Consider the following 144,179-nt stretch of genomic DNA (forward strand, 5'->3'; position numbering starts at 1 on the left):
GTTCCAGTTGTCGGGATTTTCCTGGCTCCAAAAGCACAATCCTGTGATTGACTGGACCACAAGCTCCATCCTGGGTTGGAGCCCATTTTGCCATTCCCACTGCCTTCAAGCAGCAGTCTTCCCCTAGTTGACTTCCTCAGGAGGTTACCAAGAGTGGATCTCTCTGCTATTCCTACTGAATACAATGACCTCCTGGAAGTGTTCAGTAAGGCAAGTGCTACTTCCCTTCCCCCACACCGTCCTTATGATTGCGCCGTTGCCCTTCTCCCAGGCACTACACCACCTCGGTCAGTTGTTTTCTCTGTCTGGACCAGAGACCAAAGCTATGGAGGAGTATCTGGCCACTGGGGCCATCCGTCCATCTGTATCTCCTGCCAGCGCAGGGTTTTCTTTGTGTAGAAGGACAAGACCCTGCGTCCGTGCATTGACTACCAGGGACTTAATGACTTTTCTGTTAAAAATCGTTACCCCCCCCTACCCCTCGGCGTTTGAACATCTCCAGGGGGCCACCATGTTTTCCAGGTTGGACCTTCGGAATGCCTACCACCTGGTTCGAATACCCGAGGGGGGTGAGTGGAAGACAGCCTTCAACACAGCCAGGTGACATGAGTACCAGGTCATGCCATTTGGACTCACCAATGCCCCCGCTGTTTTCCAGCCTTTGGTTAACGATGTGCTCCGGGACATGCTAAACCGTTTTGTGTTTGTTTACCTTGTCGACATCCTTTTTTTCTCTTTTCTCCCCGATCTGACCAAGAACATGTACTTCGTCAGACCGGTCCTTCAGCGCCTTCTGGAGATTCAATTGTTCGTAAAAGCTGACGTGTGGGTTCCACTGCTCTACCATCACCTTTCTGGGATATGCCATTGCTGAGGGCAATGTTCAGATGGATCCTGGAAAGGTGAAAGCAGTGGTGGTTTGGCCTCAACCTACATCCAGGGTACAGGTGCAATGTTTTAACTTTTACCGTCGTTTCATCCGGGATTACAGCACCCTGGCGGCCACCCTCTAGGCACTCACCTCTCCCAAGGTACCGTTCAAATGGTTGCCAGCTGTCGACAAAGCCTTTGTGGACCTGATGCATCGGTTCACAACAGCATCCATCCGGACCCCTCACGTCAATTTGTGGTGGAAGTGATGCTTCGGCTGTTGGAGTGGGGCCCTCCTGTCCCAGCGGTCTGCCCAGGACCAAAAGCTATGATGTAAGCAACAGAACTCCTGGTGGTTAAGATGGCGTTGGAAGAGTGGAGGCACTGGCTGGAAGGAGCAGAATAGCAATTCTTGGTCTGGACCAACCATAACTTGGAATATCTCCGTACACCCAAGCGCCTCAACTCCAGGCAGGCCCGACGGGCCCTCTTGTTTACCAGATTCAACTTCACCATTTCCTACCACCCAGGGTCAAAGAATGTGAAGCCTGATGCTCTCTCCCACCTATACAGTTCATCTGCCAAAACCGTTCTCCAGACCTCATGCCCTGCTGCCACTGTGGATTGGGGTATTGAGAACATGGTTCGACGTGCAACACTCCCAGCCTGAACCTGAAGAGGCCCCGGCTAACCGGCTGTTTGTCCCAAATCCAGTCTGATCCTGGAATGGGCTCATTCCTCCAGGCTGACCTGTCATCCAAGGTCCCGTCGTACACTAGCCTTCCTCTGACAATGTTTCTGGTGGCCCACAATGGCTTCTGATGTTTCTGCCTTCGTCACCACATGCACAGTATGTGCTCAGAACAAAACTCCACAGCAAGCTCCTTCAGCCACTACCGGTCCCTCATCGTCCCTAGTCTCATCTCTGGACTTTGTCACTGGGCTTCCTCTGTCAGATAGCAACACTGACATTCTGACAGTGGTTGATCAGTTCTCCAATGCCGCCCATTTCATCCCTCTCCCCAAACTACCTTCTGCCAAGGAGACAGCCCAGATTATGGTGCAGCATGTCTTCCGGATCCATGGGCTCCCGGTAGACATGGTCTCCGATCGGGGTTCTCATGTCAGTTATGGAAGGCATTCTGCACCCTTATTGGGTAGTCGGCCAGCCTGTCATCCGGATTCCATCCCCAAACTAACGGTCAGTTGGCACGATGCCTGGTCTCAACCAACCCCCACTACCTGGATCCATCAACTGGTCTGGGTGGAGTATGCCCGGGACACCTTTCCCTTTTCTGCCACGGGACTCCCCATATGGAGCACTTGAAAGGGGAATCAGCCTCTATGCTTCCTGGAACAAGCGCAGAGGGTCAGCGTACCCTCGGCCCAGATGTTTGTCTGTCGCCGTACCTGGAGAAGTGCCAGGGTGGCTCTTAAGACCAACTCCAGTTATCGTCGACAAGCAGACCGTCGCTGGACCCCAGCTCCCCGCTACCACATTGGGCATACGGTATGGCTTTCCACTCAGGACCTACCCCTGCAGGTAGTGTTGCAAACTGTCTCCCGGTTCTTTTCCCCATCTCCAGAGTCCTGAGTTCCACTGCTGTCCGTCTTGTGCTACCCTGTACCCTCCATATCCACCCTACTTTCCATGTGTCCAGAATTAAGCCCATGTCTCACTGTCTTTTTGTCTTCTGTTTCCAGGCCCATCCCTCCCCCCGAGATAATCGATGGCCAGCCAGCGTATACGATGAGATGCCTCCTGAAGGTTTGACCACGGGGCAGGTGATTCCAGTACCTGGTTGACTGGGAGTGTTGTGGCCCGGAGGTGCTCGGTTCCTGCTAAAGACATCTTGGACCCGGCCCTCACTGACGATTTCCACCGCCAACACCCCGGTCAGCCAGGTATGCGCCCAGGTAGCAACCCTAGTGGGGGTACTGTCACGCCCTGATCTGTTTCACCTGTCCTTGTGATTCTCTCTCCCCCCCCCCCTCTGTGCCAGTTTGTCTTGTATGTTTCCAAGTCAACCAGTGGGTTTTCCCGTTCTGTTTTTTTTTTTTTTTGCTCTTCTTTTCTAGTCCTCCCAGTTTTGACCCTTGCCTGTTTCGGGACTCTGTACCCGCCTGACCATTCTGCCTGCCTTGACCACGAGCCTGTCTGCCACTCTACCTCCTGGACTCAACTGGTTTTCACCTTTTGCCTGTCCACAACATTCTCTTGCCTACTCTTTTGGATTATTAAACAGTTTATACTCCAACCATCTGCCTCCTGTGTCTGCATCTGGGTTTCGTCTTGTGTCATCTCAATTAAGTTACGTTGACCCAACGTGGAGTAGATGTTGAATTGACATCTGTGCCTAGTGGGAAGGTTACCTAAGGTATAAATGACAGTAGGGTGTATGGGTAGGTGTATAACGCTAAGCAACCTAAATGTTGCGTGTTCTAATCACAGACAATTTTAGCTAATTAAAAACATTGTAACACTTCAAATTTTAGTCAACCTTAAGCCTAACCCCTAGCCTAGCTAACATTAGCTAGCTAGCTAATGTAAGCATTAGCCACAGCAAATTGGACTTTGTAACATTGTATAGATTGCAATATGTTAAATTGCAATTCGTAACAGACCAAACACAATGAATGATGGACATCCACAACTTAATATATACCAGAGGTGGGACCAAGTCATTGTTTTTACAAGTCACAAGTAAGTCTTGTCTTGGCACTCAAGTCCCAAGTCAAGACGGGCAAGTGTCAAGTCTCACATCCTAAACTTTGAGTTTCGAGTCCTAAACAAGTCATAATGTGCTCTTCACCAAATGTAATACCATTTCGTATTTTTAACGAGTAATAGTATATTACATTTAAGCAAATCAAGAATGCTTTAAAAAAATGTATTACTTTACCAATAAACTATTTCCATGTAAATACATGGGTAGCCATAAGACCCCCCCCCCCCTCCAATAGCGATCGAGGATCACTATAGGGCGATGTAGGCTTGTACACAATCACCCAACCTTAACACACACTGTGTGGTTACAGTAGGCTAACATATGTCAATGGCTTTAGGAACAGCAATAACATCAGACAGGATTTAGGCTACCAACTGCCTAGCCAGTAGTAGCTCAATTTTGGGTGCAATGATCACATTCCTGCACTGACTGTGTGGAGGCTCATTGATTTAACGTTACGTTAGCCTACATGCAAACACTGGCAAAGTTATGAATGATATAGCCGTCAGCTATATTGGCCACAACATTGTGTAGCTTCAAATGTCGAACAAAGTTGGAAGTTGTTGCGCCTCCGTCTGTCATTTTCTTCCCGCATGTTTTGCAAGTTGCAATCTTTTTTGTTTATACAGCGTAGTCTTTATATCTGAAAATAACTTTGGGTATCATCTTTCCAAGGGCTCCATCTGAATTCACTCACCGACATTCCTCTGCACTGCCATGGGCAACTTTTTCTCAGTTGGCACAATTTGATTGGCTGCTGTCCGATTAATCCGTTAAATTAAGAGTTGATGCGCTGCACTTTTTTTAATAGCATCATTTTAAATATTTGGGCTTGGGCAGCGTATCAAGTCAGTTCGAGTCAAAAGGCTCAAGTCCAAGTTAAGTCACGAGTCATTGTCAAAGTAGAGTTGCAAGTCATATTTGTGACTCGAGTCCAAGTCATGTGACTCAAGTCCACACCTTTTTTAAATGTATTTTTATTTCACCTTTATTTAACCAGGTAGGCTAGTTGAGAACAAGTTTTCATTTGCAACTGCGACCTGGCCAAGATGAAGCAAAGCAGTTTGACATATACAACAAAGAGTTACACATGGAATAAACAAACACACAATAATACAGACCTCTGATATATATATATAACATATGAAACTTAACATATCAAACTACTTGGAGTGTCCCGGAATTACATTGTCATTTACTTTTGAGTCCAGGTTGCTAGAACAGCATTTATGACTGGATGAAAACACACCCCTCTAATTTCCTTATGTGCAGTAGGTATTCTCATCTGTTTGTTTTGTCCGACAGTTTAGCAACTTTAGTTAGCTGTGTTTGTCCTATTTAGCTGGCTGGTAGAACTCCTCATGCTGAACAGATTACAGCTGTGTAGAACAGACTACAGACAGCGTAACAACACAATGGCTCTAGTCTCAAATGGCACCCTATTCCCTATATTGTGCACTTCCTTTTGACCAAAGACCTGGACGCAGAAAACCCCCACTGGGCACACAAATCAAATCGTATTGGTCACATACACATTTAGCAGATGTTATTGCGGGTGTAGCGAAATGCTTGTGTTACTAGATCCAACAGTGCAGTAGTATCTTACAATACACACATCTAAAAGAATGGAATTAAGAAATATATAAATATTAGGACAAGCAATATCGTAGTGGCATTGACTAGAATACAGTATATACATATGAAATGAGTAAAGCAGTATGTAAACATTAAAGTGATCAGTGATTCAATGTCTATGGGGCAGCAGCCTCTAAGGTGCAGGGTTGAGTAACTGGGTGGTAGCCTGCTAGGGATGGCTTATTAAACAGTCTGTTTCCACGTAATTTCAATAAAATTACCTTGAACCAACATGAAATATACGTTGAATTGAATACTGTACATGCCCAGTGGGTACCTAGCAGTACTCAAAGTGGTCCCGTAGGTGTACTATAGCTGATCACTCATTGGTTTATTTTTACTGATTAACCTTTTACTGTAGTGGGCTAAATCAGGGTGATTATTGGTAGTCTAAATCAGGGTGATTATTGGTAGTCTAAATCAGGGTGATTATTGGTAGTCTAAATCAGGGTGATTATTGGGAGTCTAAATCAGGGTGATTATTGGGAGTCTAAATCAGGCTGATTATTGGTAGTCTTAAACAAATCTACTTTGAAACTAAAATATACACCTCACACACATGGTTATGCTCTTTTAAAAAATAAGACATCGGTACCATGTCAGATATAGAGTTGAAACGTATTTCATTAAGAGTTTGCATCCAAATATTGACCTAAATGACTAGATCCAAATTGGCTTCTTCCCACAAATGTGAAATTCATGGGCACTATAGTAGATTGCTTCTGGTACTGATATGTGCTCAGCGGTGACAGAACGGTCATTATTGTGCTGAGAATGACTGTTTATACACTCAATTTATTTCAACACAGTAAAAACATCAGCTATCATAACAAAAGTCAGCGATATACATACAGTTGAAGTCTGAAGTTTACATACACCTTAGCCAAAAACATTTAAACTCAGTTTTTCACAATTCCTGACATTTAATCCTAGTAAAAGTACCCTGTCTTAGGTCAGTTAGGATCACCACTTTATTTTAAGAATGTGAAATGTCAGAATAATAGTAGAGAGAATGATTTATTTCAGTTTTTATTTCTTTCATCACATTCCCAGTGGGTCAGAAGTTTACATACACTCAATTAGTATTTGGTAGCATTGCCTTTCAATTGTTTAACTTGGGTCAAACGTTTTGAGTAGCGTTCCACAAGCTTCCCACAATAAGTTGGGTGAATTTTGGCCCATTCCTCCTGACAGAGCTGGTGTAACTGAATCAGGTTTGTAGGCCTCCATGCTCGCACACACTTTTTCAGTTCTGCCCACAAATGTTCTATAGGATTGAGGTCATGGCTATGTGATGGCCACTCCAATACCTTGACTTTGTTGTCCTTAAAGCCATTTTGCAACAACTTTGGAAGTATGCTTGGGGTCATTGTACATGGATGGTGTTCTTCGGCTTGCAAGCCTCCCCCTTTATCCTCCAAACATAACAATGGTCATTATGGCCAAACAGTTCTATTTTTGTTTCATCAGACCAGAGGACAATTCTCCAAAAAGTACAATCTTTGTCCCCATGTGCAGTTGCAAACCGTAGTCTAGCTTTTTTATGGCAGTTTTGGAGCAGTGGCTTCTTCCTTGCTGAGCGGCCTTTCAGGTTATGACGATATAGGACTCATTTTACTGTGGATATAGATACTTTTGTACCTGTTTCCTCCAGCATCATCTCCAGCATCAAGGTCCTTTGCTGTTGTTCTGGGATTGATTTGCACTTTTCGCACAAAAGTACGTTCATCTCTAGGAGACAGAACACGTCTCCGTCCTGAGTGCTATGATGGCTGCATGGTCCAATGGTGTTTATACTTGTGCACTATTGTTTGTACAGATGAACGTGGTACCTTCAGGCGTTTGGAAATTGCTCCCAAGGATGAACCAGACTTGTGGAGGTCTACAATTTTTTTCTGAGGTCTTGGCTGATTTCTTTTGATTTTCCCATGATGTCAAGCAAAGAGGAACTGAGTTTGAAGGGATGCCTTGAAATACATCCACAAGTACACCTCCAATTGACTCAAATTATGTCAATTAGCCTATCAGAAGTTTCTAAAGCCATGGCATCATTTTCTGGAATTTTCCAAGCTGTTTAAAGGCACAGTCAACTTAGTGTATGTAAACTTCTGGCCCACTGGAATTGTGATACAGTGAATTATAAGTGAAATAATCTGTCTGTAAACAATTGTTGGAAAAATTACTTGTGTCATGCACAAAGTAGATGTCCTAACAGACTTGCCAAAACTATAGTTTGTTAACAAGATATTTGTGGAGTGGTTGAAAAACGAGTTTTAATGACTCCAACGTACATGTATGTAAACTTCTGATTTCAACTGTACATGTTTACAACACACTCCCTTTTCAGGAACAAAGGAGGACAAAAGAAAGAAAGCAAGGGAGGATACTGTGCATTCTGTTTCCCTCTGCACTGCTGGAGTGGAGGGAGGGATGAAATTATGGAGAAGAGGACTGCAGGTTGATCTTTCGCCTCTCGCTATGCAGTGCGGAAAGATAAACGGTATCTGACTAATTGAGAGTGTGAGGTGCTTGATGAGCAGAGAGAGAGAGTGTGACAGAGAGAGAAAACTCCACTCCTCCTTACTGCTTAGTGCAGCACACATTCCAACGCAGTACTGCACCAAGGGACTACACATGGAGATGGAGGGAGTAAGGGAAAGAGAAAGTGAGAGGACTGCAGGTTGATCTTTCATGTGGAAAGATAAACTGTATCTGACTAATTGAGAGGGTGAGGTGCTTGATGGGCAGAGAGAGAGAGAGTGAGAGAAAGAGAGAGAGCGAGAGAGAGAGGGAACTCCACTCCTCATAACTGCTTAGCACAGCACACATACCAACACAGCACTGCACCAAAGGACTACACATGTAGATGGAGGGAGTAAGGGAAATAGTGAGAGTAGAGGGAGATAGGGAGGAGAGGGATATAGGGAGAGAAAGGTTTGTGTGTGAGAGAGAGCTCTTTAGGACATAGACCAGAGCTCTCCAACCCTGTTCCTGGAGAATTACCCTCCCTAGTTGTAGCTAACCTGATTCATCTTATCAACCAGCTAGTTATTAGAATCAGGTGAAACACTTGATTAGGTTTGGAGAGCCCCAGTGGAGGCTGCTGAGGGGAGACCAGCTCATAATAATGGCTGGAATGGAGTGAATGGAATGGCATCAAACCATGTGTTTGATGTATTTGATAACATTCCACTAATTCTGCTCCAGTCGTTACCACGAGTAAAGCAGGCAGACAGGCATTGAGGTATTCAGTTACTGTTTGATTAAATGTTAGAATGGGTGAAACGAGTGACCTAAGTGACTTTGAGAATGGTATGATCATCGGTGCCAGGCGTGCCGGTTCCAGTATCTCAGAAACGGATGTCCTCCTGGGCTTTTCACGCACGACAGTGTCTAGGGTTTACCGAGAATGGTGCGAAGTCCTGTGGGCGAAAACAGCTTGTTGATGAGAGGTCGAAAGGAGAATGCAAGCTAACAGCGGGCCTTGTCACGGATGGGCTATTGCAGTAGACGACCACATTGGACTTCTCTCCTATCATCTAAAAACAAGTGGCTCCAGTGGGCACGTAATCACCAACACTGGACAATTAATAACCTCTTAAGGATCGGACCCTTTTTTTTAAAATTTTCTCCTAAAATGACATACCCAAATCTAACTGACTGTAGTTTAGGACCTGAAGCAAGGATATGCATATTCTTGATACCATTTGAAAGGAAACACTTTGAAGTTTGTGGAAATGTGAAATTAATGTAGGAAAATATACACATTAGATCTGGTAAAAGATCTATTATTCCAGCCCAGGCGCAATTTAGATTTTGGCCACTAGATGGCAGCAGACAGTGTGGTGAAGAAGGCGCAACAGTGCCTCTTCAACCTCAGGAGGCTGAAGAAATTTGAATTGGCCCCTAAGATCCTCACAAACTTTTACAGATGCACCATTGAGAGCAGCCTGTCGGGCTGTATCACCGCCTGGTACGGCAACTACACTGTCCGCAACCGCAGGGCTCTCAAGAGGGTGGTGCGGTCTGCCCAATGCGTCACAGGGGCACACTGCCTGCCCTATACGGCACCCAATGTCACAGGAAAGCCAAGAAGATTATCAAGTACCTCAAGTACCTCAGCCACCCGAGCCACGGCCTGTTCACCCCGATATCATCCAGAAGGCGAGGCCAGTACAGGTGCATCAAAACTGGGACCGAGAGACTGAAAAACAACTCCATCTCAAGGCCATGTTAAATAGCCATCACTGGCCGACCTCCACCCAGTACCCTGCTGTGAACTTAGTCACTGTCACTAGCCGGTTACCACCCAGTGACTCAACCCTGCACTTTAGAGGCTGCTGCCCTATGTACATAGACATGGAACACTGGTCACATTAATAATGTTTTCATACTGTTTTACCCATTTCATATGTATACTGTATACTGTATTCTAGTCAAGGGCATCCTATTTAACTATTGCTGGACATATACTATTCTATCCTACGTATTCTTCAGATATACTACATATTATATCCACATACTGTCCATAATGTCTATATATCCCATCACATATATACAGTACCAGTCAAAAGTTTGGACACACCTACTCATTCAAGGGTTTTTCTTTATTTTTACTATTTTCTACTTTGTAGAATAATAGTGAAGACATCAAAACAATGAAATAACACATATGGAATCATGTAGTAAACAAAAAAGAGTTAAACAAATCAAAATATATTTTATATTTGTGATTCTTCAAAGTAGCCAGCCTTTGCCTTGATGACAGCTTTGCACACTCTTGGCATTCTCTCAACCAGCTTCATGAGGTAGTCACCTGGAATGCATTTCAATTACCAGGTGTGCCTTATTAAAAGTTAATTTGTGGAATTTCCTTCCTTCTAATATTTCTATATTTCTTAATTCCATTCTTTTACTTTTAGATGTGTGTGTATTGTTATGTTTTGTTGATATTACTGGACTGTTGGAGCTAGGAACACAAGCATTTAGCTACACCCGCGATAACATCTAATAAATGTGTATGCTACCAATAACATTTGATTTGATTTGATGGTGTGAGGAATGTTGTCCTGGCACATGTTAGGTCCCTTGATACCAATTGAGCATCGTTTTCATTCCCCAATGAATTCAGGCTGTTCTGTAGGCAAAAAGGAGGGGGGGGGATCCGACCTGGTACTAGAATGGTGTACCTAATAAACTGGCCACTGAATGTACTGTAAATACACACTTACTGGAAAGCACCATTGATCAGATTCCTTAGGACAAACAGATGCATATGTCATGAGTCTTGCAGATTGGTATGCCTTGCATGCATCAAGCTACCCCTGTGGACCCTGGCCAAATTGCATCCAGGGCTTTGTTTTAACTTTCCTGAAGAGCCCAACTCAATAAAGGCTTTTAACATGTTTAGACTCCATATAAGTTAATACTCCAATTGTTCCATCATGGTCTCATTTCTATTGAACTGGAACTTGTGTTGTGATACCCTGTCCCGTGTGGCTCAGTTGGTAGAGCATGGTGTTTGCAATGCCAGGGTTGTGGGTTTGTTTCCCACGGGGGACCACTACAGAGAAGAAAATGTATGAAATGTATGCATTCACTACTGTAAGTTGCTCTCGATAAGAGGGTCTGCTAAATGACTAAAATGTAAAATGATACCAAACCCTTAATGTAACACTCTGATGAAGGTGAGCTATGCCCAAATATAAGCCTGTTTGTTTCTATTTATGATGGATCCCCATTAGCTGTTGCCAAGGCAGCAGCTACTCTTCCTGGGGGTCCAGGAAAATGAAGGCAGTTATACCATTTTAAAAACATTACAATACCTTCACAGATTTCACAACACACTGTGTGCCCTCAGGCCCCTACAACCACATATCTACAAAACAAAATCCATGTGTACGTGTGTGTATAGTGAGTATGTTATCGTGTGTGTATGTATGCATGTGCCTGTGCCTATGTTTATGTTGCTTGACTGTCCCCGCTGTTCCAGAAGGTGTATTTTTATCTGTTTTTGAAATTAAATTTTACAGCTTGCATCAGTTACTTGATGTGGAATAGAGTTCCATGTAGTCACGGTTCTATGTAGTACTGTGTCTTTTATGGACTTGGGGACTGTGAAGAGACCACTTGTGGTATGTCTTGTGGGGTATGCATGGGTGTCCGACATGTATTCAACATGTTGTGAAGTCAATCTCTCCTCCACTTTGAGCCAGGAGAGATTGACATGCATATTATTAATGTTTGCTCTCTGTGTACCTCCAAGGGCCAGGCATGCTGCCCTGTTCTGAGCCAATTACAATAAGTCCCTTTTTGTGGCACCTGACCACATGACTGAACAGTAGGCCAGGTGTGACAAACCTAGGGCCTGTAGGACCTGCTTTGTTGATAGTGCTGAAGGTAGAGCAGCACTTTATTATGGACAGACTTCTCCCTATCTTAGCTACTGTTGTATCAATATGTTTTGACCATGACAGTTTACAATCCAGGGTTACTCCAAGCAGGTTTGTCACTTCAACTTGCTTAATTTCCACATTATTTATTACAATATTTAGTTGAGGTTTAGGGTTTAGTGAATGATTTGTCCCAAATACAATGCTTTTAGTTTTAGAAATATTTAGGACTAACGTATTCCTTGCCACCCACTCTGAAACTAACTGCAGCTCTTTGTTAAGTGTTGCAGTCGTTCCAGTTGCTGTAGTAGCTGATGTGTGTAATGAGTCATCCACATACATAGACACACTGGCTTTACTCAAAGCCAGTGGCATGACGTTAGTAAATATTTTTAAAAGTAAGAGGCCTAGACAGCTGCCCCGGGGAATTCCTGATTCTACCTGTATTATGTTGGAGAGGATTCCATTAAAGAACACCCTCTGTGTTCTGTTAGACAGGTTACTCTTTATCTACAATATAGCAGGGGGTGTAAAGCCATAACTGAAGTCTAATAAAACAGCACCCACAATCTTTTTTATCATCAATTTCTCTCAGTCAATCATCAGTCATTTATGTAAGTGCTGTGCTTGTTGAATGTCCTTCCCTAAAAGCGTGCTGAAAGTCTGTTGTCAATTTGTTTACTGTAAAATAGCATTTTACCTGCGGGCACACACTTTCTAGTAGGCTTAAATTGAAAATATGGCAAATAGGAGTGGCAATATCGTCTGCTATTATCCTCAGTAATTTTTGTGGTGGAAATTCTAACCAATAAGGAGAGATTTCTTCAAACAATCATACTTTAATTTAGATTAATTATTGCAATAATGGAGCTGGTCAACGACCACCCGTAAGTGATTGCTGAGAGCCCAAATAATAAAGAAACGCAAGGGGTTTATATTGAAGCCCAAAAACTGCTTAGTCATGGTTGGTTCCACCCCTCCCCGGCAGATCGGGGCATCATAAGCTACCTTGTTTTCTTCTTGTGGCTATGTGTATCGGGTGTGTGAGGTCATAGCGCAAACACAAGTGATAATGGCAGTTCTGTTACTCCTTTAAGTTCAAGCTTGGCTCTGTTCTCTTCATATCTCCACACAACTGTGCCCTTGGAAGATAGTAAAAGAACAGGATGTACTGAAGAACTGTGGTCACTCTTAGAGGCTCTTTGTCTTATGCCGTGTGACCAAGTTACTCAGAAGCAAAGATGATTGGAAACAATAACAGGTTGTTCTGTCCCTGAAGTTATCTCTATCCCATAGTCGCCAAGAATATCCTTGACTACACGCCTAGACCAGCTGCGGGGAGTGAACATGGAAGAGAGGAACCAACTCTTTACAGAAGCACAGCATTAGTAATTATAAATATATCTCACTATTTGTTAAGCAAATAGTTGTTAACTATTCATATTAAACAAATCAGGTAAATAAGTAATTTTTCTCTCACATTCCCCTCTTAAGAAACTCAGTTTCTTATATAAAAATGTACGAGTACAAGCATTACCTAATTATTGTCAAGCATACGTTTAAACAAACAAAATACATCCTACTGGTACCTGACATTTCATCCATGGTAAACACCCTTCCTTTGGGTTGCTGAGTTTTGTACCTTCCTTATCAAAACACAATCAATCTGGAACAGAAAATGGAACAGAAAAATTTAAATCACACACAAACTTCCTTACAGAAAATAGAATAATCATCCAGCTAACAACTGTCCATCTCATTTAGAACCCACCAGTGACAGAGACCCCTCTTTGGGCACTTTGTACACACAGTGTAGAACATGAGCTCCACATCTGGGTCCTTATGCTCAGGATTGGGAACCTCATCATCAGCAATGTTGTCAGGAATAGGTCATAGGTCAGGGAAATCATTCAGTTTCCAAATTAGAATTAAAACCCAATTAATTATCCAAAACAAATTTAGAATGACATGCTCAGTGATTCACGTTTGTTCTATCACTCAAAGTTGACCCTCAACTTAGCACACATCAACACTAGCAGAATGTACATTTAAATTAACATACAGTACAGTTATCCATAATTCTAGCATTAACTTTTCTCATCACGGTTATAATTACAGATCAGTATGTCAATGCATTCTTAGTCAAAATTACTTTACATTTTGCAGTGTGTAGACCTCCACAATCAACTTGATACCCCGAATAAACAATTTTGGACAAGTCTAAATCAATTACGGACACAGTTGACCAACCCCCTCTCCTTCACGGCACTCATTCTTCCGGCGTGTTTGAGGAATAATCAGATTTTCCCAAACAGACTAATGTCTCCACCACCACCTTTACCACCCATTATGTATTTTTTACCACCCATTATGTCCATTTACCAACCAGTTATACCAGAAACATGAGAGAAGTTTGGAACAGATCTCCCTCCATGCTCCCTCCATGTGGACACATGTCGCACTTCTGAAAGAAAATGCATGAGAGAAAAGGCAGTTGATAGCTTCGACTGGATGCTGGGTACAGGTTGTTGGCTCGGACTCAGGTCTCACAGTAGAAGTGGTGAAGTACCTTACTGAACGCCATTTTTGCCTGACTGTGCCTTTAAACAGCTTGGAAAATTCCAGAAAATGATGTCATGGCTTTAGAAGCTTCTAATAGGCTAATTGACATCATTTGAATCAATTGGAGGTGTACTTGTGGATGTACTTCAAGGCCTACCTTCAAACTCAGTGCCTCATTGCTTGTCATCATGGGAAAATTAAAAGAAATCAGCCAAGACCTCAGAAAAATAATTGTAGACCTCCACAAGTCTGGTTCGTTCTTGGGAGCAATTTCCAAATGACTGAACGTACCACGTTCATCTGTACAAACAACAGTACGCAAGTATAAACACCATGGGACCACGCAGCCATCATAGCACTCAGGACAGAGACGCGTTCTGTCTCCTAGAGATGAATGTACTTTGGTGCGAAAAGTGCAAATCAATCCCAGAACAACAGCAAAGAACCTTAGGAAGATGTTAGAGGAAACAGGTACAAAAGTATCTATATCCACAGTAAAACGAGTCCTATATTGACATAACCTGAAAGGCCGCTCAGCAAGGAAGAAGCAACTGCTCCAAAACTGCCATAAAAAGCCAGACTACGATTTGCAACTGCACATGGGGACAAAGATCATACTTTTTGGAGAAATGTCCTCTGGTCTGATGAAACAAAAATAGAACTGTTTGGCCATAATGACCATCGTTATGTTTGGAGGAAAAAGGGGGAAGCTTGCAAGCCGAAGAACACCATCCCAACCGTGAAGCACGGGGGTGCTTGTTGTGGGGGTGCTTTGCTGCAGGAGGGACTGGTGCACTTCACAAAATAGATGGCATCATGAGGATGGAAAATTATGTGGATATATTGAAGCAACATCTCAAGACATCAGTCAGGAAGTTAAAGCTTGGTCGCAAATGGGTCTTCCAAATGGACAATGACCCCAAGCATACTTCCAAAATTGTGGCAAAATGGCTTAAGGACAACAAAGTCAAGGTATTGGAGTGGCCATCACAAAGCCCTGACCTCAATCCTATAGAAGATTTGTGGACAGAACTGAAAAAGTGTGTGCGAGAAGGAGAACTACAAACCTGACTCAGTTACACCAGCTCTGTCAGGAAGAATGGGTCAAATTTCACCCAACTTATTGTGGGAAGCTTGTGGAAGGCTATCCGAAACGTTTGACCCAAGTTAAACAATGTAAAGGCAATGCTACCAAATACTAATTGAGTATATGTAAACTTCTGACCCACTTGGAATGTGATGAGAGAAATAAAAGTTGAAATAAATCATTCTCTCTACTATTATTCTGACATTTCACATTCTTAAAATAAAGTGGTGATCCTAACTGACCTATGACAAGGAATTTTTACGAGGATTAAATGTCAGGAATTGTGAAAAACTGAGTTTAAATGTATTTGGCTAAGGTGTATGTAAACTTCCGACTTCAACTGTACATGTAATTGCGATGTTGTGTATCTGATCTACACACAATACCCCATAATGTCAACATGGAATTTTGTTTGTATAACATTTTTGAAATTAATAAAACATTTAAAGCTTAAATGGTGTTAGTCAATAAGTATTCAACCCCTTTCTTAAGCCTAAATAAGTTCAGGAGTGCTTAACAAAGCGCATTATAGTTGCATGGACTCATTCTGTGTTCAATAATAGTGGTTAACATAATTTTTTTATAACTATCCCATCTCTGTACCCCACATAGACAATTTTCTGTAAGGTCCTCAATCGAGTAGCGATTTTCATGCACAGATTCAATCACAAAAACCAGAGAGGTTTTCCAATGCCTCATTAAGAAGGGCACCAATTGGTGTACTGTACACCCAATCACTATAAAGATACAGGCGTCCTGCCCAACTCAGTTGCTGGAGAGGAAGGAAACTGCTCAGGGATTTCACCATGAGGCCAATGGTGATTATACAACAGGTACAGAGTTTAATAGTTGTGATATGAGAAAACTGAAGATGGCTCAACAACGTTATAGTTACTTCACAATAATAACCTAAATGACAGAGTGAGAAGAAGGAAGCCTGCACGGAATATAAGTATTCCAAAACATGCATCCTGTTTGCAACAAGGCACTGCAAAAAATGTGGCAAAGAAATTAACCTTTATTTTAATTTTATTTGAGTCATTTAGAAGACACTCTTATCCAGAGTCACTTACAACAGTGAGTGCATACATTTTCATGCTTTTTTCATACCTTTTGTCCTGAATACAAAGCGTTATGTTTGGGGCAAATCCAACACAACACATCAATGAGTACCACTCTTCATATTTTCAATCATGGTGTTGGCTGCATCATGTTATGGGTATGCTTGTCTCATCGGCAAGAACTAGAGAGTTTATTAGGATAAATGAAAAGGAATACAGCTATAAGCACAGGCAAAATCCTAGAGGAAAACCTGGTTCAGTCTGTTTTCCAACAGAGACTGGGAGACAAATTCATGTTTCACCAGGAAAATAACTTAAAACACAAAGCTAAATCTATGTGTTGCTTCCCAAGATGTTACTGAATGTTCCTGAGTGGCCTAGTTATAGTTTTGATTTAAATCAGCTTGGAAATCTACGGCAAGACTTGAAAATGGCTGTCTAGCAATGATCAACAATCAACTTGACAGATCTTGAAGAATTTTTTTAAGATAATGGGCAAATATTTTACAATCCAGGTGTGAAAAGCTTAGAGACTTAAAACCTCTTGGGGCTATGTGGGACGCTAGCGTGCCACCCGTGGTGCACCCTATCAACAGCAGGTGCATTTCAAGAGCGGCAAATTTGAAACCAAATAAATGTCAAAATTCACATTTTTCAAACATACACTCTTTGAAAGATAAACATCTCCTTAATCTAACCACGTTGTCCGATTTCAAAAAGGCTTTACAGCGAAAGCAAAACATTAGATAATGTCAGCAGAGTACCATGCCAGAAATAATCAGACACCGATTTTTCAAGCTAGCATATAATGTCATATAAACCCATTAGACAGCTAAATGCAGCACTAACCTTTTACAAACTTCATCAGATGACACACCTAGGACATCATGTTACACACAGCATGCATTCTTTTGTTCAATAAAGGTCATATTTATATATAAAAACAGCATTTTACATCGGCGTCTGACGTTGACTAACTATTTTCCACTCAAATGCGTCCCGGGAAACAGTGCATAATTCCCTTTATTACTATTCGAAAACAATTTTTTAAATTTATATTGACAATCTAACATTTATAGATGAATATCTCTTGAGAACACCTGTCATACCAGATTTTAAATTAACTTTACTGGGTAATCACACTTTGCGATAAAAGGAGATGCGATACTCAGAAAATGAGCCTGGAAAACTAGCGCCGCGCCATCTTGGAACAATCGCAAGTCACATCTGATCTTGTATAATATTGTCAATAATCGCCTACCTTTAGTTGTCTTCATCAGAAAGCACTTCCAGGAATCCCAGGTCCACAACAGATGTATTTTCGGTCGAAAAAGTCCATCATTCATGTTCCATTAGCCTGCTGTTGGTAGCGTGTCCTAGGGCTGTCTCCAAATCTTCCGACGTGCGCGGGACAGTAGTTTAGGAAAATGTACTTTTTCCCTCCTCTAGGTTCGTTCAAACATGTCAAACGTTGTAAAACATTCATCTTCAGGGCCTGTAACACCAAGAGAGCCAATAAGATTCGACGGGGACGATTGCAGAGTGTTTTGAAACGTTTCCAAAGGTGGGGGTAGACAGGGCCGCCGGCGTCATAATGGTGATGGCCCATCCCCTGTGACCAATTTCCAATGCGTCTCATTCACTGAGTTTCGACTGTATAAGGCTCAAACCACTGTGAAAAGACTGGGGACATCTAGTGGAAGCAATAGGAAGTGCTCAGTGAACCATTGCTCACGATGTGATTAATAGGCAAAGTGATGAAGTCGAGTCCACAATTCAGAATTACACTTCCTGTTTCAATCGGTCTCGGGGTTTTGACTGCCATATGAGTTCTGTTATAGTCACAGACACCATTCAAACAGTTTTAGAAACTTTAGGGTGTTTTCTATCCATATATAATAAGTATACGCATGTCCTAGCTTCTGAGTTTGATTAGTAGGCCGTTGAAAATGGGAACAAATTTTTTTCAAAATGCACTGTGGCGCCCCCTATCCTAGGGTAAAAAGACTCACAGCTGTAATCGCCGCCAAAGGTGCTTCTAAAAAGTATTGACTCTATGGTGTGAATACCTATGTACATTTGATATTTCTGTATTTCATTTTCAATAAATTAGCAAAAATGTATACGAAGATGTTTTCACTTTGCCATTAGGGGCTATTGTGTATAGATGGATGAGAAAGAAAAAAAATCATACATTTTGAATTCAGGCTATAACACAACAAATTGTGGAATAAATGAAGGTGTATGAATACGTTTTATAGGCACTGTATTTAGGGACTAGGGTGCCATTTGGGATGCAGCAATACCCAGTCCTTGCATCAGCCTCATTTGCATACATGCTGTTCCATTTTGGAACATTTTGTCAGTCTGATGCTCTAAGCGACAGCCATCAAACTCATTTAGGGAGCAGATAGCTGTACTTGCAATGAGTATGAACATGCAATCTGCATGTACGGTAAAGCAATGAGAGGCTAGATATTCTCAATTATCTTTGTATACTGAATATGAAATAGAAATGTACATGGAGATAGGTCTGGGATTAGTAAAGAACACTTAAATCCATGCAAATAGTCAGTGTTTGAATGTTCCAAGCTCTCGGTCACCAAGACCTTCATCAGAGCAAGGTTATAACAGGATGTAAACGTCATCACTGTTACAGCAGCTAATTGACAGAAAGACCGTGCACACACGCACACACACACGCACACGCACACGCACACGCACACGCACACACACACACACACACACACACACACACACACACACACACACACACACACACACACACACACACACACACACACACACACACTCACACTCACACACTCACACTCACACTCACACACATTCAGTAGCTAATTTTCAGTTAGTGGAATCCTGTCACATGACAACAGCATATCCCAGCCAGCCTAATGTCAGACCATGTTTGTTCATCAATCAATCAGTCAATCAATCAAACGTATTTATTACATGCACTTTTATATCAACAGCAACCCAGCCTAGACGCCAGCAGAAGAGCAAGCTGAAGCAGTGGCAAGAAAAAAACTCCCCAAAAGGAAAAATCAATCATGTTTGTGAATTATTATAACAGTGTATATGCAAAGTAGTTCCCTACCACTGAGTAAAACCATATCTCTACCCTATCATGCATGAGATTTAATATGATGTTAATGATATTTCTATCACCCACATACCATATGGTTAGCGAGTGGGAGGATGGTAACTTGGCATAACAAGAAATTCAAGGTTAGGTGCTGGCGTGCATCTGGACTGCATAATACAAAACTTATATGTCCTACAGTAGGTAGCATCCCAAATGGCACCCTATTCCCCACATGGTGCAGTACCATATGGGCCCTGATCAAAAGTAGTGCACTACAAACAGTGCTTGAAATAGGTTCCGGTACTCATTTTGGGTGCAGGTACTGTTTATAAGTAGGTACAGGTGCTCCACAATGCTTTTGAGCTAATATTCTACAAGAGGAACAGCAGCTCAAGCAGTAGAACATTTGAGGTGCCGGTACTCAGCTCTGGTGAGCTCCTGCCCAAGTCAAGCACTGACTATAAAGGGAATAGGGTGCCATTTGGGACGCATACCTTTACTTCAAGAAATGTCCAAGGAAGGTGTTTCATTTCATTGTTTTGTTCAGTGAGAGAGGGAGAGAGAGAGAGAGTACGAGTGCGCGAGAGAGAGAGAGAGAGAGAGAGAGAACGAGAGAGAGAGTGTGTGCGTGTGTGTGCATCTTTCCTCTCTCTCGGTCTCTCTTTCTCTCAGATTTAATTTCTTACAAATGGATGTGTGAGACATTCATTTGGAATGCAAGGCGATCAATCTCAGCACAACATGACTGCAAATATATACATATATACAGCCAGTGGACCATTTAATATTTATCCTCCTATATTGGATTCCTGCAAGTTCTAACATGTTGCATGAAGATTATATGCTGCATGATAGCATGTAGGTTGGAATAAACCACAGAGTTAATTCTATATTTCGTTTAACTCTATGGAGTACACCGTCTATATGTCCCAGTTGTTGAAGAGCCAGGGTATTGAAAATGGTAACCATCAATGATGTGTAACAGAGTTAGATCAGACCAGCAAGCACACTCAACAACTTGAAATGTTGCCAATGGAGCTGCCTTTTTGGTGGTGCAACTGATTAGAACGTTGTCAAGCAGGGTGGTCACGTGTGCTTCCTAAGCAAAGGACCACTAGTTCCAGTCCTTGTACAGACAGGGGCAGTGGAGTAGGCAAAACTGTTAGCAGCACAGTAACATTCGTCACATGTGCAATAAGGAGAATGAGATACAGTAGTGATACCTCTTCAAAATTGATAAGGCAACTGTATCAATACAAGCCTCTGCCTTTCTACTGTATCAATACAAGCCTCTGCCTTTCTACTGTATCAATACAAGCCTCTGCCTTTCTACTGTATCAATACAAGCCTCTGCCTTTCAACTGTATCAATACAAACCTTTCAACAATATCCTGATCCTGGGCACTTTTATCCAATGAGTGGAAAGGAGGGATGTCCCTTTAAGCTTTAAGTTTGTTGAAATTATTTAAATCTGTCTAAGAGGTGAATCCCAACTTCTACTCAAGTCTAATTTTCACTTAGTGTAACATTGACATCAGTGCATTACTGAGTAAAAATAAGACTATTGTGGAAGGTAGGATTCACCCTCAAGTGAATAACCTGTCCACATCAACACAAAGGCAATGTGTCTCAGAGACAATTGTCACACACACACACACACACACACACACACACACACACACACACACACACACACACACACACACACACACCCTCTCTCTTTTTCTCTATCTCTCACTCTCTCTCTCAAACAAACACACGCACACACTTTCTCTCTGCAATGTGTCACAGAGACAGTAGTTTATATATCATTAGGAGGATTCCTGACTGGAAACACCACGGTCTGCGATCAGACAGGAAAAAGAGAAGGAGAGAAGGTGCATGTGTGTACTAATTGTAAGTCACTCTGGATAAGAGTGTCTGCTAAATGACAAAATATAAAATGTGTGTGTGTGTGTGTGTGTGTGTGTGTGTGTGTGTGTGTGTGTGTGTGTGTGTGTGTGTGTGTGTGTGTGTGTGTGTGTGTGTGTGTGTGTGTGTGTGTGTGTGTGTGTGTGTGTGTGTGTGTGTGTGTGTGTGTGTGTGTGTAGGAACATCCACCCCTGGCTGTCTAGTGATCAGGTTTATCTCCTTGATTCCTGTTCTTATTGCCTCCCACGCCTGCACCAGTTCCCCATCAATCACAGCTGTCACGGGTTGCGCCCCAAATAGCACCCAATTCCCTATACAGTGCACTACATTTGGCACTCCGGTCAAGAGAGGGAGAGTGCACTACTTTTAACCACGGTCCATAGGGTCTATATAGAGAATAGGATGCCGTTAGGGTTATGGTCATAGAGCAGAGTCAGCAGCCTGAATGAAATCTATCATTTATCTGTCGAGCTACATAACTAGCCAAAGTTAAGGTCAGAGGCTTGGAAAGCAGTGTTGGGAAATGGGAGATCAAGGCAATTTCTTTCTATTGCAGTTTTTTTATGGGGGACTTTGACACAAGTGAAAGTAACGAGAGCAAAGGAGAGGTGTAAGGAGGGAGGAGAGGAGGTAATTGAGAAAGGCAAGTGTTACCTTGTAAATGATCAATTTGTTTTATCTCACATTCACATTATCATAAGCCCCTCGTTATAGACTAAAACATCCTCAATGATCACATTCTACTCATGATAGACCCTCATAGACCTCTAGAGGGTAGAGGTAATATAGTATTAATGATTGAAGACAGAGCGAGAGCGAGAGAGAGAGAGAGGGAGAGAGAGAGAAAGAGAGAGAGAGAGAGAGAGAGAGAGGGAGGGAGAGAGAAAGAGAGAGAGAGAGAGAGACAGAGCAAGAGAGAGAGAGAAAGAGAGAGAAAGAGAGGGAGAGAGAGAAAGAGAGAAAGGGAGAGGGAGAAAGAGAGAGAGAGAAACAGAGCAAGAGAGAGAGACAGAGACAGAGCGAGAGAGAGAGAGAAAGAAAGAGAGAGAGAGAGAGAGAGACAGAGACAGAGCGAGAGAGAGAGAGAAAGAGAGAGAGAGAGAGAGAAAGAGAGTGACAAACACACAGCAATCCAGTTACAGAAGACATAGAGAGGGCACACAGGTCTAAATCCTGGGGCTGATATGTCACATTAACTGCAATTACACTTGTTGAACTTCAATGAGAGTGGAGCTGAAGCAGGGGGCCCTTATGGGCCCTGATCAAAAGTAGTGCGCTAAATAGGGAATATGGTGCCATATGGAACATATCCAAGCACTTATGGAAAAAAACTAGTTTTCGTGTGATCACATGTGACATCAAATCAAAATCAAATCAAACGTTATTTGTCACGAGCCGAATACAACAAGTGTAGACTTTACCGTGAAATGCTTACTTAGAAGCCCTTAATCAACAGTGCAGTTCAAGAAGAGTTAAGAAAATATTTACCAAGTAGACTAAAATAAAAAGTGACACAATAAGAATAACAATAACGAGGCTACATACAGGGGGCACCAGTACCGAGTCAGTGTGCAGGGGTACAGGTTAGTTGAGGTCATTTGTACATGTAGGTGGGGGTGTAAAGCAACATGTGATAACATGAAACTACACATGATTTAACATGTGAAATAATGTTTTTTTCTGTGAGGTAGGTCTCTCACTGCTAGCAGAGTGTCATTTTCCCTTCACAACGACAGCACAACAGCATCTAGCAGGAACATCTAGCACCAACAGCATCTAGCAGCAACATCTAGCACCAACATCTAGCACCAACAGCATCTAGCACCAACAGCATCTAGCACCAACAGCATCTAGCACCAACATCATCTAGCAGGAACATCTAGCACCAACAGCATCTAGCACCAACATCATCTAGCACCAACAGCATCTAGCACCAACAGCATCTAGCAGGAACATCTAGCACCAACAGCATCTAGCAGCAAAATCTAGCACCAACATCATCTAGCACCAACAGCATCTAGCACCAACAGCATCTAGCACCAACATCATCTAGCAGGAACATCTAGCACCAACAGCATCTAGCACCAACAGCATCTAGCACCAACATCTTCTAGCACCAACAGCATCTAGCACCAACAGCATCTAGCACCAACAGCATCTAGCACCAACATCTAGCACCAACAGCATCTAGCACCAACAGCATCTAGCAGCAACAGCATCTAGCACCAACATCTAGCAGCAACATCTAGCAGCAACATCTAGCAGCAACAGCATCTAGCAGCAACATCTAGCACCAACATTATCTAGCACCAACAGCATCTAGCACCAACAGCATCTAGCAGCAACAGCATCTAGCACCAACATCTAGCAGCAACATCTAGCAGCAACATCTAGCAGCAACAGCATCTAGCAGGAACATCTAGCAGCAGCAACAGCATCAAGCACCAACAGCATCTAGCACCAACAGCATCTAGCACCAACATCTAGCACCAACAGCATCTAGCACCAACATCTAGCACCAACAGCATCTAGCAGGAACATCTAGCACCAACAGCATCTAGCACCAACATCTAGCACCAACAGCATCTAGCACCAACATCTAGCACCAACAGCATCTAGCACCAACATCTAGCACCAACAGCATCTAGCACCAACATCTAGCACCAACAGCATCTAGCACCAACATCTAGCACCAGCATCTAGCACCAACAGCATCTAGCACCAACAGCATCTAGCACCAACATCTAGCACCAACAGCATCTTGCACCAACATCTAGCACCAACAGCATCTAGCACCAATAGCATCTAGCAGCAACATCTAGCAGCAACAACTAGCACCAACAGCATCTAGCAGCAACAGCATCTAGCAGCAACATCTAGCACCTATAGCATCAAGCAGCAACATTGAGCACCTATAGCATCTAGTAGCAACAGCATCTAGCAGCAACATCTAGCACCTATAGCATCTAGCAGCAACATTTAGCAGCAACAAGATCTAGCACCAACAGCATCTAGCAGCAACAAGATCTGGCACCAACAGCATCTAGCAGCAACAAGATCTGGCACCAACAGCATTTAGCAGCAACATCTGGCACCAACAGCATCTAGCAGCAACATCTGGCACCAACAGCATCTAGCACCAATAGTATCTAACAGAAACATCTAGCAGCAACATCTAGCAGCAACAGCAACTAGCAGTAGTAGCTCTTTCAGCCCAGCCAATCTACCAAAGATGGAGTTGGTCTCCTCTCCTCTCCTGTGCATACACACACAAAACGGAGGACAGGTTATATGTGGAGGGGGAGGGGGGTATATGTGGAGGGGTAGGGGGTATATGTGGAGATGGAGGGGGTATATGTGGAGATGGAGGGGGTATATGTGGAGGTGGAGAAGGGGAGTATGTGGAGGGGGAGGGTGAAATATGTGGAGGGGGAGGGGGGTATATGTGGAGGGGGTATATGTGGAGGGGGAGGGTTGTATATGGGAAGGGGGGTATATGTGGAGGGGGAGGGGAGTATGTCGAGGGGGGAGTATGTCGAGGGGGAGGAGGGGTATATGTGGAGCGGGGGGGTATGTGGAGGAGGAAGTCAAGGTGTATGTGGAGTAGGAGGACAGGGTATATGGGGAGTGGGAGGGGAAGTATGTGGAGGGGAGGGGGGAGTATGTGCAGGGGGGGTATATGTGGAGCGAGGGGGTATGTGGAGGGGAAGGGGGTATATGTGGAGGGGGGTATATGTGGAGGGGGGGTTGTTTATGGGGAGGGGGTATATGTGGAGGGGGTATATGTGGAGGGGGAGGGGAGTATGTGGAGGTGGAGGGAGGAGTATGTGGAGGGGGAGGAGGGGTATATGTGGAGCGGGGGGGTATGTGGAGGGGAAGGGGGTATAGGTGGAGGGGGGTATATGTGGAGGAGGAAGTGAGGGTATATATGGAGTAGAAGGACAGGGTATATGTGGAGGGGGAGGACAGGGTATATGTGGAGGGGGTGGACAGGGTATATGTGGAGCGGACTGACAGGGTATATGTGGAGGGGGATGATGGGGTGTATGTGAACGGGGAGGACAGGGTATATGTGGAGGGGGAGGACAGGGTATATGTGGAGGGGGATGACGGGGTGTATGTGAACGGGGAGGACAGGGTATATGTGGAGGTGAAAGACAGGGTATATGTGGAGGGGGAGGGGGGTATATGGGGAGGGGGTATATGTAGAGGTGGAGGGGTGAGGGGGTATATGTGGAGGTGGAGGGGGTATATGTGGAGGTGGAGGGTGGAGTATGTGGAGGGAGCGGGTGGTATATGTGGAGGGGGGGTATATGTGGAGGGGGAGGACAGGGTATATGTGGAGGGGGAGGACAGGGTATATGTGGAGGACAGGGTATATGTGGAGAGGGAGGGGCTATATGTGGAGGGGGAGGGGGGTATTTCTGGAAGGGGGTATATGTGGTGGGAGGAGGGGTATATGTGGAGTAGGAGGACAGGGTATATGTGGAGTGGGAGGACAGGGTATATGTGGAGGGGGAAGACAGGTTATATGTGGAGTGGGAGGACAGGGTATATGTGGAGGGGGAGGACAGGTTATATGTGGAGGGGGAGGGGGGTATATGTGGAGGGGTAGGGGGTATATGTGGAGATGGAGGGGGTATATGTGGAGGTGGAGGGTGGAGTATGTGGAGGGAGCGGGTGGTATATGTGGAGGGGGGGTATATGTGGAGGGGGAGGACAGGGTATATGTGGAGGGGGAGGACAGGGTATATGTGGAGGACAGGGTATATGTGGAGAGGGAGGGGCTATATGTGGAGGGGGAGGGGGGTATTTCTGGAAGGGGGTATATGTGGTGGGAGGAGGGGTATATGTGGAGTAGGAGGACAGGGTATATGTGGAGTGGGAGGACAGGGTATATGTGGAGTGGGAGGACAGGGTATATGTGGAGGGGGAAGACAGGTTATATGTGGAGTGGGAGGACAGGGTATATGTGGAGGGGGAGGACAGGTTATATGTGGAGGGGGAGGGGGGTATATGTGGAGGGGTAGGGGGTATATGTGGAGATGGAGGGGGTATATGTGGAGATGGAGTGGGTATATGTGGAGGTGGAGAAGGGGAGTATGTGGAGGGGGAGAAGGGGAGTATGTGGAGGGGGAGGGTGAAATATGTGGAGGGGGAGGGGGGTATATGTGGAGGGGGTATATGTGGAGGGGGAGGGTTGTATATGGGGAGGGGGAGGGGAGTATGTGGAGGGGGGAGTATGTCGAGGGGGAGGAGGGGTATATGTGGAGCGGGGGGGTATGTGGAGGGGAGGGGGGAGTATGTGCAGGGGGGGTATATGTGGAGCGAGGGGGGTATGTGGAGGGGAAGGGGGTATATGTGGAGGGGGTATGTGAAGTGAGAGGGGGGTATATGTGGAGGGGGTATGTGGAGGGGAAGGGTGGTATATGTGGAGAGGGAGGGGGTATATGTGGAGGGGGGGTTGTATATGGGGAGGGGGTATATGTGGAGGGGGGTATATGTGGAGGGGGAGGGGAGTATGTGGAGGTGGAGGGAGGAGTATGTGGAGGGGGAGGAGGGGTATATGTGGAGCGGGGGGGTATGTGGAGGGGAAGGGGGTATAGGTGGAGGGGGGTATATGTGGAGGAGGAAGTCAGGGTATATATGGAGTAGAAGGACAGGGTATATGTGGAGGGGGAGGACGGGTATATGTGGAGGGGGAGGGGGGTATGTGGAGGGGGAGGAGGGTATATGTGGGTGGGGACGGGAGTATGTGGAGGGGAGGGGGGAGTATGTGGAGGGGGTGTATATGTGGAGCGAGGGGGGTATGTGGAGGGGGGGTATGTGGAGGGGGAGGGGGGTATTTGTGGAGGGGGAGGGGACATGTTTACTTCATGGGAGGAGAGGAAGAGAGGTATTTACTTCATAGGAGGAGAGAAGGAGACAGGCATTTACTTCATATTAGGAGAGAAGGAGACAGGCATTTACTTTGTAGGAGGAGAGAAGGAGACAGGCATTTACTTCATATTAGGAGAGAAGGAGACAGGCATTTACTTCATATTAGGAGACAGGCATTTACTTCGTAGGAGGAGAGAAGGAGACAGGCATTTACTTCATATTAGGAGACAGGCATTTACTTCGTAGGAGGAGAGAAGGAGACAGGCATTTACTTCGTAGGAGGAGAGAAGGAGACAGGCATTTACTTCATATGAGGAGAGAAGGAGACAGGCATTTACTTCATATTAGGAGACAGGCATTTACTTCGTAGGAGGAGAGAAGGAGACAGGCATTTACTTCATATTAGGAGACAGGCATTTATTTCGTAGGAGGAGAGAAGGAGACAGGCATTTACATCATAGCTCCGGGTGTTTCAGTGCAGCTGCTCAAGCTTTTCTCTCTCTCTCTCTCTCCTCTCTCTCTCTCTCTCTCTCTTTCCTCTACATTTAAGGGATTGAGAGTTTGAGTGACAAGGGATTTTCAGTGTGGACAGGAGTTTGTAGTGCTGTCCCAACATGGCGAAGAGGCTAAGAAATAACAGTAAACAGGAGAGAGAGAGAGAGAGGGGGGGGAGAGAGAGGGGGGAAGAGTGTGAGAGAGAGAGAGAGAGAGAGAGAGAGAGAGAGAGAGAGAGAGAGAGAGAGAGAGAGAGAGAGAGGGGAGAGTGTGTGTGAGAGAGAGAGAGAGAGAGAGAGAGAGAGAGAGAGAGAGAGGGGAGAGTGTGTGTGAGAGAGAGAGAGAGAGAGAGAGAGAGAGAGAGAGAGAGAGAGAGAGAGAGAGAGAGAGTGAGAAAGAAACCGAGAGGGAGAAAGAGAGCAGTGCAAATGTATTGCATTGAGGAATGTATTGCATTGTCAGTATCAACAACAGCTCTGGAGGACTAGCTTATAGTGAGTTCGAGTTCCCTTATTGATCCCTTATTAAATCCACTTCAATCAGTGTAGATGAAGGGAGATTGGTAAATTAAGGATTTTTAAGCCTTGAGACAATTGAGACATGGATTGTGTATGTGTGCCATTCATAAGGTAAATGGGCAAAACAAAATATTTATGTGCCTTTACATGGGGTGTGGTAGTAGGTGACAGGCGCACTGGTTTGTGTCAAGAACTGCAATGCTGCTGGGTTTTTCACGCTCAACAGTGTCCTGTGTGTATCAAGAATGGTCCACCACCCAAAGGACATCCAGCCAGCTTGACACAACTGTGGGAAGCATTGGAGTCAACATGGGCCAGCATCCCTGTGGAACACTTTCTACACCTTGTAGAGTCCATGCCCTGACAAATTGAGGCTATTCTGAGGGCATACCGAACCTTTTCTTCTCTAAACATACAGTACCCTTTCTTTTCGTAATGCCCTGCCTGCAGTTTCCGGGATGCCTTCATCCATGGTTGCTTGATTAAATGATGTCCCTGACTTGTTCCCAGAGAAAATTGTCTGTCTAATACTTAGAAATATAAACGCTTTTCATTTCAAGCATGTAGGCTGCATTTACACAGGTAGCACAATTCTGATCTTTTGCCCAGTTATTGGCAAAAGAGCTGATCTGACTGGTCAAAATAGCAATTAGTGGGGGAAAAATCTGAATTGGGCTGCCTGTGACAATTAGGCTACCACAATGCATAATTATGTATACTTTTACGGCAGAGAGAGATATTTTATTTAATGAATCATTGTTCAATGGAGGTGATGAGGCTGACTCATCACTAGGGCCAGTTGTTTTGGTCGTTTTTTCTTTGAATGGTAGTTCCAGCATTATCCAGTAGGTTTGCTGCAGGTTGAAAATCCTATTGAAAATGTTATTTCATTGACACAAGCTGTCTCCAATCAATCAATTAACCAGTGTCTGCTTGTGCGTGAGTGTTTGGTGGGGCGATTGCCTAAGTCAGGGTAGGCGTAGCTTTACCAATATTAATTGCACAAAGTCTACTATTTCGGCAGGGAAAACTTTATTCAGGCTGATCCTCTCCATCGGATGAAACCAACCATGGAAGTTTGTTGTAGCTAACTCGGGGTAGCCCTGACCGGGAATCAAACTCTGGTCCAGTGACTTTCAAGCCAACACCTTAACCGTTACACCAAGAGGTCCGAACCTTTTGTCCAATGCCTTTTGTCCAATGTCCAATGCCTTTTAACCGTTATGCGAAGAAGCCAAACTGTCGGGATAACAGTCACTGGACCTGGGTTTGAGTACAACGTACTTCCATGGTTGGTTTTATTGACTCTCTGCTTAAACTGCCCATAATTTACCTATTTTTAGCAACAACTTCGATTAGCTTGAGCAAAGTGAGGTATAGAATCACTTATCTACAAAAAGTATTCCATGCCAAACAATAGGCTTGGTGCAATTAAGATTTGTAGAGCTTCGCATCCCCTGGCTCAGGCAATCCATCCACCAAACACTCACACACAACCAGACATTGATTGATTGATTTCAGACAGTTTGTGTCCATTAAATAACATTTTCCAGGATTTTCTACCTGCAGCAAACCTAGTGGATAATGCTAGAAGTCAAAGAAAAAACAACCAAAAAAACAGACTCTACTCATCACATACTGTAGGCTGTGTTTACACAAGCAGCCCAATTCTGATCTTTTTACCTCTCATTGGTATTTTGACCAATCACATCAGATCTTTTCACATCAGATATTTTTCAAAATACCAATTAGTAAAAAAAAAAGATTTGGGCCATCGTTACTGTAGTTAGTTTCATGCATACCTGGGTCAAAATATTATTTGAAATCTTTGAAATACTTTGACAGTTTGGTTTAGCCTTCCTGAAGTGCCAGGTGTGTGGGGTTGGAACTTTTGGGGCTTTTCTATTGGTTTCATTGCAACAGGCAAGCTCAATCAAGCTCAATTATTTCAAATAGTATTTGAACTCAGATCTGGTTTTATGCACTGTGTTTTACAATGTTAATTTGAGATGACACAGATGTGTGAACACTGAACAGCTAACACGGAACCCAAACTGGCTGCGCGAGTGCGCCATCGTTCACTATCGTGCATAAATTTATTTTGTCCCCCTACACCAAACGCAATCACGACACGCAGGTTAAAATTTCAAAACAAACACTGAACCAATGACATTAATTTGGGGACAGGTCGAAAAGCATTAAACATGTATGGCAATTTAGCTAGTTAGCTTGCACTTGCTAGCTAATTTGTCCTATTTAGCTAGCTTGCTGTTGCTAGCTAATTTGTCCTGGGATATAAACATTGAGTTGTTATTTTACCTGAAATGCACAAGGTCCTCTACACCGACAATTAATCCACACATAAAACGGCCAACCGAATAGTTTCTAGTCATCTCTCCTCCTTCCAGGCTTTTTCATCTTTGAATTTATATGGTGATTGGCATCTACACTTTCATAGTATTACCACGACAATCGGCAAAACATTTCGTCTTTCAATCACCAAAGTGGGTATAACCAATGAGGAGATGGCACGTGGGTACCTGTTTCTATAAACCAATGAGGAGATGGGAGAGGCAGGACTTGCAGCGTGATCTGCGTCAGAAATAGGAATGACTTCTATTTTAGCCCTTGGCAACGCAGACGCTCGTTGGTGCTCGTGAGCAGTGTGGGTGCAATAATTAAATAACATGGATTTCTAAAATGATTTTGCGACGCTCGTGCACGCAACGTGTCTGGTCTGATTAGCAGGTTGGCTCCAGGGACAAGGGAGCTGCTATCCATGTGTTCAGGCTTTGGTTGGATCTAAAACAATGAATTACATAATTGGACGAGTTAATAGGTGTAATTTGGTGTAATTATCCAAATAACTATTAGTTCACAGTGTTATGAGCAAGGATACCCTCAAACAGAGATGTTCATTGTGAGAAATAGTGAGCATTATTTTAGTCTGAGGCTGCATCCTAATTGGCACTCAATTCTCTATACAATGCACTAATTTTGACCAGAGTCCTGGTCAAAAGTAGTGCACTGTATAGGGAATAGGGTGCCATTTGGGATGCAGATTTTGGTCTGAGTGTAGAGATGAATCATGTTCAGGGGGACATCATAATAGTCGTAATAATATAGGAATGGTCTAGTCTATGACTTTGACTAGGAGTGTAGAGGGCATTACATAGTAATAGGCTACTACTACTACTACAACCCACACGCGCACACGCGCACACACACCACACACACACACACACACACACACACACACACACACACACACACACACACACACACACACACACACACACACACACACACACACAAACACCACTCTGCAATGGTGTTCTTCTAACCTCGACCTTGATACTGGACACTCTCAAATCATCAATATTCACCCCAAAGAGGCAACACTTTCTGTGAGGAAAACCAAAGTACAAGACTATTGCACCATAGTGAAACAGAAATGTCAGCAGAGGAGAGTTGAGTAGAGAAGGGCTAGAACGTCTAAAATGTAGATGTTACGGGAAAAGCTCTCTCTCTCTCTCTGACACCAGATTCTTACAGTTTCCAAAGACACCACAGACAGCAAGCATGGGGTTTTGCAAATGAAACCATTTTTATTATAATTAAATGAATTAACACAGTACAGTTCATAGAGCGGATTACATGAGACTCTGGCAGAGGGGAGATGACAAAAAATGGGACTTACAGGCTGATAGAAGCAATCTGGCAACCTAAGTCCTTTTTTCCCCCACAGAATATCGCTACAAACGTGCTCAAATTTTAATCGTTTCAAATTCCACAGCAAACGGTAGCCTATACATCCCTCCCAGGTATAGGGGTTTAAAGCACAACTCAAATACTTTCCACTCAATTATTATGCATGCATAGCAGAGCTTCAATGATCATGCATTCAGTAGGCGCTTCAAAAAGCATGTAATACACAGTCAGGCTAAACACACATGCTCTATGGAGCAGCCAAAGAAATTAAATCAGTGAGAAACCAGACTTAGTAGGAAGGTTTGGAAGTGAACATTGCTCAACAGTAGAGGTATAAGGAGCGTTGTGTGAAAAATACCTAGAACCTACAAATAGGGAGCGGGGGAGAGGCTTAGAACCCCACAAAATATGGAGAGGTGCAATGAGAAACACATAATCTCAAAATGGGAAAAAGGGAAGAAAGTCCTACAATATGGAGGAAGTGAGAAACAGGTAGAACCAAAAAAATAGGGCGCACAGTGCTTTAATTAATTTGCAGGAGGGACTCGAGGGAGAGAAGAAGAACAGGAAGTGAGTGGGAGAGACAAAGGTGAGAACAAAGCAAGTGAGAACTTACCATGAGAAGACAAATTACTGCAGCTGGGCTGCAACATACCGTAGTAGACTACTGGTGTGGTGCTCACAACACAACGCTCACAAAACAAGGCCCAGGTGGACAACTTGCACAACTTGTCCTCTCTCCGCTACACGGGAATTGAATATGTGAAATTTACATGTAGAGGGGGCGGTATTGACAATTTCCTCCTTAGACGAGAATCCTTTTCGATACATTTCCTCAACACTCTATCTCCAAGTGGTCTAAATGAGAAAGTAAATATAAAACCTTTTCTATAAAATGTGTTCTGCTCACAGGGGAACTTTTCCATTTTCCCTATATAATATTGTTTACAAAATGATTGACTCATTTGTCTCACGTTTTTAATCTATTGTGCTCCTATATCAATAGAAATGGATAAACAAACCAAAATGTATTCATGTCTACTATGTAATATTTATTATGACGTTAATGTATTATATGTATTCAGTTGACCAGATGTACATGCCTCTAGAGGTTATTTAAGTAAAGTAGGTGTGTTTCACCGAGGTGGGACCAAGTCACTATTATTCGAGTCACAAGCAAGTCACAAGGTCCAAGTCTCAAGTCGAGTCCCAAGTAGAACATGTTAAGTCTCGAGTCAAGTCCAAGTCGTGGATTCTAAGAGCTGGTCAAGTCAAGTCTCAAGTCAACTTCAGGCAATGACTTGTTCAACTACAAATCTTTGTCTACTTATTGGGGCTATCAGTCAGTCCTTTTCATTATTTTGTCTACAACACATTTTTATTATGTAGTAATACATTTTAACAACAAATTCCAAATACAAGCTTCAAAAGTAAATGATCAATTTCAAGCAATTTTGACGTACCAAAAGACCACTAGGCCTATGCTAGTAATTGGTGCCCCATTGCTGTTGAGCTTGCAAAGTAAATGTTTCATATTCTTGATCACCATACTAAACTCAGCAAAAAAATAAGCGTCCTCTCACTGTCAACTGCGTTTATTTTCAGAAAACTTAACGTGTAAATATTTGTATGAACACAACAAGATTCAACAACTGAGACATAAACTGAACAAGTTCCACAGACATGTGACTAACAGAAATTGAATAATGTGTCCCTGAACAAAGGGGGGGTCAAAATCAAAAGTAAGAGTCAGTATCTGGTGTAGCCACCAGCTGCATTAAGTACTGCTGTGCATCTCCTTCTCATGGACTGCACCAGATTTGACAGTTCTTGCTGTGAGATGTTACCCCACTCTTCCACCAAGGCACCTGCAAGTTCCTGGACATTTCTGGGTGGAATGACCCTAGCCCTCACCCTCCGATCCAACAGGTCCCAGACGTGCTCAATGGGATTGAGATCCGGGCTCTTTACTGGCCATGGTAGAACACTGACATTCCTGTCTTGCAGGAAATCATGCACAGAACGAGCAGTATGGCTGGTGGCAATGTCATGCTGGAGGGTCATGTCAGGATGAGCCTGCAGGAAGGGTACCCTATGAGGGAGGAGGATGTCTTCCCTGTAACGCACAGTGTTGAGATTGCCTGCAATGACAGCAAGCTCAGTCCGATGATGCTGTGACACACCGCCCCAGACCATGACGGACCCTCCACCTCTAAATTGATCCCGCTCCAGAGTACAAGCCTCGGTGTAACGCTCATTCCTTCGACGATAAATGTGAATCCGACCATCACCCCTGGTGAGACAAAACCGCGACTCGTCAGTGAAGAGCACTTTTTGCCAGTCCTGTCTGGTCCAGCGACGGTGGGTTTGTGCCCATAGGCGACGTTGTTGCTGGTGATGTCTGATGAGGACCTGCCTTACAACAGGCCTACAAGCCCTCAGTCCAGCCTCTCTCAGCCTATTGCGGACAGTCTGAGCACTGATGGAGGGATTGTGCGTTCCTGGTGTAACTCTGGAAGTTGTTGTTGCCATCCTGTACCTGTCCCGCAGGTGTGATGTTCGGATGTACCGATCCTGTGCAGGTGTTACACATGGTCTGCCACTGCGAGGACAATCAGCTGTCCGCCCTGTCTCCTTGTAGCGCTGTCTTAGGCGTCTCACAGTACGGACATTGCAATTTAAGGCCTCTTTAGTGTCCTAAGCTTTCATAACTGTGACCTTAATTGGCTACTGTCTGTAAGCTGTTAGTGTCTTAACGACCGTTCCACAAATGCATGTTCATGAATTGTTTATGGTTCATTGAACAAGCATGGGAAACAGTGTTTAAACCCTTTACAATGAAGATCTGTGAGGTTATTTGGATTTATACGAATTATCTTTGAAAGACAGGGTCCGGAAAAAGGGACGTTTCTTTTTTTGCTGAGTTTATTTACAGAAATAAAATGCATTTTACGCCTACATTTTCAGCTGGAAGTCATTCATGTTAGCAGTCAATGTTAACTAGGAATATCATGTCACATTGTCACTTCTCTGGACTCCAGAGCAAGCAGGATCATATGGCTGGGGTGTTGCTGTATCAGATGGAAGCATGATTTGTCTGTAGCCTTTTTTTCTTCCTCACAAATATCCTAGTTAATTCGCCAGAATGTTACATCTTCATCCCATGAGTATTGCAGGTAGTACGATGTTACAGCTATCTTTAGACATATGCAGTACCACCACTGAGTTATATAATTATAACACACCCAAACTAGGCCTATCTGAAATATGAAAATGGTCAATGAAATCACCAGTTAGCCTATTGTGGAAAAGATGCATCCATAGCGGGTTGCTAAACGGTACTTTATATGGATAATATTAATGTAGGTAAACTACTGTGTTTTTGCCATGCAAAGCGCTTTCTGGTCATTAATCTGGAAACGTGCGACTGCCTTCGCGCGCCAATGGTGATTACGCGTCACTGGTCAACAATCAACTTTTTGGTTCTGAAGCACCGATTGATAGATGTCTTTGAAACAATAATTTGGTGCATTTCCGTAGGCCTATGTTATTGACCTGATCAAATAAGCAAAGGTATACATATAAAATAGAAATGGTAGGCTATATGTAACCTTTTCAAATATATATTCAGTTTCATGCTTGCAAGTCCAAGTCAAATTTGTGACTCGAGTCAGACTCAAGTCCAAGTCATGTGACTCCAGTGGTTTGACCTGATGATTAAATCACCATGGGAACATACCAGAGTTGTGGCCATTCCTTTTTTTTTTTATCTGCTGTTCTGCACCTGTTAAGTTGGATGTGCAAATTTTTATATGTTTTATATTCTGACTTAAAAATTCATATTCTCATATATACACTGCTCAAAAAAATAAAGGGAACACTTAAACAACACAATGTAACTCCAAGTCAATCACACTTCTGTGAAATCAAACTGTCCACTTAGGAAGCAACACTGATTGACAATAAATTTCACATGCTGTTGTGCAAATGGAATAGACAACAGGTGGAAATTATAGGCAATTAGCAAGACACCCCCAATAAAGGAGTGGTTCTGCAGGTGGGAACCACAGACCACTTCTCAGTTCCTATGCTTCCTGGCTGATGTTTTGGTCACTTTTGAATGCTGGCGGTGCTTTCACTCTAGTGGTAGCATGAGACGGAGTCTACAACCCACACAAGTGGCTCAGGTAGTGCAGCTCATCCAGGATGGCACATCAATGCGAGCTGTGGCAAGAAGGTTTGCTGTGTCTGTCAGCGTAGTGTCCAGAGCATGGAGGCGCTACCAGGAGACAGGCCAGTACATCAGGAGACGTGGAGGAGGCCGTAGGAGGGCAACAACCCAGCAGCAGGACCGCTACCTCCGCCTTTGTGCAAGGAGGAGCAGGAGAAGCACTGCCAGAGCCCTGCAAAATGACCTCCAGCAGGCCACAAATGTGCATGTGTCTGCTCAAACGGTCAGAAACAGACTCCATGAGGGTGGTATGAGGGCCCGACGTCCACAGGTGGGGGTTGTGCTTACAGCCCAACACCGTGCAGAACGTTTGGCATTTGCCAGAGAACACCAAGATTGGCAAATTCGCCACTGGCGCCCTGTGCTCTTCACAGATGAAAGCAGGTTCACACTGAGCACGTGACAGACGTGACAGAGTCTGGAGACGCCGTGGAGAACGTTCTGCTGCCTGCAACATCCTCCAGCATGACCGGTTTGGCAGTGGGTCAGTCATGGTGTGGGGTGGCATTTCTTTGGGGGGCCGCACAGCCCTCCATGTGCTCGCCAGAGGTAGCCTGACTGCCATTAGGTACCCAGATGAGATCCTCCGACCCCTTGTGAGACCATATGCTGGTGCGGTTGGCCCTGGGTTCCTCCTAATGCAAGACAATGCTAGACCTCATGTGGCTGGAGTGTGTCAGCAGTTCCTGCAAGAGGAAGGCATTGATGCTATGGACTGGCCCGCCCATTCCCCAGACCTGAATCCAATTGAGCACATCTGGGACATCATGTCTCGCTCCATCCACCAACGCCACGTTGCACCACAGACTGTCCAGGAGTTGGCGGATGCTTTAGTCCAGGTCTGGGAGGAGATCCCTCAGGAGACCATCCGCCACCTCATCAGGAGCATGCCCAGGCGTTGTAGGGAGGTCATACAGGCACGTGGAGGCCACACACACTACTGAGCCTCATTTTGACTTGTTTTAAGGACATTACATCAAAGTTGGATCAGCCTGTAGTGTGGTTTTCCACTTTAATTTTGAGTGTGACTCCAAATCCAGACCTCCATGGGTTGATAAATTGGATTTCCATTGATTATTTTTGTGTGATTTTATTGTCAGCACATTCAACTATGTAAAGAAAAAAGTATTTAATAAGATTATTTCTTTCATTCAGATCTAGGATGTGTTGTTTAAGTGTTCCCTTTATTTTTTTGAGCAGTATATATATATATACATATATAGGGATAGAGAAGAGGAGAGAGAAATTTTAACAAGAGAAAGAGGAGAGGAGTGATGTTAGATGTCTCTCCTCCCCACTTCTAAAACCAAAGTTGTGCCCTGGTAAGATATGAGATGTTTTACAAATCTGTGTTGTTTAGCTTGATGGGAGGGCACTCTCAATAAAACATATCACCGGATATTTTTGGGGGTGTGGTTAGTTTACACCAGTTTGTCTCCAACAACCAGGTAGAAAAATGAGGGTCCTGGTCCTCATATTGGGGAAGAGAAGAGTGAAAGTCTAGTGATTAAATTTTTGGGGGGACTGTTAGAATGGTAAATCAAAATATAAGGGAAACTCACAGTTTGTGAAATGGGACGAACAATTCACAGGGTGAATTCCAAAGTTATCTATGATGAATGATTACACGTTAGGTTTAAACTCGTCTCCCATAATCTACAATCAATTATACAAATACCACTACTGCACTCTGCTGGTGATGTGTGGCTATCGCATAACATAGTCGGTCTGTATCATGATGAAATGTAACTCCTAAATAAATACAAATATCTATGAACTTATTCTTACTCGGGCAGAGAAAATACATGTTTTAATTGTTTGACATGAACCAGCATGAACCCAAAAATATTTGATTAATAAATACCAAGAATAAAGATGGTTTGCCATTGGCTGAATTCCCTTGTAGCCACTCCCACATGACCTTTTACCTTCTGAGAATTTCCCGCGAACAGTGCACGAGCACTGATGCCTGCAGACCAGACAGAGAGTTAGCAGATTCTAAACATTTGACGAACTAAATCACTTTATTATACATTTTTCCATAAACAGGCTTTATGGCGAAGCAAAGCAGCATTTTCAATTTTTTCAATAAGTCTCCGCCACCGGTTCCGAAGGCGAAACCGAGTCCCTCGCCCGCAGAAGCCGACTTGCCATCCTCAGTTCGAAAAAAGAACAGCTCTCCAAAAGAAGAAGCTAAGCATGCATCTCAAACTCCCACCACCAAAAAGACTCCTACAAAACCCCTTAATGCAAAAGCGAGCAAAGGCGGATTCGGCAAACTCTTTGGGAATAAGACACTAACAATACAGGAGAGGTAAGACAGATGGCTCAAATTAGTTAGCTAGCACAAACAACGAGTTGCTTTGTTGTGGCTAGTGGTTTTAGCGGTAGCTAGCTACAGTAGCTAATTATAACTCGCGCAGAAATGCTAATTGATTTGTGAAATGGCTAACTCTCGTCTACACAGGACATACGTTATGTAATGCAATACGATTTAGACAGATTTAGACAGATTAGTGGCTGGATAAAACTGGCTAACCAGCTGATCACTTAACTAGTAATGTTATTTGTGTCTCAACCCTTCAACACACTTCCTTGTGTAACTGTTTTCTGACAGTGTTGCTGTTGGAGTAATGATACATTCTGATCAAGCATGTCAATGTGCAAAGTAACATGCATGCGTCATTTGGCGGGAGAACGTGTCATGTAATTCAACACTTTCGTGACTGGCATGATGCGGGTGGACGTAGACCCAGGGAGACCAATTATATTCAAAGGGGCAAGGCATCATACCATATCTTAAGATCTATGTGAAACTAGGTTTAAGCCTCGATCACAGTGTCATTTCATTTTGGAACACCAGAAGTACCAATGATTGTTTTTATAACTAAACCAATATAGACAACAGCCTGCCGTTTCCAATGGGAACAAATTCGTCATAGTGGGTAGAACAAGCAAGGAGGTGGACAGAGCCAAGCACGAGCTAGTGAGAGCCTATTGACACGTTCTAGCATGCATCTGCATATTTCCGTTAGGGAAGGCCTACTCTATCAAGTGCCATGTGTAATAACTGAATTCGCCTTTACACTCCTACTAAACAACGCGATTTTTTTTTGAACTTTCGCAAAGGGTAAAGTCAACAAAATGTAGTCCACTCTGTAAATAACACATTTTAGTTTTGGGAACAGAACTGTGTTGAGATCAAATATTTCATTGAGAATGTCAGCCAAAATCCATCTCCTCCCACTGCCAGCCACTGGGCTTCCTCTCACTACCATATTTGGTAGTGAGTGGAAACGCCAAGCAGATGCCTCACATTTATACATCCGGTGAAACATCTGGCTCATTGTTCTATCTGTGGAAGTACATTCATTTCCAATGGAATGCTGCATTTGCCCTGCAGCATTGCGTTGGATTTATCAAACGTATTTGGGAAACTGTATGCATAGATGGCTTGACAGAAATGGTAGCAGAAGGTGATTGTTGAACTCTTGTTGCACACACATCCAGATGATGCTGCGTACCATTTTGCGCAATGATGCTGTTGGTGTGAACGAGGCGTTAGCTGAATTGACAACAACCGGATGCATCCGGTTTTAAGGGATACAGCCAAAGACGGGCAGAAGCTGCTTCTTCAATATAAATCCCCGATCACACCGACCATTAGACACGATGCGCAGAAACACATCATCGTGTCTAATGGTCAACCCGTAGTGAACAGGCCATCAAATCAAAGGCACTCCTTTGACAAAAATGTAAACATATCAGTTTCACAAGGTTGGAGTAATATGTTCATCTACTTAAGACATTTGCTCGAATCTAGGTTGTGCCTTTTAGATTTTGAGAAAATTAACAAGGAAGCAAAACCCGGCCTGGTCTGTTTCACAAGCATTCCCATCTCATGATCTTGCGCCTCTGGGTTTAGTAACTCTGTGATACAGCTAATTCAACCCTATTCAACCTAGCTTAATTTTCAGCTGAAAACTGGATGTGGAAACTCCGCTCAGGTGTTTTCTTTTACGCCTGCTACCTTAGGATATTGTAAAACAAATGAATGGGACGGATCCATATTTCCCTCAACCTCCCTTTCCCCTTGAAGTGTGCACTCGTTCACTGCTCCCCACATGTAAAAATAATTGGATTGGAGTAGGCATAGGCTAGAGTAGACAAGGGAGTTACTATACCAGTGATTTCCTTTCAAATCCATAAAAGGAAGTTCAACAAGTAGACACTTGGGTAGACAGGAGAAATTGTTACTAGGTAACCTGTTGTCTGATATTTTAATTCTCCATCTCATTTTCTTCCAGTCCAGCACCATGTCCATTCAGCGCCGGAGCCTTGGTGTGGGCCAAGCTAGAGGGGCACCCCTGGTGGCCGTGTATGGTAGTGCCCCAGCCTGTCAGCGGGCAGCAGATGAGGGGCAGGGGTAAAAGCCAGCGCCTGCATGTCCACTTCTTCGACGAGCCACCGACCAGGGGCTGGGTCAGCACCAAATATATCCGCGAGTATCAAGGTGAGAAAGCTATGATTTACCTGTCCAAAACTCCCTTCCTTTGCTATCTACAGCGTGCTGCGTCACTCACCTAGCCTGTGCAGGTGGACATCTATTGTCATCTGCTCTTGGTTAGCCTGGCCCCAGATCTGTTTGTTCTGTCTTTCCAACTCCTATGTTTGTTGTCATGGAAGACAATGACCATAGGAGTTTGCAAGACGGCACAAGTAAATCTGATATCAGGCTAATTCTAGCTATGCTACAGCTAGTGATGTAAGATGCCAGTTAAGCGGTTACTACAGCAATAGCTTCTCCAAAAAATGGTTTTTATTGATTCTAAAGCAATGTTTTCGGCATTGAGCAAATATCAGGTCTGCTGAGCGCAAACTTGAATGTTGTGAAAATTCAGTGCAACTTCCCGTGAGCGTTTACTGTGAACACTGAGGCTGTACCTGCTTTAGGTTACAGTGTTAAGTGGCTATGTAGGCTACTGTGGCTATTTGATCATAATGTAGGCCTACCAGAATGGCCTACCATCAAAAACAAAGGAGAAAATGCATCCCATAACATTTTAACATGGAAATAGCTGTTCTATCATTCAGCCTACAGTAGCAGCCAATGTGTGGTGTTCAATGTAGGGCTGCATTCCATGCAACTTGTGGAGAGAAAAAAATTGCAGGTACAAAATCTGTCGTTCTGCCCCTGAACAAGACAGTTAACCCACTGTTCCTAGGCCGTCATTGTAAATAAGAATTTGTTCTTAACCTCTCTGGTATCATTGGGACGCTAGTGTCCCACCTCGACAACAGCCAGTGAAATTGCAGGGCGCCAAATTCAAACAACAGAAATCCCATAATTAAAATTCCTCAAACATACAAGTATTATACACCATTTTAAAGATGAACTTCCTGTTAATCCAGCCGCTGTGTCAGTTTCAAAAAGGCTTTACGGCGAAAGCACACCATGCGATTATGTTAGGACAGCGCCTAGCCACAAAACACCATACAGACATTTTCCAGCCAAGGAGAGGACTCACAAAAGTCAGAAATAGCAATTAAATTAATCACTTACCTTTGATCTTCATCTGGTGGCACTCCCAGGACTCCATGTTACACAATAAATGTTTGTTTTGTTCGATAATGTCCCTCTTTATGTCCAAAAACCTTAGTTTTGTTGGTGCGTTTAGTTCAGTAATCCAAAGGCACAAAGCGCGCTCTCAACATCCAGATGAAAAGTCAAAAAAGTACAATAAAAGTTCGTAGAAACATGTCAAACGATGTTTAAAATCAGTCCTCAGGTTGTTTTTGTCATAAATAATCTAATATTTCAACCGGACAAAAGCTTCGTCAATAGAAAAGGAGAAACAAAGGCGCGCTCCCGATCACACGCTGGACTCATGTCTGGAAGTTTCCACTGTCCGCTCATTGAAAGGGCTGTATCGCCCTCATTTTTCAGAGTAAAAGCCTGAAACAATGCCTAAAGACTGGCCACATGTAGAAGAAGCCATAGAGATCGTGAACTGGGTCCTAAGTCTTTGTATGGTGGATAGGCTTTCAATGGAAAAACAGCCTTTCAAAATAATAGTACTTCTTGGATGGATTTTCCTCAGGTTTTCGCCTGCCGTATCAGTTCTGTTATACTCAGACATTATTTTGGATACTTTAGAGTGTTTTCTATCCGATTCTATGCATATCCTAGCTTCTGGGCCTGAGTAGCAGGCAGTTTAATTTGGGCACGCTTTTCATCCAAAATACCGAATGCTGCCCCCTACCCTAGTGAAGTTAACTTCTTACATCTAGGGGTTCCGCTAGAGGAACGCCTCGCCAATATCCAATGGAAGAGCGTGGCGCAAAATACAAAAACCTCAAATTCAATTTACATTTTTCAAACATACAACTATTTTACACCATTTTAAAGATAAGACTCTCGTTAATCTAACCACATTATCCGATTTCAAAAAGGCTTTACAGCGAAAGCAAAACATTAGATTATGTTAGGAGAGTACACAGCCCAAAATAATCACACAGCCATTTTCCAAGCAAGCATATATGTCACAAAAACCCAAAACACAGCTAAATGAAGCACTAACCTTTGATCTTCATCAGATGACACTCCTAGGACATTATGTTATACAATACATGCATGTTTTGTTCAATCAAGTTCATATTTATATCAAAAAACAGCTTTATTCATTGCCATGTGATGTTCAGAAATTGTATTCCCACCGCAAACTTCCGGAGAATTTACTAAGTTACTCATCATACACGTTGACAAAATACCTAACAATTATTTTAAGAATTATAGATACAGAACTCCTTTATGCAATCGCTATGTCAGATTTTAAAATAGCTTTTCGGCGAAAGCACATTTTGCAATATTCTGAGTACATAGCTCAGCCATCACGGTGAGCTATTCAGACACCCGCCAAGTTCGGGGCTCACTAAACTCAGAATTAGTATTAGAAAAATGGTATTACCTTTGCTGATCTTCGTCAGAATGCACTCCCAGGACTGCTACTTCCACAAGAAATGTTGTTGTTTTTGTTCAAAATAATCCATAGTTATGTCCAAATACCTCTGTTTTGTTTGTGTGTTCAGGTCACTATCCAAAGGGTAACGCGCGAGCACAATTCGAGACAAAAAAATTCAAAATGTTCCATTACCGTACTTAGAAGCATGTCAAACGCTGTTTAAAATCAATTTTTATGGTATTTTTCTCGTAAAATAGCGATAATATTCCAACCGGACAATAGCATATTCATTCAAAGGCTGAAAGAAAAAACAGTGTGGTCTCGTGAATGCGCATATCCAATCTCTTAGTCATCAGGCAGACCACTGACAAACTGAGCTACAAAACTCTGCCCAGAGACAGGAGACGCCTCAATCTGCTTTCTGAAGGCTTTAGAGAGCCAATGGAAGGCTTAGAAAGTGCTACGTAACCCCACAGATACTGTAGTTTCGATAGAGAACCAAAAGAACTACAAATTCTTAGACAGGCCACTTCCTGCTTGGAATTTTCTCAGGTTTTTGCCTGCCATATGAGTTCTGTTATACTCACAGACACCATTCAAACAGTTTTAGAAACTTCAGAGTGTTTTCTATCCAAATATACTAATAATATGCATATTCTAGTTTCTGAGCCAGAGTAGTAACCTGTTTAAATTGGGTACGTTTTTCATCCGGCTGTGAAAATACTGCCCCCTCTAGCGAAGAGGTTTTAACTGACTTGCCTAGTTAAATAAAGGTAAAATATATTTTTTTCCACTATTTATCCCCTTGTCCTTCAGACACAGTGACTGAAAATGTTGTCATGTTTGATGCAAGAAACCACTTTACAAAATAAAATGCATTATTATTCCCATACCATTATTACAGAAAATCAGACAAATTATGCTGCCCTCTGTCTATTGGCTACCAATCTTATTAAAGCCTGTCCCAAAATACAACACTGCCCATTTAAGACGACAAACAAGCTCTTTACCGGACTTGCATTTCAAAGATATCTAGAAATGTTCATGTTTTGTGCTCTTGTAGGAGGCAATCACTCCCCTATTGCTGACTAAAAATGATCTGTAACTTGGCTAATAACTCATTAAATAGCAAAGTATATGACCAAAATGTGCACATGTGGCTACATGCAGCTTTTGCTTTGATCTCAAAACAAGCACATCTACTCACAACCGTTTATGCTGTAAACACAGTCCAGTTCAAAGTAAGTGGCACAGATCCATATGTGGCAATGGTCTATTTGCGTATAGACCTACTGCAGCTCTGATTGTTTATGCGTGCGGGCTGAGTAGTGGGTGTCAATGCAATAGAATCCTACTCCGTGTTCTGCCTATAACAAAATCTCTCGCATGTTTTGTTTCGGTATGTTGCATTGAAAGTGACTAATATTGCGTTGATTCGATCACAATTGATAGTGTTAACAGGGAAAACTCTAGAACAGTGGTCACCAACCTTTTTATGAGTAAAGATCACTGAGTCAAAATGCAAGCTGAGATCTACTGCTCAGCTTTTTTTTTAACATGACTTAAAAAACCATAAGTCTACACAACGTTAACCAATTAACAGTCCCTCCAGGATTCTGCAATTGCATAATTTAATGCAAAATGAACCAATCAGCGCATATTGTGCGAGAGCTCGCAATTTTGACATATCCCTGCACTTTTAGCGCATAAAAGGGTTCAATCAAAAGCGGGTTTGTAATTTTGACTAATTACTGTTACTGTGGAAAATGTCCAATCCAACCACACATCAAAGTTTTTTCCCCTTGGCCTGTCAGCGTGTTCACGTGCGAGGATGATGGCTGATTGTTGATGGCTGGCGGGCAGTACAAGGAACAGAAATCAATCTTATTTGCCAACAAACGACCGTGCGAAACAATTTCCAAATGTTTTTTGAAACTAGAGAAATTCAACAATCACTTCGAATCAGCAAAGCATATGAGAATGTCAGAACAGTTCCCACAGCAGCGGCAGATCACCATGACTGAAGTGGTAGCAGGGAAGACTGTGGCAAGCGCTGAAAGAATCAAGGTGAGTGGCGATTTACTCAAACTTGTACTCCGCTAACCTTGGCTTTGGTAGGGTGGTCGGCACTCTGCTCTCCCCAGTCTGTGTATGGAGAGCGCTGCTCAAAGCACTGAGTGCAATTTGTCAGCTTTGCCGTTTTAAACTCTGTAGAACTTAATACGGATCACTAAAGCACAATCTTTCTGGATTTTTTAGAAATGGTAATACTGTTTCAAGAGTATATATCAACCACAATACTCTATTTTGACGTTTTCTGTTCTTTATCTCCCTTACGACCGTTTCAGAAAAAAATCACAATCAAGTATTTTGAAGACAACTTGTTAGAAAGAAATATTGATCCTTAAATTGAAAGCGATTGATAAGCTTTGAATCAACTTTTTTTTTGAGAGAGAGCTAGCGTGAGTAGGAATGTGAGATGCATCTCGTGTTGATAGCAAGCCCAACGCCTGATGGAGAGGTGAATGTGTGAGTAGATTATGACAGAGCTGTTTTCTCCGGAAAATAAACAAAATCAAAACCTCTAAAGTACTCAAATTGTTTTTGTATTATGTATTCTGCTTAAAATTGTCCTAAAATTGAGCACACATGACTTTTTATTGCTTTATGAAATTTAACGTGGAAAAAAAAACATCGCAAAATGTATCGCAGAATTTCAAAAAAGCTGCCACAAAATCAGGCATTTCTGGCTGCAGAAATCACACAAAAAAGGAAAGCACAATCCTGGAGGGACTGAATTAAAAACAGTACTGTAGCAATGAGGTTTGAGCAGTAAGCTATAGGCCGAATATATTTATCAACACATACTGGCTTTGCTTGAATTGCCCTGTCAATGCATTGTTGTTCAGGCCATAAAAATGCTTTTTTTTAAAAAACATTTCAAAATTTGAGGTAAGCTATATGATCACACCTGTAACAGAGCTGTTGTATTACTTGAGGCACAGCTGAGTGAGCATACATTTTAAAAAATGTGATGTGCCTGCATTTGATGATCAGTCTGCTTGAGGGTCCGCCTCTCAACAGCCCTTTGCTCTCCCTTTTGTCCACTGACCAAAAGGGGACCGTCTTCCAGCTGATGGCAACTCGAGTCGCACCGCATTATTTCTGCCTCATGCACAAGTTCGTATTTTTACTTCCGTGAACAGAGAGAGATTCCTCGACCCAAGCCGCTAATAACAACGCAAGTCTATAGATACACATTCCTACTCATTCATTACTGCTGCACTGCTTGTTGTAGTGCTGAGTGGAAATAGGAAGAATGCGCATTTTACGGCTCATAAGTGATGAATGCAAAGTGTTGACAGTGCTGAGTAAGAACTTAAACATGAACTCACTCATAAAAACACCATCTCTTTGCTGTATTTGTTGACATTTTTCTCTTTAGTCATGGTTTAAAATGTTTTGTAATCTCAGTATCAACTTTGCTGTAGATTTCTTATGCCTGCTACATTACTGCAGACAAGGCAATCTGGGCCGTCCGATTGGGCAGCGTTAGGCCTGTAGTACACTTCATTTGCTCTCTGGGCCCGCCGGGAAGGCAGTTTGTACCTTCAGACACATGAAAAGTTTCTAAATGGCAACAGTTGGCCTAGTCGGCGCGCAGGGCAGCTAAATCGGGTGCATTTACAGCCCCCCCAAAAAAGGAACACAGCTTTGTTTTTGTTTTTTACAGAAATGTTGGTGATCCACTATTAATGCCTTGGTGACCATTGCTCTGGAAAGTTGAGTGAAGTTCAATCTCGTGCTTCTCTCTGTGGGCTAATATTTCTGCGCGACAGTCCTGGGGAGCTGCTCTGCTGTCTCGGAGCTACTGCGCTCGCAGATTAGACGGAACGTTGTTTTAGAGCCATATACACTTGAGTGTACTAAAAATAATGTTGCTTCTCACTTGTACTCCATCCCAGGCTCGGACAGCAGTGATGCTAAGACAGGAGGGGTGTTCTTCAGTGGTAAGCCTGTGATCCGCAGGGCCATGGAGCTGGCTGATGCTGCTATGCCAGACAGCCCAGAGACCAGACTGAAGATGCCTGTCTGTATGGACCCATCTGATGCTGAGGAAGACGAGGAGGAGGATATGGAGGTGAGAGAACCTTTCCGTTTGTATGTACTGCTGCTAACATTGCATTTCCATTTGATTGATACTTTATTAATCCACAATCTATCTAGTAGTGGTGCAACGGATCACAAAACTCACGGTTTTGAGTCATGGATCGGATAATTTTTCAGCTCCGCAAAAAAAAGGGAGACAAATAACTTTGCTTTCCATTTATTACTTAAAGAACACTTAAAGCAAGGAACTTTGCAATGTTTAAATAAAATATTCAAATAAAATATTCAATACTCAATTGTTAAAGTACAATATGCGGCATGATACCTTCTTCCTTTGAACAATAGTGAATGAAAAAAATAGCCTGTGTCAACATAAAACATTTTTTTTTTAAAGAAAGCAAAGAGATTATAACTTCTTCTTTTTCAGAAAGATGAGGATGTCTACATTGTCTGGGGAGAGGGTTGACCTCTTTGCAGTTACTATGTTTCCTGCTGTGGAAAACACCCTCTCGCTGTGAACTGAAGTGCCAGGCACAGCCAGGTAGCATCTTGCCATCATGGCAATGTGAGGGTATTTACACTCATTGCTTTTCCACCATGTCAGTGGATCACCATCCACTGGAACACCGCTTGCTGCCTTGTAGGATGCCACCTCCTCTTTGATGGTGTTGGCAAACGTCTTGCTTGTGTCCTTGCTCGCAAAAGTCTCCCCGAAAAGCTCCTTCATGGCCAAATTATTTTGTGGAGGAGATGCCTCTGAGTTGGCTCGACCCTGCAGAAAAAATGACTACCGTAAATTCCGGACTATAAGCCGCAACTTTTTTTCCCAGGCTTTGAACCTCGCGGCTTAAACAATGACGCGGCTAATATATGGATTTTTCCCGCTTTCAATGTTTTTTCTAAAAGAAAAAACACACATTCTGTGACGTGCACAGTTTTTTGCCGGCATGAAGCTTTCATTAGACCAATGAAATTGCCGAACGGGTTACGGTCAAACAACTTTTTTGTTTACTGTTTAGATTAAATCGAGCGCTCTCAAACTTCCCATCATTCTGATTACGGTAGTCATTTTGTCACCCTCATCATGGCAAAGACACAGAAATGCATATGATGCAGCTTTCAAGTTGAAGGCTATTGATCTGGCTGTTGGAAAAGGAAATAGAGCTGCTGCACGGGAGCTTGGTCTTAATGAGTCGATGATAAGATGTTGGAAACAGCAGCGTGAGGAATTGACTCAGTGCAAAAAGACAACTAAAGCTTACTGCTAATTTTTTATTTTTTGTTACAAGCCGTGTTTCGTTAAACCCTATTTATTTTTGTTACAAGCTGTGTTTCGTTAAAGCCTGTGTAAAGTGAATTTGTTTCAATGTACCGGTAGGCACCTGCGGCTTATAGACATGTGCGGCTTATTTATGTTCAAAATAATACTTTTTAAAAAATTCAGTGGGTGCGGCTTATATTCAGGTGCGCTTAATAGTCCGGAAATTACGTTATCTATTGAACTATTTATTTTCATATTTCATAGAACTATAATTGTGGCAATTACATTTAATAAAAGCCATTATTATTCCAACTCAAAAATGGATGATTCTAATAGCAATAGCGTAGACTAAGATTTATTTTTTTACCTCTTCAGTGGCCACAATCTCAGTGATGAGGTCACTGTATGTCCTCCGGTGTAGGGCATGGTCTAGGTGAGACATGTTGAGAGCTTCAAGTTCCTTGGCGTTCACATTAACAACAAACTAACATGGTCCAAGACAGTCGTGAAGAGGGCACGACAAAACCTATTCCCCCTCAGGAGACTGAAAAGATTTGGCACGGGTCCTCAGATCCTCAAAAGGTTTACAGTTGCACCATTGAGAGCATCCTGACAGGTTGCATCACTGCCTGGTATGGCAACTGCTCGGCCTCCGACCGCAAGGCACTACAGAGGATAGTGCGTACGGCCCAGTACATCACCGGGGCCAAGCTTCCTGCCATCCAGGACCTCTATACCAGGCGGTGTCAGAGGAAGGTCCTCAGACTCCAGCCACCCTAGTCATAGACTGTTCTCTCTGATACCGCAGGGCAAGCGGTACCGGGGCGCCAAGTCTAGGTCCAAGAGGCTTCTAAACAGCTTCTACCCCCAAGCTATAAGACTCCTGAACAGCTAATCAAATGGCTACCCATACTATTCCCCCCCCCCCACTGCTACTACTCTCTGTTATCTATGCATAGCCACTTTAACAACCCTACCTGCATGTACATAATTATCTCAATTACCTCGACACTGGTGCCCCCACACATTGACTCTGTACCGGTACCCCCTGTATATAGGCCTGCTGTTATTTTACTACTGCTCTTAAAATATTTGTTATTCTTATCTCTTACTTTTTTTTAGGTATTTTCTTAAAACTGCATCGTTGGTTAAGTGCTTGTAAGTAAGTATTTCACTGTAAGGTCTACTACACCTGTTGTATTTGGTGCATGTGACAAATGACATTTGATTTGACTTGAACCTTGGATCCAGTGCAGTAGATCTATGAAGGTAGTCCTGTACATTAGGGGGGTATCTGGGGTTCAGGTCCTCTCTAATGGCAGCCTTGACATCTCTAGTGATGGTGCTGTCTTCCTATCTTGGGGCCATAGATTGTAGAATCCTTGTTTTCAGAGGTAGGATCATGGACACAGACGGTGCAGTTTCAGTGCTCAATAAGGTTGTAACTGTTTTGAGGGGTTTGAGCACCTGGAGGACCTCCTCTGCCACTTTCACAGCTGCCTGCTGCTCAAGATAGAGCTCCAATGTGTCATAAGTGGAGTTCCATCTTGTTGTGACATTGTGTATGAACTTGTGGGTCGGTAGCTGTAGCATTTCTTGCTTGGTCTTAAGCACATGAGCGGCTGTTGTGCTCCGGTGGAAAAAGGAAACCACCTTCCTGATCCTCCCAAGGAGGCGATCCATCTTGTTCACTGAGATTCCCCTTTGAGATGCTAAATTGATCACATGTGCAATGCAAGCTATCTGTGTCCCCAGTCCAGCCTCTCACTGCATTTACTTGGTTCTTGACATTATCTGTGGTGGTTGGGATATTGCTATTGGGCCTCTCTTGCTTCCACTCTGCTACTGCTCCTAGCAGTACCTGCGCCCGATTTGTGTTTCTCTCATAGAGGGGGCGTGTCTGTAGCACCGGACTTCACATCTCCCACTCCTCTGGTGTAGTGAGCAGTCAGTCACGTAGCTTTCTGTTACCCTGGAGGTCCCCTCCTCTGGTGTAGTGAGCAGTCAGTCACGTAGCTTTCTGTTACCCTGGAGGTACACCCGTCTGGGGTGTGGGTAACAGGATGCCTTGGATAATTCATCGACAATTTTGATATTTTCCTGTTCATAAAGGTGAGGGGATTTCGTAGAATGGCTCAAGCACTTTCACCATATGTTTAAACCCTTTGTTTTCCACAACAGAGTATGGCCTCATGTCTGCAGTGATAAACATCCCAATAGATTTTGGTGATGGCTTTAACCAGGTCTGATTCTGCAGCAAAGGGCTGCTTAAATGTCGCGGTGAGAAGTTGTCTCTTGGCTGAGTTGGCTCCTGTCACTGACACACCTGGGTGATGACGCTTTAAGTGTGGCCATGCTCCATGTATTTCCATGATCATACGGCTTTCTTGTGGCATAATGCCTACACGCCGTAATGGTGTTGTCCACCACCCTTCTTCCGTCATCATATTTGACAAGGAAGCCAAAATTCTCCCATCCATGAGAGTTAAATGAAGCTGGAGGCTTTTCCAGTTCTTCAGCTCCTCCGCCAGCCATAGCTGTCACTGGTCTTTTTTTCTTAGCTTTTTACAACGTGAGCATCCAGGATTGATTCGTTGGGATTCAACATGCCCTGTTCACGTGAACAGTAAACACAACTGCTTTTTTAAAAAATGATTAAATCAGGCTTCAGAGCAAAACACAGCACGCATCTGTCTTGTCTTTATCTTTTCACTGCAACTCTGCATCGATATTTAGGGAATTTTTTCAACATTGAACTTACCACTCAATAATGTAAATACTGTATCATTATATGTATACATATATTACTGTCTTGTGTGCGAACTGGCATGTGTAAAACAAATGTGTTGAATATTTAAATTTAAAAACCGGACGACACTGGGATTTCCAATCATGGCTGGTTGTGATACAGCCTGGATTCGAACCAGGGTGTCTGTAGTGACGCCTCAAGCAGTGAGATGCAGTGCCTTAAACCACTTCGCCACTCGAGAGCCCATATAATTTTTCCCCCCTTGAAAAACTGAAATACTGTATTCTCATTTGCCTTTCCTCCGACAGCTTGATAAGTCAACATTGACCGACGAAGATTTGACTGAAGAGGAAGATGAGGAGACAGTGAAGTCAAAGCCTAGTCGCCGTTCCTCCCGTGCCACAGCAGAACAGGGCGGCAAGTCTAAGCGTCGCCGCATCGTGGTCGCCTCCGACAGTGAAGGCTCGGGTGACGAATTCAAACCAGAACAGGCCGGATGCAGCAGTGAGGAAGATGAGGAAGAGGTAGTGAACAGTGCGTCGGAGGAAGATGTAGAAAGTGAACGTGAGGCTGAACCTGACAGCCCAGTTAAACCGGTGAAACGCAAACGACCCGCGGAGAAGCCATCCAGTGCCAAACCAAAACCCAAGACTCCCACTCTTCCAGAAACCGCCAAGAGAGCCCCCTTATCTAGCACCATCACAGCCAACACCAAGTCTCGACTCTCAGCCTTTTCGGCCCCGGAGAGCTTCGACAGCCAGGCGAATGGCTCCGGTGCCTGCGGGCAAGGTGGGGCTACGGTATGGGACCATGAGAAGCTTGATTGGCTACAGGAAGGCCGGAGGAAAGACGCCAAGAGACGGAAACAGTCTGAGGAAGACTACGACCCCACGACTCTGTATGTCCCAGAAGACTTCTTGAACAAAACGACCCCAGGCATGCGGCGCTGGTGGCAGCTCAAGTCGGAGACGTTTGATGCCGTGCTCTTCTTCAAGGTACTATAAATCATTAAAATGTTGTATTTTGGTGGAGGTGCAATGCTGCTTTGTTTAACATTGACTCCCCGGCCAGTTTATTAGGCACCCCCATCTTGTACAGGGTCAGACCCCCCCCCCCCCCCCCCCCCCCCCCCTGCCTCCAGAACAGCCTGAATTCTTGGAGATTCACCTTTGAACATGCTTTTTAGTCTAGGACTAGGCAGAATTTGTGGCTGTGAATCTGGCCTTTAGTGTCCTCATCTTGAAAGGTGCAAATAAAATGTATTATTACTCAGGTGGGTAAGTTCTATGAGCTGTACCACATGGACGCTGTGATTGGTGTCAACGAGCTGGGTCTGACCTTCATGAAGGGGTCCTGGGCCCACTCTGGCTTTCCCGAGATAGGCTTTGGACGCTTCTCAGACGGACTGGTGCAGAGGGGATACAAGGTGGGGAGCCATTTTGTTTTTTTAAAAGAAAGCTTAGACTCATCCTTTTTAAAAGGCTTAACCTTATCCAAAATAATATTGCGGTATGTAACTATTTCCCCCCATCACTACTGTTTTTCTGGCAAACCAATTTCTCCTCAGTCATTAATAAATTATTTCTTATGTTAGGTGGCACGTGTGGAGCAGACAGAGACTCCAGACATGATGGAGGCTCGCTGTAAGACCATGCTGAAGCCCACCAAGTTTGACCGGGTGGTACAGCGTGAGGTGTGCCGAATCATCACACGGGGAACGCAGACCTACAGCGTGTTGGACGGAGCCCCTTCTGAGACACACAGCAAATACCTCCTCAGCATCAAGGAGAAGGTAGGATGTGTTTTGTGATGCGTTGTACAGTATATTCATTTTGTTACCTTACAGCCTTATTCTAAAATGGATTAAATAATTTATACTCCATAATGACAGAGCAAAAACAGGTTTGTAGACATTTTTGCAAATTTATTAAATAAAAATAACTATCACATTTACATAAGTATTCAGACCCTTTACTCAGTACTTTGTTGAAGCACCTTTGGCAGTGATTACAGCATTGAGTCTTCTTGGGTATGACGCTACAAGCTTGGCACACCTGTATTTGGGGAGTTTCTGAGATGTTTCTACAACTCCTCGTGGAGTGCAATGTAATCGGCCATGATCGGTGTCCAAAAATGCTGATTACCGATTGTTATGAATAATTAATCGTCCATTCCGATTTACTCGGTCGACCTCTAGACCTTACAGTGAAATGCTTACTCACAAGCCCTTAAAACCTGTTACGGCTCGACGTTCCGCTAGCATCCGATGAGAACATATGAAAGCTGGTGGTTCAATATTCCCAGTTAAGAAGTTTTTAGGTTGTAGTTATTATAGGAATTATGACGTGTCGACTATTTCTCTCTATACCATTTGTATTTCATATACCTTTTGACTATTGGATGTTCTAATAGGCACTTTAGTATTGTCAGCCTAATCTCAGGAGTTGATAGGCTTGAAGTCATAAACAGCGCTGTGAAGCAAGCATTGCTAAGAGCTGCTGGCAAATGCAATAGTGTGAATGCTTACGAGCCTGTTGCTGCCTACCACCGCTCAGTCAGACTGCTCTATCAAATCATAGACTAAATTCTAATATAATAAACACAGAAATATGAGCCGTTGGTCATTGACCAACCAAATGGTCAAATCCGGAAACTATCATTTCGAAAACAAAACTTTTATTCTTTCAGTGAAATACGGAACTGTTCTGTATTTTATCGAACGGTCGGCAACCCTAAGTCTAAATATTGCTGTTACATTGCCTTCAATGTTATGTCATAATTATGTCAAATTCTGGCAAATTAGCTCGCAACGAGCCAGGCGGCCCAAACTGTTGCATATACCCTGACTCTGCGTGCAATGAACACAAGAGAAGTGACACAATTTACCTAGTTAATATTTCCTGCTAACACAAATGTATTTTAACTAAAATATGCCGGTTTATTGATTTTAAGAAAGGCATTGCTGTTTATGGTTGGGTACATTCGTGCAACAATTGTACTTTTTTTTCCGCTAATGTGCTTTAGTTAAATCATCCCACGTTTGGCGAAGTAGGCTGTGATTCAATAGCCTTCCCTGTAGCTCAGTTGGTAGAGCATGGTGTTTGCAACGCCAGGGTTGTGGGTTCGATTCCCACGGGGGGCCAGCACAGAAAAATAAAAAATGTATGAAATGAAATGTATGCATTCACTACTGTAAGTCGCTCTGGATAAGAGCGTCTGCTAAATGACTAAAAAAATAAATAAAATTCAATGATAAATTAACAGGCACCGCATTGATTATATGCAATGTAGGACAAGCTAGTTAAACTAGTAATATCATCAACCATGTGTAGTTCACTAGTGATTATGCGAAGATAGTTTTTTTATAAGATAAGTTTAATGCTAGCTAGCAACTTAACTTGGCTCTTTGCTGCACTCGCCTAACAGGTGGTCAGCTTACCATGCAGTTTCCTCGTGGAATGCAATGTAATCGGCCATAATCGGTGCCCAAAAATGCATATTACCGATTTATGAAAACTTGAAATCGGCCCAAATTAATCGGCCATGTTTCACACAGGGCGCCATTCCTTTGCCGGGCGGGCCGTTTGGGGAAATTCTGGGCAAAATTAGATTACCCACTTTTCCAGCTACCAACACACCATTGAGTTCAACTACCACCAAGCTACTGCAAAATGTAGTTAAATTACTAGTTGAACTACATGTATTTTACTACTCCCCAACACTGTCCTTTTTACCGGGTTAGTTCATCTAATAATTATGTTTGGGTCAAATTCCTATAACCTTGAGTTGACAGAGTAGGCCACAATCCCAGAATGTTAGCAAAGCTTCAGTACAAGCCTGAACTTTGTAATAAACATAATAATTGATTAAGTAACCCTTTAAACTTTTCTATATTGTGTGACATGGAGGTTGTGCAGGAATGTGTTTTGCATCACAAATTATAACTTCTCATCTCAAGGCAGAGGAGGAGAGTTCAGGGCGCTGCAGGACCTATGGGGTCAGCTTTGTGGACACATCTGTAGGGTACTTCCATGTGGGCCAATTCCAGGACGACCGACACTGCTCCCGGCTCCGCACCCTGTTGTCTCACTACGTTCCTGCACAGGTCAGTCACTACTTCTACAGCACAGGAGGTTGGTGGCACCTTAATTGGGTAGGATGGCTCATGGTAATAGTTGTTGCTGAATAAGTGGAATGCTATCCAATATATCAAACGCATGCTTTCCATTCGCTCCGTTCCAGCCATTATGAGCCGTCTTTCCCTCAGCATCCTCCACTGTTCTACAGCCTGAATTGTTCAACACTAACAATTTAAACTTGTTAACCTCTATGGGCTAGGTGGGACGTTTGCGTCCCACCCTAGTCAACAGCCAGTGGAATCGCGTGGCGCGAAATACAAATACCTCAAATGCTATAACTTCCATTTCTCAAACATATGACTATTTTACACCATGTTAAAGACAAGACTCTCGTTAATCTAACCACATTGTCGGATTTCAAAAAGGCTTTACAGCGAAAGCAAAACATTAGATTATGTCAGGAGAGTACCCTGCCAAAAATAATCACAGCCATTTTCAAAGCAAGCATATATGTCACAAAAACCAAAACCACAGCTAAATGCAGCACTAACCTTTGATCTTCATCAGATGACAATCCTAGGACATTATGTTATACAATACATGCATGTTTTGTTCAATCAAGTTCATATTTATATCAAAAAACAGCTTTTTACATTAGCATGTGATGTTCAGAACTAGCATACCCACCGCAAACTTCCGGTGAATTTACTAAATTACTCACGATTAACGTTCACAAAATACATAACAATTATTTAAAGAATTATAGATGCAGAACTCCTTTATGCAAACACCATGTCAGATTTTAAAATGGCTTTTTGGCGAAAGCACATTTTGCAATATTCTGAGTACATAGCTCGGCCATCACAGGCTAGCTAATTTGACACCCACCAAGTTTGGGGCTCACTAAACTCAGAATTACTATTAGAAAAATTGGATTACCTTTGCTGTTCTTCGTCAGAATGCACTCCCAGGACTTCTACTTCAACAACAAATGTTGTTTTGGTTCCAAATAATCCATAGTTCTATTAAAATAGCTCCGTTTTGTTCGTGCGTTCAGGTCACTATCCGAAGGGTAGTGAGTGCATTTCGTTTCAAAAAAATTCAAAAAATATTCCATTACCGTACTTAGAAGCATGTCAAACGCTGTTTAAAATCAATTTTTATGGTATTTTTCTCGTAAAATAGCGATAATATTCCAACCGGGCAATGTTGTATTCATTCAAAGGCTGAAAGAAAAAAAAAGAAAAAATTCATGAATGCACATCTCAGTCTCACTGTCCCCAGGCTGACCACTTACAAACTCTGCTGCTGTACTTTGCCCAGAGCCAATGGAAGCCTTAAAGTGTCACGTTACAGCACAGATGCTGTATTTTTCATAGAGATGCAACAGAAGGACAACAAATTGTCAGACAGGGCACTTCCTGTATGGAATCTTCTCAGGTTTTGGCCTGCCATATGAGTTCTGTTATACTCACAGACACCATTCAAACATTTTTTGAAACTTTAGGGTGTTTTCTATCCAAATCTACTAATTATATGCATATTCTCGTTTCTGGGCAAGAGTAGTAACCAGTTTAAATCGGGTACGTTTTTTTATCCGGCCGTGAAAATACTGCCCCCTAGCCCCAACAGGTTAACTTCTTTCACTACCATAAACATATGTTTGGACAGCTGAAGCAAGTCACACAATTATTATTTAGGGAAATTACCATTTCTAGTATTCACAACACTTACAGCATATCACAATCACCCAACAACAAGACACACTACATTGATCTGCCCCATCCTGGTCGAAAAATGTTTTTTAGACATAAAGGAAAATGTATATAAAATGCTCCCTTATTTTCTTTTTGTTCACACAGGTGCTCTTTGAGAAGGGGAACCCTTCAGCCGAAACCCGTAAAATCTTCAAGGCTTCTTTGTCCTCGGCTATGCAGGAGGGGCTGACTGCAGGTTCGCAGTTCTTTTTCAATACTTTTTTTATCGTGTCAGTCTGTATGTACATTGCATCAATATTTCACTTCATCCACTTTTCAGTACTTTATTTACAATGATACTGATTACAGCTTTACAGTGACTCCTTCCTCTCCTGTACTTCCAGTCTGTAACGTCTGTCTTTATGTTTATACGAAAATTGGTTGGGTGTCTGAACTTTACTTTACCAACGTTGTTGTTCACTTGCTCTCTCTCTCTCGCTCAACTATTGCATGAGTAAAACATGTAATGGAATATTGTAATCGGTTATCAATATAATGAAAACATGGACTGGAATAACAGTAATGTTCACTACATTACACCCTCCTCCCTCTCAACAGGCTCCCAGTTCTGGGATGCACAGAAGACCCTGAAGACCCTAGCTGAAGAAGACTACTTTAAGGAGAGTGTGGGGAAGGATGAGGAGCCTGGGAGCAGTGTTCTCCCCTCTGTCCTCAAATCTATGACATCTGAGAGCGACTCGTTGGGTCTGACCCCTAAGGAGGGGTATGAGTTGGCCCTGTCGGCCCTGGGAGGCTGTATGTTCTACCTTAAGAAATGTCTGGTAGACCAGGAGCTGCTGTCCATGACCAACTTCCAGGTAGGGATGTCAATGGTTAACCGATTAGCCCACCATAATAATTAAGCCAATTAAGTTATGGGTTCAATGCTTAATTTGTGTTATGAACATTTGCTAACCATAAATTAGTGAATGTTGTAGGAAAATAAGTAGTTTAAGTTTGGTTAGTTTGAGTTTTCCAGGCATTGCCCGGTCCCAGATCTGTTTATGCTTTTGCCTACTCTTTTGTCACTGTCAAACCAAACATGGCAGGACGATTCCATATGGAGTTGTCAAGAGAGCAGAAACAGTCTGGCACTCAGGCTAGAGGTTCCAGGGGTGCAGTAAGTTATGATTTTATCCCAAATTCTAGGAATATGTCCCAGTGGACGTGGAGATGGAGAAGGCAGCCGGGCCAACCAGTTTCTTCTCCCAGACCCGTCAGCGTATGGTCCTGGATGGGGTGACCCTAGCCAACCTGGAGATCCTGCAGAATGTCTCGGGGGGTACAGAGGGGACCTTGTTGGAACGCCTGGATACCTGTAGTACTCCATTTGGTAAAAGGTTGCTGAAGCAGTGGCTCTGTTCCCCGCTCTGTAACCCCACATCCATAGGTGAGAGGAACATGAAAATAAACAAATGCAGAAACCTATTGTTTTGAACCCTGTTTTCATTGGTTGGTCTGCTATTGTCTTATTTCTTTTGATTTGCTCGGTCATTGAAATGCCCTATATAAACCCCATGTATTATAATGATTATAGGGGAACGCCTGGATGCCCTGGAGGACCTGATGGGAGTGCAGGCCCAGGCTACGGAGGTCTCAGACCTGCTCAAGAAGCTCCCTGATCTGGAGAGGCTCCTTAGTAAGATCCACAGCATTGGTACTCCGAAGGGTCAGGACCACCCAGACAGCAGGGCTGTTTTGTATGAAGAGGTCACCTACAGTAAGAAAAAGATTGCGGACTTCCTCTCGGCTCTGGAGGGCTTCAAGACCATGCAGGAGATTGTGACCATACTAGGACCGGTCGCGGGTGACTTCCAGTCCAGGCTGCTGCGCCTGGTTTGTACACTACACACAACAGCACTACCTGTCATTATAATTGTGCTCTTTACTATACTAATTCTGTACTTTTAAATGTCCTGTATTTATTGGTGTTGTCTTGTGATTGTTTTAAATGTTGAGTATTTGTTTGTTTTTACTATGGTTGTAACTAAGTATGACAAACTGTTTTCCTCTTGGCGATTTAATAAAGTACAATTTCATGTAATCTCATCAGGTGGTCAACCTGAAGGATGACGGTCAGGAGGGCCTCTTCCCTGACCTGTCGGCCGAGCTGAAACGCTGGGACACAGCCTTCGACCACCAGAAGGCCCGCGCCACCGGAGTCATCACCCCTAAGGCTGGCTTTGACCCAGAGTTTGACCAGGCTCTCAGTGGCATCAAGGCCTGTGAGAGGGACCTACAGGACTACCTGGACAGGTACCTTCATCTCCTGAGAAACACGTTTAGGACACCTTCCCAGGGTCACATTACACCTAGTCCTGGACTAAAAAGCATGCCCAATGGAGAATTGAAATGAGCTTTTTTGCTATATTGTTCTTGGACAAATGCATATGTAAAATGCAGTTAACAAAGTTGAATGTTGCCAGGCAGAAGAAGAGGCTGGGCTGCAGGAACCTGACCTACTGGGGGACGGGACGGAACCGCTTTCAGATGGAAGTACCAGACAGTGTCTCAGAGAGGAACATTCCTGAGGAGTACAAGGTCAGAGTGGCTGCTATCAATGCCATTTTCAGGTGTTTGATTCCCGCTCGGGCCAAAAAAGAAGCGTCTGCCAAATTAGAAATACTGAGTGTTCCACAATGTGATTTTTTAAAAATCTGTAGTATGTCTTGTAAAATATTGTGGAGTGACAGTTTAGCAACATTTCTGAACTCTATTTAATCAGGTGAAGTCCACTAAGAAGGGTTGGAAACGCTACTGGACCAGGGAGATAGAGCGTCTGTTCTCAGAGCTCCAGAGTCTTGAGGAGAAGAGAGACGCAGCTCTGAAGGACTGCATGAGAAGACTCTTCTACAACTTTGACAAGAACTACAGGGACTGGCAGACTGGGGTAGAGTGCATGGCTGTGCTAGGTAAGCTTTGATTTATTAGGTTTATTTAACTGGCTCAATGAGTCTTCTGAGTATCCTGGGCAATTGTTGGTATATGTATCTGTTGTGTGGCGTAACATTTCTGTATTTTAAATAGTCAAATCAAATGCACATTGATCAACATCTTCTCATGATCATGTAGGTCTAGTTGAATTCAGATTCAACGATTACATAAACCTACAGCTTACTCGCTGTATTGAGGTGCATTATACTTAATATTGAGTTGCGGCCAGGCGCTGCTGGTTGCCATAGATACAGTTCATGCACCTGGTGAGCCACAGACGTTGGTTTGTTGACGATGCCTAAACACGTTTGCAAACTGATATTTTACACCCATTATAGACCGTAGGCTTTATAATCATATTTGGCAGGGTTTGAACCAAACCAAATTCTGGAAAAGGGCCATTTTTTCTGCATTGGAACGAAAGTGTTCTCTACTGTTCCAGTTTCTTATTTTATTTTGCTGGCATTTTTTTCAAAACACCTAAACTAAGCCCTCACTCTGTCACTCAAACGTATTCCAGTGTCTGCCTGCCTGCTGAAAGTCTTTGCTAGTGTATGTGTGTAAGCTACCTGCCCCTCCCCCTGTGAAGCATAGACTACTGTAGCCTACTGACTATACAAGCATGATTCAGAAGCTGGGGAGAGAGGTTTTACTGAAGAATGGATTAACTTTTTCAATGCTAGTTAAGGATACTATAGTTATCACATTTCATAATGGATTCATTAACTACAAAAAAGAATGTGTTTTTAATTCTGCTGCAGCTCTGCACACACAAGCTTGTTAGCTACCTGTGGTTCAGCGTTATGTTCAAAGGACATTCAAAGTTCCTCCAGAAGCTGCTCCTCCTAGGTATAATTGTGCATGCCATAACAAGATGCCCAGCACTTCAAGCCAAACCTCCTCTTCCTCTCTCCACACCTTCAAAATTTGCCGCATCTCACACCCTACACTTGTCAGTCCATCATGCATGTAAACAACTAGCTTACCGGCTTCATAGCAAGCTGCTCTAGCCGCACTGATTGAAGTAATTCAATGAGCTGTTTGGTTCTAAACAGAGTAAAAACTCAAACGGATGACTAGGAAAAGCTCAAACTAAGTTCATTCCCCACTGGGTGAAACAGCTGCAAAGACATGTTTACACAAGCACATATATTTATACCCTCCTAGGCGGAGTCAGCTCGTTGCACGTCTAGACAGCCAATACATCTGTTGCTAGTCAGGAACTTAAATTAGTTCCTCTCACTGGCGTACTCATGGCCCCGCCTCCTGCTAAAACCTGGGAGAGGAAATATGTGTGGTATAGGACTATTCATCTGACCTGACCTCGGGATGAGTTCCTCGCTCCTCCCTAATCCACGCCTGTCCTACCTTATCAGTGACTGAAACCAGACTGTTGCCCTTTGTCTCCCTCTTTAAGAGCCATGAGATTTAACAATACCTTGTTTTAACAGAATGTTAACTTTCTGTACTCCCCCTTCCTCACTCAGTAACTTTCCATACACCTAGTTCTTATCCACCCTCTATTAACCCCAATACATTTCTTACACATGTAAAGTAATCAATAAGTTCTAGTATGGTAACATGAATAAGTATATTTAAAGCTAGAATCCAACAGAGCTAAATGTAAAAAAAAAAAAATGATTGCACAGGTTAAATAAGGTACATAAAGGAACAATACAAACCTGTACAGTTCGTACCAGTTCAGAACTCTATTTTGCTGGTTGGAACAGTGGAACGGAACCAAAAAAAGTGGTTCTGTTCAGAACGAAACGATGGGAAAAGGATTTAGGTTCCAACCCCTGCTCACTTGGCATGCCTACTCTTTTACCACGCCACATTAGCCATACTCAGTTCTGCTCTAATGAAAACAGAAGGGGAAAGGAGATGATTGCGCTCTACTGCAGCAACATAATGTGTTTCACTAACAGCCTTGTCTGGGTCATTACTCTGCTAAGCATGGGATGTTTCCCAAATGGCATCCTATTCCCTTTATAGTGCACTACTTTTGACCATGACTCGGGTTTTTTTATTATTTTATTTCACCTTTATTTAACCAGGTAGGCCAGTTGAGAACAAGTTCTCATTTACAACTGCGACCTGGCCAAGAAAGCAAAGCAGTGCGACAAAAACACAGAGTTACACATGGGATAAAAAAAAGCGTACAGTCAATAACACAATAGAAAAATGTCTATACAGTGTGTGCAAATGAAGTAAGGCAATAAATAGGCCAATAGTGGTGAAGTAATTACAATTTAGCAATTGACACTGGGGTGATATATGTGCAAGTAGAAATACTGGTGTGCAAAAGAGCAGAAAAACAAATATGGGGATGATGTAAGTAGTTGGTTGGATGGGCTATTTACAGATGGGCTGTGTAAGGCTGCAGCGATTGGTAAGCTGCTCTGACAGCTGACGCTTAAAGTTAGTGAGGGAGATGGAGACTTACAACTTCAGTGATTTATGCAATTCGTTCCAGTCATTGGCAGCAGAGAATTGGAAGGAAAGGTGGCCAAAGGAGGTGTTGGCTTTGGGGATGACCAGTGATATACATGCATACATACATATACATATACCTGCTGGAGCGCGTGTTGCTATTGTGACCAGTGAGCTGAGATAAGGCGGAGCTTTACCTAGCAAAGACTTATAGATGACCTGGAGCCAGTGGGTTTGGTGACGAATATGTAGCGAGGACAAGCCAATGAGAGCATACAGGTCGCAGTGGTGGTTAGTATATGGGGCTTTGGTGACAAAACGGATGGCGCTGTGATGGACTGCATCCAATTTGCTGAGTAGAGTGTTGGAGGCTATTTTGTAAATGACATCACCGAAGTCGAGGATCGGTAGGATAGTCAGTTTTACAAGGGTATGTTTGGCAGCATGAGCAAAGGAGGCTTTGTTACGAAATAAGAAGCCAATTCTAGATGTAATTTTGGTTTGGAGATGCTTAATGTGAGTCTGGAAGGAGCGTTTACAGTCTAGCCAGACACCTAGGTATTTATAGTTGTCAGAACCGTCAAGAGTAGTGATGCTAGTCGGGCGGGTGCTGGCAGCGATCAGTTGAAGATCCTGCATTTGGTTTTACTTGCATTTAAGAGCAGTTGGAGGCCACGGAAGGAGTGTTGTATGGCGGTGAAGCTCGTTTGGAGGTTTAAGTGTCCAAAGGAGGTGGATCAAAGAATCACCCGCAGCGAGAGCGACTACATACATACATACATACATACATACATACATACATACATACATACATACATACATACATACATACATACATACATACATACATACATAGAAAAGAAAGAGTCGGCCTGAGAATTGAACCCTGTGGTACCCCCATATACTGCCAGAGGTCCGGACAACAGGCCCTCCGATTTGACACACTGAACTCTGTCTGAGAAGTAGTTAGGGGAGGCAGACATTAGAGAAACAAAGGCTATTGAGTCTGCCTGACAAGAATGTGGTGATTGACAGAGTCAAAAGCCTTGGCCAGGTCAACGAATACAGCTGCACAGTACTGTCTATTATCGATGGCGGTTATGATATCGTTTAGGACCTTGAGTGTGGCTGAGGTGCACCTGTGACCAGCTCGGAAACCAGATTGCATAGCGGAGAAGGTACGGTGGGATTTGAAATGGTGGGTGATCTGTTTGTTCACTTGGCTTTCGAAGGCTTTAGAAAGGCAGGGCAGGATGGATATAGGTCTGTAACAGTTTGGGTCAAGTGTCTCCCCCTTTGAAGAGGGGGATGACCGCGGCGGCTTTCCAATCTTTAGGAATCTCAGACGATACAAAAGAGAGGTTGAACAGACTATTAATAGGGGTTGCAACAATGGCGGCGTATAATTTTAGGAAGAGAGGGTCCAGATTGTCTAGCCCAGATGATTTGTAGGGATCCAGATTTTGCAGCTCTTTCAGAACATCAGCTGTCTGGATTTGGGTGATGGACAAGCAGGGGGAGCTTGGGCCAGTTGCTGCGGGGGGTGCAGAGCTGTTGGTCGGGGTTGGGGTAGCCAGGTGGAAAGCATGGCCAGCCAGAGAGATGCTTATTGAAATTCTCGATTATCATAGATGTATCAGTGGTGACAGTGTTTCCTAGTCTCAGTGCAGTGGGCAGCTGGGAGGAAGTACTCTTACTCTCCAGGGACTTTACAGTGCCCCAAAACTTTTTGGAATTAGTGCTGCAGGATGCACATTTTTGTTAGGAAAGCAAAGGCCATCTTTTTCAAACTGACTGTGTGTATTGGTTCCTGAGTTCCCTGAAAAGTTGCATATCGCGGGGACTATTCGAAGCTAGTGCAGTACGCCACGGGGTGTTTTTGTGCTGGTCAAGGGCAGTCAAGTCTGGAGTGAACCAAGGGCTATATCTTTTCATAGTTCAACATTTTTTGAATGGTGCATGCTCATTTAAGATGGTGAGGAAAGCACTTTTAAAGAACAACCAGGCATCCTCTACTGACGGGATGAGGTCAATATCCTTCCAGGATACCCGGGCCAGGTCGATTTAGAAAGGCCTGCTCGCAGAAGTGTGTTAGGGAGCGCTTGACCGTGATGAGGGGTAGTCGTTTGCCCGCGGACCCATAATGGACACAGGCAATGAGGCAGTGATTACCGAGATCCTGGTTGAAAACAGCAGAGGTGTATTTAGGGGGCAAGTTGGTCAGGATGATATCTATGAGGGTGCCCATGTTTACGGAGTTGGGGTTGTACCTGGTAGGTTCCTTGATAATTTGTGTGAGATTGAGGGCATCTAGCTTCGATTGTAGGAAGGCCGGGATGTTAAGCATATCCCAATTTAGGTCACCTAGCAGTACAAACTCTGACAATAAATGGGGGGCAATCAATTCACATATGATGTCCAGGGCACGGCTGGGGGGGGGGGGTCTATAACAAGCGGAAACCGTGAGGGACTTGTTTATGGAGAGATGGATCTTTTGAAGTAGAAGCTCGAACTATTTGGGCATAGACCTGGATAGTATAACAGAACTCTGCAGGCTATCTCTACAGTAGATTGCAATTCCGCTTCCTTTAGCAGTTCTGTCTTGACGGATTCAGGATTCAGACACGGCTAGGACATCAGGGTTGGCAGAGTGTGCTAAAGCAGTGAATAAAGCAAACTTAGGGAGGAGGCTTCTGATGTTAACATGCATGAACCCAAGGATTTTACGGTTGCAGAAGTCAACAATTGAGAGCGCCTGGGGACACACAGGGCCTGGGTTAACCTCTTCATCACCAGAGGAACAGAGTAGGATGAGGGTACGGCTAAAGGCTATAAGAACTGGCTGTCTAGTGCTTTGGGAACAGAGAATTAAAGGAGCAGATTTCTGGGCGTGGTAGGAAAGATTCAGGGCATAGTGTACAGACAAGGGTAGGGTGCAAGTACAGTGGGGGTAAACCTAGGCATTGAGTGACGATGAGGTTTTATCTCTGGAGGCGCCAGTTAAGCTAGATGCAGTCTCCGCATGTGTGGGGGGTGGGACAAGGGGGCTTTCTGAGGCATGTTGAGCAGGACTAGGGGCTCCGCAGTAAAATAAAACAATGAGAGCTGCCCAGTGTCCAAGGCATATTGACATTTAGAGAAAGTCATAAAGCAATCACAGGTGTTGATTGGGAGAGCTGAGACAACAACGGGTAAACAGCTAGAACAACAACAATGGGTAAATGGCGATGAATGGGCAGAGAGGGTCAGTTAGCTACACACAGGGCCTGAGTTCAAGGCTGGGGCCGACAGATAAACAAAATGAAGTACCGTGTTAATGAACAGTCCAGCAGGAATCAGCTCTGTAGCCGAGAGATCATAGGGTCCAATGAGCAGTAAAGATGGAACGGAGCCGTTCGGTAGTCGATTACTATGCAAGGCGAGCTTGAGACACAGCGTTCAGGAAGCTAGCAGGCCGGGTCTAGCAGATGGATCAACACCAACATCCACGACGTAGAGGCCGGTTGAGAGCACATCGGCCAAAGTTACATCCGCAGACCAGTTGTGATGGATTGGCGGGGCTCCGTGTCGACAATGGGTCCAGTCCAATTGGCAAGAGCAGTATTGTAGTTGGTGTTCTTTGTTTGCTAGCTGGGAAATGGGCCTAGCTCGAGGCTAGCTGGTGCATGCATCTGGACAAGGGCGTTAGCCACAATTGCTACTCGGTAGCAACTAGCTAGCTGCAAAGATTCGTTGTAATGGTCCAGAGCTTGCGGCAGGAATCCGGTGATGTAGTGGAGAGAAAAAAAGTAGTCTGATATGCTCAGGGCTGATATCATGCTGTGCACACTGGCAGGTAATTATCTGGGCTATCCGGGCTGAAGCGGCTGGAGTCTGAGCTAAAGGTAAAGACCCCTAGCAGTGGCTAACAATGACTAAAAAGCTAGTAGTTAATTAGCTTACTAGCCTCTGATGGAGGTTCCAGTTATAAGGTCTAAAAATACAGTAAGGGGGGGAAAAGTATTTGATCCCCTGCTGATTTTGTACTTTTGCCCACTGACAAAGAAATGATCAGTCTATAATTTTAATGGTAGGTTAATTTGAACAGTGAAACAGAATAACAACAAAAAAATCCAGAAAAACGCATGTCAAAAATGTTATAAATTGATTTGCATTTTAATGAGGGAAATAAGTATTTGACCCCCTCTCAATCAGAAAGATTTCTGGCTCCCAGGTGTCTTTTATACAGGTAACGAGCTGAGATTAGGAGCACACTCTTAAAGGGAGTGCTCCTAATCTCAGTTTGTTACCTGTATAAAAGACACCTGTCCACAGAAGCAATCAATGGCCAAGACCAAAGAGCTCTCCAAGGATGTCAGGGACAAGATTGTAGACCTACACAAGGCTGGAATGGGCTACAAGACCATCGCCAAGCAGCTTGGTGAGTTGGTGCAGAAAAACACCCCCAAAGCATAATGTTTCCACCTCCATGTTTGACGGTGGAGATGGTGTTCTTGGGGTCATATAGGCAGCATTCCTCCTCCTCCAAACACGGCGAGTTGAGTTGATGCCAAAGAGCTCCATTTGTCTCATCTGACCACAACACTTTCACCCAGTTGTCCTCTGAATCATTCAGATGTTCATTGGCAAACTTCAGACGGGCATGTATTTGAATTCTTGAGCAGGGGGACCTTGCGGGCGCTGCAGGATTTCAGTCCTTCACGGCATAGTGTGTTACCAATTGTTTTCTTGGTGACTATGGTCCCAGCTGCTTTGAGATCATTGACAAGATCCTCCCGTGTAGTTCTGGGCTGATTCCTCACCGTTCTCATGATCATTGCAACCCCACGAGGTGAGATCTTGCATAGAGCCCCAGGCCGAGGGATATTGACAGTTCTTTTGTGTTTCTTCTGTTTGCGAATAATCGCACCAAATGTTGTCACCTTCTCACCAAGCTGCTTGGCGATGGTCTTGTAGCCCATTCCAGCCTTTTGTAGGTCTGCAATCTTGTCCCTGACATCCTTGGAGAGCTCTTTGGTCTTGGCCATGGTGGAGAGTTTGGAATCTGATTGATTGCTTCTGTGGACAGGTGTCTTTTTTACAGGTAACAAGCTGCGGTTAGGAGCACTCCCTTTTAAGAGTGTGCTCCTAATCTCAGCTCGTTACCTGTATAATAGACACCTGGGAGCCAGAAATCTTTCTGATTTGAGAGGGCGTCAAATACTTATTTCCCTCATTAAAATGCAAATCAATTTATAACATTTTTGATATGCGTTTTTCTGTCTCTCACTGTTCAAATAAACCTACCATTAAAATTATAGACTGATCCTTTCTTTATCAGTGGGCAAACGTACAAAATCAGCAGGGGATCAAATACTTTTTTCCCCCGCTGTATCTCCAAAAACAAAATGCATGTTTATATACTAAGTTAGGATCTGCTTTTACCTGTATAGATGTGTTACTGAGTCTGACACGGTACAGCCAGGGGGGAGATGGAGGACCAATGGCACGGCCTCAAGTACTACTTCCTGGTGACATCAGCCAATCAGCAGCCTTCCTGGACCTGAGGGGCTCCCGCCACCCCTGTGTCACGAAAACCTTCTTCGGTGATGACTTCATCCCTAATGACATTGCTATTGGCTGCCCTGGCAGCGAGGAGGGGGGCCAGGAGGATAACGGACATGCACCCTGCGTGCTGGTCACTGGGCCTAACATGGGAGGAAAGTCGACTCTTATGAGACAGGTATGGATTTTTCTTTCAACTTTATTTGTCCCAGAGAGAAAGTGGTTGTGCTGCAAGATCACACATCAAAGACATCAAATAAACATTTAACAGGAATGGCAGTTGATCTTGAACCTCACCTATGTCCTGTGTGTACTTTTGCTTCTCCTGTGGTTGTTGACTTGAAGTTGTTAGATTTCCATCTGTGGTTGTTCTGTGTTCCTGGCACAGTCTGGACTAAAATGATTCTGGATTTCCTTGGTCCTGATGTGTATTTTGTCCTGTGCTTGGTCACTCTACCTGCAGTGTGGTCTGGTGGTGGTCTTGGCCCAGTTGGGTTGCTATGTTCCTGCTGAGAGCCTGTCCTTTACCCCTGTGGACAGAGTCTTCACCCGCTTGGGAGCATCGGACCGTATCATGGCTGGTAAGGACTCGTACCCCACTCCCCAGAAAGTGAATGGTTGTGTCCCAATTCTTCTGAAGTGTGGACTTGTGCACTGCTCCCCGTGCATTTTAAAAGTATTTGATTGGTGTAAGCATGGCCAACTGGGAGTTTTGACCATATTTATTCAACCTTTCCTATTAAGTATGAAGTGAACAAGTTCACACTTGGGGCATAAGGGTTGAGAATTGGGATACATAAGTGTTTTTCCCCCCGAGTCTCAGGAGTTCCTTAAGATGTCCTCCTGAACTAAGTGAATGTAAACCTGGCCTGTGTTCCTTAAGATGTCCTCCTGAACTAAGTGAATGTAAACCTGGCCTGTGTTCCTTAAGATGTCCTCCTGAACTAAGTGAATGTAAACCTGGCCTGTGTTCCTTAAGATGTCCTCCTGAACTAAGTGAATGTAAACCTGGCCTGTGTGTTCCAGGGGAGAGCACCTTCTTTGTAGAGCTCAGTGAGACTGCTAGTATCCTCCACCATGGGACCAAGCACTCCCTGGTGCTGCTGGATGAACTGGGTAAACAACATCTCTTATCTATTTGTCTGTCTTAAGTCTTTGTCTTGAATTCAACATGGTGTGGGTACTACAAGAAGAAGATGTCTCTTAGTAGCTTTTGGGTTCATCCTCCACTTCTGAGGCATAGTTCTTTGGCCAGTTTCAGACCCAGAACTAGTTCTGGACTAAAAAGCATAATCAATGGAGATTCTCTTTAGAACATGCTTTTAAGTCAAAGGCTTAATCTGTGTCTGGGAAATGGGTCCATAAAGTTTAAGTGAGAGAAACTGCTCCATGGTGTTGCAGGGAGGGGCACAGCCACATATGACGGCACAGCGATAGCCAGTGCTGTGGTGAACGAGCTGGCGGAAAGGATCTGCTGTCGGACCCTCTTCTCCACACATTACCACTCCCTAGTAGAAGACTACACCAACAACCCTGCTGTACGGCTCGGACACATGGTGAGGAGACAGCACACACAAGCAAGCTCAATGATCAACACAGTACACGGACATAACAATTCAATGACAAATATTGTGCCTTCGGATTTACACGGCTGGACACGTTATTTTCAGCTCTGTCAATCAATCACAAATTGCAGACTGTTTTATAGCCATATCAAATAATTCTGTGTAACAATTACATACCTTTCTAACCAGGTTTCCAGCCAACCTTTTCATGCGAATAAAGTACATGTCGGATAACAAATGGCAGGACTGATGGAAACTTTCCAAAATGTCCACAAAACACATACTCTAGACAATGTGGGATATTTTTGTGTCGGTAAAATTAATTATGCAAGAATTGTTGGTGGAAATCCTTTTCTCCGCAAATATTGATAATAACCATCATATCAAAGTATGTGATGACATCTTGTGGTCCTCCCACTATGACTTGTCGGGAGAGCATGCAGTTTTTTAGGCTACAGATTAAATCAGTTATTCTGAACTTCACCAGGTGGTGAAAGTGCAAGGTGAGGAGCTTGATGCTCCTTTCCAATAAATATTGAGGATCTTTTTCTATTCACATGATGATCGATGCTTGGCTGTCGTTTGACAAATAAAAAAAAATCAATCTCATGAAGGCTGTACATGTGTTCTAGCCAACAGCACGTATATAGCACTATTCATTGGCTAGACTAGAGCGAACCTGCCAGTACCAGAGTGGATACACTCTCTATATAACGCAAAAGAAATTGAGGAAAACCCATCAGAGTTAAAAATGCGAAGGAAACCCATTTTACTTTTCTTATTTGGTACTTATCAATTTTTATGTGCACTACGTCATCACGCACGTCCTTTTAAATGCAACAAGTCAATTTTGTGGAAACATCTCTGGAAGGAACATTTGAATATAGCTTTTATGATTAGTTTTTTTTATTTGCATAACTGTCGCCAATCGGATAAAAAAAACTACTGTAATAGATTCCATTTCAAATGGGCAAAAATGGCTTTTTAGCAAAACTTTTTCTCAAGCAACAATTTTCCTAGAGAGGAAAACTAGCTGTTATTAGCAGAGCAGTTTGGAACTCTTTGCTATTAGTCTATTAAGCAAACAGAATTTTGACTGCATTGGGCCTTTAATCAACCAGTCAGTCTTCCCCTATCAGGCCTGTATTGTGGAGAAGGAAGGAGATGAGGACCCTAGCCAGGCGACATCACCTTCTTCTATAAGTTCAAGCAATTAACCCATCACTCTGTCCCCCTCAGGCCTGTATGGTGGAGAATGAGGGAGATGAGGACCCTAGTCAGGAGACCATCACCTTCCTCTACAAGTTTATAACGGGAGCATGTCCTAAAAGCTACGGTTTCAATGCTGCTCGCCTCGCCAACCTGCCTGAGGATGTTATACAATCGGGCCACAGGAAGGCCAAGGAGTTTGAGAGGAGCACCATTTCCCTACGAGTCTTCAAGTATGTGTTAAACTAGTTAAAATTAAAGTCGAAGGTTTACATACACAGCCAAATGCATATGAACTCAGTTTTTCACAATTCCTGACATTTAATCCCAGTAAAAATTCCCTGTTTTAGGATCACATTTATTTTAAGAATGTGAAATGTCAGAGTGATTTCTTTCAGCTCATTCCCAGTGGGTCAGAAGTTTACATACACTCAATTAGTATTTGGTAGCATTGCCTTTAAATTGTTTAACTTGGGTCAAACGTTTTGGTTAGCCTTCCACAAGCTTCCCACAATGAGTTGGGTGAAATTTGGCCCATTCCTCCTGACAGAGCTGGTGTAACTGAGTCAAGTTTGTAGGCCTCCTTGCTCACACACGCTTTTTCAATTCCGCCCACAAATGTTCTATAGAATTGAGGTCAGGGCTTTGTGAGGGCCACTCCAATACCTTGAATTTGTTGTCCTTAAGCCATTTTGCCCCAACTTTGGAAGTATGCTGGGGGTCATTTTCCATTTGGAAGACCCATTTGCGATAAAGCTTTAACTTCATGACAGATGTCTTGAGATGTTGCTTCAATATATCCACATAATTCTCCTCCCTCATGATGCCATCTATTTTGTGAAGTGCACCAGTCCCTCCTGCAGCAAAGCACCCCCACAACATGATGCTGCCACCCCCGTGCTTCACGGTTGGGATGGTGTTCTTCAGCTTGCAAGCTTCCTCCTTTTTCCTCCAAACATAACGATGGTCATTATGGCCAAATAGTTATATTTTTGTTTCATCAGACCAGAGGACATTTCTCCAAAAAGTATGATTTTTGTCACCATGTGCAGTTGCAAACCGTAGTCTGGCTTTTTTATGGTGGTTTTGGAGCAGTGGCTTCTTCCTTGCTGAGCAGCCCTTCAGGTTATGTCGATTATCGGACTCGTTTTACTGTGGATATAGATACTTTTGTACCGGTTTCCTCCAGCATCTTCACAAGGTCCATTGGTTTTGTTCTGGGATTGATTTGCACTTTTTGCACAAAAGTACGTTCATCTCTAGGAGACAGAACGCGTCTCCTTCCTGAGCGGTATGACGTCTGCGTGGTACCATGGTGTTTATACTTGCGTACTATTGTTTGTACAGATGAACGTGGTACCTTCATGCATTTCTTTTTTTGGCTGATTTCTTTTGATTTTCCCATGATGTCAAGCAAAGAGGAACTGAGTTTGAAGGTAGGCCTTGAAATACATCCACAGGTACACCTCCAATTGACTCAAATTATAACAATTAGTCTATCAGAAGCTTCTAAAGCCATGACATCATTTTCTGGAATTTTCCAAGCTGTTTAAAGGCACAGTCAACTTAGTGTATGTTAACAAGAAATTTGTGGAGTGGTTGAAAAACGAGTTTGACTCCAACCTAAGTGTATGTAAAATTCCGACTTCAACTGTACATGTAGAAGTAAACTGAGTATACACAATATTGAGTTGCACCTCCACCTTTTGCCTTCAGAACAGCCTTAGTTGGGGCGTGGTGTCGCAAGTGTTCCACAAGGATGCTGGCCCATGTTGACTCAATGCTTCCCATAGTTGTCAAGTTGGCTGGATGTCCTTTGGGTGGTGGACCATTCTTAATACATACAGGAGACTGTTGTGTGGGAAACCCAGCAGCGTTGCAGTTCTTGACAAACTGGTGCGCTTCGCACCGACATTTCTTGTCTTGCCCATTCAGTCTCTGAATGGCACACATACACAATCAATGTCTTAATTGTCTCAAGGCTTAAAAATCCTTCTTTAATCTGTCTCCTCCCCTTCATGTAAACTGAACAAAAATATAAACACATGTGAAGTGTTGGTCCCATGTTTCATGAGCTTAAATAAAAGATCCCAGAAATGTTCCATACACGCAAAATTTGTTTACATCCCTGTTAGTGAGCATTTCTCCTTTGCCAAGATAATTCATCCACCTGACAGATGTGGCATATCAAGAAGCTGGTTAAACAGCATGATCATTACACAGGTGCACCTTGTGCTGGGGACAATAAAAGGTCACTCTAAAATGTGTAGTTTTGTCACACAACATAATGCCACAGATGTCTCAAGTTTTGAAGGAGGGTACAATTGGCATGCTGACTGCAGGAATGTCCACCAGAGCTGTTGCCAGAGAATTGATTGTTTTAGAATTTGGCAGTATGTCCAACTGGCCAAACAACCGCAGACCGTGAAACCACGCCAGCCCAGGATCTCCCCATCAGGCTTCTTCTCCTGCGGGATTGTCTGAGACCTGCCACCCTGACAAAACGGGTTTGCAAACCGTCTCGGGGAAGCTCATCTTTGCTCGTTATCCTCACCAGGGTCTTGACCTGAATGCAGTTCGTCGTAACAGACTTCAGTGGGCAAATGCTCACCTTCGATGGCCGCTGGCATGCTGGAGAAGTGTGCTCTTCACGGATGAATCCCGACAATTTGATTGCGCAGAGATACGACATCCTGAGGCCCAATCTCGTGGCATTCATCTGCCGACATCACCTGTTTCCGCATGATAATGCATGGCCCAATGTCGCAAGGATCTGTACATCATTTCTGGAAGCTGAAACTGTCCCAGTTTTTCCATGGCCTGCATACTCATCCGGACATGTCATCCATTGATCATATTTGGGATGCTGTGGATCGACATGTAAGACAGCATGTTCCAGTTCTCGCCGGTGTCCAACTTTGCATAGCCATTGAAGAGTGGGACAACATTCTACAGGCCACAATCAACAGTCTGATCAACTCTATGCGAAGGAGACGTCTCGCTGCCTGAGGCAGTCACACCAGATACTGACTGGTTTTCTGATCCACACCATTACTTTTTAAGGTATCTGTGACCAATAGATGCATATCTGTAGTCCCAGTCATGTGGAATTTATTTCAATTGACTGATTTCCTAATGAACTGTAACTCAGTAAAATTGTTTATTTTTGTTCAGTCTACATTGATTTAACAAGTGATCATAGGTTTCACCTGGTCAGTCTGTCAGGGAAAGAGGTGTTCTTGATGTTTTGTACACACACACACGTCAAGTAACTAGTGTTATTTTTTCCATCTTTTTGCTCCACAGGAAGCTGTGTTTGTATGCTGAAGACCCCACAGCAGCCAGCACACAGTTTGCCTTGCTGGTCCGGATGATCAGCAACCTGTGAAGATGAAGCAGTTTTATTTTTTGGGCCTGTTCAAGAGAACGTTACATTTCTAATTTGAATGTTGTATCGAGTAGAATAGGAAACTGTCTTCAGTCTATTTGCAACATTTAAAACCTTTCACATCCCTGAATCCTGTTTTGTTCTTTGTAGTTTGCTCTTGTTCTTCCCTTTCCACCATCACAAATCACTACTGTATTATGATCTAATAAAGTTTATTTTTAAAAAATGACCACTTTCCTCTATCTAGGAAATTAAACCCTTTTAATTCACACTAGCATCTACAAAATGGTTATTGAATACTCCACAATATATTAAGTCTAGATGTTATGGTACATGCATTCATTTCTGGCTGTTTGAGAACCCACAGTCACCGAAACACATGAATGGGAAAGCAATGAAAACCATATACTGGTTATATATTTAAGTGCTTTACTCCAATGTGAAAATATTTGCCTTAACCTGGGCTCAGATCGGTTTGTGTGCCAATGCCTATGGTCATTGTGGGAAATGACAACCAGAGGCGTTTGCAAGACAGATCTGGGACCAGGCTAGAAAAGCGGCATGTTATTAACCAGGACAGCCTGGGCCCTACCAACTAGACAGCTGTGCGTTGTCAAGACTTAGGGCTGGATTCAATCAGTATCGCAGAGGATCCTCATAGCTCGATTTAAATTTTAAAAGGCAATGTTCCTATATTTGGCAACGTCATCGGTAAATGCTGCAGGTCGGTTCAGTCAGAAATGTCCTTTACATTTTAACGCGGAAGATACCGATTGAATCCAGCCCTTAATACTTTTGTCATTTATACTGAGGTTTACCTCCAGTGTGGTCCAAATAATAGGAAATATGTAGCGAAGCATTCATGGTTCCATATCTCCATATTGCAGACAAATGTATTTGGGTATTCAAAGAATCAATTCTAAAAGCTTTTAACAAGACCAATGTATTTTTCGCAAGTCTCTTAAAATAGTCAACATTGCTGGAGAAAATGTTGCTTTTATCTTTCACAGAAAGAATGTAGATACTGCGACATTACACTTACACCAAGTCCGTGGGGGGTAATAACCAAAAAAAATATATATTTAATAAAGACATTCAAGTACAGTAACATTTCTGCATGAAAATACAAAACTACATGAGAAAAGCATTTAAAATATTTTTTTCTTAAAAAACCCCCCGAAGTGCTAGGTAATTAATTTTTCTGTAACATACATATACCAGCACAACGGTTTGCTGCCGGAGACAGAAGCAGTGTGTGGCATGGCTCTGAGCGTTGCTGTGCCATTATGCCACCATCAATGGCTCTGTACAATAACTGCAGTCTGACTTCACTTGCCCACTTCGCCAAGAAAGGCAGAGAGGGGCATTAAAATGTCTCGCGTCCATCCACAGCTCCGCTGAAATGCTTCCCATGAATTCTCCAACCTGAGTCAATATTTGAAATGGCACCCTATTCCCTTCATAGGGTACTTTTGACTAGGACCCGAATGCTGGCCCTGGTCAAAAGTAGTGCCCTATGAAGGGAATAAGAAAACCCATTCATCACCGACCAAGTCCCATTGCCTCTTCATCAACATGTTGCTGGGAAGGAAAATAAAAAGGGAGGAGAAGCGGTGCAGGCAGTCAGTGCATCCACAGCAGAAATGTCACGTCTCCTTTCAGCTCGTCTTTGTCCATCGCAACATCCATATTTTTTAAAGTAATTTTTACATTGTGATATTTATAAGTTTGTATTTTTCATCCTCCCCATAGATGGACTAGTTAGCTGAGCTGAACAAACAGGAGTCTCTGTCCAAAATGGCACCCTATTCCCTACAGTGCACTACTTTTGACCAGGGCCAGCATAGGGTTCGAGTCAAAAGTAGTGCACTATATAGGGAAAAGGCCTGGAAGGGTCCGGGGGTCCAGCGGTCCAGCTCAGTTATGTTGCAGCGTATTGGACTCTATAGGAGGGGCTGAGTCGTACAGTGTGTCCGTGTCGTGCGTGGGCTCTCCAGCTAGCGTGCAGGGGTTTGACAACGTCCCGGCTCCACAGTCACAGAAAAATCTACAGCGAAGATAAAAAAGAATTATGCTGGAAATGACATGGAAGACTAAACTATCAACTGGCCACTGAAATACTAGCAGATATCCAGCTGGATCTGTAGACTACATTTTTTTTTATTAAAGCCAGTTACTGACAAAATACTAATACGTTTGAATGTGACATTTCATTTGGCACAAGAGGAAGAGGTTCTGCATCAGAACCAGATATCATTTGAATATCTGCAAAGTCATTTAGAATGAAGTACCGCTGTAAAATCCAGTGTGCGCGTCTTATTAATAAGAGAACAGTAACGTACCTATCATGCCTAATGAACTCCACGTCGTGCCCCTGGTGGCACTTCTTGATGCAGTTCACACAGATAGCGTTGCGGTCTGTTGTGTTACAGGTGTGACACCTGACCACACGGAGGGACAGAACAAGGAAACATGTGATGAGCCAAACGAGTTGTCCAGGTTACATCGATTAAAGTGGACAGCTGGGGCCTGTTGCAGAAAGCTGGATCAATGAGTTAGCCAGCTAACTGTCCAACATTGCTTGAAATAATGTTATCTTCAGAACATAGCGTTCTGAAATCAACCAGAAAGTCAAGAGTTAAGTGGCTGTTTATCAAAGTTTAAATGGCTAATTTAATAATCCTGCTTTCTGGAAAATCCCACTGGTAGAAGTTAGATATATAGGGTAAGAAATTGTTACCTGTAAAAATCGTGCATTGGATAGCTGGTGTAACTTGAAATCTTGTACAGGCACTGACCTCTGCTCACAGCTTTTTCAATGGCATCTTGATTGTTCATTATTTTGTTATCTGGGGAGACAGATGTAGTTGGATCAGTCCAGGTACAGATAAGAAAAAGTAATGAAGAGGCAATTTAAGAGAATTCAATTTTGACAAAGACTGACTGATGTAAGTAGATCCTACAATGCTAGATTCCAGGAGTAAAACATCCACAAATCACATCATGGTGACACATTGTCCTCCCCCCCTTACCTTTCATTGTAACGTTGACACCAGATGCGAGAAACAAACCTCCAAAGCGGTTATTGAAGATCTGATTGCCCTCCAGGGTTGCCGTGGCATGATTGGTGATCTCAATACCTGGTGGACAGAGACAGGTCAGGATCAGCGTGGAGGAAGTGGAGATTCAGGCCTGACCCCTATGCACTTGTGGAGATCCAAGAGGATTTGATTGGTATAAGCAACATGGTGAAACTTCCACATTTTGGATTGGGCCCCACTCTTTGTCTACTATTAATCAAAAGGATACAAAGCAAAATACTGCTAGGCTGTGTTCATTAGGGCACACAATAGAAAACAGAACATTTGGATTTCTTATTGGACAAATCCAGGTAGTCCCTCCCTCTCATTTCATTCCACTTTCCACTATATGGTGCCTAATGAACACGACCTGGATTGAACCCTACTTTCTAGCATTGCATAATGCACCTGCAGCGAAGCCGTCAAATATTCTGTTCTTCCTCAGGACGGGGTGGCTGTTGGTGCTGATGAGGACCCCTGCTTGGGCGTTCCTGAATATATCGTTCTCCTCCAGTAAACCTCGTCCTCCGTTGAATATACAGATCCCTCCGTCTCTCCCGTCGTGGATCTTATTCCTTCGGAGGGTGGGGTTGCTGTCCGTCTTTATCCACACCCCCGCCATGGCGTTGTCAAAGATCTCATTGTCCTCGATGAAGCCCAAACCTGAAACACAGCCAATAGGTCTCCCTTTCATTTATCCTGGTTAGAAGGTTCATGAGGGAGCATCTGAATTACACAGGAATTTGATTGGTCCACTTCACTCAGAACCTGTGAGTCCAGGGTGTCTTCACTGTTCTGCACATGAATTTAAAATGTAGACAGGTACACATTCTGAAGAAAACATGTGTGCTTGCTTCACCCCTATCCAGACAAGATCAAGCAGTGAGGGGGATGGATAAAGACAGAATAATAGATACTGGTTTCTCACCTGAGTTGTAAACCAGAATGCCTCCATTTTGACCTCCCCAGATCTTGTTCCGTCTGATTTTGGGATTGCTGCCAGTTCTGTTACAGTGGGAAACATTAACCATCAATCAGTCAATGCATATAATAAAACACTGATAGTGCTATAACAAGAGCTCATATCACTGTGATGTATTACAACATGCACTACATGATCTACACAGGTTGCCATTAGATCCCATTGTATGGCTGGCCATTCATTTTGAGTTCCTGCTCTCTCACTGACCTGATTTGAACTCCGGAGTACATGTGGTTGTAGATATCATTGTCCTCCAGCACTCCATGGCCGTTGTCGTAGAAGTAGACGCCAACCTGTATGACCCACACAAGGCAAAGTGTTTAGTTTGCAGGTTATTGTAAGAGATGAGTAGCCCATAGAGCCATCTGAACAGAGAGACGGGTCTCTCTCCATCTCCGTACCTGTTTCCCACTGTGTATCCTGTTCCTCCTGAGGACAGGTGTGCTTCCTGTAGTCACCCAGACTCCTGCCAGCGTGTTGCTGTACACCTCGTTCTCCTCTATCACCCCCTGTCCCTTTTCATGCTACAGGGGAGACACAGATTCATTACATTACTAATACCCTTATCCAACGAGAACTGTCCCGTCTTTCAGTCCACTGACTACAAGATGGCTCTGTATCAATTTACATTTTCGTCATTTAGCAGACAGACACTCTTATCCAGAGCGACTTACAGGAGCAATTAGGGTTAAGTACCTTGCTCAAGGGCACATGGGCCGATTTTTCACCTAGTCGGCTCGGGGATTAAAACCAGCAACCTTCGGTTACTGACCCAACGCTCTTAGCCGCTTGGCTACCTGCCTAGCGTTTAAGAGCATTTTAGTTTCAGACACTAATAAGGTGGGCTAGTAGTTAAAGATGCTAAAGGATTGCAAATAAACCACAGCTATAAGTCTCATAAGTATTTGCTACACATTTGACTACATGTTTTCTTTAAATACACATAAAAAAAAAAAAAAAAGTTATAAGAAAGCCCTACTTACCACATAGATGCCCCCGTGCTGTCCGTCGTGGATCTTGTTGTGTCGTACGATGGGGCAGCTGTTCGTCCTGATCTGGATCCCTGCCAAGGCGTTACCGTAGATATCATTCCCCTCGATGAGGCCTCGCCCATCACCGAATATGTAAACTCCGCCCTGGTTACCGTTGAAGATGGCGTTGCCCCTGTGATTGACACAACGTGGAAGAATTTCATCAAGAGTATCCATTTACACATCAGAATCAATTTACCTTAATATGGGTTGTATAACAGACAACAAAGCGAGCGATATAGAAAGAGGGAAAGAGAAGGGGGAGAGAGAGAGAGAAAGTGTTTGACTTTAAAACCCCACTAACCTTATTGTAGGATCACTATTGGAGGTGATCCACACTCCAGCAAAGTTGTTTGCATAGATCTTGTTCTCGATGAACTGTCCTCGGCCCTTCTCGTGCACGTAGATCCCTCCCGTCTGTCCGTGGTGGATCTCACAGCGCACCACCGTGGGGTTGGCGTACGCCTTCACCTCAAAGCCAGCTATGCGGTTCCTGTGGATGTTGCAGCTCTCAAAGTAGCCCTGCAGGGGGTGACAGTCACAGTCAGTCAAAATAATCACAATGCCAAGGCTCTTCTCTCAATCTCGTTGCATCCTCTCTCCTCGCCTCCTTTTCCAAAAGCATTGGAGAAGATGGTCAGTGGGGAGGAACCTTGGACCTTCTCTAATACGTTTCAGAAGAGCAAGGTGCTAAACGGTTCTTTCCTCTTGAGAAAATTACCTCAATCCAATGCCTTATGTAACTAAGCTACAGTGTGAGTAGGAGCACATTTACATGTTTTTAAAAGGGAAAAGCTGTGGATTAGGGCTTATGTAACTAACATCAGTGGTGCGTCTCTAAAACCTACACATGGATTAAACTGCTAGCCAACACTTCTCTTTAAGAAGAAGTAACGGCTGCAGACAGGTTCTACAGTACACTAAGGTTCTTCCTCAATTCTTTCCTTGTTACCTCGCATCCTCTCCTCCTCAAAACACATTGGAGAAGGTCAGAGGGGAGAGACCTTGGACTTTCTCTTGCAATAGGTGAGAGGATGCAAGAGATGGAGGTAAGATGAATTGAGATGGCGCCTTAAGTCACTACAGTAGACAATGAGCTGGCCACAATGGACCAATATGGCGTGTCATCTCAGTGGTAGCCAGACCAGACCAATAGAGACCAGACCAATATGGAGTGTCATCTCAGTGGTAGCCAGACCAGACCAATAGAGACCAGACCAATATGGAGTGTCATCTCAGTGGTAGCCAGACCAGACCAATAGAGACCAGACCAATATGGCGTGTCATCTCAGTGGTAGCCAGACCAGACCGATATGGAGTGTCATCTCACCATGCCGTGGTCGAAAGTGAAGACGCCCACGTCTCTGCCATGGTGGATGTGGTTCCGTCTGATGATTGGGTTGCCATGGTTTTTCACCCAGATCCCTGCCAGAGCGTTGTTGGAGATCTCGTTGTCCTCATAGATACCCTGGAAACACAGAGTTTCAGTTTCACAGCAGAATCTTGGAAAAGGGATTATTTGAGTTATCAAGTGCCATAAGGAAAGAGAGAGGTGTGTGTGTGTTTGCATTACCTACCTGTGCATGGTCGGTAATGTAAAGCCCCACGTTCTCACAGTCGCTGATGTTGCAGTGTTTGATGGTGGGACAAGCTCCCTGGCCGCTCACACAGACCGCTGAGCCCACTGAAACAAACAAGTGTTGAGCCAGCAAGGTCAGCATGCTTAGAGCCACGTGAATCAACTACGTTAGACTTCTCAGACAGATACCCACTGTCTCAATTGAATGTGTTGAAGACACTGAAAATAGCTAGCATAGCTCCAGCATTATTTTAAAGAGTAGAAGCCTATGCGCTATGATAATTATTATGCATTTGGGAGTCAAAATGCAATCCAAAATGAAAAGGCCCTATAAATAACAAAATCAATCAATTCCCCATAATTGGACTGCACTAAGTAGGTCTGAGAGGCTAATACAATGTTTTATGAAAGGCATGTAGGTCTGTGGGGAGATGAAGACATTGTGTCGTAAGGTACCTGTGCAAGTGCTGCGTATGATGCAGTGGTCAATGCTGGGGCTGCAGTTGACTGTAATCTCCAGACAGTGGTGGGCGTTGTGGTGCTGGGCAGACTTATCGTCAGGATTAAACTAAAGGACCACAAACATACGGGAGTTAGACAAGTTAATTACATGACTAAGACGTTACAAACGTCAGGATAAAAGCTTCTGCTAAATGGCATATATTATATTACTAAGATATGAGTCATATTCATAACATATGACTAACAACCACAACTGATGTGTCAAGACTGCCCTTTGTTTTAGACCAGCTGTATTTACAATGACATGTGGACCACTAATGTACAGAGTTCAGGCATACACAGTCAGTCAGCTAGGCTAGAGTCATATTACATAAGTCGTGGATGATATCTCACCTTGATGGTCATGTAGCCGACGTATGCGTCCTCTGAGCCCTCCATGAAGACAAATGTGGAGTCTCTGGTGTTCTCAATGATCACTTTGTCCGCTACTTTACCAGGTGCTGTTGAAAAATGACCGGTCGCTAGGATTAAAAGGGCGAGGTTAGAAAGACAACGTCGGGCTAAAAGTGTCCAGCAATGACAATCAATTAACCTAGTTAACAGATCAAGTGGTATAACTCAGTGGGGGTACTTGGCCTATCCACAGGGGGTACTTGAGAAGACTCCTGAGACCACAGGCCTACAAGCAGAGCAAAATGTATTTGGTGGTACAGAAACCAAAAAAGGTTGGGAACCACTGGTACAGATAGACAACGAACAGACAGTAGGTCAACTCAATAATGAATACGTACCAGCTCCGATCATTGTGATGGGTGACTCTATGTAGATCCACTCGTCAGTGTAGACCCCAGAGTGGACGAATATGAGGCCGTCAAAGTGGGCCTCCTGAACACCCCCCAGTGCATCCTCTATGGTGTCATAGTACTGAGGAAGAGGCAGAACAGAGAAGTGTGTTAAAGCCAAGTCACAGTGAACACATGATGACCAAATCACTCAATAACAACCTTACAACAAACAGAACTCTCTGGGCCAGTTTCCCAGATTAAGAAGCCTAGTCCTAAACTAAACAGTTAGGCCTATATAAATTGAGATTCTTCATTCAGTGTGCATTTTAGTACAGAACTAGGCTCAATCTGTGTCAAGGAAACTGGCCCTTAAACTCTCTGAAACAAACAAACAAACTCTTACAAGCATGTTCTCTCTTCCTTTGTATCTGGCAGGATTACTGTAGAAGTGTTCTGCGAAGCCTGTCTTCACGTGTGCTCCTTTATACTGAAAGCAAAAAAATAACAAATCTAGCCATTGCTATTATAACATAGTAATACTTATGGTGAGATTCCTTCTAGAATCACAGCAACCTCAAGTGATATTAGATTCCACTGGGACTACTTGCGCCATAGAATTACTGAGACTCTGTTCTTTCATGCATACATCTGTACAAACTATTGACAGTACGTTTTAGCAGCAGCAGCAGCAGCAGTATCTACAATACATTCAGAAAGTATTCAGACCCCTTCACTTTTTCCACATTTTGTTACAGCCTTATTCTAAAATGGATTAAATACACAATTTCCCTCAATCTACACACAATACTCCAAAATGACAAAGTTTAGATGTTTTTGCAAATGTACTACAAATTTAAAAAACTCAAATACCTTATTTACATAAGTATTCAGACCCTTTCCTATGAAACTCGAAATTGAGGTCAGGTGCATCCTGTTTCCATTGAGTATCCTTGAGATGTTTCTACAAGTTGATTGGAGTCCTCCTGTGGTAAATTCAATTGATTGGACATGATTTGGAAAGGCACACACCTGTCTATGTATGGTCCCACAGTTGACGGTGCATGTCAGAGCAAAAACCAAGCCATGAGGTTGAAGGAATTGTCCATAGAACTCTGAGACATGATTGTGTCGAGGCCTCAGATCTGGGGAAGGGTACCAAAACATTTCTGCAACATTGAAGGTCCCCAAGAACACAGTGGCCTCCATCATTCTTAAATGGAAGAAGTTAGGAAGCACCAAGACTCTTCCAAGAGCTGGCCACCCAGATAAACTGAGCAATCGGAGAAGGGCCTTGATCAGGGAGGTGACCAAGAGCCCGATGGTCACTCTGACAGCGCTCCAGAGTCCTTCTGTGGAGATGGGAGAACCTTCCAGAAGGACAACCATCTCTGCAGCACTCCACCAATCAGGCCTTTATGGTAGAGTGGCCAGACGGAAGCCACTCCTCCAGCGTCATGCTGTGGGGATGTTTTTCAGTGGCAGGGACTGGGAGACTAGTCAGTACAGAGAGATCCTTGATGAAAACCTGCTCCAGAGCACTCAGACTGGGGGTGAAGGTTCCCCTTCCAACAGGACAATGACCTTAAGTACACAGACAAGACAACACAGGTGTGGCTTTGGGACAAGTCTCTGAATGTCCTTGATTGGCCCAGCCAAAGCCCGGACTTGAACATCTCTGGAGAGACCTGAAAATAGCTGTGCAGCGACGCTCCCCATCCAACCTGACAGAGCTTGAGAGGATCTGCAGAGAAGAATGGGAGAAACTCCCCAAATACAGTTGTGCCAAGCTTGTAGCATCATACCCCAAAAGACTCGAGGCTGAAGTCACTGCCAAAGGTGCTTCAACAAGGTACTGAGTAAAATGTGATATCAGCTTTTTATTTTCAATACATTTGCAAATGTAAAAACTTTTTGCTTTGTCATTATGGGGTATTGTGATTGATGAGGATTTTTTTTTAATCCATTTTAGAATAAAGCTGTAACAAATCAATTTGTATTTGTCACATGCGCCAAATACAAAAATTCACCTTACAGTGAAATGCTTACTTACAAGCCCTTAACACTTTTTTTCTTAACTGTATTGTTAGTTAAGAAAGTATTTACAAAAATATACTGAAGTAAAAAATAAATAGATAAAATAAAAAATAACTAAGGAGCAACAATAAAATAACAGTAGTGAGGCAATATACAGGGGATACCGTTACCGAGTCAATGTGCGGGGGCATCGGTTAGTCCAGGTAATTGAGGTTATATGTACATGTAAGTAGAGGTAAAGTGACTATGCATGAATAATAAACAGAGTAGCATCAGCGTAAAAATGGGGATGGGGACAATGCAAATAGTCCAGGTAGCCATTTGATTAGCTGTTCAGGAGTCTTATGGATTGGGGGTAGAAGCTGTTAAGAAGCCTTTTGGACCTAGACTTGGCTCCGGTACCGCTTGCCATGAAGTAGCAGAGAGCAGTCTATGACTAGGGTGGCTAGAGTCTTTGGCAATTTTTGGGGCCTTCCTCTGACACCGCCTGGTATAGAGGTCCTGGATGGCAGGAAGCTTGGCCCCAGTGATGTACTGGGCCATACGCACTACCCTCTGTAGTGCCTTGCGGTCGGAGGCTGAGCAGTTGCCATACCAGGCGGTGATGCAACCAGTCAGGATGCTGGTGGTGCAGCTATAGAACTTTGAAGATCTGAGGACCCATGACAAATCTTTTCACTCTCGTGCCCTCTTCACATCTGTCTTGGTGTGTTTGGACCATGACAGTATGTTCGTGATGTAGACACCAAGGAACTTGAAACTCTCAACCTTCTCCACTACAGCACCATCGATGAAAATGGGGGCGTGCTCGCTCCTCTTTTTCTGTAGTCCACAATCATCTCCTTTGTCTTGACCACATTGAGAGAGAGGATGTTATCCTGGCACCACACTGCCAGGTCTTTTTCCTCCTCCCTATAGGCTGTCTTATCGTTGTCGGTGATCAGGCCTACCACTGTTTTGTCGTTGGCAAACTTAATGATGGTGTTGGAGTCGTGCCTGGCCATGCAGTCATGGGTGAACAGATAGTACAGGAGGGGACTGAGCACGCACCCCTGAGGGGCCCGTGTTGAGGATCAGTGTGGCAGATGTGTTGTTACCTACCCTTACCACCTGGGGGTGGTCCATCAGGAAGTCCAGGATCCAGTTGCAGAGGGAGGTGTTTAGTTCCAGGATCCTTAGCTTAGTGATGAGCTTTGAGGGCACTACGGTGTTGAACGCTGAGCTGTAGTCAATGAATAGCATTCTCACGTAGATGTTCCTTTTGTCCAGGTGGGAAAGGGCAGTGTGGAGTGCAATTGAGATTGCATCATCTGTTGGGGCGGTATCCAAATTGGAGTGGGTCTAGAGTTTTTGGGATAATGGTGTTGATGTGAGCCATGACCAGCCTTTCAAAGCACTTCATGGCTACAGACGTGGGGTCTGAATACTTTCCAAATGGACTGTATATGGTTGAGTAACAGTAAAAGTTAGGACAGTGAAGGTTTACAGAAGTCAGAGGTAAGTGACGACAGTGAGGGTAGAGGTCAGAGGTAACTGTTTGTAAACAATCACTGTCCTGAGATCAGAGGTGAGCGGTAACAGTGAGGGTATAGAGGACAGAGGTGAGTAACAATTAGGACAGTTTGGGTATAGAGGTCATAGTCCTACCAGCTGCTGAAAGCTCTCTTTCCACGGGTTGGGCTGCTCGTACTCCTCTGGGTTAATCTGGAAGAACTTCCCCGCCTCAGGGTGCATCATGGGACGCGTGTACTCAAACACATCCATGTACAGCCTCTTCCTGTGAAGCAAAGCAAGGCACACAGACAGACACCATCAGACTGGGTTACTTCATGTGACAACACTCGGGGGGGGGAGGGACGGGGGGACGACGACATGGTGCGTGTTCCAGATTGGTCCATTGCAGTCAGACTGTGCAGAATCACTGGTCTACAAATCACCTTGCATCCAAATTGACAACTCACTATGTGATCAAGATTAGATTCTGTGCATCGGCTTGCTGAAACTGCTGATTAACTGAGTGGTGCGGGAGGGAAAGGGATGCGGGAGGGACTTGAATGGGGATGTCCATTCTATTTCTATGGTCTCCCACCATCCAGACAGAACGCATGGCAGTGTGTCTCTCCATCCAGACACACACAACCAGTCAAACAAGGCTGGTCATGGCTCACTTCAACACCATCATCCCGGAAACCTTAGATCCACTACAAATCGCATACCGCCCCAACAGATCCACAGATGGCACAATCTCAATCCACACTGCCCTTTCCCATCTGGACAAAAAGAACACCTATGTGAGAATGCTATTCATTGACTACAGCTCAGTGTTCAACACCATAGTGCCCTCAAAGCTCATCACTAAGCTAAGGAACCTGGGACTAAACACCTCTTTCTGCAACTGGATCCTGGACTTCCTGACGGGCCGCCCCCAGGTGGTAAGGGTAGGCAACAACACATCTGCCACGCTGACCCACAACACAGGGGCCCCTAGGGATGCGTGCTCAGTCCCCTCCTTTACTCGCTGTTCACTCACGACTGCGTGGCCAAACACGACTCCAACACCATCATTAAGTTTGCTGACGACACAACAGTGGTAGGCCTGATCACCAACAACAATGAGACAGCCTATAGGGAGGTCAGAGACCTGGCAGTGTGGTGCCTGGACAACAACCTCTCCCTTAATGTGAGCAAGACAATGGAGCTGATCGTGGACTACAGGAAAAGGAGGGCCGAACAGGCCCCCATTAACATCGACAGGGCTGTAGTGGAGCGGGTCGAGAGTTTCAAGCTCCTTGGTGTCCACATCACCACCAAACTACCATAGTCCAAACACACCAAGACAGTCATGAAGAGGGCACGACAACACCTTTTCCCCCTCAGGAGACTGAAGAGATTTGGCATGGGTCCCCAGATCCTCAAAAAGTTCTACAGCGGCACCATCGAGAGATTCCTGAATGGTTGCATCACCGCCTGGTATGGCAACTGCTCAGCATCCGACCATAAGGCGCTACAGAGGGTAGTGCGTATGGCCCAGTACATCACTGGGGCCAAGCGTCCTGCCATGCAGGACCTATATAATAGGCAGTGTCAGAGGAAGGCCCCAAAAATTGTCAGAAACTCCAGTCACCCAAGTCATAGATTGTTCTCTCTGCTACCACACGGCAAGCGGTAACAGAACGCCAAGTCTAGGTCCAAAAGGCTCCTTAACAGCTTCTACCCCCAAGCCATAAGACTGGTGAACAATTACTCAAATGGCCACCGGACTATTTACATTGACCCCTCCCCCCCGCCCGTTTTTACACTGCTGCTACTCGCTGTTTATTATCTATGCGTAGTCAATCTCTACTTACGTGTACAAATTATCTCGTCTAACCTGTACCCCCGCACATTGACTCGGTACCGGTACCCCCTGTATATAGCCTCATTGTTATTTTATTGTGTTACTTTATATTTTATTTTTTTGTTTATTTAGTAAATATTGTCTTAACTATTTATTGAACTGCAAAGTTGGTTAAGGGCTTGTAAGTAAGCATTTCATGCTAAGGTCTACACCGGTTGTATTCTGCGCATGTGACAAATACAATTTTATTTGAAACAGACAGCCAACCAGACAGAGACACAGGGACAGCCGAAACAGCCACTCACCAGAGGATGGGATCATTGGCCAGTTCACTGAAGCGTTTGCAGACACATGCTGCGCGACACAGGTCCTGCTCCAGCAGGTAGGAGAAGATCTTCAGAACCACCTCGTCTGGCAGCTTCTCCTCGAGGTAGTGCTCCGCAGGCGCTGCTAGTGGTGAAAGCAACGAGATGGACACTTTATTAATGGAGGTTTTCACACATCAAAGTAAAAACAGGAGCTGGACAGAAACAAGGTCCAACACAGAGAGTAGGGGCATTTGTTACCTCTAATTCTCATAACATGTTAACCAACATCTTCAACAACTCTCCAAAACCTGTCTCTGGTTTTACTGCATTGTGTATGTCATTGTTGTCTTTAAAGATTTTTGTAAGATTAGCCAGAGGTGAGAAGTGACAGGACAGTGATTCTAATACATCAAAATTCAACAAAAAGTCAAAGATCAAAGTATTATTTTACCTGGTAACTCTTGAGACTTTCCTGACACTCTGGCACGTTTTGCCCGATGGCCAAAGTCTTCTGTGGCTGAAGTGGAAGCACCCTGCTCATAAAAATGTAAAAAAGATTGTTATAAGCCTTGATAGCTTTGACACGTTTTGATAGAACAGACAGTGGTCATCTGCTTAAAACGACCGTATCAATATTTCAGCATTGTTTTTAATAAATCAAATTCTTCAATTAATCACTACTGCTGGTGAAATACTAATCAATTATGCAAAGAGGACAGATGAATTATCAAATTCAGCCCGTGGGTGAAAGGACGACATGCTAAAGAAGACACCATTGTGGGTGGAATGCATTTCCCACTGATATTGCTCAACAGTCTAGGTTATAATGTCTGCAATATGTCTTTATAACCAGTGGCACTTAACAGCCCGAGTTAAGTGAGCTAGCTGATTCATTATGGCAGATCCATGTTCAGCAGGCAAACAGATAGAAATGTCATGAGTAGAGCTAAAATTATTCATTATTCTACATGTCAGAGGCATCATGTTTGTTTTACATAACATATGTCTATCTATATGGTGCACTGCTTTTGACCGGGGCATAGTGCACTATATAGGGAGCCATTTGGGACACATCCCATTCTAATGACTCACCTCCATGTTAGTCTTTGCTGGACACGCTGCTGTTCTCTTGGGAAGTAGAGACTTTCTTCGAAGTTGGTACGGACTATTCTGAGCTCCTGGACCAGATTCTTCTGCAACCATATCTGCAGGGACGTCCTCATCTGGAGAGGAAGAGAGGACACAGTCAAAACAACCATATCTGCAGGGACGTCCTCATCTGGACGAGAGGAAGACAGTCAAAACGCTCTTAGCTTAAGCTACGACAAGTAGAAATGTTACCGGCTGCACAGCAGTGAGCTACATTTCCTTTGCACAATGGTAAAATCTTTCACAGAGTAGAGTTGTACTTCTAGAAGTCAGCATGCCTCTCAGATAGCTGACTGACAGCAGAGTATTAATCTTCATTCCAGTCAGTATCTTCTAAATAAAAGCGGAATACGTGAAGAATGAACGTTAGCTACATGAAGTAGCTAAGAGAAAACATTTCATGTAGTCCAAGGTCCCCTAGGAAACACTGCTTCCTACCCTGTCACAATAACTGCTCCCTGGCATTTTAATTCGTTGTCATGTCAAACACTGTATTCAAAGAACTATAGATTTAGAATAATCATTCTATTTCCATGATTCCAACAGTTCACCAAAGTGTTTTACTCTAAATCGCAAGTCAATCGCAATTGCAACATTTGGTAAAACATAGAATGCCTAGGTTGTTTGCCCATATCGTGCAGCCCTATGTGGCAGTGTGGAAATGACCTTAAATGAAAATTGTTTTATACTAATCAATTCAACCAAAAACAATCAGAATGGAGAAAGACCCATTGAAATCACTTAGAATATGTGTGATGTAAATGCTGACCCCATTTAGTCGACCAGTCGCAATTATTTGTATTCATTTTTTTATGCCGCACAAGACACCTATCTGATTCGCGCCTGACTGAGTGAACTAATCCATTGCGGAGGCCACGTGGATGGCACAGTCCACCACTAAGACGTGATACTGAAATTGTATATGGTTATATTATATTTAAAAAATGATGGTGCCATACTAATAAATCTAATATTATTTTAGAAGAAATGCACTCTCCCATTGGATACGCTATCCACGGTTCTGAAACAATCTTCAGCGCACCGTAGAATTTGCGCCTTTCCCTATGTTGCTATGTGCATAATAGCAAAGTTAAACAGCATACTGAGATTGAGAACAATGTGGCGGAGGCAGCAGCGGCAGAGATGAGTAAACAGCCCTTGCCTTAGCCTAATTGTCTAAGAAAAGTGAGGAGAGAAGAAACCAACTTAATTAGGTCTATAATCAATAACCCAACTGTTAAATGTGCCTGGCTTTATAAATCATCCCTATATATCTACATAAATAATACAGATCCTGCTTCTGTTGCCTGTTTGAGTGTTTGTTTAATATCTTACTAATTCCATGAGCACCAAGCCTCATGCAACAGAAAATGTCAGATAAAGCAATTTCACAGATTGAGCTGTTTCTAATCTTTGCTATGCTGTAATATCTTTGCTATGCTGTAATAAAGGCTCTAAAAATGTTTTACATTAGAACAGACTGGTATTACTTATAATTTATTCAGTGTTGTTTACACTGTTCCAAACAGGCAGAAAAATAACTGTAATCTAACATCTGTTTGGCACAATATGCACGCAGCTCTCGCTCCTATACCCTCTTCTTATTGTTATTATTATAATCATCATTATAATAATGTAATGTTGTTATCAGTAGGCTTAATATAGCATCCTTGTATAACCACCATCGAGCTGTAGGCCTAAGAGCACGTCCTGTTTAGTCTTAATTCCGTAATTTACTTAGGCCTACATTTCAATATATTGGCAACAATATCAATCATTCATTCATCCATCCATGCTTTGAAAGTTTAAAAATTAAACAAATATGGAGCTTTGAATAATTTGCCTAAACAATAAATCAACCGCAATTCACGAATGCATGCAACCGTTTTTATACTGCTGTAATAAAAGGGTGATATATATATATATTTTTTTTTTACGTTAAAACAGACTCTCTGATACAGTTATTTAGTGTTCTTTACACGGTTCCAAAAAAAATATATTGTAATCTAACAGCAACTGTTCGGGCACACATAATACTCTCGGGATGCGTGATCCTATACCCTCCTTTATCTGGATCTCCAGTAGCTTCCACAACTAAGTCAAATGTCTTCCACAGATCTGACTTCCCCTTTCCCTCCTGAGCAACCAGTAAACATTCAGCCGTTTCCAGTTTCTTTTTCACATGCGCCGCATCCATTTTGCTGTCCTGTGTTACTGTGTTCGGAGTTTGGTATAACCAATTTATTGATGCGATTATGATAGGCTATAGCTCAGACCATATTGTTCACATGCATGCGATGCGTATATGTTTCACGTAAAGAGAGCAAGTGTTGAGCGAATAAGGAATGTTTTTCCTAAGCAAATTAGGGATTTCAGTAACATAACTTTTCAGTCAAACAAGTAAGAAACTAAATGGCTGAAATAATGTAGCAGCTTCAGCACGGACAGCGCAATAAACACTTCCTGTGCTGTGGTGCCTTTTCGCTGCTGTAGGGAGGAGAGAGAGACAACGTGCACCAGTCACACGCTGTCATTTGTTTTTTAAACAGTGTGACCATCAGGCTCTTTGAGTAATTTGTGTGTCTTTATTATCTAATCAAACAGTGTGCTTAAAGCATTAGACAAGGTCAGTGGGGCGGCAGGTAGCCTAGTGGTTAGAGCGTTGGGCCAGTAACCGAAAAGTTGCTAGATCGAATCTCCGAGCTGACAAGGTAAAAATCTGTCGTTCTGCCCCTGAACAAGGCAGTTAACCCACTGTTCCTAGGCCGTCATTGAAAATAAAGAATTTGTTCTTAACTGACTTGCCTAGTTAAATAAAGGTCAAATAAATAAATAAAAAAGTGCATATGTAGTTGATTTTATTCAAACACATAGGGTGTGTATCTATATATGGAAAAATACGTTTCAATATTTCGACCAATTGATTGGTCAACAGAACAGGACGACTCTCGGTCAACAAAGATTTTTGTTGTTGTCGGGACAGCCCTAATTGTTGCTACCCTAGGGTCACGCACTATTCAAAGCAAATTTAGAATATTTTGTATTCAAAAACATAAAATATCGTCAATTAAAAAACATGATATTTTGGTCATATTGCCCGGCCCTAGTATATACACACCATATACAGCGGTGTAAAGTTCTTAAGTAAAAATGCTTTAAAGTACTACTTAAGTTATTTTTGGGGGCATCTGTACTTTACTTTTACTTCACTAGATTTCTAAAGAAAATTATGTACTTTTTACTCCATACATTTTCCCTACACCCAAAAGTACTCATTTTGAATGCTTAGCAGGACAGAAAATGGTCCAATTCACACACTTATGAAGAGAAAGGGAAAGGGGGATACCTAGTCAGTTGTTGAACTGAATGCATTCAATTGAAATGTGTATTCCGCATTTAACCCTCTGAATCAGAGAGGTGAGGGGGACTGCCATAATCGACATCCACGTCGTCGGCGCCCGGGGAACAGTGCCTTGCTCAGGGGCAGAACAACAGATTTTTACCTTGTCAGCTCGGGGATTCGATCGGTTACTGGCCCAATGCTCTAACCACTAAGCTACCTGCCGCCCCCATCCTGGACCCTATGATCACTTGGCTACATAGCTGATGCCTGCTGGACTGTACATTAATCACGGTACTCCCTTCTGTTTATTTTTGTTTATCTGTCGGCCCCAGCCACCAACTCAGGCCCTATGTGTAGATAACCGACCCTCTCTGCCCATTTATTGCCATTTTACCTGTTGTTGTTGTCTTATCTGATTAGCTGTTGTTGTCTTACCCGTTGTTGTCTTAGCTAGCTCTCCCAATCAACACCTGTGATTGCTTTATGTCTCGCTTTATGTCTCTCTCAAATGTCAATATGCCTTGTATACTGTTGTTTAGGTTAGTTATCATCGTTTTAGTTTACAATGGAGCCCCTAGTTCCACTCATACCTCTGATACCTCCTGTGTCCCACCTCCCACACATGTGGTGACCTCACCCATTATAACTAGCATGTCCAGAGATGCAACCTCTCTTATCATCACTCAGTGCCTGGGCTTACCTCCGCGGTACCCGTACCCCACCATACCCGTCTGCACATTATGCCCTGAATCTATTCTCCCACGCCCCGAAATCTGCTCCTATTATTCTTTGTCCCCAACGTTCTAGACGACCAGTTTTGATAGCCTTTAGCCATACCCTCATCCTACTCCTCCTCTGTTCCTCGGGTGATGGGGAGGTAAACCCAGGCCCTGCGTGTCCCCAGGCACCCTCATTTGTTGACTTACGTGATCAAAAAAGCTTTGGTTTCATGCATGTTAACATCAGAAGCCTCCTCCCTAAGTTTGATTTACTCACTGCTTTAGCACACTCCGCCAACCCTGATGTCCTTGCCATGTCTGAATCCTGGCTTAGGAAGGCCACCAAAAATTCTGAGATTTCCATACCCAACTACAACATTTTCCATCTAGATAGAACTGCCAAAGGGGGAGGAGTTCTGTCATACTTTCCAGGTCTATACCCAAACAGTTCAAACTACTCATTTAAAAAATGAATCTCTCCAGAAATAAGTCTCTCACTGTTGCCGCCTGTTATCGACCCCCCTCCGCTCCCAGCTGTGCCCTGGACACCATATGTGAATTGATCGCCCCCCATCTAGCTTCAGAGTTCGTTCTGTTAGGTGACCTAACCTGGGATATGCTTAACACCCCGGCAGTCCTACAATCTAAGCTAGATGCCCTCAATCTCACACAAATCATCAACGAACCCACCAGGTACAACCCTAAATCCGTAAACATGGGCACCCTCATAGACATTATCCTGACCAACTTGCCCTCGAAATACACCTCTGCTGTTTTTAATCAGGATCTCAGCGATCACTGCCTCATTGCCTGTATCCGCGGTCAAACGACCACCCCTCATCACTGTCAAACACTCCCTAAAACAATTCTGCGAGCAGGCCTTTCTAATCGACCTGGCCCGGGTATCCTGGAAGGATATTGACCTCATCCCGTCAGTCGAGGATGCCTGGTTGTTCTTTAAAAGTAATTTCCTCACCATCTTAAATAAGCATGCCCCTTTCAAAAAATGCAGAACTAAGAACATATATAGCCCTTGGTTCACTCCAGACCTGACTGCCCTTGACCAGCACAAAAACATCCTGTGGCGGACTGCAATAGCATCGAATAGTCCCCGCAATATGCAACTGTTCAGGGAAGTCAGGAACCAATACACTGCTTTTTCAAGCAGAAATTTGCATCCTGTAGCTCAAACTCCAAAAAGTTTTGGGACACTAAAGTCCATGGAGAACAAGAGCACCTCCTCCCAGCTGCCCACTGCACTGAGGCTAGGTAACACGGTCACCACCGACAAATCCATGATAATCGAACATTTAAATTAACATTTCTCTACGGCTGGCCATGCTTTCCTCCTGGCTACTCCAACCCCGGCCAACAGCTCTGCCCCCCCCCGCAGCTACTCGCCCGAGCCTCCCCAGCTTCTCCTTCACCCAAATCCAGATAGCAGATGTTCTGAAAGAGCTGCAAAACCTGGTCCCGTACAAATCAGCTGGGCTAGACAATCTGGACCATCTCTTTCTGAAACTATCCGCCGCCATTGTTGCAACCCCTATTACCAGCCTGTTCAGCCTCTTTCGTATCGTCCAAGATCCCTAAAGATTGGAAAGCTGCCGCGGTCATCCCCCTCTTCAAAGGGGGTGACACTCTAGACCCAAACTGCTATAGACCTATATCTATCCTGCCCTGCCACTCTAAAAAGTCTTCGAAAGCCAAGTTAATAAACAGATCACTGTCCATTTCGATTCCTACCGTACCTTCTATGCTGTGCAATCCGGTTTCCGAGCCGGTCACAGGGTGCACCTCAGCCACGCTCAAGGTACTAAACGATATCATAACCGCTATCGATAAAAGACAGTACTGTGCAGCCGTCTTCATTGACCTGGCCAAGGCTTTCGACTCTGTCAATCACCGTATTCTAAAATCGGCAGACTCAATAGCCTTGGTTTCTTTAATGACTGCCTCGCCTGGTTCACCAACTACTTTGCAGACAGAGTACAGTTTGTCAAATCGGAGGGCCTGTTGTCCGGACCTCTGGCAGTCTCTATGGGGGTACCACAGGGTTCAATTCTCGGGCCGACTCTTTTCTCTGTATATATCAATGATGTCGCTCTTGCTGCGGGTGATTCCCTGATCCACCTCTACGTAGACGACACCATTCTGTATACTTCTGGCCCTTCCTTGGACACTGTGCTAACTAACCTCCAAACGAGCTTCAATGCCATACAACACTCCTTCCGTGGCCTCCAACTGCTCTTAACCACTAGTAAAACCAAATGCATGCTTTTCAACCGTTCGCTACCCGCCCGCCGACTCGCATCACCACCCTGGACGGTTCTGACATAGAATATGTGGACAACTATAAATACCTAGGTGTCTGGCTAGACTGTAAACTTTTTCCAGACTCACATTAAACATCTCCAATCCAAAATCAAATCTAGAATCGGCTTTCTATTTCGCAACAAAGCCTCCTTCACTCACACCGCCAAACTTACCCTAGTAAAACTGACTATCCTACCGATCCTCGACTTCGGCGATGTCATCTACAAAATAGCTTCCAATACTCTACTCAACAAACTGGGTGCAGTCTATCACAGTGCTATCCGTTATGTTACCAAATCACCTTATACCACCCACCACTGCGACCTGTATGCTCTAGTTGGCTGGCCCTCGCTACATATTCGTCGCCAGACTCACTGGCTCCAGGTCATCTATAAATCTATGCTAGGTAAAGCTCCGCCTTATCTCAGTCCACTGGTCACGATAACAACACCCACCAGTAGCACGCGCTCCAGCAGGTATATCTCACTGATCATCCCCAAAGCCAACACCTCATTTGGCTGCCTTTCCTTACAGTTCTCTGCTGCCAGTGACTGGAACGAATTGCAAAAAAAATAAAATTGTTTTAATTAAAAAATAAAATAAAATCGCTGAAGCTGGAGAATTATATTTCCCTCACCAACTTTAAACATCAGCTATCTGAGCAGCTAACCGATCGCTGCAGCTGTACATAGTCCATCTGTAAATTGCCCACCCAATCTACCTACCTCATCCCCATACTGTTTTTAATTTACTTTTCTGCTCTTTTGCACACCAGTATCTCTACTTGCACATCATCATCTGCTCATTTATCACTCCAGTGTTAATCTGCTAAATTGTAATTATTTCGCTACTATGGCTTACCTCCTCATGCCTTTTGCATACACTGTATATAGACTTTCTTTTTTTCTACTGTGTCATTGACTTGTTTATTGTGTTACTGGCTTGTTTATTCCATGTGTAACTCTGTGTCGTCTGTGTCAAACTGCTTTGCTTTATCTTGGCCAGGTCGCAGTTGTAAATGAGAACTTGTTCTCAACTTGCCTACCTGGTTAAATAAAGGTGAAATAAAAATTATGTCTTAGTGTTGAAGTGTGAGCCTGGCTATCCGTAAATAAATAAAAACAAAAAAATTGTGCTGTCTGGTTTGCTTAATATAAAGCATTTTAAATTATTAGTACTTTTACTTTTGATACTTAAGTTTATTTTAGCAACTACATTTACTTTTGATACTGAAGTATATTTAAAACCAAAATACTTTTAGACTTTTACTGAAGTATTATTTTACTGGGTGACTCACTTTTACTTGTCATTTTCTATTAAGTAACTTTACTTTTACTTAAGTATGAGAATTGAGTACTTTTTCCACCACTGACCGTATACCAGGGTGTTTGGAAATAGCCATGCAATGGTTTTTCAATACCGTTGAAACTATTTCTTAGAAGTTATTCAATAAATGTTAATATTTGAAGCTACTTAAGTGAATACCTGCAGTTAACTTGTGCAATACGTTAGGAGATAAAGCATACACGTTCTTAATTTCACCAGTCACATTATGAAGCTTACCGTAGTTCACCAGAATGGTTGAGCAAGTCATGCGTTTGTAAATAGCACAATAGGAGAAAGCGGGAGGAGGTGAATCCAGCTGTGTATTGACAGGGTTATGTTTTATATTGAAGGTCAGCTGTGTTTTTTGCTTCAATGGAGTGATTAGGGACGTGCAACTATAGTTTTCCTTCACAGAAAATAAATGAGTGTAACATATTCATCAGATGACAACAGAAGTTTTGGCTAGCAGCCACACAAGTAAATGAGCTTACAATGAAAAAGCAAGGTCTTTTTAGCAAAAACGACACATGGCCATCCTATGTCTAATGTTTATCATAGAAAGAATGTAGCCAGCTACGTTTCCTAATGTTTTGTCTAAAGTTAATCTGGTATTTTAACGGAGAAAAGTAGGCTGGCTCCCCCGAGAAAAGTAGCTACACATCAGTCAGAGAGCTGTTTGCTGATAGAATGCCCGTTGGTGAATTCTCATCCAAGTGGAGAAGTGCAACTGAAGCACAGAATGTGTGATGCCGAGCAGAAATTAGAAGCAGCATTTTACAAAACCCCCCTCGTCATGGAGAGAGCCCCTCATATCAACAGCTGTGCTGAACGGAGCAGGTGACAGAACCAAGAAGAACCGGCTAGCATGACTAGTGATGCACAATAGTCGGTGAACATATCGGAATTAGCTAAAAATGCCAACATCGGTATCGGCCCAATGTCTAGTTTAACACCGATGTGCAAAACCGATGTCAAAGCTGACGTACATACCTATATAACGTAGGTACATGATGTAATGACGCCACGTAAAATGTTGCATGTGTATTCCTAACCTAGCCCACAATGTCTGCTGTGTGGAGTGAGCAGTCAACAAGTCGAGCAGTCATTTGAAAAATTATGAAAACTTAAAAGGCGAAATCCATTAACGCCAAGATAATGGAATGAATTTCCCTTGACAATCAACCGTTCTTTGTCGTGGGTGATGTTGGCTTTCGCGACTGGTCGAACACCGGTACACACTAAGGTAAGGTTACCAAGTGAGCTAGTTTTCAGATGTTGCCCTACCGGAGTTACACTGTAATAGCGTCACTGCTATTAGCTTCACGACATACTATGGAACGCTGTTTGGGTCTTTTGCATGTCAAAAAAGATACACGTCAAATAACACAGTTCTATTATAGAAAGTTGTGTGTTCTGAACTTGCAAGTGCAAGCCAAGCGCCACTACTACTATCAGTAGCACTGTCAAAGCTGTACAAAAAAGTAGACACCGGCCACGAAAGATGTGTTTACAATACCGCATTGGTAATAAAGCATTATTTGTCCGACCGCAAGTAGCTAGCTAGCTTTAGCTTGGTACCAAGCTAGCACCAATACAACCAGCCTGAAAACAATGACCAGTAGAAACTGCAGTCATTTTCATTATTCTTAGCAATGATTTAGGAATCCTTGTGAGTAAGTACTAGCTAGGTAGCCACTTGTTGTTCGCCTATGGAAATTGAAATTCAGTTCATGAAAAGAAATAGCTAGCCAGCTACTTAACCCTGTTGCCCAAAGCTAACGTTATAAGCAGCCAGCTAGCTAGCTTCATCTGGCTAGTGATGGTCGACCGGACCGGGTTATGTGTTGTGAAGCAAGCCACAATAAGGATTAGGCACAATAGTGGAATTTGCCGTTTGCCTTCAAAATAAAAGTACCTCTTTGAAAGTGATGCAGAAGGTTACAATTTGTGGAATCATGCCATATTTAGACTAGATAATGTTAAACAAAGGTTGGAATGTGAAGCAATGACATGGGGTATCAGTCTACTCGGTGACACCCACAGAACACGACTGTGAAGAATTTACGCAAATATTAGCGTTGTAGCTCTTATTGTGGGACTGTGACTGTGTGAAATCACCTCCCCAGTCAGCTTATTGTGTGTATTGACATTCATTTTGCACTGTACAGCTTTACCTAAGGATTGGGGATCAATGAAATTGGGTATCAGTCTACTCAATACCCAAGATATTTTTTCCCAACATCCTCAGAGTTATCAGACTCCAAAATATCCACGCAGTATTGTGTTTCCTCGGGAATAGTGTAAAATACACATAGGTTGACAAATGTGTCTCAATTCAGTTGTTTCAGAGTCCCGCAATAAGAGCTACGACGCTCATGTTCTCTGGGTGTCACTGAGTAGACTGATACCTATGGATTGTGGAGCAATGACATGGGGTAAGGCTTTACAGTGAAATAAGTATGCCCCCAATGCAATTCTAAATGATGATTTAATAATAATAATAATGATTTGAACAGATTGTATAAAATCAACAAAAGACAATAATTTTAGCATGATCTATTCAATTATGGCATAATTCTACTATTTGTATTAATTTGCATCACTGTCAATGACATACTTTTATTTTGAAGGCTAACCGCAAAGTCCACTATTGTGGCTAGCGTCACATAGATAGGTCCGACCACCATTAATCAAATAAGAATCGTCTTATAAATGAGGGTTATTTTAGATGACACCTAGCTATATAGTTAGCTAGCTAGCTAACTATATAGCTACTGAAACAAGTTGTTGTTTTGCTATGTTTTTGGGGAAGAACATTGTTTCTAGCCATGAGCTAGCTCGCTTTTTTTTATGACCAGCACTGTAGGTGCGCGAGACAACTTTACCAGCATCATAGTATATGTATCGATGAATCGTTGTGACATATGATATACGAGTAATAGTTATTACACATTGATTACACTAAGTAAAAAGTGTATGAACGCGTTAAATTATTATGCGACGTGCAGTCATATTCAGGTCCTGATTGGTCAACAAGCTTATTTAACACGTCAAATAGTGCTATTCGACGTATATCTTTTTGACACGCAAAGACCCAAATGCCGTTCCATCGAAATCCTGGTTGAGAATGAAAAGACTAAACAACGAAACAGTACAGCAATTAAGTTAAATAAATAGGTTTTGATTATGTTTTACTGATAATGGGGACATAAGTAAATGCCAACAAAATAACTTTTTGGTCAGTGTGGTGTGTGTGTGTAACATTTATTTAGTAGGCAAGTCAGTTAAGAACAAATTCTTATTTACAACGACGGCCCGGACAACGCTGGGCCAATTGTGCACCGCACTATGGGACTCACAATCACGGCCGGATGTGATACAGCCTGGATTCGAACCAGGGACTGTTGTGACGCCTCTTGCACTGAGATGCAGTGCCTTAGACCACTGCGCCCATGTTTGTGTTTTAACTATTTAACAGTACTAGAATGCTTAAAAGGCCGCTAAAATATAAAATATTGGTTATCAGTATCGGCCAAAAATGGCATATCGGTGCATCATTACTAGTGACGCAGTGGTGTATGCTGATCACAGATCATAGAATTATCAGAAGGGACAAAGCCCTCTCACCAATTCTAAGTCTCCTCTCTAATCTATTTTACATTTGTTATAGCATTGGCTATCCTCTCCTTTTAGCTGTAGTCATTTCCCACAAACTTTACCACTGTGGTCTTCAATCTCTTCATCTGTACAAACAATAGTACGCAAGTATACACACCATGGGACCACGCAGCCGTCATAACGCTCAGGAAGGAGACATGTTCTGTCTCCTAGAGATGAACGTACTTTTGTGCGAATCAATCCCAGAACAACAGCAAAGGACCTTGTGAAGATGCTGGAGGAAACAGGTACAAAAGTATCTATATCCACAGTAAAACTAGTCTTATATCGACATAACCTGAAAGGCCGCTCAGCAAGGAAGAAGCCAATGCTCCAAAACCGCCATAAAAAAGCCAAACTACGGTTTGCAACTGCACATGGGGACAAAGATCGTACTTTTTGGAGAAATGTCCTCTGGTCTGATGAAACAAAAATAGAACTGTTTGGCCATAATGACCATTGTTATGTTTGGAGGAAAAAGGGAGGGGGCTTGCAAACCGAAGAACTGTGAAGCACTGGGGTGGCAGCATCATGTTGTGGGGGTGCTTTGCTGCAAGAGGGACTGGTGCACTTCACAAAATAGATGGCATCATGAGGATGGAAAATTATGTGGATATATTGAAGTAACATCTCAAGACATCAGTCAGGAAGTTAAAGCTTGGTCGCAAATGGGTCTTCCAAATGGACAATGACCCCAAGCATACTTCCAAAGTTGTGGCAAAATGGCTTAAGGACAATTAAGTCAAGGTATTGGAGTGGCCATCACAAAGAAATACAAACTGAAATAAATCATTCTCTCTACTATTATTCTGACATTTTACATTCTTAAAATAAAGTGGTGATCCTAACTGACCTAAGACAAGGAATTTTTACTAGGATTAAATGTCAGGAATTGTGAAAAACTGAGTTTAAATGTATTTGGCTACGGTGTATGTAAACTTCCGACTTCAACTGTAAGTATTAAAACATTCAGGTTTCAAACAATGAAGTATGTTTTCAAAATGGATAACCTACTGCCTCCAGCTCATTGCAAAGTGGTGTGTGACATGCTGATGAAGCCTGCCTTCTGTTGCCGTTTGAGATGCTGCAGTAGCAGCTCTCGCACTATGACAGATTCTCTGCTCTGTATCCATCTGTATGCTGTACGGGTGTGATAAGATACAATATTTTAGTTATGTACGCACGCGCCAATTTAATTCCACAAAATTAAGTAAATTAACCAATAAGCATGTATTTCCATCAACTGGTATTTCAATCAATTAATAGGCTAAAAAGCATTAATTCACAATATATTTTTTTCTTCTCCTCGACAATTGGCCGGGCCCAATTTTATTCATCGTGGCTTTCCTATTTATTTTTTATAGCCCTATAACCAGCTATTACCGCATAACCAAAACCTGGTTAGAGAGAGAATAAATACATGGATATTGGCCAGCAAAGCTAGCTGCTGGATGAGAACTCCTCTTGACAGAAAGAAAATGAGCAGTGAATTAAGTAACCCCACAACAGCTTGCTCACATCTGGGCACAGCCCATTTGCCCACAAGGAGGAGGCTTAAACACATTTAGATGGGTTACAAAGATCTCCCTAGAGGGTAGCAACAACAACTGAGCCAGCCTCGATCCTATCATGTCTTTATGACTATTTAACTCTTCTGATGAGAGGTCAGATTCTAGGCCTCGATCAGGAGCAACAAAAAGTTCAGAGCCGTTTGGGAAAGTAGACTAATTGTAACACAAACAATAAAGAACATCGATCCCAGACCAGTCCTCCCACTACTAAACTTGTAATTCGCGACCTCCACTAGGTCTAAAAGACCATTAGATCATAAAAAGAAAACCACATCGTAGTTTCAGAAGCAGCAGGTCAGAACGTTCCACTGGAAAAGCCAAAAGTGTTCTGCCAGGAAGACATAGGACAAATTATTTACATCAACATGACATTAATAGGAGCCTAAACGTCTGGTTGTACAAACAAGATATGTCAAATCAACTGGCTGGGTGAACTAGGCTAACTCTCAGGTCATCAGGGTCAGAAGAACATCCATGTATGTGTACATTGTGTAATTGGGTCACACAGACAGACCCCGTAAAACCTTCCCTGTCAGATTGTATCAAGCCTAACCATAGGCACACAAAATGGCTACATCATATGATAGGCCAATAAACAGCCATATAGATAGATACATACATACATACATACATACATACATACATACATACATACATACATACATACATACATACATACATACATACATACATACATACATGTGGTTCTGAGCAAATAAATATCTATACATATATTACACACAGAACAAAAATATAAAACGCAACATGCAACAATTTCAACGATTTTACAGTTCATATAAGGAAAGTCTGTCAATTTAAATCAATTCATTAGGCCCTAATCTACAGATTTCACAGGGGCATAGGTCCAGGGGGCCAAGGCCCACCCACTGGGGAGCCAGCCCCAGCCAATCAGAATGGGCTTTTGCACATAAAAGGGCTTTATTACAGACAGAAATACTCCTCAGTTTCATCAGCTGTCTGGGTGGCTGGTATCAGACGATCCCGCAGGTGAGCAATTTTTTCTTAGCTAGCTACATAGCCGTCTTTGTATCAAAGATAATTGTGTAGTTTAGAGTAATTATCGAGGTTAGCTAGCCAGCCAGCTGTTTTCGTCCTCCTAACTTAGTCAACACTGCTAGCTAGCCAACTAGCCAACTTCTACCGACTAGCAGCACTGTAGAAACTATTACATTACAACGGAACGACTTGATTAGTGTAGTGCTAGCTAGCTACATAGCCGTCTTTGTATCTAAGATAATTGTGTAGTTTAGAGTAATTATCGAGGTTAGCTAGCCAGCCGCGCCGCCGTTGTCCAGACTCTAGACTTAGTCAACACACCTAGTCATCATCAAACCCACTGCTAGCTAGCCAACCTTTACTGACTAGCAGCACTGTAGAAACTAATACATTACAACGGAACGATTTGACTAGTGCAGTGTTAGTTGTCTTTGTCATAGTTTGATAATTGTGTAGTTTAGAGTAATTATCGAGGTTAGCTAGCCAGCTATTTTCGACCCCCGCGACGCCATTTTTCCAAACCTAGCCAACTATTACCGACGAGCAGCATTGTAGAAACTAAATACATTACAAAGGAACGTCTTGATTAGTGCTATGTTAGCTAGCTACATAGTTGCTTTTGTATCATGATAAGGTGTAGTACTGAAACTATCGAGGTTACCTAGCCAGCTACACATTCAAACAAAGTCAACAACGCAGCCACTGCTAGCTAGCCTACTTCACCAGCCAGCAGTACTGTATCATCTTCGTCATTTTAGTCAATAAAATTTTTGCAACGTAAGCTTAACTTTCTGAACATTCGAGAAGTGTAGTCCACTTGTCATTCCAATCTCCTTTGCATTAGCGTAGCCTCTTCTGTAGCCTGTCAACTATGTGTCTGTCTATCCCCGTTCTCTCCCCTCTGCACAGGCCATACAAACGCGTCACACCGCGTGGCCGCTGCCACTCTAACCTGGTGGTCCCAGCGCGCACGACCCACGTGGAGTTCCAGGTCTCCGGCAGCCTCTGGAACTGCCGGTCTGCGGCCAACAAGGCAGAGTTCATCTCAGCCTATGCTACCCTCCAGCACCTCGACTTCTTGGCACTGACGGAAACATGGATTACCACAGATAACACTGCTACTCCTACTGCTCTCTCCTTGTCTGCCCACGTGTTCTCACATACCCCGAGAGCATCTGGCCAGCGGGGTGGTGGCACTGGAATCCTCATCTCTCCCAAGTGGACATTCTCTCTTTCTCCCCTGACCGATCTGTCTATCTCCTCATTTGAATTCCATGCTGTCACAGTTACCAGCCCTTTCAAGCTTAACATCCTTATCATTTATCGCCCTCCAGGTTCCCTTGGAGAGTTCATCAATGAGCTTGACGTCTTGATAAGTTCCTTTCCTGAGGATGGCTCACCTCTCACAGTTCTGGGTGACTTTAACCTCCCCACGTCTACCTTTGACTCATTCCTCTCTGCCTCCTTCTTTCCACTCCTCTCCTCTTTTGACCTCACCCTCTCACCTTCCCCCCCTACTCACAAGGCAGGCAATACGCTTGACCTCATCTTTACTAGATGCTGTTCGTCCACTAATCTCATTGCAACTCCCCTCCAAGTCTCCGACCACTACCTTGTATCCTTTTCCCTCTCGCTCTCATCCAACACTTCTCACTCTGCCCCTACTCGGATGGTATTGCGCCGTCCCAACCTTCGCTCTCTCTCTCCCGCTACTCTCTCCTCTTCCATCCTATCATCGCTTCCCTCTGCTCAAACCTTCTCCAACCTATCCCCTGATTCTGCCTCCTCAACCCTCCTCTCCTCCCTTTCTGCATCCTTTGATTCTCTATGTCCCCTATCCTCCAGGCCGGCTCGGTCCTCCCCTCCTGCTCCGTGGCTCGACGACTCATTGCGAGCTCACAGAACAGGGCTCCGGGCAGCCGAACGGAAATGGAGGAAAACTCGCCTCCCTGCGGACCTGGCATCCTTTCACTCCCTCCTCTCTACATTTTCCTCTTCTGTCTCTGCTGCTAAAGCCACTTTCTACCACTCTAAATTCCAAGCATCTGCCTCTAACCCTAGGAAGCTCTTTGCCACCTTCTCCTCCCTCCTGAATCCCCCTCCCCCCCCTCCTCCCTCTCTGCGGATGACTTCGTCAACCATTTTGAAAAGAAGGTCGACGACACCCGATCCTCGTTTGCTAAGTCAAACACCGCTGGTCCTGCTCAAACTGCCCTACCCTGTGCTTTGACCTCTTTCTCCCCTCTCTCCAGATGAAATCTCGCGTCTTGTGACGGCCGGCCGCCCAACAACCTGCCTGCTTGACCCTATCCCCTCTCTTCTACAGACCATTTCCGGAGACCTTCTCCCTTACCTCACCTTGCTCATCAACTCATCCTTGACCGCTGGCTACGTCCCTTCCATCTTCAAGAGAGCGACAGTTGCACCCCTTCTGAAAAAACCTACACTCGATCCCTCCGAAGTCAACAACTACAGACCAGTATCCCTTCTTTCTTTTCTCTAAAAAAACTCTTGAACGTGCCGTCCTTGGCCAGCTCTCCTGCTATCTCTCTCAGAATGACCTTCTTGATCCAAATCAGTCAGGTTTCAAGACTGGTCATTCAACCGAGACTGCTCTTCTCTTTGTCACGGAGGCTCTCCGCACTGCTAAAGCTATCTCTCTCTCCTCTGCTCTTATCCTCCTAGACCTATCTGCTGCCTTTGATATGGTGAACCATCAGATCCTCCTCTCCACCCTCTCCGAGTTGAGCATCTCCGGCGCGGCCCACGCTTGGATTGCGTCCTACCTGACAGGTCGCTCCTACCAGGTGGCGTGGCGAGAATCTGTCTCCGCACCACGTGCTCTCACCACTGGTGTCCCCCAGGGTTCTGTTCTAGGCCCTCTCCTATTCTCGCTATACACCAAGTCACTTGGCTCTGTCATATCCTCACATGGTCTCTCTTATCATTGCTATGCAGATGACACACAATTAATCTTCTCCTTTCTCCCTTCTGATAACCAGGTGGCGAATCGCATCTCTGCATGTCTGGCAGACATATCAGTGTGGATGACGGATCACCACCTCAAGCTGAACCTCGGCAAGACGGAGCTGCTCTTCCTCCCGGGGAAGGACTGCCCGTTCCATGATCTCGCCATCACGGTTGACAACTCCATTGTGTCCTCCTCCCAGAGTGCTTAGAACCTTGGCGTGACCCTGGACAACACCCTGTCGTTCTCTACTAACATCAAGGCGGTGACCCGATCCTGTAGGTTCATGCTCTACAACATTCGCAGAGTACGACCCTGCCTCACACAGGAAGCGGCGCAGGTCCTAATCCAGGCACTTGTCATCTCCCGTCTGGATTACTGCAACTCGCTGTTGGCTGGGCTCCCTGCCTGTGCCATTAAACCCCTACAACTCATCCAGAACGCCGCAGCCCGTCTGGTGTTCAACCTTCCCAAGTTCTCTCACGTCACCCCGCTCCTCCGCTCTCTCCACTGGCTTCCTGTTGAAGCTCGCATCCGCTACAAGACCATGGTGCTTGCCTACGGAGCTGTGAGGGGAACGGCACCTCCGTACCTTCAGGCTCTGATCAGGCCCTACACCCAAACAAGGGCACTGCGTTCATCCACCTCTGGCCTGCTCGCCTCCCTACCTCTGAGGAAGCACAGTTCCCGCTCAGCCCAGTCAAAACTGTTCGCTGCTCTGGCACCCCAATGGTGGAACAAGCTCCCTCACGACGCCAGGACAGCGGAGTCAATCACCACCTTCCGGAGACACCTGAAACCCCACCTCTTTAAGGAATACCTAGGATAGAATAAAGTAATCCTTCTAACCCCCCCCCCCTTAAAAGATTTAGATGCACTATTGTAAAGTGGTTGTTCCACTGGATATCATAAGGTGAATCCACCAATTTGTAAGTCGCTCTGGATAAGAGCGTCTGCTAAATGACTTAAATGTAAGAAGCCGGATGTGGAGGTCCTGGGCTGGTGTGGTTACATGTGGTCTGCGGTTGTGAGGCCGGTTGGACATACTGCCAAATTCTCTAAAATGGCGTTGGAGGCAGCATATGGTATAGAAATTAACATTAAATTCTCTGGCAACAGCTCTGGTGGACATTCCTGCAGTCAACATGCCAATTGCACTCTCCCTCAAAACTTGAGACATCTGTGGCATTGTGTTATGTGACAAAACTGCACATTTTAGAGTGGCCTTTTATTGTCCCCAGCACAAGGAGCACCTGTGTAATGATCATGCTGTTTAAGCACCTTGATATGTCACACCTGTCAGGCGGATGGATTATCTTGGCAAAGGAGAAATGCTCACTAAAAGGGATGTAAACAAATTTGTGCACAAAATTGGAGAGAAATAAGCTTTTTGGGCATATGGATAATTTCTGGGATCTTTACATGTTGCGATACACACACACACACACACTGCCAGTCAAAAGGTTGGACACACCGACTCATTCAAGGGTTTTTCTTTATTTTACTACAGGTCATCTGATGCAGCACTCCATCACTCTCTTTCATGGTCAAATAGTCCTTACACAGCCTGATGTTTGTTAGTTCATTGTCCCTGTTGAAAAAAATTATCATCCCATCTTGCGCTTAGTGGGACTGCGTATCACTGCAGAGTGCTGTGGTAGCCATGCTGGTTAAGTGTGCTTTGCTTTCTAAATAAATCACTGAGTGTCACCAGCAAAGCACCCCCACACCACCTCCTCCATGCTTCATGGTGGGAACCACACATGCGGAGATCATCCGTTCACCTGCTCTGCATCTCACAAAGACACATGTTTCTTGGCCCAAGCAAGTCTCTTCTCATTATAGGTGTCCTTTAGTAGTGGTTTATTTGCAGCAATTTGACCTTGAAGGCCTGATTCACAGTCATCTCCTCTGAACAGTTGATGTTGAGATGTGTCTGTTACTTGAACTCTGTGAAGCATTTATTTGGGCTGCAATTTCTGAGGCTTGTAACTAATGAACTTATCCTCAACAGCAGAGGTAACTCTGAGTCTTCCTTTCCTGTGGAAGTCCTCATGAGAGCCAGTTTCTTCATAGCACTTGATGGTTTTTGCGACTGCACTTGAAGAAACTTTCAAAGTTCTTGAAATTTTCCGGATTGACTGACCTTCATGTCTTAACCTGTTATGGCTAGGGGGCAGTATTTTCACGGCTGGATAAAAAACGTACCCGATTTAATCTGGTTACTACTCCTGCCCAGTAACTAGAATATGCATATAATTATTGGCTTTGGATAGAAAACACTCCAAAGTTTCTAAAACTGTTTGAATGGTGTCTGTAAGTATAACAGAACTCAAATGGCAGGTCAAAACCTGAGAGATTCCTTTACAGGAAGTGGCCTGTCTGACCATTTCTTGAACTTCTTTGCCATCTCTATCTTTTACAAAGGATCTCTGCTCTAACGTGACACTTCCTACGTCTTCCATGGGCGCTCAGAGCCCGGGAAAAACCTGAATGTCGTCATCCCAGCCCCAGGCTGAAACACATTATCGCCTTTCTCAAGTGGCCGATCAAGGGACTGTGGGCTTAGGCGCATGCCCTGGCCGCCCCCGTCTTTGTGATTTTTCCTCTGTTTGCCGAAAAGGAGATTCCCGGTCGGAATATTATCGCTTTTTTACGAGATAAATTGCATACAAATTTATTTTAAACAGCGGTTGACATGCTTCGAAGTACGGTAATGGAATATACCCTGATTTACCATTTCGGATAGTGTCTGGGACGCACGAACAAAACGCCGCTATTCGGATATAACGATGGATTATTTTGGACCAAACCAACATTTGTTATTGAAGTAGCAGTCCTGGGAGTGCATTCTGACGAAGACAACAAAAGGTAATCAAACTTTTATAATAGTAAATCTGATTTTGGTGAAGGCTAAACTTGCCGGGTGTCTAAATAGCTAGCCCGTGATGGCTGGGCTATGTACTTAGAATATTGCAAAATGTGCTTTCACCAAAAAGCTATTTTAAAATCGGACATAGAGTGCATAGAGGAGTTCTGTATCTATAATTCTTAAAATAATTGTTATGCTTTTTGTGAACGTTTATCGTGAGTAATTTAGTAAATTGTTAGTAAATTCCCCGGAAGTTTGCGTGGGGTATGCTAGTTCTGAACATCACATGCTAATGTAAAAAGCTGTTTTTTGATATAAATATGAACTTGATTGAACAAAACATGCATGTATTGTATAACATAATGTCCTAGGGTTGTCATCTGATGAAGATCATCAAAGGTTAGTGCTGCATTTAGCTGTCTTCTGGGTTTTTGTGACATATGCTAGCTTGAAAAATGGGTGTCTGATTATTTCTGGCTTGGTACTCTGCTGACAATCTAATGTTTTGCTTTCGCTGTAAAGCCTTTTTGAAATCGGACAGTGTGGTTAGATAAAGGAGAGTCTTGTCTTTAAAATGCTGTGAAATAGTCATATGTTTGAAAAATTGAAGTTTTTGTATTTTTGAGGAATTTGTCATTCGCGCCACGCCCATCATTGGATATTGGAGCAGGTGTTCCGCTAGCGGAACGTCTAGATGTAAGAGGTTAAAGTAACGATGGACTGTTGTTCCTCTTTGCTTATTTGAGCTGTTCTTGTCATAATATGGACTCGGTCTTATACAGAAGATGGCACTGTTTGGTAAACCACCCCTACCATGTCACAACAACTGATTGGCTCAAACGTATTAAGGAAAGAAATTCCACAAATTAACTTTCAACAAGGCACACTTGTTAATTGGAATGCATTTCAGGTGACTACCTCATGAAGCTGGTTGAGAAAATGCCAAGCATGTGCAAAGCTGTCATCAATGCAAAGGGTGGCTAGTTTGAAGAATCTCAAATATATTTTTGATTTGTGTAACACTTTTTTCATTACTACATGATTCCATGTGTGTTATTTCATAGTTTTGATGTTTTCACTATTATTCTACAATGTAGAAAATAGTCAAAATAAAGAAAAACCCTGGAATGAGAAGGTGTGTCCAAACTTTTGACTGGTACTATATATAAAATTTAGACAGTCTGCTGTTCCCTGAGGAGGGAATGAATCCTATGACAACATTTGGGAGGGATGCAACAGATGAAAAAAGTTCAGTCCCTTGTAGAAAGGTTACAGCCTTCTGCCAATTTTGCACAGAGCCTTCTAACAAGGCAGAGGAGGATATTTTTATTGGCTAAAACATTCAAACAGCTGTGTGGTGCTATTGAGCTTTCCCTCTGATTAAATTGTCACACGTAAAGCGCAATGCAGTCCATTGGGAGAACCATTCAAACTACATAGTAGGCCTATACATGAAACACAGAATAAAATTAATGTCCCATAAAAAAGCTGACAGACCATATATGAATAATTGTGAAGATCAATTTCTGAAACGTATTGACCACTGTCTGCACAATCTAACGTGTTTGTTTATGACAAAAGATTGTTAACCTTTGACCATATTTGTAGACAACACACTTTTTACATCTCCTGCTAGCACCCAGATGACAGAGGATTCAAATCATTTGCAATGACTGCAAACCGTTTACCTTCACCAGGTGAATAACAAAAGGTCCATTCTGCCTGGAGGATCCATAACGTATGAGTCCATAGGCTAACTGTTGCCAATCAAAACCACCCAAGCTGGGAGCTCCTAGGTCCAGCAAACTGTCAGTTGCTCTGGTAGCAAGGCTGCTCTCCCAGGCTACTAGTCCAGTAACCACTACAAACACCGTCTCTGCTTAGCTCACTACAACATCATCAAGTGGCACTAAAGCAACTAGCTCATTAGGCCTAAAAGCCGTACATATAGTCTATTCAAAACACAGTACACAGAAAAGACAACTGCTGTTGACAAACAACCATTACAAAGGACATATAGTGTGCCGCGTTATGCTCCACTTTTGTTTTAGCACAAAAAAAGGTATCCTTACTGGGAAAAAAAACAAGACCAGAGTTCGGATCATGGGGATGGTGGGGAGGACACAGTAAAGACCTCATCAGGTAGAAGCAGGGTTCACTTAATTAAGACAGCCTAACGAAAGAGTATAGCTGCATTGTTCCGGTCATGGTTCCTGTGCCCCACTAGTTAGTAATCGAACTGATCAATGGATATGGGCAGTAGAGCCAGGACAAAACCAGTATTGTAATGTTTTTTTCCATGGCAAAAATGAAAACGTGAAGCACACTAAACTCTTTGATCCTTTAAAAACCTGCTGTATGTAAAATATTGTGCAACAGATTGGAAAATAAATACATGTGACTCTAGATGACAACATAATGATGTTTGTTTCCAACATTAAGGCTGTTTTCCTAAACAAGTTAAGTCCGCTTCTTGTTTTGTTTCCTTGCCATGATACTAATGAGTATCGCGATACTGGTATCATCCCGGCCCTCTTTTAAAGACTTTGCCAAATTCTGCTAAATAACATTTCTGGTTTTTAGGGTACAAAAACAAAGAAGGCTCTAATTTAATAGGATACCGTGGATTGGGAACAGTTTAAGAGGTGGCAGCATGACCAAAAACAAAACAGTGTTCCTCTCTTTCAGGCCGATGAAGAATGCAAATGTCTATATGTATGCCTATAATCTATAGTATTGAGAGCTCAGATCACAAATGACAGCATCAAACACTCTTATTGTACTTCATAGCTATGTTTCCCTAAGGCTGCTTTTAGACAGGTAGACCAATTCTGATTTTTTTCACTCATTGTTCAAAAGACCAATCAGATCAGCTCTGAAAAGATCTGATGCGATTGGTCAAACACCAATTAGCAGGAAAAAATATCAGAATTGGCTGCCTGTCTAAACACCCTAAATACTTAATTAGGAAAATACACATTAGTACAGAGTGCCCTCTTTTCTAACAATTGGAGGTAGCCGTATTCAAAAAGAATGTGTTAGTACCTCTCTGCTTGGTCATGCTGTCACATGATGAGTACCCCATAACTTATACCCAATTTATTTTAGATGTCAATGGCTGCATGTACACAGGCAGCCCAAAACTGGTCTTGTGACCAATCAGATCAGCGCCTTTGCCAATAATTGGGCAACGCAGCCAATATAGCTAACATTACATGTACCTCTTCACTTCATTACATTACATTTAAGTCATTTAGCAGACGCTCTTATCCAGAGCGACTTACAAATTGGTGCATTCACCTTATGATATCCAGTGGAACAACCACTTTACAATAGTGCATCTAAATCTTTTAGGGGGAGGAGGGGGGGTTAGAAGGATTACTTTATCCTATCCTAGGTATTCCTTAAAGAGGTGGGGTTTCAGGTGTCTCCGGAAGGTGGTGATTGACTCCGCTGTCCTGGCGTCGTGAGGGAGCTTGTTCCACCATTGGGGTGCCAGAGCAGCGAACAGTTTTGACTGGGCTGAGCGGGAACTGTGCTTCCTCAGAGGTAGGGGGGCCAGCAGGCCAGAGGTGGATGAACGCAGTGCCCTTGTTTGGGTGTAGGGCCTGATCAGAGCCTGAAGGTACGGAGGTGCCGTTCCCTTCACAGCTCCGTAGGCAATCACCATGGTCTTGTAGCGGATGCGAGCTTCAACTGGAAGCCAGTGGAGAGAGCGGAGGAGCGGGCTGACGTGAGAGAACTTGGGAAGGTTGAACACCAGACGGGCTGCGGCGTTCTGGATGAGTTGTAGGGAGTTCGGAGGCCTCAGGCCATCATTTGAACAGCTGCCTTGACTATTTTGAAGCCTCAACTACCGTGACTTGTAAGGCTTAGCCTATAACTGGTCATACTTACACGTTAATGTTTACAATAACGTAGCTGGCAAATTGACTCAAATCTAGTTAGACCAAGACAAATGAGAATCACCTAGCTAACGTCAGCACCAAAATAGAGAAAGCAGTATGTTAGCACTCAAAAAGCTCTGACGGTCGGTCCCAAGTGAATTTCCCCTGCTTTGATAAATTAGCTCGCTTTGTCTAACCATGAGCTGTCAACGTACCGGTAACTAGACGATTGCTGTCAGAGATTGTCGCACATAGACCTAAACGTTGTTTACATTTGAAAGGTTAGCTTTCGTAAGATTGCCTGTTTACCCCATTGTGTGCCTCGGTACAACGCCGGTGGGTGTCCTCAGTCATAGATACCAATCTAATCCTAACACAGCCAGGCCTTGGTTAAGGTGGTGTGAGACGCCGCACAGACAAATGGGTTAGCTACTTTAGATGCGAATTTAGCAAGCTACTAACGTTAGCTGTCTACGCCAACGAGTAGCTAACCTTAGCCACAGCTAAAACGTGATTTACTCACCGTAGTTAGTTAGTTTCTCTACATTTTGACTAGCAACAGTAGCTAGCTAGCTGCATTGGCTAGATGGTTAATGTTAGCTAACTAACCAGCCAACACAAATCACAACTCGAGACAAAACGCAACTTTGGTTAAACTAGTAACGGGGAAGGCGTAATGACATGAAACTAAAATTGTCCTCTACATAATGTGCAAATAACAATTGTAAGTCTAATGTTCACTTCGGTAACGTCCTAATTGTTATTTAAACAAAGGCGTAGTTACTAGCTAGCCGTCTACCGATAACGTCCGTCATGTGTTGCCAATTTGCTCGTTACGTTAACGTACTACTAGTACACTTAGCTGGCTAACTTTATACCAGTAAAAACTAACGTTAGCGAGACTATAAATATTAAGACATCCACAAGAGACTAACCATTATTTACAATGTATTATAGTCGTCTGAGTATTCTCTTCTACGATCTGTAGCTAGTCAAGATCAGCAAGGATTAGTTTAGGTCTAGGAACAAGCCAAACAAAGCGCGGCCTTAAGGATTGCGGACAAAGCAAGATGCCTCGGTGTTTCCTACCGTCTCAACCAAAAGGGAAATGTTTTCAACCCTAATTTTGAAAATCAACCTGACAACACGCAAACGGTTAACTTGAGTCAACAAGTCACGTAATTAACGTATGTCTGTAAAGGTTTGAAATGGGCCCAATTAGCTTAGCGACCACATTAAATGCATTACCTCTTTCCTGGTTGTTCCTTTCCGGCTGTACCGGGCGCGGCCTCGACACTCGCCTGGGTCTTCTGCTGGTTGCTCTGACGGAGTTCATTTGGGGTATTTAGAATTTAAAAGAAAAACCGAACCCTTCGCTACAGTTGGAACGACGTCTAAGCACGCAATCTAAAATGTTTTTTTCTTAAACATTGCTCAATAAGTCACCCCTTTCCTGCGGCTTGAGAAAAAAATGTATATATTTGCGTTGCCCCTGCAACCCTTGCTCAGCTGCGTTTTGCTATTGCAGGAGGAGCCATTAGCGCAGAGACCGTCCGACAACAAGAAAATTGAACATCAATCACATGGGAAGAACTTCCACCAGTAGCACGTTTTTTCTTGCTACTGCAAACATGAATGTGTGTCTGAAAATGGCTGAGAATGAAACAATAAAGTATATTATGGGCTCACGTTACCTCTGAACTATTATTAGCCTACTGTAGCCTAAACATCACTATTATGTGTGTTAGTACTAGGCTGGAACCAAACCCTACACACCCTGCCTGTGAGTCTCTTGTTCAGAACAGTCTTTCGAAATATATAGACATTATTCAGTACAGGGGACTAGTAGCCCACAATAGGGACTGAAGAACAAAGGCATATATGGCTAAAGAAGGCCACTCCATTTCAAAGTATTATTTGCCAATTCATCTCCTATCGGAAAATATAATTGGTCAATGTGGTTTCCTTGTGTTGTCTGAAGTAGAAGCCAGTATAGGTTTATTATTACAATCCTGACATATCTAACACAATGCCTTGCATAACTATGTCTAAACAAGCACCTGATTGACTCCTGTAGGATAGACTGGATTAGCCTTTTCTTTCCTTCCTGACAACATAGGATTGTGCACAGGGTTTGGATAACAGGTGGGCTAGAGGGGTCATCAAATCAGGGCCTCTCAGAAGAATTTTAATACCAATATGGCCCCCCCACAATTTTCAAAGATATCGATGTCGGGCACCCCAAAAGTCAATGTGTAATTCAAACCCTGAGTTTGTGTGCCACTGCCAGTCACTGACTCAGTGCTTAGAAGGAACAAATAAGCCTACAGACAGTCTTTCTCACAGCTCAGCTGTCGATGTAAATCAGTGTAATAAAAACATACTTTATCAATCACCAGTGTTGAACTTCACCTCACAGCTGAGGTCTTCTCCTTTGTGGTCAGCTGTCATTACTTTTAGTTCCTGACTGACAGCTGTATAGACCACCTGTTGTGTGGTTGGTGGCTGGCTGATTGTGATCCAAATGGCACTCTATTCCCTATTTAGTGCACTACTTTTGAACAGGGCCCATAGGTTATTTGGGATGCAGACACTGATGCCCATGGCAAATAGTGTCTGTAAGTAATTGGCATCTCTTGAACTACAACAAGAGGTGGCCATAGGGATTGATGAGTCTCTCTGACTGAGCATATCCAGCAGTAGGCCGTCCTGCTGCTAATTCTGAGCTCTAGTGTTAATTATTGAGAGAATGCTCAGGTCTCATTGAATGCTCTTTGTACTTGTGTATTTGTCATAGTATGGTAAACATTCTGAGAGTTAGATATTGAGTTTCAATGCCTTTATTCAATGGGTAGTTTATTTGTGAAATTTCTGAACAAAGCTCATTCATGATTCAATATTTCAGTGAAATAGTGATCATTCAAGTGTTAATGTGTGGGACCTTGAATGCAGTGTTTCTCCTATATTCATTTAGCAGTGGCGGGCCGCCGCAAAATGTTTAGAATTGCAGGAAATTATGAGCTTTGAAACTGCTTTTTTTTTTTTTTTAATCTAAGCCCCGTGCCAAAATGTGTAGAAATGCAGGAAACAAACAAAATTTTGTCTCTGAGTCCAAGAGGTGAGCCTCTAAAATCTTTGGTCGGAGGCCGCGCAATTGGCCATGCCCGCCCTACGCTAACTTTGCCACCGCTGCTGAAAAAAGTCCTAGGGGAAACACTGGAATGGCATCATGAATAATATACATGTGACTGAGAGGAGGTAGCCTATCTATTCATGCACTCCAGTCTAGTGAATGTTCACTCACAGATGGAGCCATATTGAGGCATCATGCTCTGATTTCCTCATTGCAAAGGGTTAGTAATGTCACGTAGGAAAGAACGCCATCTGTTGGGAGGTAATGATGATGCCACGTAAACCTCAAACCTAGGACTGCCCCCTGTGGTGTATTCATTTGTCAGACAATGTTGCTTACAGTTGCAAGCTTTTGCAATGGAAGCTGTCTGCTCCAAACCAAAAGATCAGGGGCATATTCATTATGGAAACCGTATACCATATAAGAAGCAAACGAAACGGGGAGGAACCTACCTGAATTTGTCCAATAGAAACTCTCGTTTACATTTTCCGTTGGAGTAAACGGTTTCTGTTGAAAAACTTTTTGCAACAGACTAATCATTTTGCAACAGAATCTATGTAATGATTACACCCCAGATGTCATGTAATGAAAAGAGGGACATATCACAGATTGGATGCAAATCTTCTACTGATTTGTTTTTTCTAATTAATTGTTCAATCATTTATGGGCTGTGGGAAGAGACTACTAATTGTTCCAGTCTCAGTCAGCTCCCTCTTTGACAACAGCACCATCAACAGCACCATCAACAAACTACAGCAGCAGTGAGATTCCCACTCTGCTTAAAGGCCCAGTGCAGTCAAAACCATGATTACCTGGGTTTTATATTTCCATACTATGAGGTTGGAATCATACTGTGAAATTGTGAAAAGTATGATAATGCCCTTGTAGTGTAAGAGCTGTTTGAAAAGACCGCCTGAAATGTCAGCCTGTTTTGGTGGGAGGGAGTTTTGGCCTTCCATGGTGACATCACCATGCAGTAAATTAGTTAATAGACCAATAAGAAAGCGTTCCAAATTTCTCAGCTAATTTTCTGTTTTCTCCTCCCCACTCAAACCACTCCTAGACAGTTCTAGCAAAATTCTTGCTTGAGAAATTGCTCTTAGCTTAGAAACTATTTTAGTTTGTTTTGACCATTTTAATGGAAATCAATCACAGTAGGGTACTTAATTGTTACCCAGCAATGATTTGATATTAAGATGCAATGGCTGCATTGGACCTTTAATCACCATCAAATGCACATCACACTATTGCTCTCGAGTGGCACAGCGGTCTAAGGCACTGGTTTGATTCCAGGCTGTATCACAACCAGCCGTGATTGGGAGTCTCATAGGGGGATGCACAATTGGCACGGGTTTGGCCAGTGTAGGCCATCATTGTAAATAACAATTTGTTCTTAACTGCCTTGTTAAATAAAGGTTCAATAAAAAATTGCTGTGTATTTCTTACATAATCTTATCTCTTTGCTGTAGTGTATAGCCATGAAAGAATATTTTGTAAGAGATAGCATTCCTTCATTCCTTGCATGTTCCCTGTGTGTGTGTGTGTGTGTGTGTGTGTGTGTGTGTGTGTGTGTGTGTGTTGTCCTGTCACACACATAATACACAACCTTAGAACACAATGTCAGTCTGTATTGCAATACCATTTTACACCGGGGCCCAATGCTGGACATGATAACTTAAAAACCCCTAGGGTCGATGTCGCGCCCCCACGGAAATGTAATTAGCGTAATAACAAAATCCCTATTAAAATCTGTCAGTTTAAACTAGAGATAAGCTAGAGAAGCCAGCAGAACATCCCACCTCAGATCCTGACCATAGCCTCGACATCACAGCAGGACAGATAAATGAAGAACCCCAAGCCCAGGGGACCCCACCCCCTCCTAGCACCCCCCCGTCAAACAAGCCACAGATTGTAATCTGTATGGACTCAAACGAGAAATATATACAAGAAAATACACTTTTTCCCAAACACATAGTGTCTAAACTCTAGTGTCCAAACACCCAGCGTGCCCTAGACCTTCTGTATGAAGACCCAGCCACATAATGATAAACACAGTCACAGCACTCAAGGGAGTGATTGAAAAGGCTTCTTCTACATTCCTAAACGCACAAGTGGTTATCTCCACCCTGCTACCACAAAAAGACTTCTACCCTGCTACCATACAGCGAGTAAACGCAAGTATTTCCCGTGACTGTGCCTCAAAATCTAATGTTTACCTGGCTTACCACTTCACCCTGGACTTGAACAGCCTTTACGACCAGGTCCACCTATACAAGGCAGCAGTGCCCACTTTCACCAGGACCCTAAAGGACATCGCCCTCAACCGCAGCCCTAACACCTCACACAGGAGCAACAGATCAACGGACACCCCGCCCAGACCAGCGAGACACTCTCCCAGACTTGCGGGACCCCCCAGGACCTACACCTAGAGGATCCACGCTGAGAGGACCTACATCCACACCCCCACCCTAACCAATCAATACTCCCCCAAACCAACCATGCCCACACCCCATGCCCACACCTCACCTCAGGCCCACTCAGATCAGACCTATGCCCCTCCTGCCCCCCAACCCTGCAAAGAGGGCCTCAACATGAAAATCACACATACGCACAGGCCGTGAGCAGGCAAACAGAAGCAACCCCACTCTTACACTAGCCCAAGCCAATGGCATGTATCAGATGCTCAGCAAGCTCTGCTCACACTTACTGGTCTGAGGCCAAACCACAGGACTAACAACATTGGACACTTTATGGAACACAAAGCCTTCACTATCTCATCCTGGAATATCCAAGGCCTGAGGTCATTTGCCTTTGGCCTAAAGAGCAGGAACCTGGAATTCACCAAAGAAATTAGAAATACAGACATTGTCATCCTACAAGAAACATGGTATAGAGGAGACGGACCCACTGGTTGCCCTCTAGGTTACAGAGAGCTGGTAATTCCATCTACCAAACTCCAAGGTGTGAAACAGGTAAGGTACTCAGGGGGCTATGCTAATCTGGTATAGAACACACCTAACTCACCCTATTATTTATTTATTTGTTTTATTTCACCTTTATTTAACCAGGTAGGCCAGTTGAGAACAAGTTCTCATTTAAAACTGCGACCTGGCCAAGATTAAGCAAAGCAGTGCGACAAAAACAACTACACAGAGTTACACATAAACAAACGTACAGTCAATAACACAAAAGAAAAGAAAAAAAAGAAAAATTATTACATTAACTATTACATTAATCAAAACAGAAACATTTGGCTTGAAATTCAAAGGACATTACATTTTTTTAGCTAGGAAAGTCAGTTAACAACAAATTCTTATTTACAATGACGGTCTACCCCGGCCAAACCCAGATGACACTGGGCCAATTGTGCACCACCTTATGGGACTCCCAATCACGGCCAGATGTGATGCAGCCTGGATTCGAACCAGGGACTGCAGTGCCTTAGACTGCTGCGACACTCGGGAGCCCAATGATCTCAACAGAGAAAAATGTCATCCTGTGTGTTACCCATAGTCCCCCACTAGAATCCCCATACTTTAATGAAGACAGCTTCTCCATCCTAGAGGAGGACATCAATCCTTTCCAGGGACATCTACTAGTCTGTGGTGACCTAAATGCCAGAACTGGACAAAAACCTGACACCCTTAACACACAGGGGGACAAACACATACCTGGAGGTGACAGCATTCCCTCCCACATATGCCCCTCCCCCTTAGACACAACTACGACAACATAACCAGCAAAAACAGGTTACAACTCTTGCAGCTATGTTGCACACTGGGTAAGTGCATAGTCAATGGTAGGCTTCGAGGGGACTCCTACGGTAGGTACACCTATAGCTCATCTCTTGGCAGTAGTATTGTAGACTACGTTATCACCGACCTCAACCCAGAGTCTCTCAGAGCGTTCACAGTCAGCCCACTGACACTCTTATCAGATCACAGCAAAATCACAGTCTACTTGAACGGAGTAAGAATCAAGCATGAGGCATCAAAACCGAACAAACTGCATACTATTAAGACATTGTATAGATGGAAGGAGGGTAGTGTATTAACCTATCAACAAACAATTGGCCAACAACATAACTTAGAAGTAGAAAGCCTTAACATTATTTGACCTTTCAGCTGACATATCAAATGTAAGTTCTGGCAGAAAACCTAAGACAACTAACAATGAGAAATGGTTTGATGAAAAATGTAAAAACCTAAGAAAGAAATTGATTAAACCTATCCAACCAAAAACACAGAGAACCAGAAAACCTTAGCTTACGCCTTCACAATGGTTAAACACAAAAACAATACGGAAATACACAAAGAAAAAAGAAGGAACAGAATGACAGAAAACAGCTCATTGTGATTGAAGAATCCATAGAATCAAATCACTTCCGGGAAAATTGGAACACACTAAACAAACAACAACACAAAGAGCTATCTATCCAAAATAGAGATGTATGGATAAACCACTTCTCCAACCTTTTCGGCCATATAACAAAGAACCAAGGGCAAAAAACATATAGCATTGCATTCAGAAAGTATTCAGACCCCTTGACATTTTCCATATTTTGTTACGTTACAGCCTTATTCTAAAATGGATCAAATCAAATACATTATTCAGCAATCTACACACAATACCCCATAATGACAAAGCAAAAATAGTTTTTTTGAAATGTTTGCTAATTTATTAAATGTAAAAAACAGATACCTTATTTACATAAGTATTCAAACCCTTTGCTATGAGATTTGAAATTGAGCTCAGATGCATCTTGTTTCCATTGATCATCCTTGAGATGTTTCTACAACTTGATTGGAGTCCACCTGTGGTAAATTCAATTGATTGGACATGATTTGGAAAGGCACACACCTGTCTATATAAACTCCCACAGTTGACAGTGCATGTCAGAGCAAAAACCAAGCCATGAGGTCAAAGGAATTGTCCGTAGAACTCAGAGACAGGATTGTGTCGAGGCACAGACCTGGGGAAGGGTACCAAAAAAATGTCTGCAGCATTGAAGGTCCCCAAAAACATAGTGGCCTCCATCATTCTTAAATGGAATAAGGTAGGAACCACCAAGACTCTTCCTAGAGCTGGCCGCCCGGCCAAACTGAGCAATCATGGGAGAAGGGCCTTGGTCAGGGAGGTGACCACGAACCCGATGGTCACTCTGACAGAGCTTCAGAGTTTCTCTGTGGAGATGGGAGAACATTCCAGAAGGACAACCATCTCTGCAGCACTCCACCAATCAGGCCTTTATGGTAGAGTGGCCAGACGGAAGCCACTACTCAGTAAAACGCACATGACAGCCCGCTTGTAGTTTGCCAAAAGGCACCTAAAGACTCTCAGACCCTGATAAACAAGATTCTCTGCTCTGATGAAACCAAGATTGAACACTTTGGCCTGAATGCCAAGCGTCATGTCTGGAGTAAACCTGGCACCATCCCTACGGTGAAGCATGGTGGTGTTAGCATCCTGTTGTGAGGAAGTTTTTCAGCGGCAGGGACTGGGAGATTGGTCAGGACCAAAGGAAAGATGAACAGAGCAAAGTACTGAAAGATTCTTGATAAAAATTTGCTCCAGAGCACTCAGGACCTCATTCTGGAGTGAAGGTTGATCTTCCAATAGGACAACGACCCTAAGTACACAGCCAAGACAATGCAGGAGTGGCTTCGGGACAAGTCTCTGAATGTCCTTGAGTGGCCCAGCTTGAGCCCGGACTTGAACCCAATCGAACATCTCTGGAGAGACCTGAAAATAGCTGTGCAGCGACACTCCCCATCCAACCTGACAGCTTGAGAGGATCTGCAGAGAAGAATGGGAGAAACTCCCCAAATACAGGTGTGCCAAGCTTGTAGCGTCATACCCAAGACGACTCGAGGCTGGAATCGCTGTCTAAGGTGCTTCAACAAAGTACTGAGTACTGAATACTTATGTAAATGTGATATTTCAGTTCTGTATTTTTTATGAATTTGTTCAAATTTCTTAAAACCTGCTTTTGCTTTGTCATTATGGGGTATTGTGTGTAGATTGATGAGGGGGAAAAAACTATTTCATCCATTAAAGAATAAGGCGTAACGTAACAAAATGTGGAAAAAGGCCAGGGGTCTGAATACTTTCCGAATACACTGTACATGATCATTTACAAAACTTAGAATCAGCTATTAAAGACTACCAGAACCCGCTGGACTCTCCAATTACATTGGTTGAGCTACAGGATAAAATGCCAACCCTCCAACCCAAAAAGACCTGTGGTGTTGATGGTATACTAAACAAAATTATAAAAATATAGACCACACATTCAAATGGGTTATTCTTAAACTCTTCAAGATCATCCTCAGCTCTGGCATATTCTCTAATATTTAGAACCAAGGCCGGATCACCCCAATCCACAAAACTGGAGACAAATTTGACCCCAATAATTACCTTGAACTATGCGTCAACACCAATCTCAGAAACAATCCTCTGCAGTATCATCAAATCAAATCAAAGTTTATTTGTCACGTGCACCGAATACAACAGGTGTAGACCTTAGAGTGAAATGCTTACTTACAGGTTCTAACCAATAGTGCAAAAAAGGTATTAGGTGAACAATAGGTGAGTAAAGAAATAAAAACAACAGGTAAAAAGACAGTGAAAAACAGTAGCGAGGCTATGTACAATAGCAAGGCTATAAAAGTAGCGAGGCTACATACAGACACCGGTTAGTCAGGCTGATTGAGGTAGTATGTACATGTAGATATGGTTAAAGTGACTATGCATATATGATGAACAGAGAGTAGCAGTAGCGTAAACAGGGGTTGGCGGGTGGTGGGTGGCAGGACACAATGCAGATAGCCCGGTTAGCCAATGTACAGGAGCACTGGTTGGTCGGGCCAATTGAGGAAGTATGTACATATGTTCATCAACAGCGGGCTACAACATTTTCTCAGTGAAAACAATGTCCTGAGCAAATGTCAAATTGGCTTCTTACCAAAATACCGTACAATAGACCACGTGTACACCCTGCATACCCTTATTAACAAACAAACAAAACAAAAGCAAAGTCTTCTCATGCTTTGTTGATTTCAAAAAGCTTTTTGCTCAATTTGGCAAGAGGGTATGCTATATAAATGGATGGAAAGCGGTGTTGGGGGGGAAAGCATATAACATTATAAAATCAATGTACACAAACAACAAGTGTGCAGTTGAAATTGGCAATAAACACACAGATTTCTTTCCTCAGGGCAGTGGGGTGAGACAGGGATGCAGCTTGAGCCCCACCCTCTTCAACATGTATATCAATGAATTGGCGAAGGCACTAGAATAGTCTGCAGCACCTGCCCTCACCCTACTGGATTCATAAATCAAATGTGTACTGTTTGCAGATGATCTGGTGGTTCTGTCCCCAACCAAGGAGGGCCTACAGCAGCACCTAGATCTTCTGCACAGATTCTGTCAGACTTGGGCCCTAACAGTGAATCTCAGTAAGACAAAAATAATTGTGTTCCAAAAAAGGTCCAGTAGCCAGGCAACACATACAAATTCTATCTAGACACTGTTGCCCTAGAGCACACACCTACCTCAGCTTATACATCAACACCACAGGTAACTTCCACAAGGCTGTGAACGGCCTTCTATGCCATCAAAAAGGAACATAAAACTCAACATCCCAATTAGGATCTGGCTAAAAATGCTTAAATCATTTATAGAATCCATTGCCTTCTATGGTGGTGAGGTCTGGGGTCCACTCACCAACCAATAATTCACAAAATGGGGCAAACATCCAATTGAAAAGATATACTTGGTGTACAATGCAAAACCCCAAACAATCCATGCAGAGCATAATTAGGACAATACCCGCTAGTTATCAAAATCCAGAAAAGACGTGTTAAACTCTACAATCCACCATAATGCCCTCAGCGACAGAGAGATGAACCGAGAGAAGTGTCCCCTCAGAGCCCTCAGCTACAGAGAGATGAACCGAGAGAAGTTTCCCCTCAACCAGCTGGTTCTGGGGCTCTGTTCACAAATGCAAAGACACCCCACAGAGCCTCAGGACAGAAACACATTTGGACCAACCAAATTATGAGAAAGCAAAAACAACTATTTGACAAACTGGAAAAAATCTATCAAATAACAGAGCAAATTGGAATACTATCTGACCCTAAACAGAGAGTACACAGTGACAGAATACCTGACCACTGTGACTGACCCCAAATTTAAGAAATATCTTGACTATGTACAGACTGAGTGAGCATAGCCTTGCTATTGAGAGAGGCCGCCATAGGCAGAAGACAGGCTATGTGCCCACTGCCCACAAAATGAGGTGGAAACTTAGCTGCACTTCCTAAACTCCTGCCAAATTTATAACCACAGTAGAGATGTATATTTCCCACAGATCATACAGACCCACAAAGAATTTCAAAACAAATCAAACATTAATAAACTCCCATTATTGTTAGGCGAAATACCGCAGTGTGCAATCACAGCAGCATGATTTGTGACCTGTTGCCATGAGAAAAGGGCAACCAGTGAAGAACTAACAACATTGTAAATACAACCTATATTTATCGGTTTATTTATTTTCCCTTTCAAACTTCAACTACTTTCACATTGTTACAACACTGTACATAGCCAATAATATACCATTTAACAGATATTCTTTTAAAACTTTTGTGAGTGTAATGTTTACTAATGTTTCCTTGTTTATTTCCCTTTTGTTTACTGTCTATTCCATTCGCTTTGGCAATGTAAAGATATGTTTCCCATGCCAATAAAGCCGTTTGAATCGAATTGATATCTATTTTTGCATTGGATGCGTCTCAATCCACTGCATCCGCCGATGTCGCTCATCCGCACCTGTGGTGAAAGTTGACAGAGCTAGAGCAATGTTTGTCAAACCATGAGACATCCCAAAAAATCATCCTTCTCACAAAATCGTCTCTAGCATCTGAACGGTTTGTCTATAAACTATTATGAACCCTCTATGGAAAGTTGAGACTCTCACAAACACCATGGTGTTGCTCAATGACCCCAACAAGCATCTAAAGTCGGTACAGCCGATCTGTCAACTTCTGTCTGTAGCGTCGGAACAGTTGGGGCTACACACTAATATATACTGCTCAAAAAAATAAAGGGAACACTAAAATAACACATCCTAGATCTGAATGAATGAAATAATCTTATTAAATACTTTTTTCTTTACATAGTTGAATGTGCTGACAACAAAATCACACAAAAATAATCAATGGAAATCCAATTTATCAACCCATGGAGGTCTGGATTTGGAGTCACACTCAAAATTAAAGTGGAAAACCACACTACAGGCTGATCCAACTTTGATGTAATGTCCTTAAAACAAGTCAAAATGAGGCTCAGTAGTGTGTGTGGCCTCCACGTGCCTGTATGACCTCCCTACAACGCCTGGGCATGCTCCTGATGAGGTGGCGGATGGTCTCCTGAGGGATCTCCTCCCAGACCTGGACTAAAGCATCCGCCAACTCCTGGACAGTCTGTGGTGCAACGTGGCGTTGGTGGATGGAGCGAGACATGATGTCCCAGATGTGCTCAATTGGATTCAGGTCTGGGGAACGGGCGGGCCAGTCCATAGCATCAATGCCTTCCTCTTGCAGGAACTGCTGACACACTCCAGCCACATGAGGTCTAGCATTGTCTTGCATTAGGAGGAACCCAGGGCCAACCGCACCAGCATATGGTCTCACAAGGGGTCTGAGGATCTCATCTCGGTACCTAATGGCAGTCAGGCTACCTCTGGCGAGCACATGGGGGGCTGTGCGGCCCCCCAAAGAAATGCCACCCCACACCATGACTGACCCACCGCCAAACCGGTCATGCTGGAGGATGTTGCAGGCAGCAGAACGTTCTCCACGGCGTCTCCAGACTCTGTCACATCTGTCACATGTGCTCAGTGTGAACCTGCTTTCATCTGTGAAGAGCACAGGGCGCCAGTGGCGAATTTGCCAATCTTGGTGTTCTCTGGCAAATGCCAAACGTCCTGCACGGTGTTGGGCTGTAAGCACAACCCCCACCTGTGGACGTCGGGCCCTCATACCACCCTCATGGAGTCTGTTTCTGACCGTTTGAGCAGACACATGCACATTTGTGGCCTGCTGGAGGTCATTTTGCAGGGCTCTGGCAGTGCTCCTCCTGCTCCTCCTTGCACAAAGGCGGAGGTAGCGGTCCTGCTGCTGGGTTGTTGCCCTCCTACGGCCTCCTCCACGTCTCCTGATGTACTGGCCTGTCTCCTGGTAGCACCTCCATGCTCTGGACACTATGCTGACAGACACAGCAAACCTTCTTGCCACAGCTCGCATTGATGTGCCATCCTGGATGAGCTGCGCTACCTGAGCCACTTGTGTGGGTTGTAGACTCCGTCTCATGCTACCACTAGAGTGAAAGCACAACCAGCATTCAAAAGTGACCAAAACATCAGCCAGGAAGCATAGGAACTGAGAAGAGGTCTGTGGTCCACCTGCAGAACCACTCCTTTATTGGGGGTGTCTTGCTAATTGCCTATAATTTCCACTTGTTGTCTATTCCATTTGCACAACAGCATGTGAAATTTATTGTCAATCGGTGTTGCTTCCTAAGTGGACAGTTTGATTTCACAGAAGTGTGATTGACATGGAGTTACATTGTGTTGTTTAAGTGTTCCCTTTATTTTTTGGAGCAGTGTAATACCTCAGTGTAAAGGTGAGACTCTCACGAACAGGACTTAGACTGTAATGGGCGTAGACAGTAACGGGTTATTAACCAGGAAAATACTATCTAGACATGAATAAAACAGGTTTATCTGTGTTACTTCACCAAGTTTAGAAGTAAACTTATTGATAAAAGAATGTTTCAATACTAGAGGATGCTACTGTATTATCTAGGTCTAAGACTATAATTATATATCAGCTAAGACTTGTTAAAATCCCCTAAAGTCGATGTCCGTGCCCCAGCGGAAATCTAATTAGCATAATAACCAATCTCAAAACACCGCATGCGGCTACGTAACACTGTTAACCTTTATTTAACGAGGCAAGTCAGTTAAGAACAAATTCTTATTTCCAATGACGGCCTACACCGGCCAAACCCAGACAACGCTGGGCCAATTGTGCACCGCCCTATGGGACTCCCAATCACGTCCGGTTGTGATACAGCCTGGATTCAAACCAGGGTATCTGTAGTGACGCCACTAGCACTGAAATGCAGTGTCTTAGACCGCTGCGCCACTTGAGAGCCGTTAAAACAATTCCATATAGCTTAGTAGAACCCCCCCGGCTTAGACAGGTTTGACTGTTTAGTGCATCTCTCAGATATAGGACAGAAACTTTTTTTGTGGGGACTATAGTTGTCCCATGTATTGAATCTGTTATTCAGTGCATTTGTATGGGCTAATAGCAGTAAGGCCAAAAATAATTCCTCAAATATTTTTTAAATATATTTTTTGATACTTCAAGGGGTGTTAAAATTAGAACCATAAAGTGCTTACCTCCTAAGTTTAGAAATGAATTATTTTGACCGTTTTAACCACGTTAGCACTCTGTTTTGAAGTAAGAAATAAAATGTGTTTCACATTTTAAAAGGAGAATGACACAAAATACTTTTGGGACAATGGGACCTAAAATTATTTGCATTTCAACAGTCACTTCTGACCTCCATTACGTTTTACATTTTAGTGATTGCCTCTAAACAGCAGGTGGCGATGTTGATCACCATTTTATTACTAAAGCATGATCCCTAGACTTTCGGGTTTCATAACCAATGACTGAGTTTACACAGGCAGCCCATTCTGATATTTTTTACACTAATTGGGCTTTTGACCAAATCACAGATCTTTTCACATCAGATCTTTTTGGGAACTGATCAAATTTGTAAAAAAAACTAACAAATGGGGCTGCCTGAGTCACAGATTTTTGGTTGTTCAAATGTGTAGTTATGGGATACATCATTCTTTTTCACAACTGCAACAGATGTCAGTGTCATTTTGGATTTGTGATCAGTGCCTCAGACTGATGAAACAGTCCATTTATCCTGATATATTCTTTGATTAGACAGTAGTTTCTTTATAATAGTCCATTCATCAAAGTAAACAATAACTTGAAAGAAACACAAAAATGATAAAACAAGATTTTTTTTATTTTGTAATACCATATATAATGCAATTGCATATCTTTGGCGAAAATAAACTTTATAAACATTTTATTAACAGAGGTTAGCATACAAAAACCAAAAGGTGTGTCTGTCTAACAGACATGGCAGACGACTGACTGATAGATACTGGGTTGGCAGTTTAGTTAGTTCAACACAAAACGCTTTATCAGAATCAATTAATTGCAACTGCATTTTTGAAAAAAAAAATACAAATAAAAAAATACAAATCGCATAATCAATATCCAATAACTTTTCAAACAATGAAGCAATCCTATGTATGCAGCTTTGAGTCTAACATAATGTATCACTGTGTAACGTGAACAATATAGACCCCTGGGGTACCCCACGGTGTGTCTTAGAGCCCCATGTCATGCAGGTAGTCCTAAAGATCCATCTCAAAAACATTCACTTACTAAGAGACTCAGGATAAACTTCACTTTGAGTCTGATAACATCTTCCTTCTAGCTACAAGCACTACAGCATGAACAAGTTACTGGAAACTGTCCTCAACTATCTAAGTTTAAACATAAGTCCATGGGGGTACCAAGACTAACACCAGGGCAACCCTCGGAAACATATAGATGACTTCTATGGTGGCAGGATCCTAACATGGAGAAGGAGTGCCAACTAATATCTATGGTGCGACTACTTCTGGCAGTCAGAATATTATATAAACTTAAACAATACAAATTCAGATAAAGGCTGTGAAGTTTGATGATTAAAAATCAACTTTGCAGAGAAGAAGTTCTCAATAGTTAGGGACTATCCATTAATCTGAAATGTCTACGCCGGCTTTCTCTGTACAACACCACCGTTGGAGAAAAAAGGGTTCAGGATCCATTTGCTCATCAATTTTCTTCTATCCAGTTCAACAACAAAACAAAACATCGGTACACTTGGCAGTCGTGGTTAAATTGAAAAATCCCTGGTGGAAAGACAAAATACATTGGCAAAATACTTTCTCAGACACAGATATCTTTATCACTATATCACATAGTGAAAGTATTGGTCTATGGCAGTAAAATGAAGAAAATAAAACAAAATTCATCAAAATAATTTTCCAGAGGGCAGAGAGGAAGTAACATTTCCACTCGCTTCAAATGACCATTATTTGATAGAAGTTCCATTCAATCGTCCCATTATAAATTAATTATAATAAATACATTGATGATTTAATGGACAACATTAATTTGTTCTTTGTTTATTCACAGACAGTGTATTCTATGTCCATCTTATTTAGGAGAACCGCGGTTTAGTTCTAAGAACAACATTTCCATTCTAAGAACAAAGCGATTCCCATTCCTGAACAACTAAAAAATAAACTGCATGTCAGACTAAAGTCAGTCCACAAGGTCAGAGTCCTCCTACATTTCCTGTTAGTTGGCTTCTAGGGCACCAATGTTCCGGTCAGTCACAAAAACTGTAAGAAGAGGAACATGGTCGCAATGGCACAAATTAATGTTTGGCACTGCATGCAATCTATATTTATGGAAGTGATTTAATTTAACATTATACAACAGAAGTGGAAAGTTAAGTGGGCTCATGACAGAGGGAAGTATACTGTCATACAGTGAACCAACTAAAAGCAATTCTATCATATGGGCATGCTGTGGGCTTTTGGCGTTTTGCTTACTAATGCAGGTTAATGCATGCAAGCGCCGAAAGAAAACCAGTCTGGCCTCTTCTCTTCACAAGTTCTGTTGCAACATCCTGTACTTCCCGTCACTGAACTCTACGCAATCAACTGGCAGTAAACACATTACTGTACAGCGGAGCGAAGAGGGTGGTGTGCTTCCTGATTTTGCCCTCCCTCCTCCCTTTGTGTTTTCTTATTGTGGAGCAAGACAAAGCAAAGCCTCTTTCTGTCAACACAGTCTGAACTTTGCCACAGCCAACAACAGGCAGTAGCACTCTATTGTCAATCTAACCTCACTACAACGTTATTATAATTAAATCCTTGACTTAACTTCCCTTTGGCCTGAATACTAAACATCAGTAGGGGTGACTAATATTACATGATTGAAAAGTGAGCAGCACATCTGCCAGTGAGTGCTCTCATGCAAGCGCATCGCCTTGGGATCACGGTGGTTACAACCGTAGCTGTGTTTCAGCCAGATACACCTTGCATAGGATAGGACAAGAATCACAAATACAGGGGCCTGTATCAAATGTGTCATTTCTCAGTTTACACACTAAACACATAATGAATGTATAACAGAATAAGAGGGGCCACAGAGGAAAAGCCATGAAGAGGAGTGGGTTCTGATGGTATGACGATGTAATGAGGTTTTCCTCCCAGTGTAGGAAACCAGAGTGGACTCTTCCTGACCGTGCCAATCGAGCACAGTCGGTCATCTTTGTTTTATTCCTATTCTTAACACGGCAGTAGCAGAGTTCCAACATTTCCTTTGTTGCTTTCCCCACCATGCTATTAAATCCTGACATGGAACCAGTCCAGTGTTCTGCTCTGGGATCAGATTGTTCTGATCACACTCTAAACAGCCAGTGCCATGAATCATCTCACTACTTCAATACATTCCCTATTACGTATTGTTTTTAGACACAAGTGTTGTCATCAACCCAAGAAAAACACCAACGTTGAACAAATTAAATAATATAACGAGCAGTTTAAGGTTACGGATCAATTATTGCATCTCTCTTTGTATGTTATTTCCAGACCAGGTCGCCGACCAAAAAACAGTGGCATGTTTTTATTTGATTTTTGCACGAAGCAGTGAGAAACTGACGAGAAGATGAGAGGTTAGTTGTTTGTTACAGACATGCACTCATTCTCTTATAAATAGGTTCACTTGGAAGAGGATACAGGTTGAGGAGGAAGCATGCAATGCTTTGAGTTTTAAAAACTTTAAGCTTTTTCTGGTCTTGTCCTTCTTTTATCCACAAGAAAATCCTTTGAATTGCGAGGATCTGTGGCGAAGCCATCAGAAACAGGCAGTTAGTTTTGGATAGATGGGTATTGTGATGGTTCTTCACAGTAGTACCCAAGCACCCCACTTCACCCCACCCACCTGACACGCCCGAGTTACAAAAGTCTCAATATGGCTTTATTCTCCTGTGTGTGAATGATACTATTGCCATTTGTTGTGTTGGGATAGGGAGGGATTTCCCATCCCTTCATGTGTCAAACCAAAAAACTGGCTCAAAAATCAGCAATCAGAAAAGCAGGCGGCGGCACAACCTGGACCTATCAGTAGGACACACAATCAGATCAGGGTTACAGGGGCGGGAGTCTGAGGGCGAGGCAGTACGACCACCTCATTTCCTGTTCAGTTTTTTGCTCTTGGCACTGCGTTTGTTGAGCTCCATGGAGGTACGGATCCCAGCCAGGTGGAGCAGAGACCCGGCCGCCTCCTTCAGCTCCTCATCCAGCTCCGGCTTGGCTGTCACCTCCCTACGTGCCCTCTTACCCGCCGGGCACTTCACTGAGGAGGACGAGGGGGAGGGGCGACGAGGAGCAGGCCGGGAGTGGCCGCCCCTCTCGTCCCGGTCCCCGAGGTCGGAGTCCTCCTCGTCGCTATGGAAACCCTCGCTGCCGGCGCGGCGTGGGCGGGGCCTGGCGTGGCCTGGGCCTCCTTCATCCAGGGAGGAGAGGGAAGAGGAGGAGGAGCGGGAGGAGCAGCGCTGCAGGGCCATGCTACTGTAGTTGTGGTCCTGCTTAGGATCGCTGCTCACCAGGACCAAGTCTGGCCGGGACAGGTCCAGGGGACTGTCTGGATCACCTGGGAGAGGGAGGGAAAGAAGAGAGAGATGAGGAAGTAAAGAGAGGGAGAGAGATTGAGGAAGAAACCATCTTCACACTAAAGAAACCGTGTTTCTGAATACAACAGGGCAGTAGGAGTAGCTTATGTGATCAAGAGAGTCAAGTGTTTTTAATCCAATAAGCGGCGGGCTAGGGAGTGTCCGTGTGTCCAGCAGGCTAGGGAGTGTCCGTGTGTCCAGCATGAAATACAACACCACTTATTCACAGGAAGATAATTCTATATGCAACCTTGTCTGGCTTGGAATGGGAATATGCACGACTTCAACTGTGCTGTTGAGTATACATAGTAAGCAATAGAGAGACACAGGAAGATGTTTTACAAGGGGTGGATAGATGCTGGGTGAGTGATGCTGGGCAAGTGATGCTGGGCGAGTGATGTAAAAGTAATAAAAGAGGAAAGCATGAAACAGGCGGGTGACCGAGAGAGAAAGTGGGAGACAAAGAGAAAGGGGAGAGAGTAGTAATGAAAAGGTGGAGACAGAGAGAAGCAGAGAAGTGGAAGAGGCATGGTGTGGGGTGGTGTCTCTTACATGGGTTGGCGTGGTGATGACCAGGGGCAGAGTTTAAGAGCATCATGGCAGTGGCAGCATCTATGTCAGACTCTGGAAGAGGAGAGAACATGCATGGTGGTCAGTGGAATAGCCTGAGCGTGCGTGTGGCCGGCTGGCGAAGGAGGCTGTAGAGGGGTAAAGGAAGAGAGGACTCCTAGCTCTCTCCATACCACACTTCAGGGGCTCTAAATTATTTATAATCAACTAGAGTGGAGACTGAGTGCTCTGCTCTACACTCTATCAGCATCACCAGGGCCTCTGTAGTCAAGGTTACCAAACAAGAGGGTAGGGGAGAGAGAGAGCGTTAAAGTGAGAGACACTGAGACAGAGACACACAGAGAGAGAGAGAGAGAGAAGTGGAGGATACAGATTAGAAGAATGTACCTTGAGGCATCTATGATTAGAAATCAAATAATGACTAAAATGACAGTTGAAGATGAGAGGATGGTGATGCTGAATGTTTTGCCGGCCAATGTTGCATGACAAAAATGTGTAGAGGCAACAACCATGTGAATTGGAAATCACATGCACTGGATCCAATCTAATACCAATCATATTCTAGATCAGGGATGGGCAACTGGCGGCCTGTCCTCTTTTGAAGGCCCTCAAATCAATCCCACCCTCCCCATTTTTTTGGTGTAGAATTGCAAAATTAGTTATAAAATTGCTAAATCTTCTCTCAGCCCAATGGCAAAATGTGTAGAATTGCAGCAAACGTGCTTTAAAAGCGGCAACATTTTCTTTACACCTCTTGGCAAAATGCGTAGCATTTTACGAAATGTACAAAAAAAGTCAGGAATCACCTTTGAGGGAGCAGCCCTGCAGGAAGTGGTGTCTGGGTGGTGAGGAGGCACTGGGTGGGGAGGCAGGCGGTGTGCAGAAGGTATGTGCTGCAGGGAAGTGCTGCTTCTTCAGGGCCTGGATCAGGTTGGGTCTGTACTCTGGGTCCACACACCACAGAGAACCCTTACCATTCACCTGAAAAAAACATCACAAAGTACAGTAAGACTGACCTGAGAGGTGTTCATTGGGGCACATCGTAGCAAAATGTTTGAAAACTGAGCATTTGTTATTGGATAAATTCATATAGCATCTCACGGTAGGATCAAGAGATACTTTGGTAAAGTACTCATGACTAGGCTTACTAGATTTTCCACGGCAAACACCAAGAACTGTTTTGCCTGCATGGCAGACTCATGGTAGTCTCCCTGTAGTCTGACTAGTGCTGGGCGATATGGCCAAAACAATATATCATGATATTCTCATTTTTGACGGTATGGCGGTATCTGACAGTATTTTATGTTTCTGAATAATAAAAAGTTCTAAATATGTTTTATGAGTATTGCATGACCCTAGGATATCAACAAATTCATTCTAAGTGGTTTTAACAGGTTTACTCCGCTAAACTAGGACAACATTTTAATTTGTTAAGCACTGTATCAAAATAGTGTTATAGACGATATTGTAAAAATCCATACCGGTATGTTGATCCATACCGTTACAACTTAAAATACAATGAAATCACCCAGCCCTAAGTGGCTTTACTCACTGTAGTCTTACAGGATTTTAGTGGCTTTAGCTGCCATAATGACTCATAATGCAGTCACCTGAGCATGTGATAAACAATCCAGACCCTGCTGGGTGAACTGCATGATGGGAGGAAAACAGTCGATAAACAATCCACACCGTCTTTAAATGATTTATTACAGGGTTGGACTGAGTTTAGCTTTTTATAGTGCTGTCCATGTGACTTGCCTTTGTAGAACCTCTCAATACAGTAGCCAAAGACATGTGAAGGCATTGTCATATCCTGTATGCAAGTTCATGAACTACCACTGAGACAACACGTCTCCATGGTGTTTTCACAAGAAAAACATAAATGTTTACGTGTGTGTGTGTGTGTGTGTGTGTGTGAGCGAGTGTGTAAATGGTTCTCTCATTATGTATCTCTGGGGTTCTGTCCAGGAGGAGGAGGAAGGAGAGGGAGGAGAGAGGAGGAGGGATATAACCTTGACTCAGATTACCAGCCGGCTCGCAGGCAGGAAGGAGGAAATGTCACCATGGCAACGCAAACCACTAGGCAGCGTGTGTCATCTGAAACCAGTGCTGCGCACTCTGAGCTCAGCAGACGGGTGGGCTCACACTGAGCCCCCAGCACACTGAGCCCAGAGAGGCTGTCTACATTCTGATGCACTGGGCAACAGTCCTGCTGCCGCTAAGCTAATTTGTACTTCTAACTGGTCTTCAGCCCCTCCTAGCAAACTAGTTGCTAGCTAGCCACTGAGCCCATTGTAACAGTATAGTTAGATTCTCTTTTTTCCCCCCGAGCTGAGCTTGAACCAGTGTCCAACACAACTACAGAAACGATGTCTCTTTCCTATATATGCTCTACTTTCTCCCTCACTTTGTCCTTTCGTTTCTCTTCTCTACCCACAGACACTTGTCTCTCTCCCTCTCTCTGTGTTTGTGCAGGTCAGGTCTTCAGTCCTGGGCTTGTCCTCTGCCTGGCGCTACAGTTGCAGTGTGTGTGTGTGTCCACTGCCTGGTCGTGGCTCTACAGTTGCAGTGTGTGTGTGTGTCCACTGCCTGGTCGTGGCTCTACAGTTGCAGTGTGTGTGTGTGTAATGCCTGGTCATGGCTCTACAGTTGCAGTGTGTGTGTGTGTGTGTGTAATGCCTGGTCATGGCTCTACAGTTGCAGTTTGTGTGTGTGTGTGTGTAATGCCTGGTCATGGCTCTACAGTTGCAGTTTGTGTGTGTGTGTGTGTGTAATGCCTGGTCATGGCTCTACAGTTGCAGTTTGTGTGTGTGTGTGTGTGTGTGTGTGTGTGTGTGTGTGTGTGTAATGCCTGGTCATGGCTCTACAGTTGCAGTGTGTGTGTGTGTGTGTGTGTGTGTGTAATGCCTGGTCATGGCTCTACAGTTGCAGTGTGTGTGTGTGTGTGTGTGTGTGTGTGTGTGTGTGTGTGTAATACCTGGTCATGGCTCTACAGTTGCAGTGTGTGTGTGTGTGTAATGCCTGGTCATGGCTCTACAGTTGCAGTGTGTGTGTGTGTGTGTGTGTGTAATGCCTGGTCATGGCTCTACAGTTGCAGTTTGTGTGTGTGTGTGTGTAATGCCTGGTCATGGCTCTACAGTTGCAGTGTGTGTGTGTGTGTGTGTGTGTGTGTGTGTGTGTGTGTGTGTGTGTGTGTGTGTGTGTGTGTGTGTAATGCCTGGTCATGGCTCTACAGTTGCAGTGTGTGTGGTGCTTTGGGAGATAGCGCCCCATCTTACTGCTGTGTTTGCATTTCCTCTGAAGGAGAGAGAGGAGGGTCTATGACCTTGACTGGTATACACCGGCTCTCCCAGCCTTATCACAGTGAGGGGAGGCACACAGGGGGCCGCACACGGGGGGCCGCTCTACACAGGCCCTGACACACACAAGTCAGTGGGCCCCAGGGTGGGTTAAAACCCTGGCTCTGCCCATCAGCCATACAGAGCTGCAAATCCTATACAGGCACAGGTACACAGAGTGGAGGTGTACAGTTAACACTGTTAGTCAAACGCTTTGAGAACATTGTCAATGTCACACTACTGCCACTACAGAATATCAGTGAAGAGCTCTAATGATTTTTCATGGCACCTTTACACAACAAATCATCTCAATGGGGAAGGATACTTTGAGCTAATTCCAACCCCATTAGAAGACCACTTCAACCCCACAGTGATGTCATCATATCAATCTCACCCTGCAGTGTCCGCATGACAACTTTCAAATGGTCAAATAATGTGTTTGTGTGACCCTTGTGAGAATCAAACCCAGGCACTGCCAGCTCCTTGCAAGGTAAACAAACATGTATGTATGTATGTATGTATGTATGTATGTATGTATGTATGTATGTATGTATGTATGTATGTATGTATGCATGTATGTATGTATGTATGTATGTATGTATGCATGTATGTGTGTGTGCATGACCTTATAGTTCCCTCACCTTTCCCAGGCTCCTCTCCACCTTGCGGAAGCACTTGTTGAGTGACAGGTTGTGTCTGACGCTGTTCTTCCAGCCGGTGGGGGCGGAGGAGAAGTAGGGGAAGTGCTGTAGGATCCAACCATAGATGTCCTTCACCGGCAGCCTCTTACTGGGGCTCTGCTCTATGGCCATGTAGATCAACAGAGAGAATGAGAAGGGAGGCTTGGACTTCAACGAGTCCCTCTGCGACGAGGAGTAAGAGGATGAAGACGATGGGTTCTGAGGGGCCCCGGGGTCACCCTCGATGTCAAAGAGGGGGCTGGCGCCGGGTTGGGCCCCCCCAGCCACACCGGGCCCCCCCAGGGTAAAGTTCTGGAGCAGGTTCTCATGGAGCCAGTTGAGGTTGGTGAGCTCCTCATCCTCGGAGCCACCGGATCCCCGGTCCAGGCTGGTGGCCAATGGGCTGGCTGCGCCGCACTCCGCCTCCGGGAGAGTCCCCGCCCCCCCGCATATGCCCCTAAGCCCCGCCCTCTCCTCCTGCATCCCCGGCGTTTCAGCTTTCTTATCCGGCGACATCCCGATGATTGGACCCATTAAACCAGGTAGGTCTGGAGAGAGGAGAGAAACGATTAGAAAACAACTGCAGGATAGGACACACTAGTGGAGGGGGGTACAGTACGCAGACACAGAGACAGTGGCTACACAGAGACAGTGGCTACACAGGCTAGAACCAGTGGCTACACAGGCTAGAACCAGTGGCTACACAGGCTAGAACCAGTGGCTTTAAGTGGCTACATAAAAACGGTGGTGGAAACAGAACTTTCCTTCACACAGTTGTTATGCTGGGGAATGAGGAGGGAGCTGCTTTCCCAACACCACTGGAAACGTGAAATAAATTGATGTGACACATTGAAATGATGTGCTCTTCCAAGCACTCAACGTGTTTGTCTAAGGTTGGCCTGAGGGCAAGCATGTGCAGGGTACACCCCCATCTGTCTGTCCTGCATGTCTCTGTCCCACCAAATGGAGAGGCTATCCCCTCTTCTCCTTTCTGACCCCTCTCCCACGCAGGCTGATGGTAGAGAGGCTATCCCCTCTCCTCCTTTCTGACCCCTCTCCCACGCAGGCTGATGGTAGAGAGGCTATCCCCTCTCCTCCTTTCTGACCCCTCTCCCACGCAGGCTGATGGTAGAGAGGCTATCCCCTCTCCTCCTTTCTGACCCCTCTCCCACGCAGGCTGATGGTAGAGAGGCTATCCCCTCTCCTCCTTTCTGACCCCTCTCCCACGCAGGCTGATGGTAGAGAGGCTATCCCCTCTCCTCCTTTCTGACCCCTCTCCCACGCAGGCTGATGGTAGAGAGGCTATCCCCTCTCCTCCTTTCTGACCCCTCTCCCACGCAGGCTGATGGTAGAGAGGCTATCCCCTCTTCTCCTTTCTGACCCCTCTCCCACGCAGGCTGATGGTAGAGAGGCTATCCCCTCTCCTCCTTTCTGACCCCTCTCCCACGCAGGCTGATGGTAGAGAGGCTATCCCCTCTCCTCCTTTCTGACCCCTCTCCCACGCAGGCTGATGGTAGAGAGGCTATCCCCTCTCCTCCTTTCTGACCCCTCTCCCACGCAGGCTGATGGTAGAGAGGCTATCCCCTCTCCTCCTTTCTGACCCCTCTCCCACGCAGGCTGATGGTATAGAGGCTATCCCCTCTCCTCCTTTCTGACCCCTCTCCCACGCAGGCTGATGGTAGAGAGGCTATCCCCTCTCCTCCTTTCTGACCCCTCTCCCACGCAGGCTGATGGTAGAGAGGCTATCCTCCCCTCCTCTCTGCCTCTCCAGCTGAGAGCCTTTGAGGAGGACCTCTAAAGGACGACTCCAGTCTCTCCAGACTGCTCTCCTCTCCGCCCACCTCATCTCAGACCACCTGCTTGTTAGACGCCAATGAACATGAAACCATCTGCAAAATCCTGTCCCGGCTAAAAAAAAGAGAGAGAAAGAGAGAGAGAAAGAGAGAGAGAAAGAGAGAGAGAAAGAGAGAGAGAAAGAGAAAGAGAAAGAGAGAGAAAGAGAGAGAGAAGAGAGAGAGAAAGAGAGAGAGAAAGAGAGAGAAAGAGAGAGAGAAGAGAGAGAGAGAGAGAGAGAGAGAGAGAGAGAGAGAAAGAGAGAGAAAGAGAAAGAGAGAGAGAGAGAAGAGAGAGAGAAAGAGAGAGAGAAAGAGAGAGAGAAGAGAGAGAAAGAGAGAGAGAGAGAGAGAGAAAGAGAGAGAGACAGAGAGAGAGAGAGAGAGAGAGAATCCTTCCTTCTTACACTGCCTTGAGTGGACAGCTCTCAAATAAAGAGCCACCTGCCCTGCAATCATCTAGGAGTCAAGACCATTACTTATCTTAACTCACCTGATACCAGAGGGATTCAACTGACATACTGCCTGTCCTCCTTCCGCTATTCTAAAGCACTGAGGAATTCAGCAAAGTCAATATGAATATTGGTGATTAGCCCGGATAGAAATCATCTGGTCTCCCAAAAAACAGACAAGTGAAGCTAGGCTACATAATGTTCAGTAGGCCTGTCCTGAAAGACCCTCTCCCTCCCTCCACAGGAAATAGTCTCACGGACTTTGGGCAGTCCTCCTCTGGAATGTTTGCACACATTCAGTAGCTACTTCTACTTCATAAAACCAGCGAAGAAATATAGGCTATATAGTCCAATTATGTCAATGCAGCTGCAGTAAATATTAACACAGATCTGCTAGTGTGTAGAGCACTGCATGATGGTCAATGAGGCCAACCAAGAGCACAGCAGGCAGCCAGCAAGAGACATCACCCCTCTCCTCCCCCTCCCTCTCATCCTCTCCCTGCTCACAACAAGCTTTAATCTATGTCCCCAGTGTCACCATGACAACCCTGCTGCTGTCACTTCAATTAAGAGCAGAAATCCTCCCAACGAGAGAAAGAGTAAATGGGAAAATAAGTTCTCCATCTCGGCATTCAGCTTGTGGGAACCTTACAGTGTTGTAGGGCACCACCAAACGTCCCAGTATAGGCAGGTTGTGGCTTGGGTTGTGGTTTGGGCTGTGCTGAGGTGATGCTGCTTGGGCTTGAGGTGGGGCTGAGGCTGGGAATGGGGTGGGTTGTGACTAAACTGGTGCTGGGCTCAGTGGTCTGGGTCATGTCTGGCCTGAGGCGGATGCTTGGGGTGGAGGTGGAGGGACACTGAGAAACAGAGGGGTGGAGGGACACTGAGAAACAGAGGGGTGGAGGGACACTGAGAAACAGAGGGGTGGAGGGACACTGAGAAACAGAGGGGTGGAGGGCGGCTGGGGCCCTTCCTTTCACTGTTGTGGTTAACCTGTTAGGGCTAGGGGGCAGTACTTGCACGGCTGGATAAAAAAATGTCCCCGATTTAATCTGGTTACTAATCCTACCCAGTAACTAGAATATGCATATACTTATTATATATGGATAGAAAACACCCTAAAGTTTCTAAAACTGTTTGAATGGTGTCTGTGAGTATAACAGAACTCATTTGGCAGGCAAAACCCTGAGACAGATTCTGACAGGAAGTGGATACCTGATGTGTTGTATTACCTTTAAACCTATGCCATTGAAAAACACAGGGGCTGAGGAATATTTTGGCACTTCCTATTGCTTCCACTAGATGTCACCAGCCTTTACAAAGTGTTTTGAGTCTTCTGGAGGGAGATCTGACCGAACAAGAGCCATGGAACGATGATGGCCCATTAGACACCTGGCGCGCGAGTTCATGTTGGGTACCCTCGTTCCAATACGTTATAAAAGAGAATGCATTCGTCCACCTTGAATATTATTCATGTTCTGGTTAAAAAAGGCCCTAATGATTTATGCTATACAACGTTTGACATGTTTGAACGAACGTAAATATATTTTTTCCCCTCGTTCATGAAGTGAAGTCCGGCGGGCTTAGATCATGTGCTAACAAGACGGAGATTTTTGGACATAAATGATGAGCTTTTTTGAACAAAACTACATTCGTTATGGACCTGTGATACCTGGAAGTGACATCTGATGAAGAGAATCAAAGGTAATGGATTATTTACATAGTATTTTCGATTTTAGATCTCCCCAACATGACGTCTAGTCTGTATCGCAACGCGTATTTTTCTGGGCGCAGTGCTCAGATTATTGCAAAGTGTGATTTCCCAGTAAGGTTATTTTTAAATCTGGCAAGTTGATTGCGTTCAAGAGATGTAAATCTATAATTCTTTAAATGACAATATAATATTTTACCAATGTTTTCTAATTTTAATTATTTAATTTGTGGTGCTGACTTGAATGCCGGTTATTGGAGGGAAACGATTTCCTGAACATCAACGCCACAGTAAAACGCTGTTTTTGGATATAAATATGAACTTGATAGAACTAAAAATGCATGCATTGTCTAACACAATGTCCTAGGAGTGTCATCTGTTGGAGATTGTAAAAGGTTAGTGCATAATTTTAGCTGATTTTATGGTTTTGGTGACGCCTGTCTTTGAATTGGCACAACATTACACACAACTCTTGTAAATGTACTGTCCTAACATACTCTAAATTTATGCTTTCGCCGTAAAACCTATTTGAAATCGTAAAACGTGGTTAGATTAAGGAGATGTTTATCTTTCAAAGGGTGTAAAATAGTTGTATGTTTGAAAAATTTGAATTTTGACATTTATTTGGATTCAAATTTGCCGCTCTTGAAATGCACCTGCTGTTGATGGAGTGCACCACGGGTGGGACGCTTGCCCACCTAGCCCATAGAGGTTAAAGAGGAATTGGGTCAAGCTCTGCTCTGGACTGAGAGAAAGCAGGAGAAAGAGGGGGAGACAGAAGAGGGAGGGCATAGAGTGAAAGAAGAGAGGGAGCAGCCTCGGAGCGTAGCGATGGAGGGATGATAGGAGCAGAAAAGAGGTCAGGGATGTGATGTGCACCAGAAACCCCCTGCCACTCATCTCACCTCTAGGTCTGGGGTTGGGTAGTCATTGTCAGGGTGTAGAGTAACCCACTCCTAGGAGAAGAAGGGCCTAAGGCCACTGCCATGTTCAAAAAGTACACACAACACCTGAAGGAGTGGTGAGGATCTACGAGAACAGATAGTAGAGAATGGCAGACCGGAAGAAAGAAGGAGAGAGATAGAGTGCATATAGCCTAACATTAAGAGGGTCCTTTTTACAACGATAGAGGCAGAGAGAGAGAGCGAAGGAGAAAAGAGAGCAAGTGAAGGAGAAAAGAGAGCAAGGGAAGGAGAAAAGAGAGCAAGGGAAAGAGAAAAGAGAGCGAGGGAGGAGTAGAAGAGAGAGAGGGAAGGAGAAAAGAGAGCGAGCGAGGAGTAGAAGAGAGAGGGAAGGAGAAAAGAGAGCGAGCGAGGAGTAGAAGAGAGAGGGAAGGAGAAAAGAGAGCGAGCGAGGAGTAGAAGAGAGAGAGGGAAGGAGAAAAGAGAGCGAGCGAGGAGTAGAAGAGAGAGAGGGAAGGAGAAAAGAGAGCGAGCGAGGAGTAGAAGAGAGAGAGGGAAGGAGAAAAGAGAGCGAGCGAGGAGTAGAAGAGAGAGAGGGAAGGAGAAAAGAGAGCGAGCGAGGAGTAGAAGAGAGAGAGGGAAGGAGAAAAGAGAGCGAGCGAGGAGTAGAAGAGAGAGGGAAGGAGAAAAGAGAGCGAGCGAGGAGTAGAAGAGAGAGAGGGAAGGAGAAAAGAGAGCGAGCGAGGAGTAGAAGAGAGAGAGGGAAGGAGAAAAGAGCGAGCGAGTGAGGAGTAGAAGAGAGAGAGGGAAGGAGAAAAGAGCGAGCGAGTGAGGAGTAGAAGAGAGAGAGGGAAGGAGAAAAGAGCGAGCGAGTGAGGAGTAGAAGAGAGAGAGGGAAGGAGAAAAGAGCGAGCGAGTGAGGAGTAGAAGAGAGAGAGGGAAGGAGAAAAGAGCGAGCGAGTGAGGAGTAGAAGAGAGAGAGGGAAGGAGAAAAGAGCGAGCGAGTGAGGAGTAGAAGAGAGAGAGGGAAGGAGAAAAGAGCGAGCGAGGAGTAGAAGAGAGAGAGGGAAGGAGAAAAGAGCGAGCGAGTGAGGAGTAGAAGAGAGAGAGGGAAGGAGAAAAGAGCGAGCGAGTGAGGAGTAGAAGAGAGAGAGGGAAGGAGAAAAGAGCGAGCGAGGAGTAGAAGAGAGAGAGGGAAGGAGAAAAGAGCGAGCGAGGAGTAGAAGAGAGAGAGGGAAGGAGAAAAGAGCGAGCGAGGAGTAGAAGAGAGAGAGGGAAGGAGAAAAGAGCGAGCGAGGAGTAGAAGAGAGAGAGGGAAGGAGAAAAGAGAGCGAGCGAGGAGTAGAAGAGAGAGAGGGAAGGAGAAAAGAGAGCGAGTGAGGAGTAGAAGAGAGAGAGGGAAGGAGAAAAGAGAGCGAGCGAGGAGTAGAAGAGAGAGAGGGAAGGAGAAAAGAGGGGAAAACAAGCAGCAAAGAGCCATAAACAGTAAATAAATAAATAAGTCAGATCTCCAGTAGCAGGCTAGCTGAGGATGAAGATGAATCATAACTCAGAGTAAAGTAGAGCAATCAGACATGTCAGACAGCGAGAGAACTGCCCGTTTGTGTTAAAGAGAATAAGCTCCACGTACAGAACCACAACACAAATACATCCCTGTATTTCCACATGGGAGGCTGGGTGCAACCCCTGCTCTGTCTGGTCTGAATGAGAGAAGGAATATAGAAAACCAGCCAGACAGGTCTGTAGCCTCTGGAGTGGTGCCACACCTCAAAGTAATCCTCCAAAGCTTTTGTAACATTTTAGTCAGTAGTTTTGAAAGTAGTGCTCACGAGCCAAAACAGGTTCCTGAAAATTAGGTCCCCAATTTGTTCTCTACAAATACGGACAATATGTTACAAATGTATAAGTGCTTAAGATACCGGACTGCATCTTTAATACAACTAACATACCTGTAGTAACAGGCAGCACTTTAGACTAGAGGACAAACTGCTCTAGCCTGTGTTCTGCTGATATGTATTTTATAGGGCTTGTAGGAACCAATCACAATCACAGTTGTCTGCATTTATGCCACTTGTTACATTCGTCTACAACTATCCTATCATTTTGATCCAAGCTCAATAACCACTGTGGAGGTGCATGTCTGTCTGGTTTCTAAGTGTGTATGAGACATTGGCATCAAATAATAATGATAATTATTAGACGGGTGCTTATATTTGTCCTATTTCACACACGTACATTTTGTATTTATTTAACCTTTATTTAACTAGGCAAGGCAGTTAAGAGCAAATTCTTATTTTCAATGACAGCCTAGGAACAGTGCACCTTGTTCAGGTGCAGAACGACAGATTTTTACCTTGTCAGCTCGGGGTTCGATCTTGCAACCTTTTTGAGTACATAGTTTGGCCATATCGCCCAGCCCTATCATATCACGGTATTAACATTGAGACAGTATTTGATGTTTTTGAATAATAAAACTTGTCAATATACTTCATGAGTAGTGAGGGATCCTAGGGTAGCAACACGTACATGCTAAGTGATTTCAAATGGGTCTTTCTCCATTCTGAATGTTTTACACTATTAAATTCAACCCAAAATACATTTTTCGGTATTTCCATCAATGTCTGCATTTCCTGCACTCATTTGAGGCCATTTCCACACTGCCACATAGGGCTGCACAATATGGGCAAACAACCCATCTAGGCTTTATGTTTTACCAAATGTTTCAATTGCGATTGACTTGTGATTTAGAGCAAAACACTTTGGTGAACTGTTGGAATCATGGAAATAGAATGATTATTCTAATTCTATAGTTATATAATACATAAGCATGTGTGAATTGGACATATGTTTTTTTTGCACATCCCAACTCCCCCCTAGACACCTTCAGAGAGCGGGGTCACGGCCAGGGTCAGGCATGATCAATGGCGACCCTGGAACAATTACGGTTAAGACCTCAAGGACATACAGATTTTTCACCTTGTCGGCTCGGGGATTCGAACTAGCGACGTTTCGGTTAATGGTCCAACTCCTAACCGCTATTAAGTGTAGCAAAGAAAGCTTTGTGTGAAGAC

General features: G+C 43.8%; 3 protein-coding genes across 10 annotated transcripts in view; 1 reads left to right on the forward strand and 2 right to left on the reverse strand.

Annotated features, from left to right (window-relative positions):
* The first annotated feature begins 38,108 nt into the window (after positions 1 to 38,108).
* Positions 38,109 to 74,405, forward strand: msh6 (mutS homolog 6 (E. coli)). The gene is made up of 20 exons (XM_014180016.3): positions 38,109 to 38,499; positions 40,493 to 40,698; positions 47,113 to 47,288; positions 51,576 to 52,262; positions 52,541 to 52,693; positions 52,862 to 53,059; positions 55,226 to 55,372; positions 57,209 to 57,299; positions 57,662 to 57,921; positions 58,253 to 58,493; positions 58,641 to 58,939; positions 59,157 to 59,359; positions 59,530 to 59,644; positions 59,829 to 60,015; positions 67,903 to 68,192; positions 68,478 to 68,595; positions 69,041 to 69,130; positions 69,416 to 69,570; positions 70,819 to 71,021; positions 74,095 to 74,405. Exons 1-20 carry the CDS (start codon positions 38,240 to 38,242, stop codon positions 74,174 to 74,176), a joined length of 4,161 nt encoding a protein of 1,386 aa, XP_014035491.2. The 5' UTR covers positions 38,109 to 38,239; the 3' UTR covers positions 74,177 to 74,405.
* Positions 74,406 to 74,420: 15 nt separating this feature from the next.
* LOC106589737 (F-box only protein 11) lies at positions 74,421 to 114,171 on the reverse strand. 3 transcript variants are annotated; one of them, XR_006762611.2, is made up of 21 exons: positions 113,848 to 114,171; positions 88,867 to 88,997; positions 88,226 to 88,307; positions 87,772 to 87,916; positions 85,777 to 85,906; positions 82,499 to 82,582; positions 82,102 to 82,234; positions 81,704 to 81,810; positions 81,305 to 81,416; positions 80,847 to 80,953; positions 80,600 to 80,737; positions 79,574 to 79,791; positions 79,222 to 79,402; positions 78,640 to 78,762; positions 78,446 to 78,531; positions 78,185 to 78,261; positions 77,665 to 77,919; positions 77,209 to 77,316; positions 76,975 to 77,025; positions 76,519 to 76,617; positions 74,421 to 76,223 (listed from the first exon to the last, which is right to left on the reverse strand). XR_006762611.2 is itself a non-coding variant. In XM_045710402.2 (21 exons), the coding sequence occupies exons 1-21, from the start codon at positions 113,933 to 113,935 to the stop codon at positions 76,094 to 76,096; spliced, it is 2,640 nt and encodes an 879-aa protein (XP_045566358.1). In that variant the 5' UTR covers positions 113,936 to 114,170; the 3' UTR covers positions 74,421 to 76,093. The 3 variants fall into 3 exon arrangements, 2 of the variants coding, with proteins under 2 accessions (XP_045566358.1, XP_045566357.1); XM_045710402.2 differs by having other exon boundaries at positions 76,917 to 77,025; positions 87,772 to 87,913; positions 113,848 to 114,170; XM_045710401.2 differs by having other exon boundaries at positions 76,917 to 77,025; positions 113,848 to 114,170.
* A 13,657-nt stretch (positions 114,172 to 127,828) lies between these two features.
* Positions 127,829 to 144,179, reverse strand: part of foxn2a (forkhead box N2a) — a 40,629-nt gene continuing 24,278 nt past the window's right edge. For all 6 annotated transcript variants that reach the window (XM_014180022.3, XM_014180023.3, XM_082970527.1 and 3 more), the window contains 4 exons: positions 136,173 to 136,759; positions 133,000 to 133,174; positions 132,176 to 132,247; positions 127,829 to 131,604 (listed from right to left, as the gene is read on the reverse strand). In XM_014180022.3, the coding sequence (XP_014035497.1) occupies positions 131,141 to 131,604; positions 132,176 to 132,247; positions 133,000 to 133,174; positions 136,173 to 136,745 (1,284 nt within the window). In that variant the 5' untranslated portion in view covers positions 136,746 to 136,759 and the 3' untranslated portion in view covers positions 127,829 to 131,140. The remainder of the gene's footprint in view (positions 131,605 to 132,175; positions 132,248 to 132,999; positions 133,175 to 136,172; positions 136,760 to 144,179) is intronic.

Source organism: Salmo salar, chromosome 28 (assembly GCF_965601325.2).
Source record: "Salmo salar chromosome 28, fSalSal1, whole genome shotgun sequence".
Lineage (NCBI taxonomy): Eukaryota > Metazoa > Chordata > Actinopteri > Salmoniformes > Salmonidae > Salmo > Salmo salar.

Bases quoted from the DNA above. Each gene is read 5' to 3' on its own strand.
- msh6 (XM_014180016.3), top strand. From the start codon at position 38,240: ATGGCGAAGCAAAGCAGCATTTTCAATTTTTTCAATAAGTCTCCGCCA. The intron at 58,494-58,640 runs GTGAGAGGAACA...TAATGATTATAG, and splicing joins CTGTAACCCCACATCCATAG to GGGAACGCCTGGATGCCCTG. The intron at 60,016-67,902 runs GTAAGCTTTGAT...TTACCTGTATAG, and splicing joins AGAGTGCATGGCTGTGCTAG to ATGTGTTACTGAGTCTGACA.
- LOC106589737 (XM_045710401.2), bottom strand. From the start codon at position 113,935: ATGAACTCCGTCAGAGCAACCAGCAGAAGACCCAGGCGAGTGTCGAGG. The intron at 80,738-80,846 runs GTAGGTAATGCA...CTGTGTTTCCAG, and splicing joins ACATTACCGACCATGCACAG to GGTATCTATGAGGACAACGA. The intron at 78,763-79,221 runs GTAAGTAGGGCT...TCTCCCCTGTAG, and splicing joins AGCACGGGGGCATCTATGTG to CATGAAAAGGGACAGGGGGT.